The following is a 144,179-nucleotide window of genomic DNA, read 5'->3' on the forward strand; positions in this document are numbered from 1 at the left end:
GAGGGTTGTGCCTGGTTAATACTTGGATGGGAGACCTCCTGGAAATCCTAAGGCTGAAAGTTAGATTGGGAAGTTGAGGAAACAGAGGCAAACCACTTCTGTCAAGAAAACACCGTAGATGTAACCGTGAAGTCACCAGGTGGCTGGGATGCTTTATCTTTCTTTTGTTACACTGCGTCTCTCATTTATAAATATAAACTCCATCGTCTCCAACAGTAGAGGGAAACTTTACAAATGGCGTCCAAATATGGCTTTGATGAGTGATACAATGCTTTGTGGCCAACAATGCTAAAAGCATCTGTCCAGAACCATCCCTACCAAAAGGTTGTTAACTTGCTACTGCTGAATTGTTGAAAGTCAGAACACATTTGCAGCCTACTGCATCTGCACAGAAAGCTGCTAGTAAACCCAAGTATTTCCTCCGCCAACTGCAGCAGCTACAGACTAAGCTTCCCAAACTTCTTCCTTCATTACCCAAAACTGCTTATCAGAAAGTCCTTTTTGCCCAAAGTAGGTAAAACACTTTAAGTCAATTTAATGGGTTCATGTAGAGAGCCAGTTTGGTCTAGTGGTTAAGATTCTGGGCTAGAAACCAGGAGTCTGTGAGTTCTAGTCCAACCTTAGGCATGAAAGCCAGCTGGGTGACCTTGGGCTTTCTCTCAGCCCAACTCTGTGCAATGTAGACTTGCCTCTTTTTGGTGCACCCTGGGGCAACATGACTTGTCACAGCTAAATAGTCTACACATCTGGCTGCTGGACCTCACAAGGATTTCCCAGCAAGAAAAAAGCAGCATGAATACCAAACTGCTATGCCATACAATTAAAAAGAAAAAAAAATGGGTTCATGAAAAACCACTTTTGGGTGATTTACCCAGGTTTGGGAAACACTGATCTAAGATCTCTTCTGGTTGTGTAACTTCAGGGACCAGATTAGCTCACTTCAGGCATGGGTCTGGATCAGGGCTGATTCTGTCTCTTAACCCGAATAAGAAGTCTGCTTCTGGCTGCAGATGCAGAGCAACAAACACAGTTGCTATTGCTTTACTTTTATTACTAAAATGGGGAGAGGTGCTTTCTGGCCTCATTTTCGAACATACCACATCACAGCAACCCATTTGACCATGGGCTGACTCAGAGATGCAGTAGCTCTCAGCTTACCTCACCAGACTGTTGTAAAGATGAAAGTCAGGGTAGGAAAATTGATCTCCTTTCTCTTACATCGAAAACTTAACAATTTGGTGATCCCTTTTAGAAGGTCTGATGGGGAGATGAGCCCGTGGGGGAAGCGACGTGCGGCCTCAGACTATGCAGTTCTGTCGTTATTTATTTTATTTATCACATTTCTTCACCGCCCAACTCGGCAAGCGACTCTGGGCGGTTTACAATCAATTATTATCAATAATATACAGCTGTGTCCTGAACGCCGCTTGTGGCTCTCCCTTAGGCGGTCAAACGGCTCGGGTCGACCCTGGTCTGGCCACTGAAAGCGCGCCAAAATGAGCCCGCGACTTCTCCAGAGAGGCAACTGCAGCAGCCAGGATGAGGATGACCCGGAGGACCGGCTTCCCAGCCCAAGGACGTTCCTGTCTGGCTCTCCCCCTTCCTCGCCCCTCGGTGTAACCTGACCCGAACTGCAAGCGCGCCAGCAGGAACACCAGCTGTTGGCGGGCGGAGCCCCGGCCCTGCAAGCGGCCTCTGTTGCCGGGGGCCGCCGATGACCTGGCCCCCGATCCCCGGGGAGAAGACGGCATGGCCCCCGGCTGGCGTTCAAGAAGCTTCTTGCTGCTTCTGCTGGTGCTCGCCAGGGCTCGAGAGGCGCTCGCAGGTAGGGCACGACCTCCGTTTGCGGGCGCGCGGCGGCGGGCGACGCAGCGGATACCTCCAGGCGGGAAAGAAGAGGGTGCTGGCCGGCTGCCTCCACAAAGCCTGGGCCAGCCGGGCGGGGTGGGCGCCCGAGGCGCGGCTTTGGACGGCTGGACTGCGCAGCCCCACCTGTGCGCCGGCAGCAGGCGCTTGGAGGCGGGTGGGGGGGCGAAGGCAGGCCGGGCGCGCGCAGAGGCAGAAACAAAGCCATCCTGCGGAGAGCCGAGGGGCCGGCAGGAGGGTGGGGGGCTTCATTTATCAACTAAACAAAATCTGAAAGGGGAGGGGAACCCTACTGGTTCTTTTGGACTGATGCCAGCATAAGCCATTAACTTACTGACCAGATGAGTGCACGTCTGTGTAGACCAGTGTTTCCCAACCTCGGCAGGTTTAAGATGTGTGGACTTCAACTCCCAGAATTTCCCAGCCAGGTTGAGAAATACCGATCTAGTGGGATCTCTTAAGTGTGCCTTTTGCATGGCTGCCCCCACCTTATGGAACGCCCTCCTTGTGATACAGCAGGCCCCGACCCTTTTGGCCTTCCCGGAAGCCGTCAAGACCTGGCTTTTAACTCAAGTGCTGGGGTAGAGTGGTTGTAGCACGCCAAGTGGATGACTCAGACAGCGGGTTTTGGTTGTGTTTTATGTTTTTACGTTTTATGGGTTTTATAGCTTGGGAGGTTTCCTCTTGTGCCAGCCTCCCAGAGTTGTGTTTTAAGATGGGCGGCCATACAAATCTTATAAATAAAATAACTAAAAGACCCAGGATTCCCTAGCCAGCATTGCCATTGCTGAGATTTCTGGAAATTGCAAAACTAACTCCAAATACTTTTTTGACTTAAAGGGGCATTAAAAGGAGAGGTCAACAGGGCAGCATTATATAACACTTTCTGAATGCAAACATGTAATTTTCTGAGCCCACCCAGCTACCATATGAACGCAGAAAAACGCATGGCTCCTTTAAGGTCCAGAGAGGGTGCCAGTGATGGCTTCAAAACGGTTTTGCTCTCTTCAGATCCAAATAACTTCATGCTCTAGTGGAGAAGTGCAGTGAGTGGTGTTGATGTCAACATGATTTAGCTGTATTGCCTTTTCTGCTATGATTAATTTCTTTGGCTTCTATTTATTCTTTTCTGTGCTTCTCATAACATTGATTGATTGATCATGTGCCATCAAGTCAGTGTTGACTCTTAGCAACCACATAGATAGAATTTCTCCATGACAATCTGTCCCTGACCTGGTCTTTCAGGTCTTCCATTTTAACTGAGTCCATCCACCTTGCTGCTGGTCTCCTTTTCTTTCCTTCCATGTTTCCCAGCTTGAGAGCCTTCTCTACAAAGCTAGGACTTTGCATAATGTGTCCGAAGTAGGATATTTCGAGCCTGGTCATTTATGCCTCTAGTGAGAATTCTGGGTTGACTCGTTTGATGATTATAACAGTATTTATCCCAAAAAGGAATCGTGTGATTGATATATATGTAAGACTTGGGGGGTGGGGGTGCTGCAAGATCTGTGGAAAAATCTGCTCCTGTTTACAGCCGGTTGCTGTGTCTGAACTAGTTTGTAGGCCATTGCAGCTTTTCATTCAGGGAAAATTGCATTACAAGAACAGATTCCTGAATTAGAGTCTAAATTAAATCATGTTTAACTTCACAATATTAAAGGCGTGAGTCAAAACTATTGGCCTGCAGAGGATAGAAAATTTATTACCACTTTTGAAGATGAACTGCAGAATGTAGATTAGTGTTTATGTTATGCATGTCTGTTTTCAAAACATACTTCATCAGAAGATTCTGGAAACAAACCAGAACCATGAAAGTCAATGATCATTTTTTTTCACTTGACTGTAATAAGATTTGGATTATTCTCCTTGTGCCTTATTTGTGACTACACGCCTGTAATATGCTGAAATTATTTATTATATCTGTTGACAGGCTTTTCTCCTGCCCATCCCTAAACACATTCCAGATCTGCTTTTTAGAATTTCCTGGCTTTAAACAAAAGCAAAACACTGTGGAGTTGCATATAGGAGCGGGTTCTGGGAAAACTGATCAGCATGTAACTGCAAAGGTCTATATCAGTGTTTCTCAACCTTGGCAACTTCAAGCTGTGTGGACTTCAACTCCCAGAATTCCCAAGCCAGCAAGGTTCTAAATTTGTTCTAAATTTCTTACAATCCACTTTATTGGATGATCTCTAATTCTAGTATTTAGAAAGAGGAGAAAAACTTCTCCCAGTCCACTTCTCCCAGTTCATGCATGTTGATACACCTCAATCATGTTCTCCTTCCATCAGTTTTTTCCAAGCCAAGATGCTCTATTCTTTTTTCATAGAGAAGGTATTGAAGACCGCAGATCATTTTGGTTGCCCCCTTTTTCCCTTTTCCTGGCTCTGTTGTATCTTTTTTCAAATGTTATGAGCAGAACTGTGCATGGTAATCCAGATGTGGATGTGACCATATATTTGTGGGGACCTTGCAGTGTTGGTGTTTTCACTTCCATTTTCTAATGATCCCTCACATGGGGGACCATTAGAAACCATGAACAGTTGGGTCCATAAACACACCAAATTATAAAGCTGGCTCACACTAAGTTTTCTTCACTGAGCTATCTTCTATGAGCCCAAGGTTTTTTCCTGGTCTGTTATGAACAGCTCCATGTCACGCTGATTGAATTAACACATCCACCAAGCCAATATGTGGTTTGTAAAACAAGCTTTATAATCTGGTGTGTTTATGGACCCAACTGTTCATGGTTTATTCAGCTAGCCACAGTTACATACATTGTGACTTTGGTGATCAGGAGCTGCAATTAACAGTTTTGGAGGAGCTAAAAGCTGCAGTGGGAAATAGTAGAAGAAAGTAAGCAGGGCTATGTCACACACATGCCTAGTGCTGGAATCTTCACTCCTCTCCCCTAGGTTTTGGGAAACAATTGTATTTTTTGTGTGTCTCCAGCATCAAAATGGTGGCAAACTATCAGAGTTTAGGGGCCACAAAAAGGAATTTGGATGCCACAAGTGGTCACAGAGCTGCCCTTCCTTAGCTTGGTTAATATTTAAATCACTTCATCTGATTGTTTTTCAAGCACTAGCAAGGTTAGCAAGCATTTAAATTCTACAAAGCGTTGTCTATATTCTTTTTGCATTTTTAGCATTGTTGACAGCTTCTGTAACAGAGCACCAGACAATTTCTAAATCTAGCAGGGTTTAAGAAGCTGTTTCAGAAAAGTTCACTTGGGTAAAGGAAGGGTTATGGGTAGAGAAAAGGTTATGGCAATGGTCTCGAAGTCTTCTGGGCCAGCGTAGACATTTGGAATTTTGAGAAAATGGCATCATTTTGTCATTATGTCATTCAGAACAGATGAAACCATATGCATAAAACATTTACTTGTGCTGGAACTCAATTGGGCAATGGCAGTACAAAAACTGCAACTTTTCCTTTTTTTACAAGTATAGACAGATATACAGTATGTCATTATAAATCTCATAGGAAGATCAAGACTTTTTTTTTTCTTTCTTAGCGTATTTCAGTTCTCACTTCAAAGGTTTTGTCATTCCTAAAATCTTGTTTTGATAAGCACAGAAAATGTTTGTCTACCATTCTCTTTCATTTTCAGGGTGAAGCATTGTCATAAATAAGTCTTCAGATGCATAATGTCGTTTTCAACACTGCCACTTTCCCCCCAAATATTCCACAACTTCTCTTTCGGTCTTTTCTACAGTGTCACAGAATTTGAGAACTGATGTTCAGAAAAGAGTTGAGAATCATTTTATTTCAGAATGCAAGCAATGGGTTAGATTGGGGTGGGCAACCTTATTTTTGAGGGGCGGGGGCTTAGATCTTTTACTTTTTAAAAATCTTTGTGAACCATATGGATACAAATGGCTAAATGAGTCTAATGGGGAGAACCTATTTGGTCCTCTGGGGGAATTTAGGTGAATTTTGGGTGGTGAGACCATTTTTAGTGCTAAAATGACCCAGCTGTTTGGCAGCACCTAGCTACCTATAGCTGATCTCAAAAGCTAAGCAGGGTTGAATTTGGTTAGAACTTTGATGGAAGACTGCTTGGGCTACAGGGTAAACTGGAAAGTCAAAAAGGCATCCCAGGCAAGGCACTTCAGCATTGTTACCAAGAAAGCTACGTGGACATCTTGATAAATTCACCCGGATTTGAACCTCACTTGGAAACTTGCCTTTATCCATTTATTTAGTTAGTTAGTTATTTTTCATATTTCGTCACTGCTCATCTCACTAAGACCTTTTACCTTTAAAATGCCCCCCACCCCCACATTTAAAAATGCACTGCCCCTCATCAGCTATTTTGGTACTGCAATTTCATGGCATTTTGTGGATTTCATGAACAAAGTACAGCCCTGGATTACTTGAACAAAAATCCTTGATGATGTAAGTTCAGACCAAAACTCTACTATATGTATCACTTTTTTCTAGTGATGGCCAGGCTGATGTTTATGAAAAAGTTAGGAAATCACAGGAGTATAAGAGCAGTCTTTCCTTCTTGTTTCTCAGCAACTGGTGTTGGGAGGTATGATGTAGGATATTATATTTAGGTGTCATAGCTGGTATCATTGTAACCTGTGTTCAGATGTTTCTCTCCGCACACATAGGGCTAAAACATGGAAAGTGAGGGCACATGCAGGTGGTAAATTGGGCTGCTCGAAAACATTGTCATGAGTTAAGCATGAAATCTGTAAGGGAAATATTTATTTATTTGACTTGAATACCACCTGACTCCTATTGCCTCTTGGCAGCTCACAAAATAAAAACAACAATATACAATCCAGATTAAAACAAAAAAATGGACAAGGGGGTGAATCCAGCCAACAGCAACATACCAGCCTAGCCTAAAGCCTGAGAGAAGAGCCGGGGGTTCGGGGTCTCTGGAATGCTGTCAGCCAGATCTCAGGGGGAACCTCATTCCAGAGGGCAGGTACTGTGACAGAGAAGCCATGCTTACAGGGCCCTAATAGATGGTACTGCTTGATCGAAGGAGCCTGGAATGTGCCAAACCTGTTGAATCAAAGCAGCCGGGCTGATACCAGGAGAGATAGGCAATCCCTCAGGTAACCATGCCCTATAGATCATAGTTATAGATCATAACCAGCACTTTGAATCACATCCAGAAGCAAACTGGCAACCAGTGCAGCTCACAAAACGTGTTGCTTACACATACTGAGGCATGCCTATCACTGCCTGCACCACTGCATTCTGGATCAGTTTAAGCTTCCCAGTGGTCTTCAAGGGCAGCCCCATGTACAGTATGTTGCAGTAGTTCAGCCATGAGGTGATTAGGGTGTAACTGTCTGTCTGAAGGGCCTCCCGATCTAAGGGTACAACTGGCACACCAGATGAAGCTGTGCAAAGGCCTTCCTGGCCACAGCTGCTACCTGCTCAAGAGCAAGAGCTGTGAGTCCAAGAAGAGCACCAGACTGTGTACCACTCTTCAGTGGGGAAGTACTACCCCATCCAAGGTTAAAGATGAAATATCCCCAGATCTAGATGGCTCTAACATCCACACCCAGATGGACTTGGTCGGTTTGAGACGGAGATGATTCCTCCCCATCCAAACCCACAAACCCTGCAGCCACTAGGACAGAACCTCAACAGCCTCGCTTGGCCATGCAGGAGTCAAAAGATATAACTGGGTATCATCAGCATACTGATGATACTGAATTCCAAACTGATAGACCTCATCCAGAGGTTTCATGGGTTACCCGTAAATGTTGAATAAAAGGGAAGAGAGACTTGAGCCCTATGGCACCCCACAAAGGAGGGGACTAGGGCGTGACCTCTCCCCCCCCCAACCAATACTGACTGAAACTGGCCCTGGAGAAAGGAAGAGAACCACTGTAAAACCCTATCTCCAAGCTCCAGAGCTAGCCCAGAAGGATACTGTGGTTGACATTATCAAAAGCTACTGAGAGATAAGGAGCACAAGGATGGATCCATCACCTTCATCCCAGCTCTGCCACAGGTGATCTACAAACACAACCAAGACTGTCTCAATACTAAACTTTGGCCAGACACCTGACTGAAACAGGTCTATATAATCCATTTCCTTCAGGGTTCTCATCAACTGCAGACTAACCATCTTTTCTACAGCCTTCCATAAAAAAGAAAGGTTGGAGACAGGACAGTAGTTATCTAAAATCATTGGGTCCAAGGATGGCCTCTTGAGGGGACACAACATTGCCTCCTTCAAGCAGGAGGTACCACCCTCTCCCTCAAAGAGGCCACACTATAGGATGGACCCAACTGCAGGTCACCTCCCTGGCCAGTTTTAATGACCCAGAAGGGATCTGGGTCCAATAAACAGGGGTCCAAACTGTCCACTTCCTGAGGAATCACTGGTTCACACTCATCCCAGATCACATTGTGAGACTGGGCTTAAGGCACCTTGGCTAGACCTATCCAGTCAGAGTTCAAGTCAGCATATCTGAGTGACTTTATCCACCAGATAGCCTGAATATTCTTCACAAAGGCCCTGTAGATGATCCTGGGTGTCCTTCCTGTGACTGAGTTATCCTAAACAGGACTGCTGGATGGCTACTGACAGATGCAATAAAGGCAGTGAAGTATTAATGTTTTGCCACCCTTATCGCTACAAGGTAATCTCTGGTACTCACCTGTGTCTGATCAGACTCATTCTTAGTCTTCCTCCAAAGGCGCTTCAGGCATGTCTTCTGATGCTTCATCTCCTGGAGCTCCTTAGTAAACCAAAGGATCTCATTTACAAGACTTTGAATTGTAGAATAAGAGCCAATCTAGGTGGCCAAAGTAAGAACCTCATATAAGATAGAAGATGGTTGAAAATGTTTTTGGTGGTTGTCTCTGTGACCAAATATTTTATTTATGTAATGTTGGTAAACTATTTTGTATCATTAAGTATACAATAACTTCCTTTGCTTTTTAGCATCATTTTATGGTGAAAGCTACATACAGTTAATGGTTGCTGAAACACTGTCTGAATTCTCACTGAGATTACGTTTTCAGACAAGTAGACCTGATGGATTGCTTTTTCTTGCTTCTGGAAAGGAAGATTATTTTTTGGTGGAATTAAATTCTGGAAATATACAGGTAAGGTTATAAATATGCAGAGGTAATTTATGCTGGATCTGATCATTTTTCCTATCCCCAAAGAGACATAATTCTCTTCTCTTTTTAACAGCTAAAATACATTTATACTTCATGTAATCCACGTTTTGTTTAACCATGCTATGTTGAATAAACCACAATTAGTTGAGTTCATGCATAACACTAAGATAGATTTAACTATGCAAAACTGGCTAGTATAGGAAATGGCATTCTTTCAGGTATTTTGATCTAGAACCCTTTAGAACTTTATGGGTCAAAATCAGGACCTTGAATTGCATTCCAAGCAAATAAGTTACTAGGGATTCTGGGAGTAGGGTGGGCACCAGGTTGGGTAAGGCTGATGTAACATAATTCTATCTGGCTGTAGTTGTTAAACAATGTAGTAGCCCCACTCTGTAGAACAGTATTACTGTGTCTTATAAGCAGGATTGCTTTGCCAATGATTGGAGCAATAGTCTTCACACTGTGGATTTCACCTAGTAAATATCCAGATGCTAACATGCCCCTAGCATTTGTAAGGCATTTCTTTTTTGTATGGTAAAAAGGAAAATGTAATCCGATAATTTCAATCTCCTGGTACTGGCTAATATCACAACTCTAAAGAATCATGCTAATAGGTGGCATCATATTAATACATTTATAAGTAATAAACAGAGGTGTTCAGATTACAGTTACTGGAGTTTTGGGATGAGTGATCTGGGGTTAAAATCTGGATACATCATAGTTTAAAGTATTTACTGACTGATATTAAATATTTACATTTCACCTTGCTATTTTTTTTTTAAAGTACTTAAGATAATTCAGGTTTGGCCCAGTTCATACACAATGCTAAATTATGATGTTGCTGATTGACAAGAATTAGATCCTTTGAATCTCAGGATTACGTGCATCCTACTCTTTTGCATGCTTCATTTACACATGCTCTTTTTCCATGTTTTCCAAAGAGATTGCAAGCCTTCCACTTTGGTTTTGAACAAACTAGAATTTATAATTACACGTGAACTCAGAGGTTGTACAGATTGCCTAATTGGCTTATATATGATGCTGTATCTGATCATTTTACCTACTGCCAATTTCTTTGTTATTTTTGGTTGAGTTTGATTTATGAACCTTGCTATTATGGTTTACTACTATATATGAATAAGAAAATTTGAATTAACAAACCATGTTTTAAAATTCTGGTGCAACTTTATGTTTGAATAGAGCTCTTGGGTTAATTAGTAAATTATGTCCTCAAACTGTGGCTTGATCCCAGCTTGTTTGAATTAAGATTATACCACTTTTCTGAGTTCAGATGAAATGGAAAATAATTTTCCAAACTCTTTTGCAGGTGAGGATCAACCTTGGCACAAATGAATTGATCCTTCATTCTCAGTTGCACTCCCAGCTTGATGATTTAGAGTGGCATCTTCTTGAAATCCATCATGAAAGAGAAAATATTACTCTAATGATTGATAAAAATGATCAAACTAGTGCAGAAGTGCCTGGTTTTCTAGTATTTAAACTAAACATTGAATATGGTCTCTACATTGGTGGGAGAGGTACCCTTGATGTCTACTATCTTAATGATACACAAGCTAATTTCCGAGGATGTATTAATGAAGTGATATTTAACAACCATGATATCTTAATGTCCCTAAGATCTTCTCCAAGAAATAAAAGCATTCATGAAGTGTCACTGAGCTGCAGCAATGAATTTTTTGCGGGGGAAGAAGAGCCCATAAGTTTCTTTAGTTCCAAATCCTATGTTTCTTTTCCTCTTTGGAATGTCCAAGCAGAAGGCATCTTGGAATATGCAATTCAAACTATAGCTCAGAGGGGCTTGCTGGTCTATAGTTCTGGTTCCGCAGGAGACTTTGTCGCAATGGAAATTGAAGATGGTCTCATTAAAGCTCACATTAGAATGGGTAAAAATAGAATTGAACTTTCTTCTCTTAGCCCTGTCAATGATAACCAGTGGCATGTTGCCAGACTGAAATTTTCCATAAAACATGTCGAACTCACGCTAGAAAAGAAAACTTTGAAAACTTCACTGCCTTCACATAGTAGGCTTCCTGTTCTTAAGGGGGCCTTATATGTAGGTGGAATAAATGACGCACTCCGTGCAGAAGTGCTGAAACAAGGGTTAGCTTCAGTTTCTGGGAGATATGGACAAGGGGGATCTTTCAGAGGCTGCTTGAAAGATTTGATAATTGGTTCAAAAAAAAATTCCTTGAAAAATGTTCTAGTGACTAAGGATATTTCAGTAGGATGCACAACAGAGAATGCTTTTCGTACAAACCCTCTTCTTGCATCAGAAGAGCAAGCTGTGGGAATAGCCTCTCCCATTTCTGTTGTTGGTACTGTCACTCCCAAACTGCTTAGGAAAGAAAGTCGTGAGCACTTTTTGCTTGTTAACAACTTGATCGTGCCAGAAGGTGGACAAGCACTTCTTGGATCTAAGCACATTAAAGTCAATGTGGACTTCAAAGAACTGGGGATTCGTCAATCACAAATTCTCTTTAGAATTAAACATCCCCCTTCTTATGGCCACTTGAGGTTGAATGTTGTGTCAGAGCAAGAAGACTCCACATTTACTATGCTAGATTTGTGGCAAGGCAGAGTTTTGTATGTCCATGATGGTTCTGAAGAAAGCTATGATTATTTCACTTTCTCTGTTTTTACAAGCAGTAAAAAAAAGATGCCTCCATTTCTCCAAGGAAACAAGGAATATATGTTTACTGTTACAGTAACACCAATAAATGATGCTCCAGAACTCCAGCTTCCAAATGGAAACTTATTTCTTCTCTTAGAATACTCCAAGAAATGCCTGAGTATAGATTCCATAAATATTGTGGACAGTGACACAAGTGCTGCAGATCTTAGTATTACAGTCCTTGGAAATTCAAATGCAGACGCAGGATTTCTAGAAAATTCCAAGGCTCCTGGGAAGACAATTACTACCTTTTCCTATGAGGATTTACAACATGGTAATGTTTTCTTCGTCCACACTGGAGTTCGAAATTCCAGGATTGTTCTGCGAGCAAGTGATGGGGAGAAAGTTAGCAACACTGTTGTGTTGCGTGTCATGGCTGTACCCTTGGATTATAAATTGGTCAACAACACAGGAGTTGATGTGGTACAAGGCACCACAGTGTTGATAACACTCAGCCATTTGGCTACAGAAATAAATGCTTTTCAACCAGAGCTGGGCATACGATATGAAATCACAGAGGAACCCTTTTATGGAGAAATTCAGAGGAGGCATACTGGTGGAGAATGGAAAAAAACAAATTCTTTTTCTCAACGATCTATTGAACGTGGTCGTGTGAGATATGTTTCTACCTTCAAAGCAATTCAGCAAGATAATGTCCACGAACATTTTAAATTTAAAATTATCATTGGTAGCAATATAAGCAAAGAGTTTCTGTTTGCTGTTAGAGTGAAATGGTTGACTTACAGTTTACTGAAATATGCACCATTGGTTATTGATAAATCAGAGAGAGAGTATCTTAATTCTAACAATCTTCTTGTTGGGATACCACAGATAGACATGTCAGAAAATGAATTTCATTACAAGGTGCAGTCCTTACCTGAGAAAGGAAGAATTCTACTTGATAATGTTCCACTGCAAATAAATTCAAGCTTCAGCCAACAGAATATTTCTGATTATAAAGTAGAGTATCAGTTATTCAGGAAGCCCCATGAAGAAAGTCTGGATTCATTTCGATTTTTCATTAGTACCAAGTATGTGGTATCAAATAGCTATGATTTCAAAATCAACATCAAAACAGACCCACAAAACATTGTTTTGATAAACAATGGCCTTACTGTTACTGAAGGTGAAGGATCACTGATAACAAAATCAGAACTGTTTGTGCAGACCTTCAGTAATAAGACTGTCAAGTATAAAGTTACAAAAAGTCCTCAACATGGGAAGTTAATGCTTATTAATTTTTCTGATTCTCCAGAAAGTAACAACAATCTTAGTAGCTTCACAAATCAGGATATATGTGCAGAACGTCTTATGTATATACATGATGATTCAGAGACACAGTATGATGAAATTCATATCACTGCAGCTGCCATAAAATTTGGAGAAGAGGTTTTAGAAACAGAACTCCCTTTATCCATAGGGATCAAATTTAGTATTTCTATCCACCTGAAAAATGATGAAAAACCAGTGCGGGTAGTGGATAAGATATTTCACGTTATTATGAATGGAAGGAAACTCTTGACTTCGGATTATCTTTGCTACCATGATCCTGATACAGATTTTGATGATAATCAGCTGTTGTATACCAGGCGTGGCATTCCTAATGGAGACTTGGTTCTTGTCAATGAAACATCTCGTAGACTGTATCAGTTCAAGCAAGAGGATCTTATGCAAAAGCAAGTCCTCTTTGTTCATCGAGGAGCAACTTATGGTCGTTTTGTGCTATTTGTAACTGATGGAAAACATTATACATCATCACTGCTAGAAGTAAGTGCTTCTGAACCTTATGTCCTTCTAGCAAACAATACAGGATTATTGATCCAAAAAGGAAAAGAAGGAGTGATTACCACCACTAACTTGAGTGCTATCACAAACCAAGATATTAGAAGTGATCATGAAATTAGATTTGAGATATTTTTCTCCCCAAAGTGTGGACAAGTCTTTGTTAATAATTTAGCACTGGCCACTTTCACTCAGCATGACCTCAAAATGGAACATGTGATTTATAGACATGATGATAGCAACAATTTGATGGACACATTGAACTTCACTATTTATGCTAAAGGCCTCCGATTGGATGCTGAAATGAGCATTCAAATATATTTGGAAAGTCATCAGCGTCCACCAGTGATTATACACAACCACAGCCTTTTGGTTGAAGAAGGAAAACCTGTTCAAATCAGTAATGGAAAACTGCTGGTAAGATGAAGTTATCTAGTAATTTATAGCATATGTTTTAAATATTTTTGTACTATGTTTCCTTGATTGCAGTAAAAGTTATCAGTAAATCTCTTCATCCAAGCCTTCCAACTCTGAATATTGGAAGAGCATCTGTTGGAAGGTTGAATTTCCCTCAACCTTTTTAATGAATATGTTTTACTATAATGAATATTATTTTATATTGTTTTAATGTATTTTTTATTTATTTAACTGCTGATTTTATTGAAAGCTATTTTGAGATTCTTCGACATAAGAAACAGTATATAAATATATTTAGATAATTAGTATTCAAGACAATAAAATTAAAATGCTTCTGTTTGTGACCAATCAGGCAGAAAACAATACTTTAACTGAGGAACCTTCAAGGAGGAAACAGGCAGCAAACCCCACATTCACTTGCCCTGACGATCTTACCTAGCTGGGCAATGAAATGTCTGCAAGCAAATGACCAAGCCAAACAGCGCCAAGAACTCTTTTAAACTTATTTAAAAAATCTTATTTAACAGTAAAGTTTTTGTGTGCTTCCCATCTCAAAATGACAAGAAAGCATGCTGCCAATTTTTGGCAGTTGGGTCACAGAAAGTGAGGTGGGACATGCAAAAAAGACAGACAGACAGACAGACAGACAGACAGACAGGCAGACAGAGATAGATAGATAGATAGATAGATAGATAGATAGATAGATAGAAAGATAGATAGATAGATAGAAAGATAGATAGATAGATAGATAGATAGATAGATAGATAGATAGATAGATAGATAGATAGAAAGAGTTTGGCAGCCACCTGTGCCTGTAGGGGCACAGATAAACCATCTGTGCCATAGATGGATGAATGTTCAGTACTGTTGTTATTAAAGATTAAGTATAAAAAGCTGTATATAGAAACATACATGTTCATCTTTTTGTCATTAACGAACTGTGTATATACTTTTTAAGGCTGTGCATGAAAACAGCTTGCCATCAGAGATAGAATTCAGAGTAAGATCACCTCCAGCCTATGGTTATCTTTGGAAGTTTACATCAGAAGAAAGCTACCTTGGAACGGAAGAAAATCTGGTTTTGTCTTTTACTCAGCAAGACATCAATGATGGCATTATCCAGTACATACAGACCATCTCCAACCAACTCCAAGACCACTTTTCATTGGATGTGACCAATGGCATCCAGACAGTCAGTGGAATAGAAATGCCTGTGGACATCATCCCAAAGCTGATCCCATTAGAAGTACACAACTTCACAGTTGCTGAAGGAGGTTCAAAAGTCCTGGAAGAAGATATTCTAAAAATTCCTAACAGCCACTTTGCAGGAGTTAATTGTGACTTTGGTCTAATTGAGCCACCAAAATATGGGCAAATTGCAAACTCTCACTTTCTTGGAGTGGCATTGACTAAATTTACCAGAAAACAGGTAATGTTACTCTAAATACAAATGTGCTTTTAATTTTATAATTAGATTTTGAAATCATGTATCACAGAGTGATTGAGACTTCACAAACTTTCCTATTAGTAGACTTCAGACTTCAAGAACCTTCCTATTTTTAGAAAGCTGTACAGCCTCCATTGTTGTGCACAATATAGCAGATAATACAAAGACAAAAATAATGTGCTGAGATTAAATAACACTAATTCAACAACTGAAGTGATTGAATCCTTATGGTTTAATTTTTAAATTGGATGTATTTTTAATTTTGTGACTTTCCTATTTCAGGTAGAACACAGATCGATCATCTATGTTCATGATGACAGTGAACAGCTGCTTGACAGTTTTACCATAGTTGCAAACTGCACACAACTGTGGAAGCAAAGCTTGTCTCAGATCATATTTGTGACTATTACACCAGTAAATGATGAAGTGCCCATCATAAAGAGAAATACAATACTCCGGGTATGTCCTGAGGAATTCCAGATCTTAATGTTTAACTGGGTATGTGTGACTGTGTTCTGTTTATAACAGGTGAAGTGCAAATAGAAATACAAAGGTCATCAACACTTTCCTAGATGCATCTCTTGTATATGAAAAATAGTACTTGTCTCTGGGTTATCTGTCCTATATGAATAGGCATTGATCTTTTAGAGCAGCAGTTCTCAAGCATTTTGGTCTCAGGACTCCTTTACATTCTTAAAAATGACTGAGGACCCCACAGAGTTTTGGTTTACGTGTTTTATATCTATCGATATTTACTATATTAGAAATGGAAACTGGGAAAATTTGAAATATTTATTTGAGTTTGCAGACTCCCTGAAAGGTTTTTGGAAACCCCCAGGGGTCCACAAACCACACTTTGAGAATCGCTGTTCTAGAGTTTAAACCAGTGTTTAAAACACCTAGACAGTTTTTGTCTTTTACTGCTGCTGAATTTAAAAGAAATTCTGGGGGCAGTGAAAAAGACAAGCCAGACAACTATGCATCTTCACTGTGTACTTGATTTATTTTTAGTGCCGGCATCCCAACTCTATGTTGTTATTGCTAGTGTATAGTTGGTCTTGTTTTAACATAAATTAATAACAGGATTAAAGGAAGAGGAATTATTAATTTGAACAAGTACACCACAAAGGGGTGGAATTATCTCTTCACTTTCACACTGGAGCGATTGAGAGTTGGTTTTCAGTTAAAATGTACCTGGGAGTATTGTATCTCCTTACTATATTCAAGAATTGCCCTGTGGTCTGTAATTAATTCATCACTTCCCTGAAAAAAATCTCAGCTGCACACAATAAGCATGCAGTTTGGCTCATCAAGCCCATTTACAGCTCGTCAGTCTTGCAAATAACTTTTCAATCAAATGATCTCTTTGAATGGGTTTTGAATGGGAAGATACAAATGGAAATGGAGATTTCCACACAGATGATAGCTCACCTACACATCACCTACACACCTACATCTAGTAACTGAAATTGTACGTCAGTTAGTAAGGTAAAAATTCTTCCCCCTCCCCTTTTTTAAATTGCAAAGTCCTTAGCACTACTTCCTTCATTCTTTTTTCTACTGCTGTTTTTTCCTCCTGATTTTCATAGGACTTGTTTTCTAATCCATTTACAACATGTATAGCTTTTCTCTGGAATTCCTTCCAAATTGTACTGACTGCTTTTTGATATCTTGAAGTGGGGCAGGGAACCTATGGCTCATCCAGACTCCCATTATCCCTGTCCATCAGCCATACTAGTTGGGGCTAAAAGAGACCAATATAAGAAGGTCATTAAGTACCTTTTCACGGTTTACAGGACTAACTAGTTCAGTGGTGATTTTGGAGGGGGGGTGAGACAAACTCTCATTGACTTTTTCTTTTTATATCTACTTACCTGGTGGTAAGTATTTTGAAATGAGTGACTTTTAAAAAGATATGCTTAGGCATTGAACTGTTAAGGGAATAATTATCTAAGTTCTTTTAATCACAGATTTAATAACATTAGTTATCTCTTGGGAGATGATATATGTGTGATTTGTATTTTGGATTAGTATTTGATTTTAATTTCTTAGTAAAGCTATTCTCCTTTACCCCAAATTTTAAAATTAGCAAAAAGTATCTAATTTTCTTTTTGGATGGCATGATTTTAAGGACAAGTACTGCAGTATAACCAGAAGGGGGGGATCTGTTTTCAATTTTATGGAAGCTTTCCCATTTATCAAAAACAATTCTTATTAAGTATTGTACTCTTTTTAGTAATGAAAACTAGAGTGTGGTCTGTAGAAATGAAAGGGGGAAAAAAGTCTTCTCAGAGCTGTGGATTTCTAATATTAATATTTCAAAATGAAAGTATGAATGGAAAAGCTAAATGAAAAGTGTATATATCTTGATCAAATATTTGGTGTTTTCTCAAATCTCATCAAGGAAAATCCTGAAATAATACGGAATATGTGAGGCAAAATTAGGATAATAGTAAATGAAAATAAAATGTGTTCTTAAACTAGATCATGCATTATAAAGACAGTTAGGATAGCATACAGTGTGAGTATTTTCAGTATTTTGGTGATGCTAAATCATTTTTTTCTTTCCCAAGCTGCTTCCCGAGATCTTCTGTTGGCAAAGTAAGCTCTGTTTTTATTTTGTAAGGGTTCAGTATATCAGATTTTCTTGTATGTGCTAGTATTTTTTTTTTTTTGCTTTTACTTGATTATCAGCTTCTGAGTCCTGAAGGTGGTAACATTTTTTTAAAAGCCAATTTGTATCTCCTTAATTCATCGGTTGAAACAATGCAGTGAAGTAACATTTATATGATATTGCAATAATCCATAAAACAGCACTGCTGTGTACCTTGTCCTTATTCTGAAAGACTCAGGTAACACCCTCCAGTGTTTCTCAACCATGGCAACTTTAACATGTGTGGACTTTATCCCAGAATTCCCCACCCAGCATGGCTGGCTGAGGAATTCTGGGAGTTGAAGTACACACATCTTAAAAGTTGCCAAGGTTGAGAAACCCATATGTACTCAAGTGGATCAACATAACTGAAGCTCTGAGATGGGGGAGTATCCTTTACGTTTTCAGAAAGCTTATGGCCTGGGCTGGGATGAAGCTAGTCATTGCAGTTGGGATTTAGTCATCTCAGATCTTGATTTCAGTGGGACCAAAGCATGACTCATTTCTTCTAGAGGCAGCCTTCTATGAGGATGAAGAAAAAAAATGCAGTATTCTAGCATTATGACTATTTCTTTCCTTTAAAACATCGTTGAATGTTGTGGGATGGGTTGCACAGATATAATTCTTTTGATTTATAATTTACTTTTATTTAGAACATGTATACATCATTTTTTTTATGGCTTTGATCAATATTGAAAAACTTAAAATGGATTCTTAAACTTTCCATCTCCTTGTGTTGCAGCCTCCTTTTAGTTTCTGTGTATTGTCTTACACTAAATCAGATGCCCTTAAGTGATCAGATGTAAACATTAAAGAATCCATGTTCCTTTAGGAATGGCATCATCCTGTAACATGTGATTTAAACAAAAAAGTTCAATAAGAGAGTAACATTTGTCAAACATTGTTTTCCATATATACATTACATGGAACATTTTTGCAGTTTAAAATTTGACATACAATTTAATGACAAGGAAATTAAAAGGATACATTATTTTTTCACAAGGAATGTGGGGACAAACTGTTAAGTCAGGGTTATATATAGGGAACTTAGTGCATTCTCTTAACACATTCATGAGCAAAGTGATACATACATGGATAACCTCCCCCAGCCTAGTGTCCTAGTATGACTATATTGGCTAGGATTTAGGGGGGAACCCCAGCAGAACTTGGAAGGTACTACATTGTGCAGGTTTCTCAATTACCTAGCCAAAGGGCCATGAGAACTATTATATTCCCTCATATTCCAAGACAATTCTGCCAGCAGAATGAAATCTAGGTTACTGGAGGACTACTGATATGCCTATGGATAACTTTGCTGGTGTAGATGTCTCAGTACTATGCCTCTGTTGTTAGGATGGGGGTGTGATGGAGTAAGACAGATTGTTTGTTTTTGGTCTTTGACTATAAATTAACAACAACAGGTTGTTCTGCATCTTTGTGTTTTGGGATGACGATGGACACCGGGATTTTAAACCCAGTCATTTTCCTATCAACCTCACAAAACTGGCTCAGAATTGTAATAGCCTTGGTCTTGATATTTCTCTCTCAGCAATTGTAATGTGAGAGAAAGTGAAGCAGGATTTTCCTGTATACTAACCAAAACAAGAAGGCAGTGGATGGGTAGGAGGCATGTCTTCTATGATCCAGTGGATAGGACTGCCCTTCCCAACTGTCAAGAAAATAATTTCATTTATCTTTTAAGTAAGAATTCCTGCTGAAGTGTGTGATGGGAATTATGTTGAATCCAAGAAAGCACAGAAGTATTTTGGCTTGCAATAGGACTTGGGGGAGCTCCATGCATCGTTATTTTAAACCTTCCTAGAACACAGAAAAGCCTAGTAACCATTTTATACTACGTTCAGCAATTGTCTTGCTGTCATGAGTTAGTATTGCAAAACTTAAAACGAACTCTGTTTTGTGACAGTTTCTGTGTTCTTTAATATCTTACCCTAAGCACACACTTAAGTAGTCAAATGACATTATTAAGTATCCATTCTCCTTTAGCAAATACATCCTCAGATATCATTTGGTTTGGCTTTTTTGTTTAAACATTAATAGCAGAATGAAGCTTGAAAAAAGTTTTCTTTCCAAATGTTAGATGAAATATTTTTTACAGTCATAAAAACCTAACACATGAGTCATCTTTCTAAGAAGCAAGCATGTGTAGAATTGGCCGTGTTCCCTGGCTACCGCGAATTGCTCTTGCTAGGTTTACCCCTCCCTTCACATCTATCTGGGTCGCATGACTGTCCAGGAGCAGGCAAACTGCCATGCGCAGCCTACAGGACCTTGGTTCAATTCCATCAGTGGTTCTTATGAACATGGTAATTGGCAACAGGTTATTTTTCTGCAGTTGTACGCTTCATTCATTTTCTACTACAATGTATGTTCTCATTCAGAAGAAAAAAATCAGAATCCAAGAAAAGGCAAAAATGGGATTTGATTTGTGCTTCTCAGTTAGTAATCTCATTCTGTCACAAGGATCCATCATGGACAGCAGTTTTAAAAGCATTTTTGGTTATAATCTGATGTTAAATGATTTATAATATAGCTAACAAACCACTAGGGTGGGCTTAGAGTACCTCTTTCCTATCTTTTCTATTCATAATCAGAATAGTAGTGTTTAGTTGATTAATCATACATACAAGCATGGACACCCATCACATTATCACCTTTTGGGGCAAGCAATGTGGTGCAAAGGGATGAGAAATAGTCAAAGATATTAAAGTTAGGAGATAAGGAAAGAAAAGGAAATATAGTTAAACCTAGTTTACACCAAAACCTTTCACTATAACTGTCCATATCTTTCTGTCCTTGCAAATCATCCTTTTCCTACCACATTCATATGGTGCTTTTTGTTCTTTAAATATCTGACTGTTCCATTTTAAAGGAATATCATCAGCTTCCTCTAACTAGGACTTTTTCAGGCTTCCCCTTCCCCTTCCTTCATATATTTGTTTTGCATTACAATACTTGTTCTTGCAATATATTTGTTTCATACTGATCATTCACTTTTGTATTCAGCCCTCATTCATCAGCACCTATTCATTCATGACCCCATCTTTTCGGATTTTACCACACACGCTTCTTAAGTACCCTGTTTTTAGTGTAATTTACTTTTATGTTTTTTCCTGACCTATCAAACTCTCACTTCCATATAACAAAGTGGGCAGAAGTATACTCTTTACACAGCCATTTTTGCTTCATTCCTCACCCCTGGCCACATACAACCCATCACCTTTCTACCAGCGTTTACATATCTTAAAATGTCTACATACATTTCCTCATCTGTTCTGTGAAGGTACACAAATTTCACTGTTATCACAATTCAACTCCATATTTGCACAAACATGCCGTTATTCAATATTATTATTCATTTTAGCATACATTTCTGTAAATCAACAAATATATAATAAACTTTATATCTCACAAACATGCATTTCTCAACAACCTGCTGGAGAGCAAAAATCTGGTTGGCATACTCCTTGTCCAACATAAAGCCACACTGTACTTCTCAAATTTGGTTCTTCGTCCTCTTTTGACCACAATTCTGCCAAATACCTTCCCAGGTGTACTTAACAAACTAATCCTCCAGTAGTTTCTGCATTCACTCTTACTATCTTTCCATTCATGGAGCGGGACGGTAATAACATTCTTCCAATTGTCTAGCACAGCTGTCATATATACATTGAACAAGTCATACCCCTATTTTAACCTTGTCCAGTGACACCATCTTTGTCATTTTTCAACCTTCTCATAGCATTTTTGACTTCCTTTTCATCAATTTTTGTCTTGGACACTAACATTTCTTGTGTTTGTTTCCCATCCGCTCCTTGACATACCACCGTCATTCACAAACAGATCTCTAAAATACTTCTTACAGTATTCTCTTCAGTTTCATCCCAAATTCTTTGATCAGTTTTATTTTTAAATCCATTCCCTTTGTGGGAGGCTCCTCGTTTAGCCCCATTCACTCACTTCTAAAGCCATTTTTACTGTCATCAAAAAGGTCTGCCCTTTTATTTCTTACAATCTTAAATCTTGTTTCCTTTCACTACACTCTTTCAGTTATCTCTTTCTCTTTATATATATCCTTACTCTTTACATGAACAAGTTGCTTATAACTTTTTTCCTCATTTATAGCCTGTTTTACTTCATTATTTCACCAAGCAATCTTTTCCGTAGTTCCTATTGGCTTAACTCCATACGCATCCATGGCCTTCTGTAGTTTTTTTTTTTACTAAGTTCTATGTAGCCTCCACATCTTCTTTGTACTCATTCTGTTGGGAGATTAATCTTTTTTCTCATAATTTTCCTACTTGCAGTCATTCTTTTTTCACTCTTGTTTTTGCATTTCTTTCCTTTTCTTCCACATTCTTCTTTTGCCCCAAGATCCACTCTTGACATTATCAAAAAATAATCTGACCCACATTCAGAATTTTTCATCATCATATCTTTTATCAATTTTCTCAGTCTTTCATCATAAGCAATCAAATCAATCATGCTTTTAGTTATATACCCATACCTTGTATGTGTGAATAGATTTATGCTTAAACTAAGCTCTTCAGGAATCCAGACAAGTGATGTTGGGGCATGAGACATAGACTTACGCATGAAGCATTTATTGGAAAGAAACAGAACTTTTAGCTGTCACCTAAATTTGTTCACAGATTTGTTCCAGCTGACAAACCAGTATTTGGAGAATAGAAGAGTATCAGAAAATACAGAAAGTTAGACAGGCTTAATGCATATGCATTCAGATCTTACCCAGTTTGAAGTAACTATGAATTTGTAAATAAGTGGCCTAAACATGGGAATAGGGGAGGAGACCATGCAGAATTACACTGAAACTCAGAGACAGAGGAGGAATTTTGTTACAGCAAAAACAGCAGAGGGACTTGCAAACTTAACAGTTGTTTTAGCATAAGTGTGTGTGTGTGTGCGTGCGTGTGCATGCTTACTATGTATCCTGTGGCTATCTGAAAGTTGCAGTAGGATGTCCAAGATATTATGACTTTGGGCACCCTTCCAAATTCTTCTAGCCTGGCGTCTGTCTCTCTTTTGAGTCAGTCAGCAAGATGCAGCTAAGTGTTGACATCAGTTTAGTTCAGTTATTTCCCCATTTGTTTTAATTATAGATCCATCTGTAGTTCAAAGTACAATGAAGCACTGATACTATTGAGACAGGTACTGAGACAACAAAGCTATTTCAGTGATCTCTGATGACTTCATTAATATTTGTATGCTCATGGGCTATACAATTCCATGCTGTTTCTTTAGATATGAATTCGTGCAGGATGTGGTTTGATATTTATCTGAAGTCTTTCAAAATGATTTTTAAATGCTACAGTAGGATGAGTAGGCTTCAGTCTTGTCAGAACTATTCTTTTAAAATTACCCAGTGATGTACTAACCAGATGCAAACTTAACCTCAAAGAACAAGGTGCCTCTGAGACTAGAGTTTTATTGTACGTGCCAGAACTGAACTATGTTCATGAGCCTTTCACACAAAGGCGTAGTCATTGTTGCTCCAAGCTTGCTTTATTTCACCAACCCAATTTAGTTGGATACTATTGTTGTTATTAGAGTAATAAACTCCTGTTGATTAGCTGTAGGCAGATAACTTGTTGTCTCTCTGTGTTCTGGACATGAGTTCTCAAGACCTAGAGTCAGCAAGGAAATGATTATAGTCCAAAACATCCAGTGGACCCCATGTTGTATATCCTAGTCTACAGCAAATCCTCAAGAAATATATCAGCAAAACTTCTTTAGAATCCTTTCCTTTCCTTTCCTTTCCTTTCCTTTCCTTTCCTTTCCTTTCCTTTCCTTTCCTTTTTCACTTTCTTACTACTTTTCTTTATTCTTTAATTCAAAATTTCTGCTTTCATAATTCTGTTAAAATTTTTTCAATAAAATTTATTTTTTTAAAAAGAAATATCTCAGCAAAGCTCAGCTGCTTTTTCAACCAGCTTTGTTGACAAAAATATATATATTAACAACAAAGCCAGAATCACCGAGTAATATTTCTCTTCTTTTTCTTTAAGGTCTGGGTAGGATCAGTCACTGAAATAACAACGAATGAACTCTTGGCAGAAGATAAAGATTCCTCCTCTGCAGAATTACTGTATTCTGTTTCTCCTCCCAACAATGGCCAGTTGGCACTCAAGTCTTCTCCAAACAAGAGTATCCTTAATTTTACCCAAGCTCATATTGAAGAAGGACAAGTGGTATTTGTCCACAGAGGTATTTTGCTCTGTTGATGGAATTTCATGCCAGAGTTAATGATGTTTTTGGTTCTATTGAAAATACCCCTGTCAAACACAATATGAGAATTACATATTTTGTGCTTCTGGGATCTTTAAAAAATCAGCTGTATAGAGATTGATTTGAATGGCATTTGTAGTAATTCCATGACTTAACATATAAAACTGCTATTAGCTGCAAGGAGAATCCTTTTATGGTTTATGTTCTGAAAGCAGACTTCATAAAACTTAGGTTTTATGAAAGAAGAGATTGGGTTTGGGTGGGGGCAGAAAGCATGTAAATAACTTCCCTTCCATTGCACACCATGGCTATTATACGAAGTAGATTCTCCCATGATTGTTTTTTTGTGGGTGGGATGGGAGGAAAGATATTCCAACAGAAATACATATTCATTAATCCAAGTCAAATGACTTAATATAGTCTGAAATCTTTCCTGCATACACCTAGCCTTACCACTCTCAATAAAACATATAGATGAAAGCACGTACCAGAAACTAAGAAACAAGTCAGATAAACACCAAGATAAGAAATATGCACAAGCATTTTTTTCCTATCAAGTTGCAAATGAAATGAAAGGAGTACAAGTAAGAGCTATGGTTAATACTAGAATATATTTTCTCCCTGCACAGTATTTGCATATACGCACACGCAGGGATGCAAGAGTAGCAAGTCCAGAAGAATAATTGTGGTGAATAATAAATGCAAACACAGGACTACGCTTAAGGAAGACTGCAGCCATACAAATCAAGCCACAATTTCCTTTTTTTTAAATAGTAAATTTTATTAGGTTTCATGAGAAGAATAAAAACCACAAAAAACAAAAAACTACAAAGAAAAAAAACTAAAAAAATGTGGAAACACAAGAGAATTTTTTTTCAAATTTACAAAAAGACGTGGCTTCCGACTTTTAACAGCAAAGATATACAAAAATTTTCCATAATCAATCTATATTAAACCAAAACACATTATTTCTATAAGTTATTCCACTTTAACACATAATAAAAATAACTAAGTACAGTTACTCCTACCCCTTATATTAAAATAAAGGAAAAAAAAGTTCATATAAACCTCCTAAACATCTTTCTCCCCTCCAAAAGATAAAAATATTTAATTATTCCTTTTCTACCACTATTCTGTACATTTCTGTCTACTATAATAAGAATCAAATTAAAAAACACATAATCTGTCTGCAATTATACTTAATAGTACAACAATTTTAATAACCCCAATCTTAATAAACCCCCAAAACAAAGACAATTCAAAACAGTAATTCCATATCTTTGAAAGGGAATAATATCAATCAGATCCTTAAAGCAAACCAAATAAACATTTTGAACCCTAATACAACAGTTTTAATAATTTTCATCTTAATAAACCCAAAAAACAAAGGCAATTCAAACAGTAAATCTGAATCTTTAAAAGCAAATAGCATCAATCAAATCCTTAAAGCAAACCAGATAAACATTCTTCAACACTTATCCCACTTCAAATAAACCAAAGCAGTTACATATCCCCACAATGTGCACAGAACTTTCCTCTTTAAAGAATCAAACAGCCCAACTGCCCCCCTTAAAGATTCCAGGTTCCTTTCATGACATTCAACCAGGAGATCAATTTTGCTTATGGCTTTTAGATCACTCTCTCCCTTAGATTTCTCCAACTCCATTATCCAATCTTCATCTAGCATCTTGATAAAAATCCCAATCTCAGTCTCAAAAAAACCCTTTCTATCGCTCTTAAATTCCTCAATTTCATCCACCACATCCGCAACCTGATGGCACATTTTAGATCTCATACTTTCCACAGTGTCCTGAATATCTTGCATAAAAGCTTGATAGAAGTCAGAAGAAATCTGTTTAAAATCCTGGTGGAAGTCAGAAAGAATCTGTTTGAAATCCTCCATGTCTCATCCAGTAGATTATGGTGCCCCCTAGGAGCTTAACCAGTGAAAGTCGAAGCTATGGAAAACTTCCAGAGCGTGTTTACACAAAGTGAAAATGAGATAGGCAGACAATTCTCAAGGGAAAGTGAAAACAGAAAGCTGAAGGTTCAAATCAGCCGATTCTACATGTAGGAAAATGCTAATCTCTTCAAATTTAATACAAAAATATTAACAGGAAGACAATTGTTTACTCTCAATCTTTGGAATTTCCTTTGGAAGGAAAACAAAATCCAAAACTTAAAAGAATTTTTTAAAAAAGTAATACCAAGATTAATCCTCGCTGTAGAAAGCCTCTCTTGGGGTACATATACTTAAAAAAAAATACAAATTGGTGATTTAGAAGTGGGGTGGCAGGTCTTAATGTCCCTTTAAGGCTACAGTGCAGCTTGGAAAGTGATGAAATCCCACCTCTCAGCTAGCTCTTACCAGTCAAAAGCAAAATGCTGTTTGTGATCTTCTCGCTGCAAACAGCTGTCTGGAGGACAGATGGGATGATTCTAGGTATTCTCCTTGATCTGGAGAACATTTCTGTGTTTCAGAAAAACCTGCCTGCCTGAGCTACTGCATTGTCAGCTCTGCCTGCTGAACCAGTGGGCACAGCCGTTCAGTCTGCCATTCCCACCAGAAGCCAAGCCACAATTTTCAAACTGCCAGTGTTTGCTGACATATTCTGTTACTTTTCCATGGGATCCACCTGGCTCTCTGAAACATTGTCTGAATGCAAGAAACAAATGCAGTCATATTTCAGCGCTGAACCATAATCAACTGAATTGCTGATCCCAATGGGCAGCACAGTTGTACAGGTAGTCCTCACTTGACAACCATTCATTTAGTGATGGTTTGGATTTATGACGGTGTTGAAAAAAACCAACTTACAGCTAGTTCTCATACTTACAACTGTTGCAGCATCCCCGCGGGCACATGATCACAATTTGGGTGCTTGGCAACTAGTTTGCATTTATGACCATCGCAGCATCCCGTGGTCATGTCATTGCCATTTTCTACCTTCCCGGCTGGGTTCTGGCAAGCAAAATCAATGGGGAACTGCGTGATTTGCTTAATGACCATGTAGTTCGCTTAATGCCTGCTGCAAAAAAGGTCGTAAAATTGGGTCAGATTCACTTAATGTCTGCTTAGCTTAGCAACTGAAATTCTGGTCCCAATTGTGGTAGTTAAGCGAGGACTACCTGTAGATTTCCCAAATCCATAGATAGCAGAATGTACTGATTGAAAATATTGCTGTTCAACAGGAACAACATTTATTTGAATCCACTCTCAGAAAGAATTCCTTGACCCAAAGGTGGTTGTCAGTACAAGAAAGACTGCTTTGAAGTCCTAATCATTCCTGATTTAAATAATTTAAATAATCATTCCTGATTTAAATTTAACTAAATCTATTTATTTTGTTGCATGCTAATTGTTACATTTTATTCTTATTCTTATTTTATTGTTGTTATATGACTATATCCCTGTTTTCCTCTAGGAGCAATGTCTGGAGGCTTCAGTTTTCAGGTTACAGATGGTATAAACTTTGCACCTCGTCAGATTTTTAGTATCACAGCTCGAAATTTGGTTATTCGCCTTGAAAATAATAATGGATTAGAAATCTTTCCAGGTAAGGCTTTGTATTCTTAACTTTACTGGAATAAACTAAGCTGAAGAATAGAATGACTAGTCAATATTCAGCTCATTCTCTTTGAAAAAGATGCTGGGAATTCCAAAATGCAGTTATATCCAACTTGATCCTAAGTCAGGACTGGGCAACATTTCTGTACTGCTTATTTTTTAAAATTATGTGAAGCTATGTTATGCTGTTTTCTCACCAAAATCTGTGGGAAACCATACTATGAGTTTCAGCAGTGAAGGTGTGCTAAAAAAAAATATGTGTTTATGTGTTAGTCCTGGAGTAGCAAATTGTGATTTTAGACCTCATAGTGATATTTGGTCACAAAGATCGCTTGAGGCATATTCTTTTATAAGAATGTTCACAGGAAGTGAAAATAATTATAAGCAAACTATGCCTGGTACATTTTTAAAGGCTGATTCATGTTCCTTTATGCCAACATTTTCCCCAAGGTTGACGTTCATGATCAAGAACTAAGGAAAACTGGTATTTTTAAAGGGTGTTTTAAAACATTAGAACATTCTGTCATACATAATCTTCTGACATCTACCTTGCAATTTGTTTATTATTGCATGCTTATCTTACTCAGGCTGGCATCCGTGGTTTCCTTCCTTTCATTCTCATAACATGTTTATGAGGTTAAATTAAGAGAAAGTGATCGGCCCAAAGTCACTGAATAAGAATTTATGATTAAGCTGACTAGATGACCAGAACCCTTTAACATTGTTTAGTGGCAATAATGGGCTGAATGAGAGAGGGAACAAGCTGAAATTAAATCCAGACAAGACAGAAGTGATGTTGGTAAGAAACACCTGGACTTCGCTGATTCTCCTTCATGACCAGAAGGTTCCAGTCAATGAAGGTGGGGAAGAGAAGTGGAGCCTTAGGATACTCTAATAATTGCTGTTACAGAGTTTGACCTTCTTCCCTATTTTGTTTAACATCTACGTGAACTTGCTGTTGGAGGTCATTCAGTGTGACGAGATATGGGATGATACCTAGCTATACATTTCTACCTTAGACCAGTTGAGATATGCAGTGGAAGTCTTGACCTCGCGTTTGGAGGCTGTAAGGATCTGAATGGGAAGCAACAGGCTGAGACTTAACCCGAGCAAGACAGAATGGTTCCTGATCCTGAAGCCAGCTGAATTTGGAACAATGCCACCTTTAACTCTTGATGGGTTTATACTCCCTGAGAAAACTCTGTTATAGAGAGTAAGGGAGATGACTTTGACAAAAATATGCAAGAGCTGTTACCTAGACAAAGAGGACTGAAACATTCTTTAAGGCTCAGGAAACAAGATAATATTTGGAAGCAGCTCAGGCAACATCTCCATAATTCACTGGGAAGGGTGGGGAGGAATAGCACAATCCAACTTGCAAGGTTATAGACCATCTCAATTAAGAAGAATTGTTCTATTCTTCCTTCAGAGTTGATTATCTGCTCTACCTAGAGGGTCTGATAGGTATGCATCTCTTGTTGGAACAGTAAGTAAAGACTGTGGCTGGGAGACCCTTTGCCCACCTTTGGCTGGTGTGCCCCTTGTGGCCATTCCTGAAGTAGCAGCATTGGCACCAGTCACTCATGCTCTTATTAACTTACCGTTGGATTAGTGTAATATGTTGTAAACGAAACCACCATTGAAGACCATCTAAAAAATGAAGCTGCCCATGGAACAATCCAGGACTATTTGAGATAGCTGTTTAGCACCAATACTACAGGAGCTGCATTGACTTCCAGTTCATTTCTGGGTGCGATTCAAGAGGCTGCTTTAAAGTCTTTCATGCCTTGGGACTGGGTTGTGTGGCTTACTTCAAATAGAATCCCTCCTACCCTCTTCTCTGGAAATACAGCAGAAAAGGATGGAGGCACACATTTTCTGCAAAAACTCCCTCCTCCTATGGAATTCCTTACCCCCAGATATAAAATTGGTATCCTTACTGTTGACATTTGGAAACCATTATAAACTTAAAATAGTTTCAAACAGCACTTGAGGCCGGGGAATGAAGGATGCATGACCTGAAAGTGAATAGGAATGCAGTAAGAATGTAGCCTTTATGTTCTTGTAATGTTATTTATAATATTACTGCACTGTAATGATTGCCCTAGCCCAAATACTCAGACTCACAAGAGGCTGCTATATGAAATCTGATTTATTAAGGAACTAAAGGCAAATACAGAGAAAGCTGAGAATGAGCAAAAGCGCGCCAAATACAAACTTAAACCCTTGGTGCAAACGTATCCTGCCTCCCTCGTAACAGCCCCGCCCGGCACAGGTGCTAGCAATCGTCAGAGTTGCTAGCCTGGGAAAGTAACCTTGAGCGCAGTAGATAATGCAAATACATTCCAGAGCAAAGCCAAAAGATAAGTACTCCCATCCTCCCGAGAAAGATGAAACACGCATCCTGCTAATGACATGCGAAACGTTACGATGTATCAAAGACATTGAAACGGCGAACATGACATACCGCCCCCCCAAAAATATCCTTAGGGACCCGGCTTAGTGGGATAAGCAGAGTGGAAACGGGCAACCAGGACAGGAGAAGCCACATCTGATGCAGCGACCCACTCCGGATGAGGGAAATGTTTCCAACGAACTAAATATTGCAGAGTATTGCGAAGGCGTCTAGAATCCAAAATTTCTTTAACTTCAAAGTGTTGCTGACCGTCAATCATGATGGGGGTTGGAGGTGGAGGTTGGCGATGCCAGCGGTCAGAAGGAATAGTCGGTTTGAGCAAACTGCAATGAAAAACAGGGTGTAAGCGCTTGAGGTTATGAGGCAAGTCAAGCTTAAAAGTCACAGGGTTAATTTGAGCGGTAATTGGGAAAGGACCCACAAATTTAGGGGCCAGTTTCTTTGAAGGTTGTGAGGACTTTATGAACTTGGTGGACAGGTAAACCGAGTCCCCTACTTGAAACGCCGGCTGAGGAGCACGCTTCCGATCAGCATATTGTTTGTAATCCAATTGTGCCTCAGCTAGTGCCTTTTGAATCATTGGCCAGGAGTCTGCCAGTTGCGACGCCCAATCACCCGGAGTGGCCGATCCGCCTGAAGGCTGCGGCAGATCAGGGATAGGTACAAAGTCTTTGCCTTGGGCCACCCGAAATGGGGTTTGGCCGGTGCTTTGATGCACTGCATTGTTGTAAGCCACTTCGGCAAACGGGAGGAGGTCTACCCAATTGTCCTGCTGGTAATTCACAAAAGCTCGAAGGTACTGCTCCAGAGTAGAATTCAAAGCCTCAGTGGCCCCGTCCGTCTGGGGGTGCCAAGCCGTGGACAGGGCTTGCTTCGTTCCTAACAATTTGAGGAACGCCCGCCAAAATTGTGAGGTAAATTGTGTGCCCCTGTCCGAAATTAAGCGGGAGGGACATCCGTGTAGCCTGTACACGTGTACCAGAAACAGGCGGGCCAATTGACGTGCCGACGGAATGGACACACAAGGGATGAAGTGGGCTTGTTTTGAGAAATAGTCTTTGACCACCCAAATGACAGTTTTGCGTTGACTGGGTGGTAATTCAACAATAAAGTCCATGGAGATTTCATCCCAGGGGCAAGAAGGGGCAGCCACCGGCTGCAGCAGTCCTTGGGGCTTCCCCACCTTGCGCTTAGACATCGCACAAACAGTGCAGGAGGCAATATAGTCTTTGACATCCTTACGTAATGTGGGCCACCAGAACTGCCTCCTAACCAGGTGCAAGGTTTTTACAAACCCGAAGTGACCTGCCAGTTTGTCATCGTGTGAACGTAGTAACACCTCTTTTCTGAGGCTTTCAGGGACGTAGAGGCGGTTAGATTTCCAAGCGAAGCCTCGGTCAAAAGTAACATTGTTTTTATTTGCAAGCAACCAAGTATCAGTTTTCAGTTCTTTTAGAAACTTTTGTTGCAACTGGGAAGGAATTGACAAAGTGCTCGGCTGGGCGGCGTCCGCAGCGGGTGGCCGCTGCGCGCGCGTTTGGCTACGCATCACAGCCTGCATACCCAATTGGGGCGCTGTCCACAGGGTGCTAACCACTTCTGGCGCTGCCCCGGAGTCCTGAGGTTGCCTTGACAACGCATCAGCCAGGAAATTCCTTTTCCCCGGAATAAACTTCAATTGAAAATTGAACCGATTAAAAAATTGAGCCCAACGGACCTGTTTCGGGCTCAGTTTTCGAGGGGTGCTAAGAGCCTCCAAGTTTTTATGATCGGTCCACACTTCAAAGGGATGATTTGCCCCCTCTTAACAGATGCCGCCAGGCTTCTAACGCGGCTTTTACTGCGAATGCCTCCTTTTCCCATACATGCCAACGTCGCTCAGTCTCGGAGAACTTGCGGGACAAGTAGGCACATGGCTTGAGGCATCCTGTCCCGTCTTGTTGCATCAACAATGCCCCAATGGAATAATCGGAGGCATCCGCCTGCACCACAAAAGGTTTTGAGGGATCAGGATGTTGCAAAATGGGCTCTTTGATAAAAGCTGCTTTAAGCCGCTCAAACACCATTTGACAAGCAGGCGTCCAGCGCAACAGCGCCCCTGGATTCTTTACTCTCCGAGTATCTCCCACCCCCTTGGTTCGGAGCAGTTCTGTTAGTGGCAAGGCAATTTCAGCGAATCCCCTTATGAATAATCTGTAGTAGTTGCTGAACCCCAGGAAACTTTGAAGTTGCCTGCGGGTGCGGGGGCTTTCCCAGTCCATGATAGCCTGCACCTTGGCAGGGTCCATTTCTATGCCTTTATCTGAAATTCTATACCCCAAATAGTCAATTTGTGTCTGGTGAAATGCACATTTAGACAGTTTGGCATACAATTCTGCTGATCTGAGTTTACTCAGCACTCTTTTTACCAGAGACACATGCTCTTCCATGGTTTCAGTATAAATCAATACATCATCCAAATACACCAATACCCCTTTAAACAGATGCTCATGCAGTACTTCATTGATCAATTGCATAAATACCCCAGGGGCCCCAGCCAATCCAAAAGGTAACACCTTATACTGGAAGGCTCCCAACGGGCAATTGAAGGCAGTTTTCCACTCATCACCCTCCTTGATTCGTACACGATAGTAGGCTTCTCTTAAATCAAGTTTAGAGAAGATCTTTCCCTTAGCCAGATGCGACAACATGTCCTTGATCAATGGCAAGGGATATTTATTGGAAATTGAGACGGCATTTAATCCGCGGAAATCGGTACAAAGTCTCAATGTCCCATCCTTTTTTGGGCGAAAGAGAACCGGCGCCCCCACCGGTGAATTCGCCGGCTCGATGAATCCGCGCGCCAAATTTTTGTCCACAAAGTCTCTCAACAGAGTCAGTTCCTTTTGTGTCATGGAATAAATCTTTGGCTTGGGCAATTGGGTGTTGGGCACCAGTTCAATGGCACAGTCCGTCTTTCTATGGGGGGGCAATTGGTCGGCTTCCTTTTCGCCAAACACATCAGCAAACATCCTGTACTCTGCTGGCAAACCGTCCGGAGGAGGGGCCGGGAAATGCGGAGTCGCAGCTGCCGCAACCCCCACCATCTCCTCTGGGGCACCCTTCCCCTCAGTCGCTTGGTAGAACCCATCCCTAAACGTGATAGTCCGGTAAACCCAGTTTATTTGGGGATTTTGCTGAACCAACCAGGGCACCCCCAACACCACCAAGGGACCCCCTACTGGAGCCACGACAAAAGACAAACCTTCCCGATGGCTGCCCAGCTGCAAGGCTACCCGCCCTGTGAAATGGGTGACCAGTTTGCCCCCTGCCATGGACCCATCCAGCTGTGTAAAGGCGATGGGTCGCTGTAAAGGAAAAGTAGGTAGCTCCAGAGCCGCTACCACATCGGGGTGCATTAGACACCGGGAACACCCCGAATCAATCATGGCCCATACTTCTACAGTCTTGGATTGGGAGCCCAACTTCAACTTCACCGTGAGAATGCGGTAACTGCCACTCACCGATGAAGGCTCGCGCCCTTCTTCCACCACCTGCCCTGCGGCGCCCTTTAAAGCAGGTGGCTGGCGTTTCCCGCCGGCTGCAGGATTTCGGGCTCACCCTCATCCTCGTAGAACATCGCATCGTCTCCCTCGGTTTCAGCCACCGCGGCTTTCTGCTTCCTCGGCAGGGCAGGGGACTTCGTCGGCGGCTTACCGAGCCGTTCCTCTCCCTTTGCCTTCGGGCACGCCGCCACTCGATGCCCCTCTTTACCACATCTCAGACACAGGCCTTTTGCATACCGCTTCTCTCGCTCCTCATCCCAGGGTCGTTGTCCTGGTCTCCCCCCGGTGCTCGATGGGCGGCTGGGCTTCACCTCCCGCCCCGATTTGGCGGTCTTTCGATGGGCGAAGATCTCATGGGCATGCTCAGCCCTCCCTGCCAGCTGGATCCATTCGTACAGCGTATATGGGTCGTCCCTCCCCAAGGACCAGCGCAGCACCTCTGTATTCAGGCCATCCTTGAATAGCTCGATAATGGTGGCTTGGGACCAGTCATCCACCTTCCCAGCAAGCGCTTTAAACTCCAGTGCATAATCAGCCACGGATCTTGACCCCTGCTTAAGTTCCTTCAGAGCTCGCTTTGCCCTCTCTTTCGCCAAGGGATCCTCGAAGTGTTGTCTCAGTGCCCAGAGGAACTCATCGAATCTCTCCAGTTCAGGCGCTTCCGACTGGCACATCTGGACATACCAGTCTGCCGCCCTCCCTTTCAGTTTGGTGGCAATGGTGATGATCTTTGCCTTTTCCGATTGAAAAAGCGCCCCCCATTCCTCCATGTAGGCTTTAGCATTCGTCAGGAAAAATGAGAGTTTGGTTGGGTCCCCATCAAACTTGACAGGGAAGTCTCTCATCCCGCCCCCCGCCGGGCTGCGTCCCGCCACCGGGGCTGCAGGGGTTGGTACCTCCCGGGCTCGCGGCGGCGTGGGGCCCGGGGGCGGCCGCACCGGCGATGCTGCTATTTCCATCTGGACCGACTGGTCCCCCTCGCGCCTCCGCGCCGGCCGTCGCTGCTCCGGGGACCGCCCATGGGACGAAGGGGTAGAATGCCGCTGGCTTGATCCTTCCCGGGTTTCTCTCAACGAGGTCACATCTAGGCTCAGCTGCTTCAGTATAGTTTCTAACGAGTCCATTTTTGACTCCAGTACTCGGATACGGTCCGGGGTGGGGGAGCCCTCCGTTGGCTGCACCTGCACCACGGTGGGGGATAATGGGTATCTCTGCCTCCAGGATGGGCCCCCCGCCACCGTGACATCCCCTTGGGTCTCATCCCAGGTGACCAGCTCGCCCGGAGAATTTACGGTAGTCTCCGGGGCGGTTTTCAGACCCTCGGCTTCACCCTCCGACTCGGAGCTCGCCTCTTCTAGGATGGCTGAGAGCTCCCCCCCCTGGGACGGTCGGTCGGGCTGCCTCACGGTCGAGTCCGGTTCCCCTTCTTCCATCATCACGATGTCGGGTTCGGTCATCGCTGGCGCTCTCCCTCACAGGGTGAGACAACTTGTCTTTTCCTGGACAGGGGCCAGCGGAGTTGGGATCTTAGATTCTCAGCTTTATGTAATGATTGCCCTAGCCCAAATACTCAGACTCACAAGAGGCTGCTATATGAAATCTGATTTATTAAGGAACTAAAGGCAAATACAGAGAAAGCTGAGAATGAGCAAAAGCGCGCCAAATACAAACTTAAACCCTTGGTGCAAACGTATCCCGCCTCCCTCGTAACAGCCCCGCCCGGCACAGGTGCTAGCAATCGTCAGAGTTGCTAGCCTGGGAAAGTAACCTTGAGCGCAGTAGATAATGCAAATACATTCCAGAGCAAAGCCAAAAGATAAGTACTCCCATCCTCCCGAGAAAGATGAAACACGCATCCTGCTAATGACATGCGAAACGTTACGATGTATCAAAGACATTGAAACGGCGAACATGACATGCACAGTGTTTGAGTTCTGTTATTATTGTTTTATTGCTTTTTTGTTTGCCACTTAGAATCATATTGATTGAAGTGGCCTAAAAGTTGGTAAAATAAAGAAATCGAATTAAAAATAAATAAATATCTTGGGCCAGTCAGCCAACACTATTGCTAGCACTGCAACAATTCCTAGCCAGAGGTTCCAAAACCTCTGACTGGAAAAGTCCACTATGCCTGTTCTACCATTCTCCATATGAAAACCAAGCTAACTGACCAACATTTGTAGACAAGGCAACAATTTGCTATTTTGTTTTTTAAATTCTTGCCAAATGTTGTCCTTGTTAGGAAATTGTTTTCTTTGACTTTCTTTGTTTGTACTGTCTTTTCTCTAAGCTTGGATGAGTTCCTTGTTGACCTTCTTGATCCATTCCATTATGACTACCTGCTGAGCATATGATACACCAACAAAGAACAATTATTTTTTAACCAAATAAAGATGAATGTTATTGTTAGCGGCATACATCATTACACATCATGGCTCATATTTTGTTGGAATTGTGTTGTTAATTGATTTTAGATCATGTTTGATTTCAAGCCTTGCATTCAGTGAAAGAATGTAAGTACGTTGCTTAAAAACCCTCCTGTTGATCTAATTCCTTTATACTTGGCCTGGTTGATCTTTGTAAAAGAATGGAGAGCTTGTTTTGAACAGTCATAAAGAGCTGGGTCAAATATGCAGAAAGTGCATATTATACCCCTTCAAATTGTAGGGCACAACCTCTGTCAACTTGAGGCCTGCATTAGAATTTGCATAGCATATCAGTATCCATACTCAAAGTAGAGAGGACCAGGCCTGTTTTGGAAGAGAATTTAAGGTGTTTTAATCAGTAAATGGATGCCTTAAGCATCAGGAAAACTTAAGGCACCCATTAATCCATCCCCACCCAGTGTCCAAAATACCAAAAACAGATCCACCTACCCTGGAGAGGCTCTGGGGGTCACAAAAGGAATGCTGGCAGGCTGTTTGATGCTTCCCAGGCCATAAAGTATAAATGAGGGAATTGAATGGAGAGCTAGCATATGTCATGTTCACTGTTTCAATGTGCACTGTACATCGTAACGTTTCACATGCCATGGCGCTGACGCGCGTTTCTGTTTGGGAGGGAGCTGCTGTGAAACCTTGTACCAAGTTCTGTATCTATGTTCATTTCAATGGAATGTGTTTGGGTTATGTGCTCTGTTCAAGGACTTTTCCCGCAGACCATCAGAAGCCATTAGGAGCACCTGGGATTGTGAGCTTGGGAAGATTCTACGGGGGGAGGGATCTCATTTGTACCGAGGGTTTTTAGTTTGCATTTGGCGCGCTTTTATCATTCTCAGCTTTCTTTGTGATCCTGCATACTATTCTTTAATAAATCAGATATCTTTGCATTCCTGATCATGTATCTGAGAGTGTTTTAGAATAGGCATTCATTCATATAAATAAAAAAGCTATTATTTTTTCTTTCTGGGATGCTAAATGTTTGGGTGCAAAGAGCTTTCTGTACAGGATAATGTTTTGGTATGAGATCCCTCATTTGAAATTGTACATTTGGTTGAAAATATCTCTAGGTGAATGTTTAGAGGATTGCACTGCTTCTGAATAAATCAACTGCTCAAGGGCATATAGAGTTTAGGATTGGAGAAGATCATAAACTGCATTGACAGTATTATTACCCTTCTGTGCTATTATTATAATTATTCAGGTTCCAGGAAACCAATTACATCCCACAATCTGAAAGCTGTCACCAATGATGTGGTTGAGGTAGAAAATCGAACAATTGTTTTTACAATTGTAAATTCCCCCAAAGTTGGAAGACTCATCTGTATATTCTCTGAAAATAACATACAGGATATTTCTAGTTTTACACAATCTATGGTAAGTGTCCATTTATTCAAGGCGCTGGCAGTGTGCCTTTGTTACAAAGATTAAGGCAATCAAGAAAGATTTGTATATTTTCATATTCCACCTTGTCAACATTGATTAAACTTTAGGAAAAGGGAGAGAAAGGTTAAGGAGAAGTAAGCCAACAATGATTTAGGAATAAAACTTATATTTGTTGTGATCCACATTTATAAATAGGAAATGAAGTGTAATGTAATTGTGAGATGCATATCAATAAGTCTGTACATAATAGTTTATTTCTACTAATTATTCACTAGCAGCACTATCCCAGATGTTTTTATTTATGACATTTATATACTGCTTCAATCCACTGAACTCTAGGTGGCTTACAGTGTAGAACGTATGATAACATACAACAATAATACAGTATTGTAGAAAATATGAAATATAATTGTTAAAGTCGACTCTTTTCAACTTCAGGTACAGTACATGCCTAAGATTGCAGCCTAAATGGTCAAGCCACTTAACTACTTATCTCATACTGATAATTTGTGCTGTTGCATTATTCCCTTCCTCAGTACTTCCTGGACTGAATGTTGATCACACAATATTGCATGGTCACATGGTCAGTCCAAGAAGTGCCAGAGAAGAGAAAATTGCTTTTCAGCAAAGAGCCCAATATTATAAACATTCAAACATTTTCAAGATGAAATGAAGATGGAGGAGACCCTTTGGCCACCGTGTGTGTGTGTGTGTGTGTGTGTGTGTATTTTTAAAAAGTGCAATCCCAATCCTCCCTTAGTTTTTAAAGCAAAGATAACACAAGTCACACTTCCAACATAGTTTCCTATGGGGACAACACCCCCCATCTACTTCCAGAAGATGCAGTGAAATAATTGTTTTGCACCCCCAATTTTGCATCCTCTAAAACTTGAAAACATTCCTTCTCTGATTTTTGCCCTCTCTAACCATGATCATAATTGGCAATTCTAAAATAAAGGTGTTTTATTGTCCTTAGTTTAAGGAAGTTTTTGAATTAATCTCTGAGCTCTGTAAGCACACATCTCTGTAGATCAGTGAGTTTGTAAATCTGTTTCAAGGTAATTGTAATTGTAATCTTATAATTACCTACAAAATTAAGGTGTTTGTGGTTCTCGAGTTCCTACAACACTTGTACAGGATTACAGGTTTTAACACTGAGGTTTGGTTAAGGTATGAAACAATTCAGTCTTACCAAGCAAAAGTAAATAAAATTTTAAATAAAAATGTATTTGAAACTGCCAGCAAATTCAGCATTTTTTTCTCTGTACAGGTGGATGAAGAATTGGTCATCTATGAGCATTCAGACAAGCAATCAGTTGATTGGAACACACAAGATTATTTTACATTTACAATCTCTTCTCCACCAGCTGCTCTGGGACCTCATGTATTCTATATTAATATATCCTATGAAATTAGAGCACCTGATCAGAGCAGTCAGCTACTTAGAAACACAGGTAAGTTACATGGGATCACATATTACCTGATCTTTGCAGAAGCTCAAGGTAGGCTTCCTGGAATTCTCTCAAAGTTGTATACTTTGGAGAAACCTTATCAACAATATTGGCAACTTCCATATTTTGGTCTCATAAAAGATACATAATGTGTACTTTCTGTGTTCTTTCTACTGGATTTCATATAAAAGGAGTTGTGTAAATTGAATATGATGCATAATAAACATCAAAGTAGTATATTACCCACTGGTTCAACTTCTCCTAACACAGAGAGGCATGCACATTGATAATAGGGATACTACTCTTCCATTGGCCAAGTAGGGTAAAGCATTGAACTGTGCTAAAGCAAATTAATATTGTACATAGGAGACAAAATAACAGGATGGTAATAAACTTAGCCTGTCCACCCTTTCTTCTAAGGTGATAAGGAGTCATGCTTTTTTTTCCCCCAAAGCGTCCATACTTAACAGCAACTTTAGCCCTGTCTCGGTCTTAAAGACTGAGAAGAGGGCTCACATTTGTGCATATCCTCTTCAACTGCTTTTTTTTCCAGCATGAATTAAACCACCCTGAAGAGTTAGAAATGCTAGAGATACACTGGCAAGTATTAGTTTAGGCCAATAATTTAAATCCTGTAACTGGATTCTGGCCTTAATGGATGACATCCCTGTTTCATTATGCATGGAAGAGATTGAAACACAACATGGACATACCTATCCATACAGTCACCAACCCTGGACTCAACTCAATGGGACTCATATAATTCTAGTATTTATAATTATAAGTAAGGGAACCATAAAACATTTGTTGAGTTATGTTTTTAGTGTTTTTTCTATGGTAGATCTAAAAGGAAAGAAAGAATGAAATATAATTCCCCAAAGATGTAAGTGACTTGATCTGCTTGACTTGAATTCCATTTGTATGCCACTTAGGTTTCTTTCTTAATTATCTTTTAACAATATTGATAGGCTTCCCTAAACCATTCAGACTCTGGGCAGGGTACATCAATTCAAAATATAATACATTAAAAAAACACAAAATAATAATGTACTCAACTGTGATGGTCGCCTAAACAAAGCTACAGGCCAAAAGCTCGCTGGAACAGAACGGCTTTAATTTACTTCCTTGAGGCCTCTCATATCTTTGGGATTTATGTCTCCTGAACATCTTTGGTAAACAGAATAACTTTGGTGACATATTATTAAACTTTTCTCCCTCAATAAGCAGGAAGGGATTGAGTTACACAATTCAAACCTGTCAGGATTGTCCAAAGAATGATCTTAGCATTTGGTTCTTGGTGTTCTCTGACCTTGCTTCTCTTCCTGTAGAAGTTTCGTTACTGGACTAGAGAACATGCACTTACTGTCATAAAAGACTGTGGTTAGCAGCTTATCAGTTAACTGAGGCAGATGGAGTTCTCCTTAGAGAACTACCATGCCATTTATAAAAAAGTTAAACAGAAGGGGAAGCAATATACAGCCTGGTTTAATCCCTTTGGAAATTGGGACCTGATTGAATAACCTACCTAGATGTCCCATATAACTTGGCTTGAGGTATTTTCATGTAATATGCTAATTAATTAACAGTAACAACCCATGGAGGACTGCCTGATTTTTTTCATAGCTTTTCTATTGACAGAATTCAAAGCTGATTCGAACTCCACAAATATTATGTAGATGGCCTTTTGCAGGCTACTCAAGTATTTCTCAACTAAATCAGAAAGGCACTGATAGATTCTTGAGCTTCTGTGATCCTCTCCCAAAACAATGTCTTATTCCCACCAATTCTATGGTTTTTCTAAAGAGGTACCTTAGTTTAATTTGCAATATTTAGCAAACCTAATTCCCCATGCTGGCTGGGGAATTATGGGAGTTTAAGTCCACACATCTTAAAGCGGCCAAGGTTGAGAAACACTGTAATAGGGTGATGGAGGTCAGTTTTCTCATCTTTCAATTCTTTCCAGACCAATAGGATAGAGTATTGAAAAGAAGTTATGTAAAAGGGTTCAGAACACTGTCCATCTGTCCCAAGGATTACTTTCTCAAATCTGAATGGAACACAGCCAAATTTGGCACAGAGAAAAAATCAGGAAAAGAAAGATTGAGATTGAAAATGGACTGGACCCTGCAGGGGACTGTGCAGGAAAAACAAAAGTTAGGAAAAAATTCCCAATGCATTTTTATGAGAGGGGCTGCTAAGTTGCAGTTCAGAAGGATGCTATTCTAAAACTCCCTCTCTTCTCCTTCCCAGTCACGTGATCCAAGGTAGAGCTGCTATTAAGGGTTTGGAAAGAATTCCAGAAACCATGCTCTGCATGCACTTCCTACCTTGTTTGTAGAACAGGATTATGATCGTTTGTTCCCAGTCTTGTGGAATCTGCATTACCTAGTCTACAGGGGTGAAAACAGCTGCCAGTACTGGGGCCAACCCAGCTTTATATACCTGAAGTAGTTCAGTTGGCATTGAATCACCACCATTTGCATTCCCATTTTTCATCCACCCAATTTGCTTTTCTGTTGGCAATGGGAAGGGGAAGGGCTGCTTTAATGGCAATACCTGGCTGCCTGTTGTATTATATGACTGTCTTTGCATTGTTTCTTTCACATATAATTCCCCTCTGCCAACTGCAAAATGTATGGCTTTTTTTTATTCTATACAAATGGTAATTTTCCAACATTTATCAGAAGTAACCCTGCTCTTATTCAGAAAAACATTATATTGTACCATTTTCTGTCCACCGGAATTGCTCACAAATACCAGTGGATGGTCTTGCCCTTAGAATTCCAGGAGGAATGTTCAATATCTCAATATGATATTATGCTTAAGATTAACCCTCCAAATCTTATACTGAACAAAATGCTCTTTTTTTTTTTTTGCAGGTGCTGTTGTCCAGGAAGGTGGCAAAGTTTTAATTGACAAAACTAAGCTGGATGGCTCAAACCTACTCTCTAAATTACCCCAGACACAGCGTTCTACATTTGAAGTGTGGTATGAAGTCGTAGCATTGCCTCAGCATGGCAAAATTGTTGTGGGAGAACGAAATATTACTAGAGACAAGCCCCATTTCTCCCAGTACATCATTAACAAATTTGGAATCACATATGTGCATGATGACTCCGAATCACTCACTGATCACTTTATCTTTGCTGTGTGGCTAAATCAGAAAAGCAAGTCTGCTGTGAAACCCAATATTGATGTTTTAGAAGAGGCTTTTAATATTACTGTTGTACCAGTGAATGATCAAGTCCCAAAACTAAAGTCAAACCTGCTATGTTTGAATGTTTTACAAGGAGATAGAACAGTTCTAGGACAAGATAACCTAAATGTTGAAGATGTAGATAACTCACCAGAAGAGATCAAATATACCATCATAACTGATCCCCAAAATGGACATTTAGCACTGTGGTCTCGGTTGAATGAGTCTATCAAAGATTTCACGCAAGCTGATATTAATAATGGTAGTATTTGGTTTGTACAAGATGGGAGCCCTTTCTCAGGGGTTTTCTATTTCAGTGTGACTGATGGACAACACCGTCCACAGTATAAACTCTTTAGGCTTGATGTGATACCGCTGTCCATCACTTTGATTAACTTAACAGAGGTGGTTCTTCTCCAGGGACAGAACAGAGTTGCTATTACAAATGTCCACCTTTCAGCCACAACAAATGGGAAAAACCCTGAAATCAGGTTTGAAGTAACAAAGCCTTTTAGTTATGGGAATCTTTTGATTGAGAATGAACAGGTGACTACATTTCACCAAGGAGATTTATATGCAGCAAGACTATTGTACTGTATGACAGACCTCACTGCCTTTGGAGATGTTTTAGAATTTGCAGTGTTCACCTCAGACAGTAATCTAACAGGACAGGTTCTGAAGATCTTAGTACAACCTCTTTTGCAAATGGCCCTTAACTTGACTATTCCCAACAAGATATCCTACCAGCTCAAAGCAAGTGATTTGGATGCTACACAGTTAGCCAACTTAACAAAAAGCAACCCCAGATTTGAAGTCATAATGTCACCAGTTTATGGAAGTCTGTCAAGGAGGTCACTGAGTAACACTGAAGGCAAGAGTCTACTTCTGTTCACAAAAAGTGACATTGACAGAGGTGTCATCTTTCTTGAAACAGATGCTAATATGACAAATATTGATGTATTAAATGATTCCTTCACTTTTATACTTAGAGCAGACAATGTTCAGCCTGCCATTGGTGAGTTCCATTTTGTCATAGTGCAACATGATCCTTCACTGGTCCAGATGTTTACTCCAGAAGTGCCTTTCTTAAGTAGTGCTGACATTTTAGAGAGTTATATTACAGAAAATGAATATCTATTTATCCCAAAGCATGGCACACGCACTGATGTACCAGCACAGATTTCCACGTATGACGAAAATCATTGGGGGCACCAGAAAGATAGATGGTTTGATGAAGATAATGCTAGAGGCAGATCTGCTTGGGCTGTGACCACAATAGAAACACCTTCTGAAAGCACCTGGCTTCAGACATCACATAGCAGGAACTGGCTGATCATCATCGTACCCCTTTCTTCTGTGACTGCTTTATTTATTATAATTGCCATTGCTCTTTGTATCTTCCTAATGTGCCACAGATCAAAGAAGGCAAAACCTCTTATTTTAGAACAGCCACCAACAGCTCTCAACAGTTCAAGCTTTTCTCCAGAAAGGAGCTTGACAATACCTACTGTCACAGTGACACCTCTCTTAAAAATCACAGATAAAACAGCTGCTTTCCCATTCATGTCCCTCCAGCAGGAGCAGCTTCATCCAGTGCCAGCTACTCCAGATCCAGCTATAAGTCTTCGACGAAGCACCTGGTCCAACCTTGACCCAGAAATTATTCAGCACTGTCGAAAAACCCACCCAACATTGAAATGCAATCAATACTGGGTATAATTTACCATTGAAACCACTAAAGAATGTTCAACCTTGTACTGCTTTTGGTGACACTTATTTAATTCCTTAGTTGTTATATAATTAATTATCCAGGTGTAAGTCAATCCACTTCTGAAATCTTGTCAAGAAAACTGCAGGGACTTGTCCAGGCAGTTGCCAGGAGTCAACACTCTCAGAGACAGACAGAGACAGATGGAAAAGTCAATAGTAAGCGTCATAGGCTCCCAATTAAATAATTGGGTCCAGTTATGTTGGTCACAGTAGAAGCAAGAGAAGTAGGATAAGAATGGGGTATACAACATATTGCCTTCATTAGATGCTGCTTGCAGACCTCTGTAAAGTTGTTGGCAAATAGAAATTTTTAATGTGATGGAATGGGAAAATCAATAACTCTGTCATTGGAGATTAATACTGGGAGGTAGTTGTAGAAAGAAAGAGAGTTGTTGAGAGCAGAGTTTTGTTCCAAATGGGACTGTGGGGATTTATTTTATTTTATTTATGTTTGAAACTAGAATTCTCTTGACCAAATTTATTTAATTTGGATGGTAGGTAGGAAACAACACTAGTATCTTACATACACAAATGTATATTTGCCATTATTCGATATAACTGGAACATAGCCAACTCAAAACATGGAATGTTTTGATTCTGTCTGTTCAAAACAGAACACATTTCTATTTTGTGCATAATTCCCATGTGGAAATACCATTATTCTATATATTTAGGGATCTGAGTCATATTAAGGATTTGCCATAAACCAAAAAGTTACTTAACCTTATAGCCTGTGGTATAACATAGGAACATATGCAATGTCCTCCTGGATTGGACCTCTGGGCCCATCTAGTCCAGCAGTCTGTTCTCATAATAACCAACCAACTGCATGAGGAAGCCCATTAGTCTTCTAGTAGATGGTCTTTAGAGGCAGTCCCACTGCCATCAAAGCTATAAGCCATTGATCCCCATGACTTCCATGAATTGGTCCAACCCCTTTGGAAGCCAGCCAAGCTGGTAGGCAGCACCACATCTCATCATTTGGATGCATGTTTTAAAGCTCAGCTTTTACTGGGTAATTAAGCTGCTCAAAACTTTGTATTTTGACCATTTTTATTAGTGCTGCCACAATTGAATATTGTGGCAATGATGTCCTTTAAAAAGTAAAGCTTGATACCAGTAATTGTATGTCTTCTCATGTTCTAAGTCCGCTTGCTTTTTAAAAAAATATGTTTTTTTTCCTCAGGGCAAGCTGCTAATTTTACCAGGTCATTTGGACCCTTGCATAGTTTGGAGGTAAATGTTAAGACAAACCAAGCTTCTGCTACTTTGACTTGTGTTTAACTGTAAGCAAAAAACAAAACAAAACAAAACCCCTTAGTCTATTGAGTAATTGAAATCAATTGCATAAGTTTTGGTAATATGAATGTTAATGCTACGTTTGCTAAAATTAATGCTAATGTGAACATTAATTTATTTTTATATTTATGCTTCTTAACCATAAAAAATTGATTGTATATTTTTATGTATGTTATTTTTAAAATATGTGTTCACCTCTCATCCTCATGGCCAATCTGTGTGGCTGCCAGCCAGTCTGCTGAATTATCTTTCTGGTTTGGTCTAGAGAATCATATTCTCTTGTATATTATAAAGCCAGGGCCAGAAATTCTTCCTGAGTTGCTCAAATAGTTGTTTGGAAATCAGCAGATGCTATAGGAGAGCCTCAGTAGAAATTCTGTCTTCTAACTTTATCACTGTTTTTTCATGAAAAAATGTTAAGGAATATTGTGCTGTAACACATTTGCAGAATTGTCTCATCAAGTATCTGCTACTACCTTTGTATGGGGGGCTATTTACACATCACCACAATAATGGAAAGAATGTGTTTCATTTAAAAGAGATTTACATGGTATTTCCATATTTAGAATAGCTTTCTATAACATAAAATTCAACAGACCTCATTAGTGAGAAAAGCTGTGATCTGTAGTAACCTCTTCAGGGCCCCTAGTGGTTCTTACAGTTATTTTTAAAGAATATACAGTTCTTTATGAAGAATTTGAATTTGGAGAGCTTCTCAAATAGACATCCTATAAGAGAGCCAACAGAAACAAGAGGCTTGTTGACTCCTCAGGAGGCATCAATGGTCATGTTAGGCAGTGCCAAAATGCATCATAAATGCAGAAAGTGTCCAAATATGCAACTGGAACTAGCCCAATCCATAGCAAGGTACCTTTTCATAAACAAAGTATCAGAATATATAAAAAGGCAGTTAATTTCTGGATACCCTGCTGTATTGTCAATTGAAGTTCTGAATTTAGAGATTAACACTTTGGAGCTGAAAAGTTGGCTAAAGATGCATATGTCTCAATCCTTGCATTGGAGATTTTACGAAGAAGAAGAAGAGCCACAAAAAGTTGTGGTGGAGAACAACTCTGGGCTGTGAAATGATGTCAGTTCCCTCTGTGCTATTGAGACAATCTAAGCAAAGTTAAGCATGTTTGGATTCCATTGATTTCAAAAGGCCAAAGTGAAGTAGATGAAAAGAATGGAAAGACAAAATTGCTTTACTTTGAGTGGATAGTTTATGCCCCTCCCTGTTTTTTTACCTGGCATGAGAAGTATCTATGTGATAATTTTTTAAAACAAATTATATACCTGAAAAATATTGCTAAGTAATTATTTTTAAAAGACTATCTGTAATGTACAAACTGGATTTCATTCTGTTATAAATAAAATCTAATTCCAAGTTTTATATTTTTAAGATTACATATTCTGAATTCAGATTGTTCACGCATAAGCACACGTAGTTTTAGTTTCCTTTTGTACAAAAGGGAATAACATGTTATTTGTATTATTGGGCCAATTTTTCTCTTTTGCTACTTCCTTGTAACTCATTTCTGAGTAATCAGATTAGGATTCTCCTTATTTTAAATAATGTAATCTGTTAGATCAGTTACAGTGAGGAGCAACCAACCTGATTCCTTCCATTTTTGACTACTATGCTATCATTCCTAGCCAGTATGGTCACCAATTATGATTCAGTGTACTTGGAAAACACCAGATTGGGGAAGGATGACATAAAAATTAGTATAATACCAGTATCAGTATGTTTAGATGTGACATGCTTTCCTAAAGTGCTTTTAGTTCTGAATGCAAACCTACATATAATTATGCTGAGGATAATAACCTTTCAATTTGTGTTGGTGTGTAGAAAAATGGCAGAAATGCATCATCTTTAGAGTTTGGTATCTGAAGCATACTGTTTCACATTGCTTCTTGATATAGCTGAATGTTCAAGAAAGGTAAGTGGCTTGAAGCATTGTTGGTCCATGGCTCATAACAGTTTCCTTTTTCATGTTTGTGAAGTGCTAATCCATTTTCCCATTTTATTCCTGAATCAGTGAAGGACAATAAGGATTTTACATTGGATCTACCACTTGTTGTTTATTCGTTTAGTCGCTTCCGACTCTTCGTGACTTCATGGACCAGCCCACGCCAGAGCTTCCTGTCGGTCGTCAACACCCCCAGCTCCCCCAGGGACGAGTCCGTCACCTCTAGAATATCATCCATCCATCTTGCCCTTGGTCGGCCCCTCTTCCTTTTGCCTTCCACTCTCCCTAGCATCAGCATCTTCTCCAGGGTGTCCTGTCTTCTCATTATGTGGCCAAAGTATTTCAGTTTTGCCTTTAATATCATTCCCTCAAGTGAGCAGTCTGGCTTGATTTCCTGGAGGATGGACTGGTTTGATCTTCTTGCAGTCCAAGGCACTCTCAGAATTTTCCTCCAACACCACAGTTCAAAAGCATCAATCTTCCTTCGCTCAGCCTTCCTTATGGTCCAGCTCTCGCAGCCATATGTTACTACAGGGAACACCATTGCTTTAACTATGCGGGCCTTTGTTGTCAGTGTGATGTCTCTGCTCTTAACTATTTTATCGAGATTGGTCATTGCTCTTCTCCCAAGGGTTAAGCGTCTTCTGATTTCCTGACTGCAGTCAGCATCTGCAGTAATCTTTGCACCTAGGAATACAAAGTCTTTCACTGCTTCTACATTTTCTCCCTCTATTTGGCAGTTATCAATCAAGCTGGTTGCCATAATCTTGGTTTTTTTCAGGTTTAGCTGCAAGCCAGCTTTTGCACTTTCTTCTTTCACCTTCATCATAAGGCTCCTCAGTTCCTCTTCACTTTCAGCCATCAAAGTGGTATCATCTGCATATCTGAGATTGTTAATGTTTCTTCCAGAGATTTTAACTCCAGCCTTGGATTCCTCAAGGCCAGCTTGTCGCATGATGTGTTCTGCGTACAAGTTGAATAGGTAGGGTGAGAGTATACAGCCCTGCCGTACTCCTTTCCCAATCTTAAACCAGTCCGTTGTTCCGTGGTCTGTTCTTACTGTTGCTACTTGGTCGTTATACAGATTCTTCAGGAGGCATACAAGATGACTTGGTATCCCCATACCGCTAAGAACTTGCCACAATTTGTTATGGTCCACACAGTCAAAGGCTTTAGAATAGTCAATAAAACAGAAATAGATGTTTTTCTGAAACTCCCTGGCTTTTTCCATTATCCAGCGGATATTGGCAATTTGGTCCCTAGTTCCTCTGCCTTTTCTAAACCCAGCTTGTACATCTGGCAATTCTCGCTCCATGAATTGCTGAAGTCTACCTTGCAGGATCTTGAGCATTACCTTACTGGCATGTGAAATGAGTGCCACTGTTCGATAGTTTGAACATTCTTTAGTGTTTCCCTTTTTTGGTATGGGGATATAAGTTGATTTTTTCCAATCTGATGGCCATTCTTGTGTTTTCCAAATTTGCTGGCATATAGCATGCATTACCTTGACAGCATCATCTTGCAAGATTTTGAACAGTTCAGCTGGGATGCCGTCGTCTCCTGCTGCCTTGTTATTAGCAATGCTTCTTAAGGCCCACTCAACCTCACTCTTTAGGATGTCTGGCTCTAGCTCACTGACCACACCGTCAAAGCTATCCCCGATATTGCTATCCTTCCTATACAGGTCTTCTGTATATTCTTGCCACCTTTTCTTGATCTCTTCTTCTGTTAGGTCCTTGCCATCTTTGTTTTTGATCATACCCATTTTTGCCTGGAATTTACCCCGATGTTTCTAATTTTCTGGAAGAGGTCTCTTGTCCTTCCTATTCTATTGTCTTCTTCCACTTCCACGCATTGCTTGTTTAAAAATAATTCCTTATCTCTTCTGGCTAACCTCTGGAATTTTGCATTTAATTGGGCATATCTCCCCCTATCACTGTTGCCTTTTGCTTTCCTTCTTTCTTGGGCTACTTCTAGTGTCTCAGCAGACAGCCATTTTGCCTTCTTGGTTTTCTTTTTCTTTGGGATGTATTTTGTTGCCGCCTCTTGAACAATGTTGCGGACTTCTGACCAGAGTTCTTCTGGGACCCTATCTACTAAGTCCAGTCCCTTAAATCTGTTCTTCACCTCCACTTCATATTCCTTAGGAATATTAGTGAGCTCATATCTAGCTGATCTGTGGGTCTTCCGTAATCTCTTTAGTCTGATCCTAAATTGTGCAAGAAGAAGTTCGTGATCTGAACTACAGTCAGCTCCAGGCCTTGTTTTTACCGACTGTACAGATGTCCGCCACCTTTGGCTGCAAAGGATGTAATCAATCTGATTTCGGTGTTGTCCATCTGGTGAAGTCCATGTATAAAGCCGTCTCTTAGGTTGTTGGAAGAGAGTGTTTGTTATGCAGAGTGAATTGTCTTGGCAAAATTCTATCAGCCTATGTCCTGCTTCATTTTGTTCTCCCAGGCCATACTTACCTGTAATTCGAGGTGTCATTTGACTGCCCACCTTAGCATTCCAGTCTCCTGTGATGAAAATAACATCTCTTTTAGGCGTGTTGTCCAGTAGGTGCTGCAGATCCTCATAGAACTGCTCTACTTCAGCTTCTTCAGCATTTGTGGTTGGGGCGTATATTTGGATCACTGTGATGTTAGATGGCTTGCCCTGAATTCAAATTGAGATCATTCTGTCGTTTTTTGGGTTGTATCCAAGCACTGCTTTAGCCACTTTACTATTAATTATGAAGGCTACTCCATTTCTTCTGTGGTCCTCTTGTCCACAGTAGTAGATCTGGTGGTCATTTGATGTGAAGTGGCCCATTCCAGTCCATTTCAGTTCACTGACGCCCAGGATGTCTATCTTTAATCTTGACATCTCACCAATAACCACATCCAATTTGCCCTGGCTCATAGATCTGACATTCCAGGTTCCAATGGTGTGTTGATCCTTAGAACATCGGATTCGCCGTTCACCACCAGCACCGTCGGCCGCTAGCCGTCCTTTCGGCTTTGAGGTAGCTGCGTCATCATGTCTGGGGCTAGTTGAGCTCATCCTCTGTTCCTCCCCAGTAGCATTTTGACCATCTTCCGACCTGGGGGTCTCATCTTCCGATGGTATACCGACATATCTCTGGTTGTACTGATCCATTTAGTTTTCACGGCAAGAATACTGGGGTGGGTTGCCATTACCTTCCCCAGGGATCGCATTTGGTCTGACCTCTCTGTCATGACCTTCCCGTCTTGGGTGGCCCTTCACGGTTTAGCTCATGGCATCATTGAGGTGCTCAAGCTCCAACACCACAACAAGGTAACGATCCTTTGCTGAAGGATCTACCACTTAGGTACCACTAAATGCTAAAGTACAATTAAAGATCACTTCTGTAAGTGCCATGCACCAATAAACCAGTAAAAAGCTGGGTGACCTTGGGCCAGTCCCTCTCTCTCAGCCCAATTCACCTCACAGGGTGGTTGTTGTGGGGAAAATAGGAAGAGGAAGGAGTATTAGCTACGTTCGCTGCCTTGAGTTATTTATAAAAAAAATAAAGGCAGGATAAAAAATCTAAAAAAATTCAAAATGTTAATCGTCCTTTGAGGAAATACATTCTATTGAATTCAGTGGCTTGTATGTGTGAGTAAATTTGCATTGGATTGAACTGCAGATCAAAGTGTAATATAGCTTTGTATCTTAAAGTGCATAATTCTTCCTTGAACATTTCACCAGTATTCCAGACCTTCCTTAAATAGAAATGTAGTCAATGCATATTATCAATATACTTGTCCATACAAAAAAAATGGATACGTCAAAACTCGGTTCAGGATAAAAATGAAACGTGCAGTTCTTGCTGAACTGCCAAGAAAGTTCAGTTACATCAGAAAGCTTGCTTTCACTGTAGTCTGTGGGACCCCTGGCTATAAAACTGCTAATGGGGAATATTTTGTGGTGAAAGCTTTCTCCCTTCCACCCCTCTTCTTCTATATTATTCATTTCCTCATTTCGTGAGCTTCTTCCTTGTTCTTTTACTGCATATAGATACTTGGGGAAAAATTAGTAACTGCTTATTAAGCTGTTTGCTTGTAAGTTGAAAGGTTTAAACTAAGTGATATTTCCTTGACCTCACACTGTCTGAGAGTCTCATGCAAGTCGGGAAGAAAGGAGATGGGGAAGATTTTAGTGCTGGAGTAGAACTTACGGGGTGTTTTCAAAAGTCTTATAAAAGAAACATGGTACTAAAGGAAATGTGTAGAACTATGTACTTAATTATTCATCATTTATACCACATTACTCCAAAATGCTTTGCATATGTTCTAAGTCTGCATCCACTCAGATTTACACATTTGACAAATACGTAATTACTGCATAAAACAATCTAATGAGGTCCTGATTGCTGGACTTTCATATCCATAATCCCCACCCAATATGTTGTCAGGCTGGTGAGGAAAAAATAAAGACTCCTTTGAGTTGAACTCAACTACAGAGTGCGTCAGCACATCTGTGCAGATTTCATGGCAACAATACTGAAGCAGTCTCGCATTGCCTTCTTTCAGGATTTTTTTTTTTACTTAATCTAATCTACAGCCCTGGTAGTTCCTGGTGGTCTCCTCTCCAAGTAGTAAATCCAACCAGATTTAGCTTTTGAGATCAAGACCAGCTAGTGTTCCCACCTAGCTGGGCCAAGTTAGAAAAGGCAATGCATAGTTTATTTTAATGTGAGGGCAAGCAGACAAGGCAGCATTAGGGGCAGAATAATCACTGCAGCCCCAGAGGTAGACTAATTGGCAAACACAACTTACATCAAACCTTAAAATCAATTAGTCATTTCTTTTTTCATAGTCAAGGAAATACAGCAACTTACTTCCTCTTAACCATTAGACCTATGAGGAGATCAGAGGTTAACAGAAGCAAGTTGAGTATTCTCTTGAAAATCCAGGACAGGGGTGAGAAACTTTTTTTTCAGGCTTCACGGCTTTATCATTACTGGGTCAAAGTTTGGAGGCAGTGTACATAAATCCATTCACACAGTGCGTGCAATATACACACAATGATGTCTGTCCTGCTTTCAGTCACTTAAAGTTATATTGCAGTGCTAAAAAAAATGCAAAAAAGACAACTAAAAAGCTTTGGGACTACAGTTCTCCTCTGTGGAAAGACTCTTAGGAAAAGGGTGAATAAGGGAGGACATGATAGATATATGTTAACTCATACACCATAGAAAAATACAGCTAAACTTCTCACAGCATTGGAGAAGCCTAACTAAAGGCAAGGAGATTTGGGGTGAATAAAAGAAAGAACCTCTTTACACAAGGTATAATTAAAATGTCCATATTAGCCTTTTTCTATCACCCTGCAGAGATCCCTGGACCTGAAGCATGTGCATTTCCTGGGATCAGACTAGCTCTCTTTTGCTAGCTAACTTGTTCCCTCCTTTTGTCTCCTCTTCTCCCTCCTGTTCATCCAAATAGCTACACATTTTTCTTTATCTTTCCCTGTTAACCTGTTCCTTTTGTCTTATTGTATATGCCTTATCTCCCAAGTTTATTTTACTTAGTGGTCTCCTTGTGACTACTGAAATATCCTTGTGAATTTGCAGCCTCTGCAGGAAAGCCAGTGGTGTGTTTCTATGGGAGTGTATAATTATGCATTTTGAAATTTGGGAAAAATCTAGGGAGATAATTTTTTGGCTTGCATCATCGTAAGGAACAATTTAAAAAATGAAGACAAGATAGACCAAGAACTGTTTGAAGGTACAGGCAATTCAGAATCCCACCATCTTAAGGAACAATTTAAAAAATGAAGACAAGATAGACGATCCAAGAACTGAAGGTACAGGCAATTCAGAATTGACATACTGGAAATCAAGACCACCACTTAAAATGATTGTCCCATTGCATTCTAACCCTTTAAAACATGTTCTTTTTCTGTACGAGTCTACACAGACACTGAGTCAGCATTCAAACTTCTCTGTTAGCAGTTAGATGGCACAAGCATTTTCAAGCTGCAAGACTACTGGTATATGTGTGGTTGTACAATGTATAATGTGTCCTTCAACTCGTATTTGATAGCATGAATTACAGGCTGACATGAAATTACAGATGTAGTAATGCATAGCTGAAAGCAAATTTGAGAATTTCTGGCTTGCTCTTGTAATGACTCTTCTCTCTTGTATTTTAAACGAGGGACAAATGGACACTTAAAAGGGGAAGGGAAGACAAGGAAAGAAAAGGAAGGAAGAAGGGGGGAAACTTGCACATAATTAAAATAATTCCTCTTGAGAAACAGGCTGAACAGGATTGCTGTCTTTTAGCCATGATCATACTAATTCATGGGTGGTCTACTGACAGCAAGAACAGTATCAAGACATTTTGCTGCCTGAAACAAAGGACGAGAGCTCCCCCATCATTCTACCTGCAGAAACAACAGGATTAGTAACTGATAATATTTTCATTGAGATGGAATCCTCCAGGATTTCTGAGAAAAGTAGACTAGTTTAAAAGACAAGGGATGGAATGGTGGCATAGAAAGCTTGTCATCCAACAGAGGAGAACGGGTGCACTGCGATTACAAGAACCTTGCCCGTTCTGTGTTACTGCAGCTATTGCAAATGTTTCTATCATGAGCTTTCTATGAATTCTTTCTTGTAGATTGGTGAAATGAATAAGAAACAGGCAGTGGCTGTTAATGTATCTATGTCAGTAACTATTTACCTAATAGGATTGTGTGCCTGGGATCTCCAAAGTAAGTTGCTGGAGGTCCATGGACTTCTTCCATGTAAGTGGGCAGGACACTGCAACTGTGGTCATATTCCATCAGAAGCCCAAATCTCTAGCACTGCAGTCAGGGCCACATGACTGAAAACATTTTGAAGATTCAAGTATTCCAGTTTAAGCTCTTCCGTCAGAAACAAAGACTAAAAGTCACAACGTCAAGCTTACAAGGTTACATCAGTTTATTTGTATTCCTTCCCATAACTGAAGACTTCCCTGTTTAAATAAGTACATATTTTATCTAAGGATCAGTTACTCAGAATACATGAGGAATGTGACAGACTGAGCCATCAAAACAATTTGCATGCTGGAAATCCCTTTTCATCTCAAAAGCAGACACAGCTTTCACCCTCCCGAGTCAACGAGCAATGATGAAAAGGAAGAGTGGCGCCCTTCCAATTCACAGAAAAGCCATTCTCTTTTTGGGAATATGCCCATGGCTTCAATTTACAACAAAGTAAATTAGGCTTTGTTTGATAATGGGAACTCCTATCATGTTTAAATGATAGGAGGAGCCTGTGTCATTCAGATCGTGTGTATTCACAAGCAGCACTAGATACAAAATAGCCTTAATAGCCATGAAAACTGCTGTTCTAAAAAAGGAAAGATACTCCCTGGACAGACTTCTCATGCATATTCAAGTCAGCAAAATCAGCTTCCAGTGCTATGATAAAACCAGCTCAAACTTTAGAACAGCAAGATAGATACAACTATGCTATATAATTGAACAACAACAAAACAAGATGAAATATTACCAAGTTACAAAACAAACATTAACAAATAACCAGCGCTAGTATAGAGCATCCTCTTTCTAAAGGTCTGTGGAGAAAAGTGTTTCCTACCTATTGCATGAAGGCTAGCAAATCTCCCTGGGTTGGATTTCCATTATTTTGAAACCTCTTTCAAGAGAGATCTCTGTCAAAGGGCCAAGATTCTATTCCAGTGGAATAGGATGGGAGTGATTCACAGGACAAGGAAATGTTTGCCTTTTACAAACACACATTTTGTACATAGCACATTTAAGTCTGAAAACTTTCACACAGAATGTTTCAGCCCCAAAATAATAGCCTTTAAAACAGCTCTCAAAACATATTGTTTGAAATCAGCAGAGTTTAGGAAATAACCTTCTGTTCCAGATAGTTGAGCACAAATCATTCAAAAGGAGAGCTTCTCTGGTAAGTCAACTCTTCCTTTTTAATGCTTCACAGTTAGAATCATAGTGGAAGGCAGACTGTGAATCATGATTGTTCTGCATGCACAGGAAGGGTTCTATGGGATAATAAACATGAGCAAAAGAATGTCCCTACATTCCCATTTCCTTGTAGCAGCCATCAACTCTAAAGATCTTCCCCTCATTCCACATAGCCCTGCTCACTGTAACTGAACTTCTTCAGAGTCAGATAACCCACCCATTGTTCACAATGCTTGATAAAAGAATTGCTGCTACATTTGTAGTGCAGAGGTTGCCTCTGCAGAGAAGGCTGGAAAGTAAGTATGAGCTGTTCTGTAGTTCTGGGTTGTGGCCAGCATGATGTCATTTCTGCTATGGGAACTTAAGAAAAGGGTTGATGAACAAGAGCAGCACAACCACAAAAAGTAGGTGATTATGAAGAAATGCAAACAATATAGCCTTAAGGGTGCTGAAGTTTTAACCAGCAGAAATCTCATTTATGTTCACCACATAAGGGTATTGTCCATGATACCAAAGGTGGGAATTAACAATAAGAGTTGCATTCACATTCAGTTACAGGCTGACATGAAAAGTTCCTCCTGCTTTTTACAAGTGTTATGGCTTCCATCTTGATTTTTTTGACCATACTCTGCAGACATCTCTGCTAGGATGATATTATAAGTCAAAAGTAGGGTCAAAGCAAGACATTTTAATGCCTGAGGCATACCTTTCCTTCTATGTATAAAAGCCAGCTTACTAACAGTTTACTCTTTCTTCAATGGTGGAGATGGGATAGGGGAATCTTCTAAGGAACCTGAAGAAATTCTGGGCAAGTCATGTGGATCCTTCCAACCACTTGATGCTGCCTTTCAACCTCTGCTAGCTAAGATGACCACCTCAGAGAGTAATGGCAAAATATCTAAAGTTGCCATTCCACTGCTTCTTCAGACTGTGGTCCTCACCCAGGTCCTATCACAAAGGTGCTATTATTGCAGCAATAGGTAGGCCTGAAAACTTCACACGTGCCCCCTTGGACCCTAAAAATGCACTCCTACACTATCTACTCACATGTAAGTATCACAGAGTTTATATGAAGCATTTCAGATAATACGAAATGCGAATTATTTTCCTTTCATTTTTAGATTGCAAGTGGTCAAGGATTTTAATTGTCTGGATTTAGAAGTAGTGTACATTGTGCACACTGTGTACAATGGCTAAAATTTATTATTATTTATTCAATTTATATGGGTGCTCATCTTGCAGAGTGGGTGGCGAACACTATTAAAGCATCTATATAATAGCAAGTAACAGAAATAGTAAAAGCACATCGAACATAGAAAAGAGAAATGAAGAATGGCAACCAAGGGTAAACACATCATCAACAAATTAACACATTTCATGAGCTCAAGTACCTCCCAACCCCTATGCCTGGGAGAACAGCCAGGTCTTAAGAGCTTTCTGGAAGACCAGCAAGATTGGGGCCAATCTAATCTCAAGTGGAATGGTGTTCCAAAGCTGCAACAGAAAAGGCATGTTTCCAGGGTCCTGACAGATAACACTTTTTATTGACAGCATTGGTAGAAACAATTGTAAAAAGGAAATCCCTCAAATATTCCAGCCCCATGCTATGAAGGGCTTTCTAGGGAACAACCAACACCTTGAATTATAGCCAGAAGCTTAAAATCCCACTGTGACTAGCAAGATTTAAGTCTGACTCTACTTAGTATCACAGTCTTGGTTTCTTCTGTGATCATTACGTTATTCCTGTTCCCTCCACGTGCTTCCATTTTGGCCAGTTAGCACATAGACATTCTCTCAAATTAACATACTGTATTTTTTAAAAGCAACTATTTTTATTATCGCAAGCTTGGAAATTCTACTTGCTCCAATTAATTAAGTTAATAATGGAAATACTGATTTTTAAAAGCACTTAGCTCAGAGCAAAGTGTTCTTATTGTTTGTCAGATGGTTTCCTGAGTTTCAACACGTTTATGAATCAACTATGCTGGCTGTGAACAATTCCTGGAATTTGAGAAGTGACTGAAGTGAAGCGAGTCCATTTATACAGTGAATTGTCATCTGTGAGCAAGTAAGTTTATCTATTTCAGAAAGGAGATCACAAGACAAATGATTTTCATGACACTGCTACAACTCATTGATATATACAGTAAGCAGCAAGCAGGAATTTATTATGAAAAATGTTGGCAACCTTATAAGGAAGTTTAATCCTTCTCCTATCAAATAAAAAAAAGTCTTTATATTTATCCAGAACTAAGCAATACAGAAAGTCCATAATGTCTGTCAGTCCTTGGAACTGATACTGTAATGCCTGTTCTCTTTTGTGCCTACAGTAAACTTTGATCCTGAGCATATGTTGTTTTATTAGACAGCTCTCTAGCAAGTTCAGCATCAGCCAATGGCATTCTTGGACAATAGCCAGACAATATAGCAGGGCCCATGCTATTACTCCTGTCCTGGGCTGCCCTTTATATATATTTTAATTATATTCAAATCAGTGCTAGCAAATCAGTGAGAGCAACTGTTCTAATTCCCTATAATTTAGGAATGGAGAAGCATGAGAAGCAATGGTGTGGAGTGGGAATTTTGGGGGAATTTTAGAAAATTAAAATATCAGCTCCAAACCACAGTCTGGGTTATCCAGCACTGATGGGATCACTGCTGTGGTTATCACTGCCAAATAAGCCCACTGGGACTCAAGTGTCCTTGTGGATTGGCTACCTACGAGTCTCTTAGCCACAGAGCTGATTGCTCACTGCAGTCCTAGCCTTAGATATCAAGAGATTGGAATTTATATTGACAACATATGTGACAAGCCTGTTAGCTGTGTAAATCTATACAAGCAGAAAAACAAGTAGAGAATATTATTGCGAGGTGTAAGAGTTTATGTAAAGCATGAATGTGGGGGACTCTAGCACTGTTGTCCTCTGCAATCGGGACATCTATGTTACAACATTGGGCATATATTTTATTGAAATATATCTATCCTGCTTTCTCAGCCATAGTGATCTAAGAAAGATAAAACTATGCTATATAATTGAACAACAATAAAGCAAGATGAAACACTACCAAGTTACAAAACAAACATTAACAAATAACCAGTGCTAGTACAGAGCATCCTCTTTCTAAGGGTCTTTCTGGCGAAAATGTTTCCTACCTATTGCAAAAAGGCTAGCAAATCTCCCCGGGTTGGATTTCCATTATTTTGAAACCTCTTTCAAGAGAGATCTGTCTCAAAGGGCCAAGATTATATTCCCAGCACTTTTCTCCTTCACCATTTATGGCAGGTTGATTTGGGAATCAAGATGGAGAAATGCAAAATGTCATTCTGTCAAAACAAGGACAGCTTTAGATTTTACAGACAAAAATTAAAAACAGGATTGCTCTGTGCACCAGTGAATATACATGTAGTTTTTTTGTTTGAAGATGGTCTTATATAGGAGTTTTCTGCAGCAGCCATGTCAAATGTCTTTGCACATTGTACATCAGATATTGTACATACCTGATGTACAAACAGTGAAGACACTGACTCACCCAGTGTAGTTTTCTTTCTTTAACAATTCATTAGCGTGGGCTCCCATGCTGGCTTGGCAATGTGGTATGTTGTGGAAGAGGACTAGAAGTTCAGTGCAATGGCAGGGACACCAGATGAAAGCCATCTGTCGCCATGCTAGTTTTGCTTTTGCTCACTTTATTACAGCTGACAAAAGAAAAACTACATAGAAAAAAAATCTCTAGATGATATAAGTCATATCTAGTTGGGCCCTAGGTTCATATTATCATAAAGCATGCAATGTGATGTTGAGATGGTAAAGAGATGGACCATTAATCTGTTGGATCCAACCCAGCCCTTTCTGTTCTCTTCCACCCCTTCTGTAGGAACCTTCTGGATCCTCTCTGTAAAAGAGCCATGTCAAGCTAGCAAGCTGCAGATTTTTCCCATTCAACCTGGCAGAACCAGGCAGAAATAGCTGAGTCTTTGCCACCACATTTCATTGACATTTAAGTTAAACAGCTTGGGAAAACAACATAAAACATTGTTGCAGAATAAAAGATATCCTACACTTTCTAAAAAGAGTTCCACAAGGACAGAATATTGGACAACAAATTGCTCATTTGCCCATTCTTTCCTTTCTGATGACAAACTTTGGAACATTAATAAAACATATGTTATTCCAGGTATCTTGCAGAGGATTGCATGATTGACTGGAATTTACTGAATGTGTTTCTAGTAGAAAGCTGCCATTTTCTTTGGAAATTTTGTGCAAGATTCCACTTTATAGCCCAACACCAATAATCCGAACCATATGCCTCATTTAAAATGGTAAGGGCTGCAAATCTTAATCAGTTTGGTGCATACTTTAGTCAATCAATTAATGCAAAGTGCAAAACAAAATATTAATGCCTCATCAAAGGCTCCAGAGATTCAGCTGGATTTCAAAAGAGTTTCCTACATGGTTATCTGGAAGCAACAGTTACTTGCCAGAGGTGAGTGGCTATTTACGAAAAAAAAAAGTTACCTCCACTTTTTTCTTTTTGCCTCTATAAACGAAGATCTGATCAACTGTGAAGAAAATATAAAAGAGTTTCTGACATACAACTGTAGATGTTTTCAGCATGTTTTTATCTCACTAATCTATTTAAGGACATTGGTCTCACTTCCTTTTCCCTTGGCCAAAGTTTTTTGGGCAACTGAGAAAGAGGATCATAGATAACAGAAAGCACATCCTTTGCTTGGGTGTGTTCTCCTCACAAACTCCACATGATATTAATGCTAAGATCTCTTTCATTCTTTAATCTCTTTCCTTGTGGTAAATTCAGGGAAAAGCAAGCTATGTGTGTCTGGAATAATTTTTGTGGAAAGATCCTCCATGAATTTGGTCTTCCATGTGGCACCCAAGGTCATATGCATTCCTTGATGCTTGGCAAGCTTACCTTATTTCTATTCCTTTTATATTCTTCTAGGGAAGTTGGCATGCTGTAAAGCATCCCACCAGCCTCATAACCTGTACTTCCAACAGTGCCTCTGGGCTATGCACACATCTCAGAGCACATAAATAGTAGAAGGCTATAGCCAAATGCTTTCTTTGCCTTTTGATATATGGATATTTTATGATTAGCCATACCCAACATGGCAATATTTTGGGAGAGCATCCCTAATATGCTTTCAAAATTCCAGACATGCCCCCAGCATCAAAATCAGAGCTTCCATGCTCCTTAGCAATGAAGGACCATGTCTGTCAGGCTCTTTGGCAGCTGCCTAAACTTAAAGTGATTTTTTCCAAGCATGTTTTTCACAGAGTTCTCTTTAGCAAGATTTGTTAAAGGGACAGAACTACAAGAATTCCAGCAACTGGATGACTTCCCATTTAGAACCAATAAAGCCTTAGGAACATTAGGGCAGGGGGATCATTTGCCCCTTTCTAATAGCCTTTCTAGGATGCTGTGAGGAGGCAGGTCTTTTCACAGATAAGTTGGCTGTCACTTTGGAATCCCAGGCTTTGGGAATCCCAGTTGGAGCAGCAGGTTCTTCTTTTCTCCGTCTTACGAAGGGCTGTTTTGGTCCTGATATGCTGCCTACCACTGTCCTCACTCTATTAGAAGCTCTCTGAAGACATGACAAAGCTGGAGTTTTGCTTTGTAGCACAAACTGTGTTCCAGAAAGAGAGAGAAAAATAAAAGGTACTTGCAAAACAATCTGGTAAAGGTGAAAAGGGGAAGGGGAAGACAGAACAAGAGGAAGTCTCAGGGGAGAGGAACAAGGACAAAGAAAAACTTGGGGTGGGAAAGGTATTTTGTTTTGGGTCCTTCCATCTAAAACAGCAGACACTTTTGGCATGATCAGTCTGTCCAATTGTTAACATCCTGACCTGTGTGCTGCCAAGTTTTATTAGGACAAGTGGGAAGATCCCAGCACAATACAGATCTTGACTGGTCTAAGGCTGATTCCCTGCCTTGTCCTGTGGGTTGCTTCTCCTGCTGAGTTCTTTGAAAGAATATTTTCAAATAGGCTTGGAAAGCAAGTGAGGAGGTACTATGTGCCTGTAATATATGTCGCTTCTATGGAGGAAAAATTAAGCTAGTGATTTCCTTTCCCTCACACCTCTATGCCTAGAAAGGCAACATAAGGAGGGAGAGTAGCCATTCCTGGGGATGGTTAGTTTCTTAGAAGAACCCAGCTCTGCCTGCAAATCATAAAGAACTTTTAACCATGGAGGTTTTTATTATATTTATTGTATTTGTATTATAGGGTTTTATAGTTTTATATTTTTATCTATCTTTTATTGTAAACTGCCCAGAGTCCCTTTTGGGAGATGGGCGGTGATAAATTTGATTAATAAATAAGCCCTTTGTAATTGGAGCAACCTGGCTGAGCAGGCAAGAGGAGAAAAGGAGTTCTTGGAACTTAAATGATTTACTGTGAATTTTTGAAAGGGAGGAGGGGTCAGGAAAAATAATTTTCATGCTATAGCTCTTTTGGAAGAGCAAGTGCCCCTATAGCACAAGGCTGAATTAACTCAATTTAGGATGGAAATAAAGCGAAGGATTTGCACAGCTGTGGAGAATTGGAGAAGGCACTTTTCTCAGAGTTTGAGGTGGAAAAAAATAATTTCAGTGGACTTCAAGCCCCAGAAGGGCTGCCTTCCAGGAAGGAGAAAGCAATGGGGGATGCCCAGATCTTTGGATGCCCTGCAAACTGACTGCGTAACGGGGGAGGGGGGGGAATAAGATTTTGTGAGGTACGGGAAGAAATGTAACGAGGAAGCTATAATCATAGGTTAGGCAAGGCTGAGCAGCTGTGTCAGATGGAATGGCATGCAGATTTTGTCTTCAGAAATCCTGGAGCCACTCTAACTTATTTGTATGAAAAATGTTGAGTAATGTTTAAATAAATGTTCAAAGGATTTTAAAATGCTCTCATTTCAGCTCTCCAGAAAATATTCAGCACTCCTACCCCATTTTACCAACTGAAAAACAAGACGAATAATTCTCAACAAGATTCAGTTTTAAGATTGCACAGTATTTTTGCAACAGTGTTGAAGGAAACAATTGGCTTGTCCCTTACTCTAAGCTCTTAGGTCCTTCCATCCACCAGTGTGAATTCACAATATTGTTTCTCTTAGTATCTAGAGCAGTTTTTCTCAACCTTGGCAAGTTCAGATGGGTAGAGTTCAACTCCCAGAATTCCTCAGCCAGCCATGCTTTCTGGGAGTTGAAGTCCACCCATCTTAAACTTGCCAAGGTTGAGAAACACTGATCTAGGGGGTTTTCCAAGAACTTGTCTAAGGTTTTACTTTGTTTGGGCTTGCCAAAGCCACTCTCTACTTAAAGAATATTAGTTGAAATGCCCTTCCCACTTTGTCATTTTTTAATTTATGACTAAGGTGGAAAATCTTCAGCAAAGGATCGTTACCTTGTCATGGTGCTGGAGCTTGAGCACCTCAATGATGCCATGAGCTAAACCGTGAAGGGCCACCCAAGACGGGAAGGTCATGACAGAGAGGTCAGACTAAATGCGATCCCTGGGGAAGGTAATGGCAACCCACCTCAGTATTCTTGCCGTGAAAACTAAATGGATCAGTACAACCAGAGATATGTCGGTATACCATCGGAAGATGAGACCCCCAGGTCGGAAGATGGTCAAAATGCTACTGGGGAGGAACAGAGGATGAGCTCAACTAGCCCCAGACGTGATGACGCAGCTAGCTCAAAGCCGAAAGGACGGCTAGCGGCCGACGGTGCTGGTGGTGAACGGCGAATCCGATGTTCTAAGGATCAACACACCATTGGAACCTGGAATGTAAGATCTATGAGCCAGGGCAAATTGGATGTGGTTATTGGTGAGATGTCAAGATTAAAGATAGACATCCTGGGCGTCAGTGAACTGAAATGGACTGGAATGGGCCACTTCACATCAAATGACCACCAGATCTACTACTGCGGACAAGAGGACCACAGAAGAAATGGAGTAGCCTTCATAATTAATAGTAAAGTGGCTAAAGCAGTGCTTGGATACAACCCAAAAAACGACAGAATGATCTCAATTCGAATTCAGGGCAAGCCATCTAACATCACAGTGATCCAAATATACGCCCCAACCACAAATGCTGAAGAAGCTGAAGTAGAGCAGTTCTATGAGGATCTGCAGCACCTACTGGACAACACGCCTAAAAGGGATGTTATTTTCATCACAGGAGACTGGAATGCTAAGGTGGGCAGTCAAATGACACCTCGAATTACAGGTAAGTATGGCCTAGGAGAACAAAACGAAGCAGGACACAGGCTGATAGAATTTTGCCAAGACAATTCACTCTGCATAACAAACACTCTCTTCCAACAACCTAAGAGACGGCTTTATACATGGACTTCACCAGATGGACAACACCGAAATCAGATTGATTACATCCTTTGCAGCCAAAGGTGGTGGACATCTATACAGTCGGTAAAAACAAGGCCTGGAGCTGACTGTAGTTCAGATCACGAACTTCTTCTTGCACAATTTAGGATCAGACTAAAGAGATTAGGGAAGACCCACAGATCAGCTAGATACGAGCTCACTAATATTCCTAAGGAATATGCAGTGGAGGTGAAGAATAGATTTAAGGGACTGGACTTAGTAGATAGGGTCCCGGAAGAACTCTGGACAGAAGTTGGCAGCATTGTTCAGGAGGCGACAACAAAATACATCCCAAAGAAAGAGAAAACCAAGAAGGCAAAATGGCTGTCTGCTGAGACACTAGAAGTAGCCCAAGAAAGAAGGAAAGCAAAAGGCAACAGTGATAGGGGGAGATATGCCCAATTAAATGCAAAATTCCAGAGGTTAGCCAGAAGAGATAAGGAATTATTTTTAAACAAGCAATGCGCGGAAGTGGAAGAAGACAATAGAATAGGAAGGACAAGAGACCTCTTCCAGAAAATTAGAAACATTGGAGGTAAATTCCAGGCAAAAATGGGTATGATCAAAAACAAAGATGGCAAGGACCTAACAGAAGAAGAAGAGATCAAGAAAAGGTGGCAAGAATATACAGAAAACCTGTATAGGAAGGATAACAATATCGGGGCTAGCTTTGACGGTGTGGTCAGTGAGCTAGAGCCAGACATCCTGAAGAGTGAGGTTGAGTGGGCCTTAAGAAGCATTGCTAATAACAAGGCAACAGGAGACGACGGCATCCCAGCTGAACTGTTCAAAATCTTGCAAGATGATGCTGTCAAGGTAATGCATGCTATATGCCAGCAAATTTGGAAAACACAAGAATGGCCATCAGACTGGAAAAAATCAACTTATATCCCCATACCAAAAAAGGGGAACACTAAAGAATGTTCAAACTATTGAACAGTGGCACTCATTTCACATGCCAGTAAGGTAATGCTCAAGATCCTGCAAGGTAGACTTCAGCAGTTCATGGAGCGAGAATTGCCAGATGTACAAGCTGGGTTTAGAAAAGGCAGAGGAACTAGAGACCAAATTGCCAATATCCGCTGGATAATGGAAAAAGCCAGGGAGTTTCAGAAAAACATCTATTTCTGTTTTATTGACTATTCTAAAGCCTTTGACTGTGTGGACCATAACAAATTGTGGCAAGTTCTTAGTGGTATGGGGATACCAAGTCATCTTGTATGCCTCCTGAAGAATCTGTATAACGACCAAGTAGCAACAGTAAGAACAGACCACGGAACAACAGACTGGTTTAAGATTGGGAAAGGAGTACGGCAGGGCTGTATACTCTCACCCTACCTATTCAACTTGCATGCAGAACACATCATGCGACAAGCTGGCCTTGAGGAATCCAAGGCTGGAGTTAAAATCTCTGGAAGAAACATTAACAATCTCAGATATGCAGATGATACCACTTTGATGGCTGAAAGCGAAGAGGAACTGAGGAGCCTTATGATGAAGGTGAAAGAAGAAAGTGCAAAAGCTGGTTTGCAGCTAAACCTCAAAAAAACCAAGATTATGGCAACCAGCTTGATTGATAACTGGCAAATAGAGGGAGAAAATGTAGAAGCAGTGAAAGACTTTGTATTTCTAGGTGCAAAGATTACTGCAGATGCTGACTGCAGTCAGGAAATCAGAAGACGCTTAATCCTTGGAAGAAGAGCAATGACAAATCTCGATAAAATAGTTAAGAGCAGAGACATCACACTGACAACAAAGGCCCGCATAGTTAAAGCAATGGTGTTCCCTGTAGTAACATATGGCTGCGAGAGCTGGACCATAAGGAAGGCTGAGCGAAGGAAGATCGATGCTTTTGAACTGTGGTGTTGGAGGAAAATTCTGAGAGTGCCTTGGACTGCAAGAAGATCAAACCAGTCCATCCTCCAGGAAATCAAGCCAGACTGCTCACTTGAGGGAATGATATTAAAGGCAAAACTGAAATACTTTGGCCACATAATGAGAAGACAGGACACCCTGGAGAAGATGCTGATGCTAGGGAGAGTGGAAGGCAAAAGGAAGAGGGGCCGACCAAGGGCAAGGTGGATGGATGATATTCTAGAGGTGACGGACTCGTCCCTGGGGGAGCTGGGGGTGTTGACGACTGACAGGAAGCTTTGGCGTGGGCTGGTCCATGAAGTCACGAAGAGTCGGAAGCGACTAAACGAATAAACAACAAAAGGTGGAAAATAGCTTTCTAAAGAAGGATTGTTGAACAGGAATTTTTTTCTTCTGGACGGGGGCTAATATTTAAATACTATTTTAGGTGGATTTTGAGCAGGTGCATGTTTTTATCATCATGAATAATTAAATTGTATCCTCAGTAGGTCAATGCCCTTTTATTTGGTTTCAAAGCCAGTCATTGCTGGAAGCAATTTTACATGTCATAAATATTAAACCTAACAAAATCAGGAAGCAAATAGCATTAAATACTAAAATGGGGTGCCAAAATATGCATTTAGCTATTTTGGGGGGGAGAAGAGAGCTCTGTGGACACCTAGAACAATGAACTTCAATAGTAAAGTGATAAAATGTCACTCTTGAATTTTTTTTTAAAAAGTCAGCAAATTAATTGCTTCCATCTTATTTAGTTTTATATTATAGACTATAGATATGGCTGAATATACAGTCTTTGTATTTGGGATTGGACTGGTGATTACCAAAGTGTATTTTGTATTTCCTCCAAAAATAATTTGGAAGAACTGCTTTAGATCTTGTGAAAGCACATTATCTCTCTGCTTCTAATAAAAGCAGACCCATCTGTCTTCAGGCTCCCATGTAAGTCTTAAAAAAAGATGCAGATGCTTTAATGAATAGAAGTTCTTGTGCTTGCACTTGCATGTAGTCTGAAGCAGTTCTGAATCATTTTCTGAGCATGCATAACTTTAATTTCTATTCTCTTTTGTTCTGTGAAGTAGCAGACAGGAAGCTATGATTCAGGCAAGCTTGTTTGCCTTGTGACTTCTTGATGCTAAGGAGATGGCAATGCAGGTTCCGATCTTGGGTAGAAAGGTTATCTATGTAGCTCACTGAAAAGGGCAAAGTTCTCCAACATAGGAATACCAGGTCTGGGCTGCAAAGGTCCAGACAACCACTAGATGGCAGCAAAGAGTTGGGGTTTTCTCTAGTTCTACTCCAACCAAAGGATTCAAAGTTAAAGGAGTAACCTGTGGTTCTCAACCTAATTTCAAAATCTCTTTGTAAATGATTGGATCAGATCATTAGTAAAAGTAATCCGTTCCTTCTGACCAATTGCTGTGGGAATTCATCCCTTGCTTAACCCAGCAGCTTCCCCCAATGGCACTGTGGTCCTCAACGAGTTCACTCACCCCTACTCTATTGATTGATTATGTGCCATCAAGTCATTTTTAACTCCTAGCGTCCACATAGATTCCATGACAATCTGTCCCTAACCTGGTCTTCCAATGGTGTACTCCTCGCCATTCCCTGAGTCCATCTACCGTGCTGCTGGTCATCCTTTTCTTCTCTTTCCTTCCAACTTCCCCAGCATTAGAGCCTTTTCTAGAGAGCTGGGTCTTCACAAAATGTGCCCAAAGTAGGAGAATTTGAGCCTGGTCATTGGTGCCTCAACTAGGAACTCTATATTGATTTGTTGGATGATCCATTGGTTTGTTTTCTTGGCTGTCCACAGTATTCCCAGGACCCTATAGGCCATGATTTTAAGCTCTAAATCCTCTGGCTCAAAACAGCATATAGCCGCTGAACTCCCTTTCTGTGAACTTCAAAGCCGCCTCTGACATGATGTCATGCGCTGCCTACTACTGAGTAAAACACAGACACTAATTCAGGGAAGATCAGGTTCTGGTTTATTTCAGCATAGTGCATAGCTAGAAAAAGCTGAGAGTGAAGGGAGCGCGCCGGTTCGGGGTTTAAATAGCCCGCGCCGGTCAGCGCCCCCCCCACCTTGGGTTGTGTCATCCCCCCAAGTCCTGTATGCTTCGTTGCCGGTAGGTGAGGGGTCGCGGGGCCCCTGCTGGTGCCCCGGGCTTCTCTCATAATCGTTTTCTTCCTCCGGCCGGTGATTGCTGTCAGCTGGGCGATATCCTTTGCGTTCCTGCTGACAGCTTAAGGCGTGCCTCGTGATACGCCCTGTCTTTGTCGCTCTTTCTTCCCCCTTTGTGTTCTCTTGACTGGTTTTTCCGGCCGGGGTCGTTCCCTTCTCCTCGGGGTCTGTGTCTGTTGTTGTGCGTCGCTTTGCTTATCTTTTAATCCCTTGCTCTTGTTTCCGTGGTATTGTTATGAGTGCCGTTGTGCTGATGCATTCAGCTCAACGGTGCTCATGACACATGAATGCTGCAATAGATGGCATACTCTTCTGCCACTTTGAGCTGGGAAATCTAAAACGATAAGCTCTAAAATAGCCATATCAAAGGCATGCCCTCCAACCTCCTGCTCTGGTCACAAGTGCTATGACTCCACACGTTCTGTAGCACTCAGTTTCACCTAAAATGTTAAATGCAGCCATGAATCTTGCCCCCCACCACTCCAAGGCTAGGTGAAGCAACTTTTTATCCTTGAAAACATTTACTGAAGTATAATTGCCCTAGGGCAGTCTTCCCTCACACAGTGACTTCCAGATGGGTTGCAACAAAAATTTCCAGAATTACCCAGCATTCATTCTACATGGGAATTCTGGGAGCTGAAGTCCTAACACTTCTGAAGGATACCAGGTGAGGAGCGTTGCTCCAGGAGATGTCATAAGATATTGTTGTTTATTCGTTTAGTCGCTTCCGACTCTTCGTGACTTCATGGACCAGCCCACACCAGAGCTTCCTGTCGGTCGTCAACACCCCCAGCTCCCCCAGGGACGAGTCCGTCACCTCTAGAATATCATCCATCCACCTTGCCCTTGGTCAGCCCCTCTTCCTTTTGCCTTCCACTCTCCCTAGCATCAGCATCTTCTCCAGGGTGTCCTGTCTTCTCATTATGTGGCCAAAGTATTTCAGTTTTGCCTTTAATATCATTCCCGCAAGTGAGCAGGCTGGCTTTATTTCCTGGAGGATGGACTGGTTTGATCTTCTTGCAGTCCAAGGCACTCTCAGAATTTTCCTCCAACACCACAGTTCAAAAGCATCGACTTTCCTTCTCTCAGCCTTCCTTATGGTCCAGCTCTCGCAGCCATATGTTACTACGGGGAACACCATTGCTTTAACTATGAGGACCTTTGTTGTCAGTGTGATGTCTCTGCTCTTAACTATTTTATCGAGATTGGTCATTGCTCTTCTCCCAAGGATTAAGCGTCTTCTGATTTCCTGACTGCAGTCAGCATCTGCAGTAATCTTCGCACCTAGGAATACAAAGTCTTTCACTGCCTCTACATTTTCTCCCTCTATTTGCCAGTTATCAATCAAGCTGGTTGCCATAATCTTGGTTTTTTTCAGGTTTAGCTGCAAGCCAGCTTTTGCACTTTCTTCTTTCACCTTCATCATAAGGCTCCTCAGTTCCTCTTCGCTTTCAGCCATCAAAGTGGCATCATCTGCATATCTGAGATTGTTAATGTTTCTTCCAGCGATTTTAACTCCAGCCTTGGATTCCTCAAGCCCAGCATGTAGCATGATGTGTTCTGCATACAAGTTGAATAGGTAGGGTGAGAGTATACAGCCCTGCCGTACTCCTTAAACCAGTCCGTTGTTCTGTGGTCTGTTCTTACTGTTGCTACTTGGTCGTTATACAGATTTTTCAGGAGGCATACAAGATGACTTGGTATCCCCATACCACTAAGAACTTGCCACAATTTGTTATGGTCCACACAGTCAAAGGCTTTAGAATAGTCAATAAAACAGAAATAGATGTTTTTCTGAAACTCCCTGGCTTTTTCCATTATCCAGCGGATATTGGCAATTTGGTCCCTAGTTCCTCTGCCTTTTCTAAACCCAGCTTGTACATCTGGCAATTCTCGCTCCATGAATTGCTGAAGACTACCTTGCAGGATCTTGAGCATTACCTTACTGGCATGTGAAATGAGTGCCACTGTTCGATAGTTTGAACATTCTTTAGTGTTTCCCTTTTTTGGTATGGGGATATAAGTTGATTTTTTCCAGTCTGATGGCCATTCCTGTGTTTTCCAAATTTGCTGGCATATAGCATGCATTACCTTGACAGCATCATCTTGCAAGATTTTGAACAGTTCAGCTGGGATGCCGTCGTCTCCTGTTGCCTTGTTATTAGCAATGCTTCTTAAGGCCCATTCAACCTCACTCTTCAGGATGTCTGGCTCTAGCTCACTGACCACACCATCAGAGCTATCCCCGATATTGTTATCCTTCCTATACAGGTCTTCTGTATATTCTTGCCACCTTTTCTTGATCTCTTCTTCTTCTGTTAGGTCCTTGCCATCTTTGTTTTTGATCATACCCATTTTTGCCTGGAATTTACCTCCGACGTTTCTAATTTTCTGGAAGAGGTCTCTTGTCCTTCCTATTCTATTGTCTTCTTCCACTTCCGCGCATTGCTTGTTTAAAAATAATTCCTTATCTCTTCTGGCTAACCTCTGGAATTTTGCATTTAATTGGGCATATCTCCCCCTATCACTGTTGCCTTTTGCTTTCCTTCTTTCTTGGGCTACTTCTAGTGTCTCAGCAGACAGCCATTTTGCCTTCCTGGTTTTCTCTTTCTTTGGGATGTATTTTGTTGCCGCCTCCTGAACAATGTTGCAAACTTCTGTCCATAGTTCTTCTGGGACCCTATCTACTAAGTCCAGTCCCTTAAATCTATTCTTCACCTCCACTGCATATTCCTTAGGAATATTAGTGATCTCATATCTAGCTGATCTGTGGGTCTTCCCTAATCTCTTTAGTCTGATCCTAAATTGTGCAAGAAGAAGTTCGTGATCTGAACTACAGTCAGCTCCAGGCCTTGTTTTTACCGACTGTATAGATGTCCGCCACCTTTGGCTGCAAAGGATGTAGTCAATCTGGTTTCGGTGTTATCTGTCTGGGGAAGTCCATGTATAAAGCCGTCTCTTAGGTTGTTGGAAGAGAGTGTTTGTTATGCAGAGTGAGTTGTCTTGGCAAAATTCTATCAGCCTATGTCCTGCTTCATTTTGTTCTCCCAGGCCATGCTTACCTGTAATTCCAGGTGTCATTTGACTGCCCACCTTAGCATTCTAGTCTTCCGTGATGAAAATAACATCTCTTTTAGGCGTGTCGTCCAGTAGGTGCTGCAGATCCTCATAGAACTGCTCTACTTCAGCTTCTTCAGCATCTGTGGTTGGGGCATATATTTGGATCACTGTGATGTTAGATGGCTTGCCCTGAATTCAAATTGAGATCATTCTGTTGTTTTTTGGATTGTATCCAAGCACTGCTTTAGCCACTTTACTATTAATTATGAAGGCTACTCCATTTCTTCTGTGGTCCTCTTGTCCACAGTAGTAGATCTGGTGGTCATTTGATGTGAAGTGGCCCATTTCAGTCCATTTCAGTTCACTGATGCCCAAAATGTCTATCTTTAATCTTGACATCTCACCAATAACCACATCCAATTTGCCCTGGCTCATAGATCTTACATTCCAGGTTCCAATGGTGTGTTGATCATTAGAACATCGGATTTGCCATTCACCACCAGCACCGTTGGCTGCTAGCTGTCCTTTCTGCTTTGAGCTAGCTGCGCCATCATGTCTGGGGCTAGTTGAACTCCTCCTCTGTTCCTCCCCAGTAGCATTTTGACCATCTTCCGACCTGGGGGTCTCATCTTCCGATGGTATACCGACATATCTCTGTTTGTACTGATCCATTTACTTTTCATGGAAAGAATACTGGGGTGGGTTGCCATTACCTTCCTGAGGGATCGCATTTAGTCTGACCTCTCTGTCATGACCTTCCCGTCTTGAGTGGCCCTTCACGGTTTAGCTCATGGCATCACTGAGGTGCTCAAGCTCCAGCACCACGACAAGGTAACGATCCTTTGCTGAAGTCATAAGATGTAGTGGGGGACAAATCCTTCACAGCCTCTTGGATTGATTTCAAAGCTAAATGTATGCCTTTATTTTTTAATTCTTTAAACTTTTTAAAAGGGGAAAAAAACTGAGCTTAAAAAATAAGAAGTTGTCTTCACTAGAAATTACCAAAATTACTTACTTCAATTTATCACATTCACAGATGAGAATGAAGGGACTTTAATGAAGAGACTTTTGTATATTTCTGGAAATAGAAAGGAGGGAAGAACCTGAGGCCTCAAGGCTGCTTCTGGCCCCTCCAAGCCCCCAATCACTTCTTCATCCATCACTGATTTTTAATAAATAAATTTAATGGTTTTAAAATTGGATATGGACGGAGAATGTAATGGTGGCTATGTCAGTTTATGGATTTTCTCCATCCTCCTTCCCGTGAAGCTGTTGACATATTCAGCAATTCCCATCTGCACCGATCCATTCCAAAGGATTTGTTCAGCTGCATCCCAAAGGCCTGACGGAAAACAAAATATGTTAAGATAAAAGGGTCGTCTCTAAGAGAAATCCTGCGGTTTAATATGATATAAGCTAGTAAAATATTATTGCTTTTGTTCATTGTCTGATTTCTTTTATAGAGAGCAGGAAGGAAAAGGATTTTCTGTAAAACTAGATACATACAATTTTTGAAGGGAACTTGTTTCCTTGGCTGAGCCCTCATCGGTGCAAATTCAGCATATGCAATGTACATACACACCAGCATTCCCTTTGAAAAATATCCTGCGTGAGCCCACATCAGCAAATATTTGAAGAGCTGGCCCGTGTGCCAAGAAATAATGACTTACATATGTGGCTAGTGGCCTGTGAGACGACTGCATCTCTGCTGTTCTGGTGAACTGTTCCTGATATAAAATGTTGGAATAAGAACAAGAAACCTGGCTGGTGGGGGGGAGGGCAGGGGAGGGAGTTATTTCACACGAGTCAGTACCATCTCCTTTGTGATCTTTCCACAAAACTCCAAGCGCTGAGGTGTTCCTGCTGTGTGAAGCTGGAGTTTGACTCAACAGTAGACTCCCCTTTTGTGAGGTCAATGAGCAGTTCTGGTCTGGAAGCGGTGACTGGGAATGGAGGAGGGAGGGGTATCGAGATCACATCCCTATCCTGGTTTATTGTTATTCAAAGGCCTTTGTGCTGGTCCGGTTAACTGAAACTCCTCCCTTCCCCCCCACAGTACCGTGGTAACAGCATTGGCTGTATCTCCCTATGAGTGGTGAAATATCTGAGTTGCAAATTGGTTTGTGTTTCTCTCTCTCTCAGGGTTGCAATTCTGCTGTCCTTGTATCTTATTGTTCATGGCTGCCTTTATTAGGACTAACATACACAAAACTGCTGTCACATGCTGCCAGCTACATCTACATTCACACACGTTTTTCTTTCTAGTTATTCATCATGGCAGCTTTCAGAGGTAAACAGACACTCCAGGGAAGATCCGAGCACCCCTGAGCTCATCTATCAACGGCTAAGTGAGGTGAGAGGCTTCGCCTGCTGATGTAGAAGCAGTCGATGAAAGAGAATCAGTGCTTATACTTTAATCTGCAGAGCCAGGAGAAGCAACTGAACAGCCACTTTATAATTCTTTAGTCTTACTTTATAATTTCAACATCACTTTCTGTTCAACACAAGGTTATTTTGGTAAAAATAGCAATTCTCTTGTAGTAGTTATATTTTTTTGAAGTTGTGGAGTTACAAAAAAATATTGAAACTATATCCTATCCTATATTCCATCCTAAAATGGGATAAAACTGCCTGATCAATTCCCAGTATTAATTGCCAATATTGTAATGATACAACATGCTATCAGATTCAGTATTTCTGATATTTTTTGTCAAGTACAAGCCAAGGTGTGAAAGATTACATAATAGTGTGTGGCTAAATGCATGCAGGTGTTGTACATGTGCTGTACTCAGACCTGTTGCTTATGAATGTTTGCATGTTGTTAGAGCTCCATCAACTCAATTCCAAATAAAGGAGATTATTCTCAGTTGTTGGCAGTGCTCATACAGCAAACCTTACCAGATTAGATAAGGAAATGCATTCAGGCCACATACTAAACTGTGTATAGGTAGTCCTCACTTACCAACTGCTTGTTCAGTGACTGTTCAAAGTTTTGATGGTGCCGAAAAAAGAGATTTATGACCGGTCCTCAAAGTTGCGGCTGTCGCAGCATCCCCATGATCACATGATCGCAGTTCAGGTGCTTGACAACTGGCATGCATTTATGTCTCACAGTCATGTGATCACCATTTGTGACCTTCACATCTGGCTTCCAACAAACAAAGTCCATGGGGAAGACAGCAGGAAGTTGCAAGTTGTGGTCATGTGATGTCAAGCTTAACAACCCACAGGATTCATTTAACAACCTCAGAAGGAATTGACGTTGCAAGTTGGCACAGTCATGTGACATTTTACTTAATGACCACATTGCTTAGCGGTGGAGTCGCCGGTCCCAATTGCTAGAGTGGCCAGTCCAAAATCTCATATAGTCGTTTTTATTTATTATTTTATTTATCATATTTTTATCACCGCCTATCTCCCCCACATGGGGGACCCTGGGTGGTTCACAGTAAAAACAATTTAAAATTTAAATAAAATTATAAATAATACTAATATTTCAATAAATATAAAATACAATAAAATCCAAATAAGGGCAGATCAAATTCAGCCCATAAGGGATAAGGCTGGCCCCTGCAGGGCTAGGGAACTAACCAGCCCCAGGAATGGCTCTTCCTCTCCCCACTCCAAGCATGGTTTTCAGTTGTTTTCTGAAAATTCAGAAGAGAGGGGGCTAACCGCATTTCCGGGAGAACGATGTTCCAAAGGGTGGGAGCTGCTGCAGAGAAGGCTCACCTCCTGGACCCCCCAGATGGAGTTCTCTTGTAGACGGGGTCCGTAGCATGCCCTCTCTGCATGACTGGGTGGGGCGGGTTGATGTGACGGGGATGAGACGGTCCCTTATGTAACCTGGACCCATGCCATGTAGGGCTTTAAAGGTGATAACCAACACCTTGAATTGGACCTGGAAGCAAACTGGCACCCAATGCAGCTTGCGGAGCAGTGGAGTTATATGTGCTGATCTTGAAGCACCTAAAATCATCTGTGCAGCCGCATTTTGGACCAGCTGTAGCTTCCGGATACTCTTCAAGGGTAGCCCCATGTAGAGCGCATTACAGTAGTCTATATGGGAGATGACCAGGGCATGAGTGACCATTCGAAGGGCCTCTCGCTCCAGGAAGGGGCGTAACTGGCGCACAACAAGAAGTTGAGCAAAGGCCCTTTTGGCCACGACTGCCACCTGCTCTCTGAGCAGAAGTCATGAGTCCACGAGGACCCCCAAGTTACGCACCGGGTCTCTCTGGGGCAGTGCAACCCCATCCAGAACTAAAGATGGCAAATTCCTGGGAACTGAGGGGCTATTAACCCACAGCCACTCTGTCTTACCAGGGTTCAGCTGAAGCCTGTTGTTCCTCATCCAGACCCCAAAAGCCCCCAGGCACCTGGAAAGGGCAGCCACAGCATCACTTACTTCCCCCGGGATGGAAACGTATAACTGAGTATCATCAGCATATTGATGATACCTCATCCCGTGGAGACGGATGATCTCACCCAGTGGTTTCATGTAGATATTAAAAAGGAGAGGAGAGAGTACTGAACCCAGCAGCACCCCACAAAGGAGGGGACGTGAGCCCAATCTCTCCTCTCCTATTAACATTTTGTTTGCCAGAGAGCCGGTTTGTCCCAAAGAGACAAAAAAACAATTATGTCCCCCTGCTAAAAAAAATCAGTTTGTCCCGAAGATGGCCAGTTTGATCTAGTGGTTAAGGCGCCAGGCTAGAAACCAGGTGACTGTGAGTTCTAGTCCCGCCTTAGGCATGAAAGCTGGCTGGGTGACCTTGGGCCGGTCCCTCTCTCTCAGCCCAATTCACCTCACAGGGTTGTTGTGGGGAAAATAGGAGGAGGAAGGAGTATTAGGTAAGTCCGCCACCTTGAATTATTTATAAAAATAATAAAGGCAGGATAAAAGAAAAAGAAGCTTGTTCAAACCCATTTACATTTGGTAATGCAGCTGCATCTGCAAGAGGGTCAAACAAGTTGGCCTAATGAAGGCAATGTCACATTATTGCAATGCAAGCCCACCCCTTTTGTATTTACTTTGTAACATCACCTGCATGCACCACAGCACAATGGCACGATGCTGCTTTTGTCATTTTGATGAAAACAGGAGGTGGCTGTAGACGCCCATGGTTTAACGCATGGTACAAACCCAGAAAATGGGATGGTTAAGTGTATTGTTTAAATGTGACTGTTGTGTTCAGCTGAATTTCAACAGTGAACAGATCCATTCTGAGCTTAGAAGCTGAGTACTCCACGCCCCTTATTAGCTGGGGCCCATATTAGAAATACAGCAAAGCATGGCAAGGCCATTTGCAGACCGCAGGCCATAAGCAGTCTTCAAATGCCTTCAGCAAACCTCTGCAAAATGGAGTTCCCAGAAGATGTTGGCAACAAAGCAAAACAAAATACAGGCATGAGCCATTAACACAACAAAAAACCCCAAAGACCTCCCAGTCTCTCTGCCAGCCTCCCCAAACACTGCAGAAATCCTAGTCTTGTGGATTTTCAGGACATCCGGGCTGCAATTGCCGTGTCCTTCAGGCCATGCCTTTTCTCTTTTGCTTTGTCTTTGCCTTTTTAAATGAAGTACAGCCTTGGCTTGCAAAAACGTTGCCTGCCTCAATCAGCAAGAATGCTTGCTGCCACCACCCCTGTTCTTGCCTACACATCTTGCAAGATTTCCAGGTGTAGCCCCACAATTTGGTGACTGCAGGCAGGATGTGGCATGGCGTGTGCAGCATCCATGATGGTAGGCCAGGAGCCAGAAAAGGTTCCTGACTTGGTACAGAGAAATCCAACAATAACAAATAGGACTCATATGAACTAATACATTTTTTGTATAGTCCCTTCCTCTGCAGCAAAGATAATCACGTCTCAGCCCTTTCATCTGTTCAGCAAACTGCTGTGTTTTGACTAGCACTGCACCAAGGCTTTCGCTCTGAGCCCAGCCCCAAACATTACCGCCGAGAAGAGACGTTCCTGCCAACTGGTTTTAATCTTTGGCTTTCTTCGCCTCACCATCTGCATCTCGCCAAAATGCAGAATAACCCTTCGGGACAGAGGCTGACTTGTCTTCCTGCTTTGTAATTCACGTAATGTGGCGAGATGGCATCTTGCTAGCCACTTTTGGTATGGTTGTGAGAATGTTTACTTAGCCACGTTTCATCCATAATCCAAGCAGCTGACCAGGATGGAGAAAGAAAGAAAGAACAAAGAAATAAGTTATTCTGAAACCATTTTGTGCAAATAGGCTAGATTAGGGCTTTATAAATATGTGGCTCTTGTCTGGATGCACTGGAAGACACGTGACAGGCAAAATCAGATTTTGTTTAAACAAAAGAGTGGAGATATCAAGTTCAGGCTGCAAAACAATGAAATAACAGGTAAAAGGCTATAGAAATTAATTAATTAAATAAATAAATAAATAAATAAAAAAAAGCAGAGGCTGAAAAGTTTTCTTACTGAGACTAGCATGCACAGGAGCTGTTGCTCACTTCTTGATTCTGTTTACTTCAGTGCAAATAGTGTTGTAGCATTTGTCTCTGCAATCTTTATAAAACGAAGCATGAGGAGATTGCTAAAGGAAGTCTGTTCTATATTCTAGAGGACAAGTCTTTTTGTAACTGATTTCAAAATGGCTACTAATTTCTGGTAGCATTTCCAAACTGGTTTCTTCCCTGCACATTCTCACTGAAACTTTGGGTTCTTATTTACTGCTGTGTTCAGTGTTTTTTAAAAAAAGCATTTCCCTGCAAACATGACCATTCCAATCTTCTGGCAAAAATCATGTTGATTTAAAAAACAAACAGTTTTGATGTCTTGTGTAAAAAATCTTTAGATTGGGTGGGGCCAACATAATTCTGAGTTGTACAAAATCAGCCACAAGTCTTTATATAAATTACCAATGATTGGTTCCATAACAACAACAACACATTTATTACAGCCCTAAGGCCAGATACAATAAAAAAATATAATAGTAACAATCTTACATACATACATACATACATACATGCATAACAGAAAAACAATTAGTATGATACACTCTAAAATTAATTAAGAATGAAAATACTAAAATAAATTGAAATAAAATACTATGTTAAGAAATTCTAAACCTAAGTAATGGTGCGGCGTATGGTGCAGATGGTAGCACAAAACTGGGCAACCTGGGAGGATGTTTTCGGGTCCTTGTCCAAAAGAAGTAGCATTAAATAGAAACCACACTCCCTGCCTGGAAATTTCTCCACTATGGGATATATAAGGATCTGTCTAGAGTCCTTATGTAGGGAACAGTATAACAACATATGGCTTAGGTTTTCTATTGAGCCGTTGCCACATGGACATAACTGAAGGTGCATAGGAGTACCCTTAAAACGTTCAGAAAGAACTGCTGAGGGCAGTGCGCCCAGCCTGGCTAAGGTAAAAGCTTTACGAAATTTCAAAATTGCAATGGCTGATAAATAAGAGGCTGGAACGGACCCTGCTGGGAGAAAATGACACACATTGGGGTGTAGCACCTTACTTAAATTTGTTTGGAGAACTATATCCCAGATTCATTGTTTAAGGGCAATTCTAGCATTATCAAATCCTAATGAGCACAGACTTTCCGTCGAGAAGCCCAGCAATTGAATTTTATCTAAGGCTTTTTTAGCCAAGATGATTTAAAATGATTGGTTTATCACCTTTTTCAGTCTTTTCTTCAATTACCTGATTAAATATTTCGGTACTGAAGTGGTTCAGTTTGCAAAACTTTGTATGTTTTACGAGTATTTCATTAGCTTGTGACACCACATCTTGATGATTAATGAGAATCACATCCTCTAAAACCAAAGAGCATTGTATTCCTCCGAAGAAATCATATGTTTTCCTAGGTTTCTCCTACTGTAAAAATCTCTCTGACCAGAGATTTAGTTTCTGGTGTTACACATTTTCTCATGATTAAATATGCTACATTTTGGTACTTTTACATATACAAGAGAAGCATGTAAAGCTCAGCTAATGCCAGATTTATAGAAATCATACATACCTCTATCTCAGTTCTTTCTGTCTAGGACTTTCAGTTAGTGTAGACATTTCTATAGAAATCTCTATTATTGACATTAATTTTCAGTATAGGTCATTCAATTGTTTTTTTGGCTTGGCTTAGTACAAGTAGTCCTCATTTAGCAACTGCTTCATACAGTGACCGTTTGCAGTTACGATGGTGATGAAAAAGTAACTTTGTGACCAGTCGTCACATTTATGACCTTTGCAGGTCTGTAAAGCAAAGGAAACCTGAAGTTAGTTCATAAACACAACTACAGTTTCACTTAGTGACTGCTTTGGCTTAACAACCAAATTTCCAGTCTCAATTGTGATTGTTAAACAAGGACTAACTGTAAGTATTTTGTCTTGTTCCAGATATAACCACTGCATATGGTAAAGTTAAATCAGTTTCTCTCAGTAATCTCACTCTCATTTTGTTTCACTTTTTGGGTGCTTCTGGCTTTTATCATGCACTCTACTTCATTCATAGAACTTTGCTCTATGGATCCAGAAAATCATCTCCCTCCATTAGTAGCTCATGTCTCTTGTCTTACCATCTCCTCCCGATCCTTTAGAGTTCCAGGGACAATCCCAAAGACACAATAGCTATACAGGTAGACCTTGTACCACATTTGGGACTGGCAATTCGATTGTTAAGCAAAGCGGTCACTAAGTGAAATCATGACTGTGCTTATGATCTTACTTCAGCTTTCCTTTGCTTTACAGACCTGCAAAGGTCATAAATATGAGGATTGGTCACAAAGTCACTTTTTCATCACCATCGCAACTGCATACAGTCACTAAATGAGGTAGTCACTAAACACAGACTACCTGTAGTAGTGTGTCTTGGGCTGGTAGCACTAAGACCTTTTTTCTCTGGAAATTTCTTACTGCAAGTATTTTAATAAACAATTTACTGTCCTTTGATAGCGGACTCCACACAGTTACACTGACCCCTTTTTTCTCCTTCCTTCTTGCCTTTAAAATGTGCAGGTTTCATTCCCTTGATTATTATAGAGAATTCAGGCAACCCTTGGTGCCAAACAATTTCATTCCATATTGCTTTGCCATCTTTTAAAAGCAATTTTGTGAATTTTTTTCTTCTCACTCTAAATGTGATTGCAAGGCCAGGGAAGGCTGGCAAAATGTCTGCAATGCTTCTGGCAAGCGAAGGGGCTCATATGGTATTGATGTGTTTGTGTGTGATTGCCCTGCTTTTCTGCAGCCCTTGGCTCCCATTTCCTGGTTGCATCATCATTACCAGGTTCTGCCACAGTGGCCTTTCACAGAAACTTTGTACTTTTTCTTTTTCTTCATAAAAAAAAAAACTATATCCAGTACACACACACAAGTAATATTTTAAAAGGTTCATGAAAGTAGAATAGCACCACACTTGTGAATACTGTAGAAAATTCAAAGATGGAAGACGTAAAGAGGGGAATTTGCTCTGCTTGGGGAAAGTAAGCTGATATTTAAAGGATAGTGGCTAACTAGTGGAAAATTACACAATGAATAATAGGACTGATTTCAAATGGGAATGGGACCATATTTGCCAAATTCAGTGCACAAACATGCTTACATTCGTTTTCGCAGAATGGCTTTAAATAGGAGAAACACCCAGGATGGGACTGCTAGCACAATACTGTATTTAATACAATGCTGAACTACTAATTCCTTTTCCAGCTGGTGGTGTAAAAGCAAAGCAACACCCAGCTGGAACTAATCCTGACAAGGAAAAGATGCTTGGAAACAGCACCTAGACTGAAATGGAGGAACAAAAATCCTGAAGTACAAGTCAATATTTTTCCATTATCTGTTTAGTTAAAGAATGAGATCACAAAATGTGCTTGCATTTTATTAACCTGAAATCACTGCAATGCATTCTGTAAAAGAGAAATGTTAAACACGTGATTAATAATGCTGTGTTATTATGCCCATCTGTACATGTCTTTAGCTTGAAACCAAACCACTTTATTAAGCAGCTGCTTCCCATTTTTCTTTAATAAACACTGTCATGAGATGTTTTAATGAGAGAGTACATTTAAAATTGCTGGTAATAATACTGACTCAAATGTCTGTTTATAAATTAAAACCACTGGAAGACTGAATACAAAAAACAAGGAACAAAGGAGCTAGAAATTCACATTGAAATAAGTCTGGTCATGATAAAAAGACCCATTATTTCAAAACTATGGCTCTTACCTGAATTTACATTTAGGATCCCAACACTTTTCTTTCCACTAAGAGACTGGATCTTCCATTGCTCTGAAACTGGAGATCAGGTTACAGGTCAATAAAAACTTGGAAATTACTTTAGGATACTTTCTGGTAGTGAAGCTGAGATAGGTAGATTAGAGACAGAGAGAGACAGAGATGATTCTCAAAGACTGTAATAGTAATAAACCAAGCAACATTTTAAAGTGATTTCTAAATGAAAGAACTAAGAGGCTCAATTAATAGATCTGGCTGGAATGGGAACATGAGGCTTTGGAAGAAAAGGATGAAGAGGCAGTAAACAGTCGTTTTGAGTCTCCACCTCCAGTGCCAAATAAGACAAATTGATCATTCCTTGTATGGGAAATACACTATCCAATGAAGCCTGTTGTTTCAACTGCAAGGGGAAAATTGGAACCATGACCACATTTTGTGGCAGTAAATTCCTCAGATTAATGTCACAAGGTGGTTTGATGACATCTGAGTTCACTTATCCCAGTGATGTGGAAGCTTTAAGGTCAGCTCGGAATTCAAGCTTAGATTTTTTCTATTTGTAATCTGGAATGATTTGGCTCTTTCTTCCTTCCTTTCGCAGGATAGGCATTTTGATTTAGAGCAGATGCTAGTTTGGGGGGGTGGGGATGATGGAAATGCTGTAATGTGAAAGAGCAGAATTCCAGCAGGCAGACATGGGATTCTGAATCAAAATAGGTTGTCTCCATGCATTTCCTGTTCAATGGACAATATCTGCATTTGGAGAGGATCCATATCTTATGGGAGGGAAATTGAGGCAGAGACCATAACATTTTTTATAAGCCCTGGCACACAATACATTCTAATGCATGCAGAATGTTCTAGGCTGAGTCCCCAGCATCTCTAGGCACAGCTGGGAAAGATCCGGTCTGAAACTCTGGGGACCTGCTGCCAATCTGGGTAGACGTTACTGAACTCAGTGGGTCAAGGCTATGACTCATGAGAAGGCCGTTTTTTGTGTTTCATACAAGGTTGGGTCTCAGCCAGATTCCATTGTGTGAAAGTTCCTTCTAGAGTATCTTGGAAATCGCTGTTGTTTCCAATTCAAAAAATAAATGTTTCATTTTAGGAATGTTACGACTGATAGAGTTCCAGGATAGGATGTAGCCAGGACAATTCTACTGCAAATCTAGGCTGCCCAGAGTTGATTACACTTTCTTTCTGGAATGCAGCTAGACCTATAGTTCATATTCATGAATCATCTGTCTCAGTACTGTAGCTCTCTGTTTCCCTGCTCAAAACTGAACTTAATTAGGTAATAGAGGATTGTGTTAAAAGAAACGTGTTGGTCTGTTTCCTGACAGCCTCATTTGAAATGTCTACTCATAATCATTTCAGATCAACACTTCCTGGGACACTGCAGAGATTGCAATCCATATAGTTTTATTTGTTTCTGATCAGGCTTTGGACTTAACTCAGACACAAAGTTAATCTAATTGTCAAAAATAGGATGTTTCATGTCCATAAAGTAAACAAGGACTTATTTTTTGCCCTCTTCCCCTGCCTGAAATAATATCAAAGGTATACTGCCTCTGAAAAGAAGCGCTCTGTTAGCTACATAATAGAGAAACCCACAAGGAAATGTTGCAGAATATCTCCCCGAAAAGAGGAACCTCTCTAGTGTCTTTTAAAACTTGGTAGCCTCTTCAGTATGTTCTAGGTAGCACGTCCTTAAGTACAGTATATGTTGTCAGAAAAGGATATTTTTGTCTTTTCTGAACCTTACTTTCAAGCAGTGTTATCTGATGATCTAGAAGAACAAAAATCTTGATATTGATAAATTATTATATCCTCTGTCTCTCCTTCCTGGGTGGATTCAGACATCATACAAAGCCATACTTTTTTTTTTTTTGCTACTGGTTTAGTGAAATGCGTGAACCCACTTGTTGTGGCTTAATGTTATATATCGATCAGGCCATATGAGTTGCTCAACAAGAGTCCCTCTTTTGGGGGAGATGGGTGGTAATTAAATTATAATAATAAAAATAATAAAATGTTTTTGAAAAATAATTTATTGCATACAAAACAGATTGTAGATTATCTGTCATGTCCAAAATTCTCCTGATTTGCACCAGTCAGAGCAGGACTTTTTGTGAAAACATTCCTTGTGGAATTGATGTGTTCTGAATTTACCATTTCTGCAGTGAGGCATATTCATCAACTTCATGCTGCTGCAGGACTATCCATGAGATCTTGGGATGGGCTGTGTGGAGCAGGAGAACTTTGGTTTTAGTAGTGGACTCAAATCCTCTGGGTCCCAGCATGCTCACAGATGCCTTTCTTTATGCCTGCCATGCCTTCTCCCCCAGACAGATTTATTGCTATGTGTGTGTACCTTCTTCTAAATGATTGATTGAATGAATGGCAAGCTGGCATGCTGAAAAGCAAAACCTAGACCCTAATGTCATCTTTATTTCCAAAAAAGGCTTTAGACTATAAAGCCAAGTCCCATTCTTAGACAATAAAAATGGTGGATGCCTATAAGCCAGTGTTATGCTTACCAGTGAGACCCACTCCCTCAAGTCCAGGGGTTAAAAAAGGACAAATATATTTTGGTATAGCAATCCTTGAAGACCAATACAGACAGTAAATGGATGTTTTACCATCTGTTTGGCAACCATCTTGTGAATGAGCAAGCTGTCCATTTTGTGTCAGTGCACCCAATATGTCTTCAGAACTGCACACATGGCCACCACTTGCTTTCCGTGGATTTGGTGGCTCTAAGGCAAGGATGCACCCCAGGTTTTTCAAGGAGTGCTCTCCAAACGTAGGCAGGATTAGGAACCAAAGAGGACCAAATTTGGAGGGTTAAGGGTGACATGTCACCCTTAAATTTTCTCCTTCAAATCCCTTCAAACTCCAGAATGAATTGATTTGTTTTTCCTCTGATGGCTACAGAGGATGCTGGTGGGACATGGGTGTCTGCAGACCACACTTTTGCACTCCTATTGTAAGGCAACTGCTGACCCATCCTATCTTGCTCTCCTTCCATCACAGAAAAGATCATGGATCGCTCTCCTTAACCTAAAGGCTTTTCACAGGCATACAGGCATTGTCAGTTCTCCGTTGTCAGAAGAACTCTGCCGCCTCACAAACCTGCTCAACCAATCCCGGGGATTACAATTGCTCTCATTGTCATCTTCTTCCCTAAAAACCATTTCTCATAGGAAAGGTACTCCAGCACTGTTACTGTTTTGGCTGCCTTTTTAATTACTGGATCATACATGTAGTCCTTGCTTAACAACCATAATTGGGACTGGAATTTTGGTTGCTAAGCGAGGTGGTCATTAAGCAAATCTGACCCGATTTTACAACCTTTTCATGGTGGACGTTAAGTGAATCACTGTGGGCACTAAGCGAACCACATGGTTGTTAAGTGAATCATGCTGTTCCCCATTGATTTTGCTTGCCAGAAGCCAGCAGGGAAGGTTGAAAATGGCAATCACGTGACCACAGGATGCTGCGACTGTCATAAAAGGGAACTGGTTGCCAAACTCTGAAATCATCATGTCACCACAGGGACACTGCAACAGTCATAAGTTGAGAACTGGATATAAGTAGTTTTTTTCAACACTGTTGTAAGTCCGAACCATCACTAAACAAATGGTTGTTAAGTGAGGACTACCTGTAATCCCGAAGTTGCATAAACTATCTAGGAAAGCAGTTGCTTTGTGTGGGCAGTGCAACTTTTAGTGTGGTCAAATGCTTACTTTTGAATCCTCAGTGGTGTTTAATGAATCTAAGTTTTCTTTCTTCCCTGTTCTTGCTGCTGTTTCAGACTGCCTTTGAAAAACGTCATAAATACCTGCACAGCTATGCAGGAAGACAGGTTTAAAAATAAATGTTGTGCAACTATTCACAACTGCATAGCATATAGATTTCCTTTAAAAGGGAAAAGATACCTTAAAAAAAGCAACTTGATTTATTCTTTCCAAATTATTTCCCCAGAGGAAAGGTGAGAAAATATGGCAGAACAGTCTCTATAGCTTTGAACACCCTGCTACTAGTAAGAGCTATAACACTGCCAGGTTTTCATATAGATAAGGTAGAAAGACAGGGCAACTGCAGCCATGTGGAGTTTTGAAAATCTGGAGTATAGTAACATTAGGAGAACAAGATAGGGAGTATATCAGATATTATGGGAGCAAGCAAGATGTTATGTAATGAGGGGGAATGCTGTTATAGATTGACTCCTTACTGATGTTATGGTTGAACCTCAGGCTTTGCTGACCTGGAATCTAAGCCTCAACAGCTTGTACTGCTTACTGCCTGTACCAATTCTACTCTGCTTCAGAATAAGAAACCTGTCCTCCAGTCATTTACTTATCAGCTGCAAGGAGGAGAAAGGGAGACCACTTTTATTCTGGTGCCAACAACTTTCCATAGCAATGTTATCTACATTACCACTAGGTCAGTTAAAAACTTAGCAAATGTATTCACACACCATGCTAAGCTTGGGTAGGGTTAATGTTGGCTAATTTTGTGTGTGGCTTAGCGTGTAGTACAAACCCAACCCGCTTGGTTCATTTATGATTCAGTGTATTATGTGGACCCTCAAAATTAGGCAACCAGGTTAGGCATATTATGTGAAGGCAGCTAATCTATATGTAGGTGTATGGAGCCTATTGTTGCAAATACAAAAGAAGAGAGACCATTGCAGAACATCTGAAGCCAGGATATGATGAACTCTACCTAGACAAATCAGATTCATAAACCAACTAGGGTTTCTTGTTGGCTTACAAATCATGGTTAATATAATCATGGCCAAAGGTGTGCCTCCATGGTTTATTTATTTTGCATTTTTAAAGACAGGAACCAATGGATTGGGTGCTAATTACCACACCCTAGTCATCGACATCATGGCTCTTAAGGCAGAATTCTTGTTTTACTGTGAAGCATGAAGGTATCCGGGGACTCTCCCCTGCCTTGCAGATTAGATGCCAGCTAGTAAAAATAACATTGCAAGCCACTTTCCATAGTAAAAAATGATGCGAAGAATACACTTAGCCCACCTGGGAACTGATAATGTTTGAGAAAAATACAGTCTTAGTGAAATAGGTGTAATTATACATTCTTCTGTTTAATCAAATACAGATTACATGGAAGCTCAGCTTCCTTTTGGAATTGTTCCAGTTATTCACACTGAAGAGGGAAAATAAACTGTAGCAAATGAAAATATAATCAGGCCCAAACATGCTTAGAATTGCTGATGGGAAGGCACATGTCAGAATAGCTTAATAAAAAACAGGCATGATCCATCCTTGGATTAGGAAACAACAGAGTTTTTTTGCTATGAGTTATAAAATAAATATGTGTACCAGACATGCTGTACAATTACTAATAGAAAAATGGCACAAAATGTAAATAAAAAGGAGCTATTTTTGTCCATGCTTTTGAATATCGTACTAATTGACAGAATGAGTGGATAGGCATATTAGAGAGAATGTGGAAGGTTTATGTCCAATTTTAGAAATAAAATAAATAGCTAGAAATAGAAGGCCAGGCTATGTACACAGATATTTTCCTGGGACTGGAACAGAAATGTACCAGGTGGTCCAATCCAGGGCATAGATGAGGAAACCAAATGAAAGGTCCTTTTAAAAATAAAAACAAAATCCCCACCCTGTTTCTTTGCTTAAATTAAATCCTTCACCCCATGGACATTTTTGAAGAATTTACTGTACTGCTGACACTTTGAATAGCCTTATGAGGATTAACTTAGGGCTTTTCTCCAATGAAAATGTTCTCTTCCTATCTCTGAGCCAGCAGAAAACTAAACTGGCAGAGATGTTGCTGTTCCCATTCCCAATCGCACTTGCTTCTGTTCTGTTTGCCCCAGACCATGGTCTCTTCATCACTGAAACAGGCCCCACCTTCTCAATGTCACCAGCTGGTGGGAAGATCATCCACCAGTCTCGGCGTTGATGATTTTGACAGATCATCTGCCCAGGCAGGGAGCAAAAGCAGGGGAAAAGACAGGAGGCTTGGAGACTTGGATTAGATGAAACAGCTGACAACCTGAACAATAGCTAAAAACTGCAGTTGGGGATGGTGGTGTGTGAGTTGTCCCTTTCTGCCATTTTACTCCACCTGTCAGGAATTGTATGGGCTGCTTTTGAACATGGGTTTAGTGCTCTTGCAGAATAAATGTGCAAAGTATGCCAAGCAAGGGTGCATTTAATCTGATAGAGTTCCTTCCCAAATTATATAAGCGGCTCATATTTTCAAATTACACCTGCTAGTCTGCAACTCTTTGAACATTTACTTGATAGAAAGCCCCATTGAAAACAGTCAAGCTTACTTCTGGGTAACAGATCTGGGCAAACTGGATCTGATCCAACCCAAGCTGTCAATCTGAACAGAGTTCAAACCTATCTGAATCCAATTGTCCAAACTGCACCAATTTAATTCAAACTGCTTTGGGTATAGAAAATATGTGAGTATGTGTGAGTATGAGAAAGGCTCCCGATTAGTCCAAAGCAATCCAGTTTGATTTGATTATTTGAACTGAAATGTTGCTTTGATTCAGAAACCAAATTCAGTGTAGAAACCCGATAGTAGCACCTTTGAACGATATCTCCAAATTGTAAATTTGCACGACTCTGCCAAATAATGCTCTGACGTTTAAAAGGTCACAGGTTGTTTTGCTGTGTGTGCTGTAAGTTCTACTTTTCTGTGACTGTCTACAGTCAGGATTCTTGGAAAGTCAGCCAACTGGATGCACTTCATTCCCTTTCTGTTGAAAATGGTGTAGTAGACAGAACGATGTCAATTGCTTATGCTGTTCATGTTTTATTTCATAAATGTATACTTTTTCCTCTCCATGCAGGGAATTACTCAGCTTGGTTTACAAAATATAAAAGTGTAAAAATATACAGCAAGCAAAAAAAAAAAATTCAGAGTAGCCTAACAGCAAAACAAAACAGAAAAAGAAGAAAGCATCAATAAATAAAAGTCACAGATTAATACATACAATCCTGATAACATTCACCCACATCATAATTAGTTACTTTGGTTTGCACTGTTTAGCTTAGGGAAAACGTTCTCTTTCTCCTTGGTCTAGCCTAGCTTCTGAAGGTTTGTATGCTTGGAATGAAACTTGGGTGTGCTCTGGATAAGTAGACTAAGTCCCAGAAACTTTTGAAGATTGGGGAAAGATGGAAAGATTCTTACAGGAGAAACAAGATTTCTTCCAATGAGGTGGCTTCAGTCTAGTTAATACTTCAAAGCTTAAAAGTAAATATTTTCTGTTGCACCTGGAAAAAAGCAACTGGTCAGCAATTTCAATAGAGAGTTTCATGGCACCTCACAGTCTAGCAAAGTTATTATGTTTTCGGTTTAAAATTGTCCAATACTTTTTTCTTCTAAGCAGACGATCGCACAATTACCCCTCTGGAAAATGTATCAGGACAGCCTTAGTCTATGGTAGCAAAACAAAGGACGTCTGGTAGCATTTCCAACTAACAAATGTTATTAATAGGTATAAGTCTTTGTGAGCTACATGGATTTTTTTTCCTTTGGAAAATGGTAACCTTTAACATGGTTTAATATGTTCCTTGTAGCCAACCCAGAGAACCTCTAGAGCAGCGTTTCTCAACCTTGGCAACTTTAAGATAGGTGGACTTCAACTCCCAGAATTCCCCACCCAGCTATCTGCCAAAATTCCAGATGGCAGAAAATTGTCTCTTTAAACAGCTGTCCATGCATTTCTAAATGCAACCAGCATAGGCTAACTGAGATTACAGAGAGCTTAATATTGGATTATAGGAGCTGAATAGTATTCAGACATCACAGTAAGTTACTGTAGGCTTTGCTTAATCACTGTTTGTTGACAAACAAATTGAATGCAGGCAAAAGGCTAAGCCAAAACCAAACCAACCATATTATGGTCTAATGCCATGGGTGACCTCAACCATTGCTGACTATTTTATTGTACAGTTTGAAAATTGGCAAATGAGCCAGCTTCCAGCTGTATAGTGGATTTAGAAATAAGAGCAAAATGTGCCAAAGTTTTTATTTATTTATCATATTTATATAGCCATATATAATAAATTATATATTTAAATTATAATAAAATAAATACCATGTTACTTTAGATAATTTAATTTAGTAAGAACCAGTTCCAGGAATGTACACTGGAAGAGTGGAAAAGTATAAAAGTAAAATTTATTTTCCCCCTCTGCATTTACTCATTAACTTGAGGTTTCATGCACTGCTCATACACAATGATTCCATAGAGATTAAAAGCAGCACTCTGACTTTCCATCTTAACAATAAACCCATCTATTAACTCCCTGCTTTTACCAGCATATTAACACAAAACCTCAGAGCTTACCTTAATCAAAATTATATGTCTTAATTATATGCATTCTTTGATTCTAAGTGATGACACATTTCTGTTGTTTCCCCAGTAAATGCATAAAAGATCTCTTTCAAAAGTTAGATTGTGGGATAAAAATTCTTAGGTTGACATGCCAAGGTCACTTTCTCAACCCTGGCTAATTATGATCAATTTTCTTTTAATTTCTAGATCAAGAAGAATACAAACTTCTCAGGGTTTTCAGCACTCTCCCAGAAAATAGCTACAGCTTGGTCTGGTCTACGCATGCAGCAAAATGCAGAATAAAAGGTAAAGGTTTCCCTTGACGTAAAGTCCAGTCGTGTCCGACTCTAGGGGGCGGTGCTCATCTCCGTTTCTAAGCCTTGGAGCCGGCGTTGTCATAGACACTTCCGGGTCATGTGGCCAGCATGACGACTCGGAACGCCGTTACCTTCCCGCCGAAGCGGTACCTATTGATCTACTCACATTTGCATGTTTTCGAACTGCTAGGTGAGCAGGAGCTGGGACGAGCAACGGGAGCTCACCCCGCTGCGCGGTTTCGAACCGCCGACCTTCCGATCGGCAGCTTAGCGGTTTAACCCGCAGTGCCACCACGTCCCTTTTAAAATGCAGAATAGGAGTGATAAAATGAAGGGATTGAAACAGTCTACCACGTAGGGAGAGAGAATATCACTTGTGAATTCTCCTTCATGTAAAATGCTCCTGCAAATTAAACATACACACACATCAAGGAGAAGGATGCTAGCTAGTCTTCCTGCTGTGCTAGTATGGGAATGAGAATGGGAAAAGAGAGCCAGTTGTTGTGGTGGTTAAGGCACCAGGCTAAAACCAGGAGACTGAGAGTTCTAGTCCCGCCTTAGGCATGAAGCCAGCTGGGGAACCTTGGGCCAGTCCCTCTCTCTCAGCCCTAGGAGGGAGGCAATGGCAAACTATTTCTGAAATCTTCCCAAGAAAACTGCAGGGACTAGTCCAGGCAGTCGCCAGGAGTCAACACTGCCTTGAAGGCACACATACACACAGTATGGGAATAGAATGGGTTATGCGCATAAATTAAGTCATGTCCCCCATGCAGCATCCATTTTTCTTTTAAACTCCCTTAAAATACCCTGTTAATTGTGAAAGTGCTTACTGTCTGGAAAATCACCAGATCTTGAATGTCATTTTTTATTCTTGCTGGTTCTTGTTGCTTAGACATATAGGATGCAACTGTGGTTTTTCATGACTGATGGTGGCTCACATCATTTTGCTGCCTGGGGTAAAAGGCTTCCAAAATCAAATCGTGTAGTCCTGACACCCTGCAAAGAATTTAATTTGGCACCACAGAAAGTATCAAAAGTTCTTCTAAGTCACTATTCTAAAATGAAAATTTCTTATAAAGAAAGAATTACTGCTCTTTCATTGCATCAGTTGCGGGAGGCCAAATGTTAGGGCTGGGCCTGATGTGATGGCACTTTGTAGTGACTCCACATCAAGACAGATTTTTAAATTCATGCAAAACTCTGACCGTTTTTGTGGGACTTTTTGAAAGTTCCAATTTTGTTCCAGTGTAACAGCTTATACCTTCTTTATTGGGCATAAAGGTATTCTACTGTTCTCCCATTAGAGTATAGTTCCTAACAGACTGCAGTGTAACGTGTGAGAAATCTTCCACTGATGGTCATACAACAATTCACAAAATAGGGGTAGGCCAGGAACAGTAGTGGTAGGAGAGAAATATTTGCTGCTTTTTCTTTCCCTGCACAAGCCCAATAGTATGGCGTGAATAAACTTATATCATAAGAAATAGGTCTTTGAGCAGGCAAGGTTTTGTGTTTGTACTCTTTTCCTTCTGTTCCTTTGAAACATGAACTGGTTGCTAAAATACCTAGATGGAACTCTCAATGCTGTAGCCGTGCTCCCTTGCTGATTAAAAACCATCTGGAATTGAGGAACATTTGGGGAAATGAATATAAAATCAAATCAACCTCTGCACACTTTTTTTTCTTTAAGGGCAATTTTGCTTCCTTAGCAAACCTCCCAGTTTCCGCCTTCATGAAACCTTACTCAGACTGTCCCAATTCAGAAATAGAACATAAGCATAATTTAAACTTCCCAATGGCAGTATTTCTGCAAGGCAGAAATGCCACTTTTAAGTGGCAGATGTCAGATAATATTGTACATTCCTTTAGGGAAATCTTTGAGAGGCCAATAACATTATCTTTCCATTGCTGGAAAACAGAGATTACATTCCACAGAAACAACAACAACAACAACACCCCACAACCATGTGAATTCAAATACTGATATAGGAAGAATGTATGGGAACGTCGAGTCTTTTCCAGTCCTTCAGATAGAATAGCTGTAGAATACTTTTCTGAAGTATTGTACACCAAGAACAAAGCTGATGCTTCAGTTCTTTCGATTGTCTGCCAACTGATGCTTCAGAAATATTTCCCCAGCCAGTAAGCAAGATCTAGAGATGTGCGTGTGAAATTCACAAAAACATATTAAGAATCTTTGGCTATCAAAATATTTCTCCCAATTGGCACATGTCAGCCAATCCCCCAAATGTGTTTTTTAATTTCTTAATTGCTATTTTAAGGAAATTATAAATAGTTATCATGGGACTGGAAATAGCATGTTCATGACAGAAGAACTGTCTTCTTGGCAGCTGTCAAAGCCCAATTCCTTCTGAATTGTGAAGAGTTTTGGAAGGAATTGTGGGAAGGTCGCTTGGTCAAGGGAACGGCTTCGAAGGAAGTGCTTCAAATAGATCTTCTGGGCTCTAAATTATCTGAATCACGTCTTCTTTGCCTTTATGCTCTGAAGTTTGATTTTCCTCCCCTTGTTTTCTTTCCTTTCAGAAAAGGATGTGCTTTGTTGGCTCATACTGTTTCCTTCTGGATGCTTTTCTGCTTTGCTCCCCCCCCCCCCCCCCCACAGCTTAGTTTTACTAATTACTTCCTACACTGTTCCCCTACCACAAAGTTTTGCTTCTTTGGTCACCATTTACAGTAGCTACTCATTTTGGTTTGGATATTGCTGTAATGTCCTTTAAAACAAAAACCATCTTCCCATAGACCCACATATGTCAAGTTAATAAAATGCAAGTCTGCACTGGTTTAGTTTCAGCAATTTGTAACATTTACCAGCTGTTTGCTCATTTTTCCTGTCCTTTAAGTTGAGAAATCACTCTTGCAACATAGGTTTCTTTCAAATGAAAAGCATCATTTTTCATTTGCCACAAAGAGACACCGAGATGCTGTTGTGGCTTTTGCCCAAAATCCAGGATAACCTTGAATGAAGGGTCACTAAGTTTCAGTCTTAAGCAGGCTTCCTTTTAAATACTCCCCTGAATCCATGGATGGCAACATGAAATGCTGACAGCCATGGATAGAAAAATACAATAGAATGGAGAGAAATCGAAAATGCTAAGTGAGGCATGTCACAGCAGAAGAGTGAAATGTGTTCTTAGTGAAATGTGGATGGGTTCAATGCATGACTGGATTTCTGTCTCTTTGCTGCTGCTGCTGAAGCTATTCTGTAATAAAGATGTTGTTCCTGAATACTCCCTTCCAAGTTCCAGTCAGGTAATCCTGTCCTTTTATTGTTAAAGTATATTTAATTCCATCCCACTGTCCCCCAGTTTTCAGTTCCCTTCTTTGGGGTGTTTCTCTACAGGGGTTTCACCTCTTAAATTTCCCTGGGATCTGCCCAAGATGGGTGCGATGTCTCTCTTGAGTAAGAGTGGTGCCTTTTCCCCTAAGGAAGCAATGACTCTCACAACATCAGTAATAAAGTGTCTGTCAGAAGTGTGGATGGGTGTCCAAAAGGTCAAGATGGCACCGTAACCATGTGACTGATGCCCTGCCTTTTTTAGGTGGTGGCTTACAGTCCAAACTGAACACTTTTCAAGTTATTGGTCAAACCATTTCTGTCCAGAGGGATTGCTCTTAAAACCGCTTATATTTAAATTGCCATGAGCACAGGAAAGGAGTGGCTTAAAATGCAATGGGCATATGCCCTATGATGGGAAACTGTGCAAGGAAAGGACTTTTTTGTTGGGGTGGGGTGGGGTGGGGAAAGGAACATCTGGCTGTCCTTGACCCTGTGCCCCCTGCTGTATTTCAGAGCCTGCAAAACTTATACATGTCAGTTGTTTTGCAGCTAGACTTGAGGGAGACAATGCAGACAGCTTCAAGAAAAAGATACTGAATTTCAGCGCTAAGAATGGCCATAGCCCAAAGACATGGAGGTATGGTGAGTCAAGAATAGAAAATGGACCATCCACAAGTTTTGCTTAGCATTATTATTCAGTTGCCTCTCCTGATGACTGATTTAAGAAGATATATAAACTAATTAATTAGGTTAAAGGCAGTTTTTCCAAGATATGCCATTATTTGGCTATGACTTACATGTACAAGTTTCCACCCTGCCAATAACTCCACAAAGTAAAGCTTTGATCTGGAAAATCCAGAAGCCTTGTATGAAAAATGGCCCAACCCTAAAGCATGCCCAGCCATAATGTGTAACTCAGCAGATGGGAACATCTGGCTGATCGTGTCTGGATTTAGAAACTAAGCAGGGTTGGCCCTGGCTAGTATTTAGATAGGTGAACTAGGTGAACCTGTAACTGTAACTGAATTCTCAACTGTATTAAATGGTCCGAAGTAAGATACCGTATTTGTTCAAAAGGAAAATGCATTATTTATGGCATTTATCCAGATTTTCTTCTTTAAATTTTATCTCAACAAAACAAGAGAAAGAGAAGGAAAATGACTGACCCCAAATTACCCAGTGAACTCTGTAGCTGATTGAAGACCTGAACTTGGGTCTCTCTCCTAGACATGTCCAAAATTTTGACTGCATAACATAGGAAAATTTATTAAACAGGAAAAATGTATTTGTCTTCCTTACCATATTCTCCAGTCTAACTCTTTTGCTGTAATGGCAAATTATTGAACAAAGACAAACACACACACCCATCTTCAGTTAGGTTATTATTGTATCTCATTTAAAACTGAAACTTAACAATCCCCCTCCAAACTCCAGTATTTTAAATTCTCATTGTAACTCAAAAATTAAACCTGGAAAAAAACAAGTATAGATTAATCTTGCTCTGTTTCCCCTTCTTTTCTTCTCTAAATCTAACAGTTATGCTCCCATTTTAGCTCCCATTTTAACCCCCATTTTCACCGTATCTGAATTTCCTGCTCTCCAAATAGCAAGCTAATCCCAGTATTTATTTTGCACTGCTTTCATTGCCAATGGTTGTCTACATTCTCTCTGTCTGTGCTGTTTCTAAGCTGGTATATTTGTCTGCTAGCCCAATGGATTTTCTTTCCTATTAGATGGGTATCTTTCCCCAGGCGTTAGTGTGGTTTGGGATATAAAATAAACTTGCACATGTTTTGAGCTTTATTGCTTGTCTTTATTGCCTCAAGGAAATCATTTCCCACTGTTTGTGACTTAAACCAGTGTTTCTCAACCTTGGCAACTTTAAGATGTGTGGACTTCATGCTGGCTGAGGAATTCTGGGAGTCGAAATCCACACATCTTAAAAGTTGCCAAGGTTGAGAAACACTGACTTAAACTATGTGATTGAGCTAGTTTCTAAATTTGAGTCAACATCTGAACTAATGATTCCCCAGATTAGAAGTAATTATTCTTCAGATTAATGGAGCTTTATACAAAACTGCTGTATATGTACCTCTGTGAAAAGAACTGTCATTTGGTTGTACACATGTATGCTTATGCCAGCAATATTTTTACTTTCCTTACTCATCCAGGAGAAGCCACAATGGCATCAAATACATCATGATGTCATCATGTAAATGATACAAATTTTGTAGTAGTACAATTTACATGATGATGTCATGATGTATGTGACATCACTTTCTCCCAATCATTCTCTACAGATGCTTATACCTGCACTACTAAGTAATCATGGCAGCCCTGATACTTTTGGAAGTACGGAATGCAATACAGTTTCCAAATGAAATGTTTTTAAATCTACTGTTATATGCACTTCCAGGTTTAGTTTATGGTCACTCACAGCTTGTTGAGGCAGGAGGATCTTGTCAGCCCCCCTTGCTTTCTACCTGGGTTTTCCAGATACCTGTGGCTTGAGCAGACAAGACACACAGCCCTGGTCAACAGCTGGGAAATAATTAAGGACACACACAAATCACTTCCAGCTGAACATTGAGGCTCAACAGGTTCTTTGTAATACATGGAGACCCAGTGAATTTAAAATAACAGCAAAACTTTACTGGTTACAAGGTACATTGCTCTTTCTCACACACACACACGCTCATCCACACTTACCCACATCCATCTCAACTAGGCTGCCAGGCACCAGGTAGAGGGATGGAAGCCACCAAGTCTGGATCCAAAGATGACTCAAGGAGTGTGTGGGCCTCAGGACCCCTTTTATCCCCAAAAGTTCTTGCTTTGTTGAATCACAACACTGGCAGCTACTCTTGCATTGTTAATTTACAAGTCTGGTAACTGTTGATGGGATTGGGGTGGCGGTTTCCATGTGCTCAGGCCCAACTTCCTTTGTCTGGTTCAGGTGACATTTTTCCTTTGTTTCCTTACTGGGGAAGCCAGGGACCTTTTAGATAAGTTTCCTGGCTTTTTGTCCTCTCTGCTTACCTGTGGCTTCATCATTAGTTATGGCAGCTTCAGCCTAGTCTCACATCTACATATATTTAAATTCTGGCACTTTTCTTTCTAAATTAACCACCGAAAGTCAGTGTGAATTTGTACTTCATCGCACTTTTTATTCTTTTCCTATGATATTTGACAAGGCTCTATTGTTTGTGCTTGCAAGCTTCTTTGATGGGATCGATATCCTGGAAGACAGGATATAAATCAATGCAATAATATTACATATTTTAATAATTAATAATTAATATTAAGTAATTAGAGCATGATTTATATCATGATATCATAAAATGGTGATACCACTTTAGATTGCTTCAGAACAAACTAAATTAGGAAAAATATGTCTAGCAATAGGTATTATCCATAACAAGAAAGTAGAACTTCCTATGTCTTGAAGTAGTTTATCTGTGTAAGCAAGCTACAGAGAAAGCAAACTATGCTTGTTTTTTAAGCTTCCAGAAGGTTTGGCTGGCTAAGGTTAGAAACAAAGTCTGGATTAGCAGAACCTTCGAGTTAAACTAGCAGCAATCACATTTTCCTATGTACTAAAAAAGAAACAAGAACCAAATATTCAATGCTTTAAGATGTTTGGCTGCACAAATTCAGAAACTAACCTTCCTAACTCCAAAACAAGGAGAAACATTTCCCTGTTGATCCAGAACACAACATTCTCTGGTGATTGCAAAGCTTCAGGGCTAATTCCTTGTTATGTATGTAATTCTGCTTTGTATCTAGTATACAACAATTGGTCTTTATGCATAAAAAGAGAACCTTCTATTCCTCAGCATAAGGCTATGCTGCTGGGCCACTCACAGCATCAGTTAGGTTAATTCCAATGGCGGCTTTTTAACTGTTACAATATTACATGCACGCAAATAAAATTGACTAGGGCTCTGTGTTTCATTTTTAACTGCTTCATACCCATCATTTCATTAGTAGTAATCTTGGGCTCCAAGATCACCACAGATGGTGACTGCAGCCATGAAATTAAAAGATGCTTGCTCCTTGGGAGGAAAGCTATGGAAAACCTAGACAGCATATTAAAAAGCAGAGACATCACCTTGCCAACAAAGGTCTGTATAATCAAAGCTATGGTTTTCCCAGTAGTAATGTATGGCTGTGAGACTTGGACCATAACAAAGGCTGAGCACCGAAGAATTGATACTTTCGAACTATGGTGCTGGAGAAGAATCTTAAGAGTCCCTTGGACTGCAAGGAGGCCAGATCAGTCAATCCTACAGGAAATCAACTCTGACTGTTCATTGGAAGGACAGATACCGAAGCTGAAGCTCAAACACTTTGGCCACCTAATGCAAAGAGAGGACTCACTGGAAAAGACCCTGATGCTGGGAAAGACTGAAGGCAAAAGGAGAAGGGGATGGCAGAGGATGAGATGGTTAGATAGCATCACCGATGCAATGAACATGAGTTGAGTAAACTCCAGGAGACAGTGGAGGACAGGAAGGCGTGGCATGCTATGGTCCATGGGGTCACAAAGGGTCGGACACGACTTAATGACTGAACAACAACAAACAAAAACTTTTTATGACTACCTCCTAGTGGAGAAGCACATTGAAAATGAAGTATAGAAGAGGCCCAATTGGTCTGTTTATTTATTTATAAATCTACATGCCATTCTAAAAACATTTAACCATACACAGTACATTGCCCAGGGGGATTGGCAACATAAGCTTGGCAATCTTCAAAATGGCACTGGTTAATAACATAAAGAGAGCCAGTTTGGTGTAGTGGCTAAGGCATCTGGCTAAAAACCAGGAGACCGTGAGTTCTGGGCCCGCCTTAGGCACTGTTGGAAGGAAATCTTACCAGGTCCGTTCCAAGCTGTGAATGAAAGTTCTTAGGCAATTGCTTGAACAGAGGTGATTTTATTTTCCAAGAGCACGTACAGAGTATGCTGATTGGAGATGGCCACACTTGTATTTCCCCACCAGCCCTTCATATAGAGATGCGGGTCTTATTGTTAGTGAAAAGGGCGCAAAAGATGATGTTTTGTCTTAGCCAGATCGTGCTTAGTTGGTTTCCTGGAGGGGGCGCTCTCTAAGGATTCTGAGAGAGGGTAATTGACTAAAGATCAGAGGCATTCCTGTGGTCGCGCCCCCTATTGTTTCGCAGTTTCTTGCTCTTTAGTCAATTAAACTCTCTGCAGGGCTGTGGGTTTGCCTGCTGGGTTTAGACTTCAACTAGCTGGGGAATTCTGGGAGTTGAAGTCCGCACAGCTTAGAGTTGCCAAGGTTGAGGAACCCTGGTTTAGACTATTGTTATTCTGAGGGGAAGCCCCTTTTCCTTTACTTATGCTCAGGTATTGCCTCTCCGCCTTTGTCCCCTCAGTTTCCTGATCTGATCGATTGGCTTGAGGTGAATTTGATCAGGTTATCAGGAGGTTCCTTTGTGGCTCATGTTAGTATTCTCCTATTATTCTATTGTGATCCTTTATGTTAAAGTCGTTTCCCTTCTATTTTAATCTTAGTCTTTTGTTCTGGAGTTTCCATCTTCTTACCCGGTTTGGGGAGGTGTTTTTGGTGGGAAGCGGCTATCGGGGGAAGTCGTGGTTCGAAAATGGCAGTTTGGAAGAGAAGGGGGGTGTTGCTTGAACCCTTCCATCAGCACAAAGCCAGCTGGGTGACCTTGGGCCAGTCACTCTCTCTCAGCCCTAGGAAGGAGGCAATGGCAAATCACTTCTGAAAAAACCTTGCCAAGAAAACTGCAGGGACTTGTCCAGGCAGTCTCTGAGAATCAGACAAGATTGAACTGATTAAACACAAAACAAAACATAAGCTTCCCTTACTGGGTGAAGAGAAACTTCAGCGCAGGGGCAGTTGGAATCAGGGCTGTTTCCACCATGACATTTCTAATACACAATCCCTATGGCTGTTTTTATGTTGTAATGCAATCAATTCATTTCACACAGTGGCTCAGTTGCATGATCTACTGAGACGCAAACTAGCCAGTCCCATTTTACTCTATCTTGGGTGTGAGTCCAGCCCATCTGATTTCTGTTGTTTGGCCAATATCAGCTCTGACTTTCCACCAGGGAGAAAGTGTCCGTATTTGCAATCCCTGCCTTTGCTTCCTCTTTTTCTGTTCACCCCCATTCCTTGCTTTCTGTGTGCACATTTCCTCTTTGTAGGGGAGCAGTTGCAAGTTTGGAAGGGAGGGAAGCAGTTTTCATAAGAACAAAATCCCAACCTTTGCTTTAAGAACAACAGAAAGAAAAACGGCAACCACAAGGTCCTTTAAGACTCTGTGTGGCAATCTGAGAGGGTGTCTCTGTTACAAGCAAAAAACAGAATGCCATCCTTTTGGAAGACATGTTTAAAATGGGAAAGCTCAGTGAACACTAGACCCAAACACAGCTGAAAGCCGTTGATGTCTAAGTGGCCCAGAATAATTGCTTGGCTGATTTGTCTAAGGCTTGGGAAGCTGTGTCCCTCCCAGTCTTGATTAAAACTGCCTACAGATAATGGATTAATCAGCATAAGGGAGCTTAATGGAAACAGCCTCAGGAGATGACAGGGACTGTGTGCATCTTTTCATGTGCTGTGCCCTTACACTGCTCTCTCAGCTACTGCTTCACCATGGGGCAAGCATACATTACACATAGCAGCTCACCCTCCACCACACCCATTTATACAGGTGCAATAATCTGGTGCATTGGTAGGTTAAATGCCTTTTTCCCGTGCCACAGATCTGACTCACTTCATGCATATTGATTACAAATGCGGAGCTTAGATCCACTAATTATAGCTTAAATTACTTTGCCATATAGTCTACATGAAGAGCCTGCCTTCTGCATATTATTCTGTTTTCACTCTGTGCAGGCCGTCAGTATCAAAAGCTGTCATGCATTCCCTACTCTTCAGTTCTATTTATTTAGAATAATCCACGTGGGGCTCCCCAGATGTTTGGGGAACAATTCCCCAAGTTCCCAGCTGGCACGGTCAACACATATTGTATGACTCAGAACAATCACATGCCCAATGTGTGTCAATGTTGCTTGCTGATGATCAGCAGAGGAATGCATTCTCTTGCCCCATCATACAAGGTGTGTACACTAAACAGAACGGCTAGAGTGTTGAGAAACATGCCAGAGACTTTGATCCTTATGTATAAACCAACTTTAAAAGGTACCTATAGCTTGTGTGTGGTGAATCAGTTGCATAATTAGATGCCCTTGTGGAAGAGCCATCATTTCTGTAATCCACCCTCTTTTTGGATTATGACATTTATTTATTTGATTGATTGATTGATTTAGAAGGCCACCTGGCTCCAAAATGACTTCACTAAATTACATTTTTACGTGTGTTTAAAAGATACTTTGAATTTGTTTTGGGATTCTGCAGACTGTTCCTGGGAAAACAAAGGGAGATTTATGATGCCTGGGTTCTACATGCTTTTCCTTCCCTCCAGTGAGTTAAGGGTTAATATATAGCAGTTGAACTACGGGGGAAATTTACATTAATAGAGTAATGCAGAGGAAAAACAGGAAAGCTGCAGTTCACACTTTTGTTAAACAGTGTTCCAGCTAAACACATGCAATAGGAAATGGGTTTCTTCCCTTTATAATAATCTGTTTATATATGACCAGTGTGAACATTTGTGACCTAGTGTCCTGGGAGGGAACATTCATGATCTTGTTCTCTATTTCTTGCAGAGGATAATCCCTTTTGTTATTTTTGACGGAGCTAGTTCTGAAACAACAAACAAAGAAACAAATTCAGGCAAAGGAAAAGAACAATCCATAACATGTTCTTTTTAAGATGCTACAGATAAAGCTGTATGGCTCAGCCTTTAATCTCACAAAGGAAAAAGAGAGATAATAGTAAATGTAAGTATAAAGAATGCACCATCTATTATTAGATGGAAATTTGCTTGTATTGATTTAGATAAATAATTCACAAATAACTCATAAATGACCCTTTCTCTTTGTCAGAAGCAGGGCCATTTCAGATAATAAACATGTGTTTTCTTAGGACAATATAAATGAAACCACTTCATTGTCTGTAATGCTGGGCCTAACATTCTGGTGCAGCAGTAGATGCCAGCCCCAATGATAATGTCAAAGAATTTTAGGATCTTACCATTACAAAGTTTACCTTCATTCTTAGCCACCATCTGCTGCCTTGGAATTTCCAACCATTAGATCTAGAGCTCCTTTAGAACTCCATCTGTACTTAGGGATACCACCGCCTATGATGTCCTAGAGGAGGTGCAGAGATCCATCTAAGCCTTGGGAAGGAGGCCATGGCAAACCATTTCTGAAGATCTTGCCAAGAAAACTGCAGGGACTAGTCCAGGCAGTCTCCAGGAGTCAACACTGACTTGAAGGCACAACTCCCCGCCCACATCTCATGACAACAGGTACAGGGGTCAAATTACTGCACTTTGGACACATTATGCGTTCTGGTTCCATTGCTATTCAGTTATTACGTCAATTCCATAGTCTCCAGGACAATGTTTCTCAACCTTGGCAGCTTGAAGATGTGTGGACTTCAACTCCCAGAATTCCCCACCCAGCTGCCAAGGCTGAGAAACATCACTCCAGGATGAATAACCTTTCACATCATCGCTCAAAACTGGCAGAGAAGCATATAGCAATTCCCTTATATGCAGATGATGCAGTACTGCTCTTCCAGACCACACTGGCTTAAAAAGAGCATTGTGAGCCTTGGCTGAATACTGCAATACAGAAGCCCTAGAAATTAATTACAATAAAGCCAAGGTGCTGGTGTTCATGAAACACCCCAAAATGCATGTCTGGAAATTAAATAATCATCCAATGGAGCAGGTCAAGTCATTTAGGTATCTTGGCACTGTATTTCATGCCATAGTCACACACAGGCTACACACTGAATATGTAATTCAAAAAGCTCAAAGTTTTGCTACAGCCCTCCAGACTTTCTTCTATACCACAGGGGCAGTGTATATTCTTGCTGCACTTTGAGTATATTCAGCCCAAGTTTGGATGCAATTATTACTTGGTGCAAAAATAGGCCCATACAAGTCATTTGCCCCCCCGCCCTCCGAAAGGGTACAGACTAAGTCAATCAATCAATCAATCACTTCATCCCAAATTTATAATTCTGCAGCAGATGTTATGGTCATTTGGGACTCACATAAGAAAATAGGGAGACAGATTTTTGAAGATAATTTACGTTCTATGGCTGACCAAATATTGTAGATGCAAATCTAAGTTCTAAGCATGGAGCACAAGCTAATTCCACACTGCTGCTGCACACTTCTGTGAGCATAATTGGTGACAGTAGAAACTACTTTGCTGATGCTGTACATTCATCAACATGTTTCTATTTCTTTAAATATGAGGTACATAGTGAAACATGACAATAAGATGCAGTGACTAAAATATTTTATGAGCAATAAAATAATTACATATAAAATCTCAAGGGAAGAGTCAGACTGTTGATGAGGTGATACTGTTCACCTAATGGTTATGGAATAATCTGTTTAGAATTTCCAAATAATATTACATTTGTTTTACATGTGTAAATTAGATTTCCAATCTGATAATACTGCTAACTGCTTATTCTTCACAAATTCCTTCGGAATATTTTAAACAACCTATAATACAATAGGGAAAGTTACATAATTCAGCTTTTTTAAAGAAGTTGTAGAGATCATCCTGCACAGGGTGGAGATACGCAAAAAATGTAGAAAGAAGAATCCTGCATATGTTCTTGGGTGTCTCCTGAGAACAAGGCCAAAGGTGGTTAGAGCAGTCTGTGATACATTCAGCAGATGGTAAGAACTGTCAGCATACTGGGGAGAAGGAAGTGTGGAAAAAAAAAGAAATAAGAAGCATTTTAGATGGCTACATCCGATAAATTTTATCCAGACAGGGGGTTGCAATTTTTTGTACTTGAAAATTACTCAGCAATTTATATCAGAGGCTCATGCTCCATGAACAAAACTTCAGTTTCCTGTTAATGGAGTTAAAATAGATTCAGTTAGTCAGCATTTAGTCTAGGGCATAAAAACAATTACCCAGCATATGTGTGGGGGAGGCTGAGAAGTGGGGTGGAGTTGCATTTTTCATTAAAAGATAGGCATGGCCATCCTTCCTTTTTTTTAATGGAATCATGTGATCATGAATGGATTCAGGCTGCCTGTGTTAAGCTAGATTTGTGTTAACTTTGCTTTGTTGAATAAAACCCAGTTGGCTGAGTTTACACAACACACTAAACCCTGATGTACTGGGCTCACAGAAGTTAAATAAAAAACAAGCATCCAGTCTATGTTTGCTCCAGTACCTCAATCAACATGCAGTCTTTCACAGCTATAGAATAGCCTTCTTGAACCTGATTCCCTATCAGTATGGTAGGAAAATCTCTTTATCCCTAACTAGCATGAGGTTGGCTGATAGGAAAACTCTCTTTGCATAAAAGCCCCAACTCTTTTCTCTGTACCTGTGATATTCCCAAATTGCAGTTTTTTCTGAATTTGATTGGAGATCAGTTACCAATTAGCTTATTGTTAATTTTTTGTAATCTGGTTGAATGCTTAAATCCCTTAGTCAGACTAGAAATTATCTGGTTTAAGACAGATTTCAAAGCAAATCATTTATCCCGCTACACCGTCTTACATACTCCAACCACAATGTTTCATAAGTCAGCTGATCAAAAACAATGAGGTTCTTCTAGATTATCTGATCATCTGGTTGAATCACCTGATAATCCTGTTGCTCATCTCTTGATGTATCACACTGGGTTTACTGCTTGAGACAGAAGGAAGGGGAAGAGAGGATATTAGTACCATTTTCACTAGGAAAACAGTAAGACAGTATAGGACTATTCAGATATCATATTCACATATTTGCAGTAGACATGTGTAGGGTCCTGATTTATGAAACTTCACTAGGCTCTTGTCCAATCCTTGTTTGTGTGTAGACTCGTATCAATTAGGGCTATGGAAAGCATTTGAAAGAGGCGTTTCGAGAAAGTGTACTGACCCATGCAAAACACTCTTCTTCATATGATAAAGTCAGCTTTGTCTTTGGAAGGCTCATGTGGTCCCTTCAAAGACTTTCTCTTCTGTTTGCATGTGCACTCACATACACTAGTGCTGGAGCCACTAATTGTGCTTTATCAAGCAGCTCCTTCAAACGCTTTGCAGTCTTAATGTCAAAGGGCTTTGCTATCACACTTCTCCTGTGCTTGATCACTGTATTTGCTTTGCTTTCTTGCTTGCTTGTTTGCTTGCCTGGTGGATTCTCTTCTTATTCCTTTTTTTTTTTCTTCCTTAGGGAGGGAAGAGGGAAACAAGGAAATCTATGCACAAGTTAATAAAGCTAAATATTTCTTGGATGGAAACAATGCAAGGATAGGTTGGCCTTTCAGAAGAACTAATGAAATGTCCTCATGTCCCATCTCTCTCTCTAATGCAATCTGATTGACTGCTCTTAGGTGTGAGCTAAGAGAGGGTAGAGTCAAAGAGCCAAAGATAGTGAATCTTCTAGCAGCTGATAGAACACGTAAAGGGTGCTTATCAATGACTGAGCCAAGGAGGACTGGATACATTCTCCCACATATTATAGAACTATTTTTGTTTCTATCCATTCTAGATATGAAGTAAGGTGCTTAATTCACCTATTCCCAAGAACTGGTTCCATCTCCATCTCCAAGTTACTCACTTATATTTGACTTGTTCTTAGGAAAGGTTTAAAGTATTACTGATTTGCAACATGAGTACAAATTCATTTACAAACAAACAGCACATCCACCCCCACACCCCCACTGGCCTCTGTAGCTATTTGTTAATCCCAATTTAACCGCAATGTTATGGACAAAGGCCAAACAAGTACTTTTAGGACTCATTCTCTGAGCATTGTGTTCCTTGAATTTCTCAAATGTATTGGATAATTCAGTCTCATTTCTTCTGATCAAGCACTATTTGAAGATTAAAGTTTTCCCCTGTCATCTCTTTATATAGTATTTTATGTCTTAGGGATTTTCATGTTCTCATTTGTACTGTTAAAATTGTTAGTGTAATATTATGTCTATAACCATGGGTTTCTCTAAGAGAAGAGGATGCCTTCCTTTTATTCAATGTGCAGAAGATGACAGAACCAGCAGTTGAATTTATCTTCAATTCTGGGACAGAACATTGTCTGCTGTGGCACCAGAGGGCCATAAGCTAACTTAAGATGTACAGGACAGATTGTGTAAAACACACGTAGCTTTGTCTTCCAACCCATTGTTGCTCACCACTCACCACTGGCTGCTCAAACCAGCTGTCTCACTCTTCCTAATGGTAGGATTGGCCATGTCCCTAATTCACAGTGCAATTATATCTGTGCTTACCTATAAGGCCCAGTAAAAACAATGTAATTAACTTAGGAATAATCATGAACAGATCAGTCTTAATATCCTTATGATTTTCAGTCATGTAGTATGTTATATTATGTAATATTCTCAATGATTTTACTGTATTTCTATTAATTTATTATTTGTCTTAATTTTTCTGTGCACAACCTTAATTGCTTTTATCAAAGTCTATAAAGAAATACAATACAGGCAAGTATCTCTAAATCTCTTCAGATCCTGTAATGCAAGATATATAATATACCTGGAATAAAACAGAAAATTAAATTTGCATGTACACAATTTACCAATGCTTCTAGGTATCAAAATGAGTTTGCATTAATAGCTGAAATTCAGGTTTTATCTGATTTGTAACATACCCATCAAACTGATGTCTATTTCTCTTATTTAGTTTGTAAGCTTATCATACACCAAAACGTTAAACACTGATGAGGAAATCTAAAATATCACCAGAAGATCAGCATTCAATAAATTTAATTGATCTCATCCTAGATATATTAGAAAATACTAAAACTTTGTGAGAATTAGCTATCTAATGAAATTTCAGCCATTTAAATGCAGACAACATCCAGTATGCTAAGATACCTTTCCCCCAAGAGCAGAAGCCATTAAGTCTTTCTAATGGAATATTCACCCTTCCATTGATAAGCTAGAGAAAAAGAGTTCTCTCGTCATTGTCTTAAAGTGTTCTCTATGCATTCTTTGCTTGTTTAGGTTGGCAGAAAAGTAGACAAATGTAGATGTTCAGATTGCTTTGTGAGGAGCTGGAGAGTAGAAACACTCATGGTTCGGAAATAGTCTAATTACTCTTGTTTCAGATGATGTTTGATATTGGACCAGGCATATTGGTGAGCACTGTAGAAAATCTATGCAATTTCAGAGAACTCCTATTTGGGCATGGACGGGGGATATTCTAAATTTGTGAAATAAGTAACATTCCTTTCAGCCATAAAGCATGAATGCATCAACTGAAGCAAGGCCATGTATAGGGAGTCCCCCGCTTGGGGGAGATGAGCGGTGCTACAAATTCAAATCAATCAATCAATCAACCAATCTTTAATGGAGCATATTGTATCAAGCCAAATTTGTAAAGTCATCCTCTTAATTGGTTCTATTGTCTGTAAAATTGTACATGCTTTAAGCACTGAGTGATGACAGATCTACTGGCCGTAGAATGTAGTACTCAAATTGCATTCCATAATAGCAGTCAGCTCTTCCCAATCTAATGCCCTTCAGATGATTTTAAATATAACTCCATGGCCATGCTAATAATTCTGGGCACTGTAGTGTAACTACTCTGTAGGACCCTAGATTGGGGAAAGCTGATATAGAAGTAGGCAGTGAAAGACACACCCTGCCTTGCGTTAGAAAGCTAGAACTGTACCCAGAGGGAAAGCAAATAAGTAGCGATAAACGTAAAGGCAACCTCATTACCTATTATTATTTATCCAAGTCCTGGGGAGCTGTTTCAGTGCTTAAGGATGCAAATCATTGTGGCAGAATTATGCTGAAATCGAAGGTATCATATTAGTTCAGAGGAGCACCATGCAGCACTGAAAGATCGCAAGTTCAATATCTGGCATCTCAAGGATCAAGAGGTGGTGATGGAGACCTTGGCCAGAAGCTCTGCAGTGTCCCTATCTTTCTGAGCAGACAGTATGTAACCAAGCTATATAAAAAAGTAATCTGACATAAGGCCTTTGCTGTGCAAAGGAATGGAAATAGCAAGACACTAGAAATTTGCTTTAGTATGCTTGATGGAGAATGGGGATTTGGCTTATGGAAACCTAACATACTGCAGCAGATTAAAGGAATAATAAAAATAAAATAGAAATGTTTTGAACATATGGAATCCATTTGTGTGGTATATTTAAAACAGTCTCCCTCTTAACCCCTGGATTTCTTCTATCTGCTATACATTTCCCCTTTTTCATCATGTGTGATTGAAAATACCTTAAATATTGATTAAAATTGCAAAGAGCAACTTACCTATATTGTCATCCTAGGGATTAGACAACTGTTTAATAACAGGAACCAGCCTGACATGCACACTATAACTTTTTATTATGCTTGTGTCAGTTACTTAAGATACTATTACATGTTAAAATTCAATAGCAATATTTTGGAAAAAAAGAGAAGAAATTGCACATATATAAATATGGAACTCTGCTGTGCATGTTGGGTTTTATGTGCTGCTAGTCTGTCTTATCTCAGTCATAATGGTAATCGCCTGAACAAGAGTTATAATTCCCTGCAGTCTAGCTCCAAAATATTTTGGGCCATTTATTTGACAGCTTGTGATGTTACAGACATTGTATTTACTCCTGCACATTTATTTCAAGGGGTTTGATGGTAAAATTTTTAGTTTTGTGATAACATCCTACATTGCTGCAAATGTAAACCTCATCACTTTTATGACTGCAAATAATAATAGAATGAGTCAACTTTTTTGCCAAAGGAAAAGGGCTATGATCAAATTGCTAATAGACTGAGTTCACAAATTGCATTAAGCGATAATATGTTTGATTGATCTGTAGTTTAGTATCTTATACAAATCCAGCTATTGTGGCTAAGCCACGGTTTACAGCTTTGTTATGTGAACACAGCCAACTGTGGATATAACAAGTCATGCTTAAGCAGACCATGGCTTAGTATGATGTGTGAACCAAGTCAGTGTGATAATCATGTCTGGCCTTTATTTAGCTAACCCCTTCCCTTTCCAGTCCAGAAGACAGGAACAAAAGAAAACATCATACAGTATCGCAGAATGTTAAAACCAAAGTCCATTTAATTCAGTGAGATTTATTCCCAGCTAAGACTGGGACTATAAAGTCACTATATGTTACTTTACTGTAATCATTGGTGTACATTGCAACTCTGTACAAATCTGGTCAGAAATAAGTCTCTAATGGGATTTTTCCCCAGTAAGTAGGTCCCAAATTATATTCATAGCAATGCAATATACGGCTATGTAGAAGTACTACTGTAGGATAAATGATCTACAACCTTCCATGTAATATTTCTCCCCTTCATTTATGACATCAAAGGCTCTGTTGAAGAGAATCTTTAAGGCAAAGAACAAGAAACATTTGTTTTGCCTGATGGCTTAACTGAAGTCAGCTGAAGAAATATAAATGTAGGAAGTAGGGATGGGCATTGGATTCAGGTCCCAAATCCTGCTGCAAATCCAACTGTTTGAACTGATATGGTGGCTCTATATGATGAAGCAGGATCCATCTGAAGTGACCAGAACCAAAGTTTTCATGTGGTTTCATGTGGCATTTTGGAGAATTGAAAAAAGCAGACGCTACATCTCTCCAAAACAGTTACTTCTAGGTTTTATCTGCAACTATAATGTTATTATGGTAGGCTTTTTATCAAGGATTACTTCTACAATGTGTCATGTGTTCATAACATTTCCCACCAAATAATTCAAGGGGATGATTAACAAACATTTTTATTAATCTTAGCAATTAATAATAGGTAGCAATTACAGCTATGTGAGACTTGGCAGGTATTATCATCACAGAAGATACACAGAATCTTCTGTGGCACAGAAGATCAACTATGCCAAATGCCCCAATCAATAAACACACAAGCACACACTATTCTCCTGTTTAAAAATTAGAAGTTAGAGGGACCTAACTACAAAACATTATTTTTCTAAAACCAAGCATGCTTCACATGCTCATCAAGATCTAGCTGCCTGTAAATTCTGTTCAAAGTAATATATTACAGCTCTGAGTGACTCAATGACAAACACAAAGCATTTTGGTTTCTGCTTCTCTGAAGTGGAATTGATTACAGTATTTTCTAAACTGCCAAACTAGACCTGATTTGAAAGTGATCAGGGCCCACTTCTAGTGCATTCTGTAGTGGAAAAACAAGGATCAAACTTTTCTAGAACAAATAAGCTCTTTTAGATTATAGGAACTATCATCCTGTGTGGCATAGATATTCTTTTTAATACTATTTTTTTAATCTCTTGAACATTTCTCCTGCGTTGTTGAAAGCAAATGCTTTTAGTGTTATTTCAAATTAACATACATGAGCTGCAGGAAAGCTAGTATTGATTGGCGGTCCTCAAGCACTCAAGCAGCTGTTTGTGATAATCTGAATCACACGTGCATACAAAAACAGGGTACAAAATACCTGAAAATTATGTCTGGAAATTAATTTCTGGAAAAGAGATGGTACAGTATCAAATATATGCTAAGGTGTTTAGCTTAGTATGATTTGGTGGATGCTCAAACCATCTTGAGTGCTTCTATACAATGGACTCCTAATGCATCCAAGACACACTGCAGCTATTCCATCTTTGCCTCCTGAACAGATTGTCTATCAAAGAAAAGATAAGGAAGAACCAAAGGTAATATAGAGATCTTGTGGATTCTCATAACATTCTGTGAAATTGAATGATTGCAGCACTAGTTACATTCCATTTACTTCAGATAAAGATTAAGCCAGTTTTATCTGAACTTCTAATATAGGAAATACATTAAATTGGGAAACTTGATACGATTCACTGGAGTTATGAAAAGGTATTTCTAAAAAATCTGTTTATTTTATGGGCAATACAAATATTTTTTCTTCTGTTTTTATTTTGTGGAACTAGCAATATTACTCGTCTATTCTGAAAATTCTCACTGGGCAAAACATACGGTCTGGTTAAGATTCTTCCCATACTGTATGTATTTCAATTTGGGAAAAAATGAAGAACTGAGAGTGGATATATTGTGGGCTTGTGTGAGATTCCCAATACCATGCTTGCAAAAGAGTAATTGTATATTTATAAGGGGCTCTCAATTTTACAGAAAAAAAATAAAGGCCTTAAATGATTAAACTGTGGGCTAATTATTAATTATATGCTAAATCCAATGGTTTTTAATGCAATTTAACTTCATCCAACTTGTAATGGATTGATTCACTTTTGACCTTAAACGATCATGGTAACATCATTTTTCCTGCAACCATAACGTTTAAAAAAACTTTAGTGCAACATAGGTGCACATAAATTTAATTATGTACATTATCTTCAGATTAAACATAGATATCTACATATGACCTCCCTCCACAACAGTCATATATATGACAATATAGACAGGGACCCAAAATATGTCTTCTGTGGTTTAGAAGCCACTCAAAAGACTTGTAGGTAACACAAAGCGTATTACTTATTTTTATACAGAAGCAGGAGTCTTCTAATGAAATGAATGAAATACACCCCACTTGAGTGCAAACCATTTTCAGAGTCCATATACATCTGCCTAACATAGATCTACTAGCATTGGACAGTAAATTTAATTCTTGGTTAGTATTATTTAACACAGGACAAAAAATCAGAGTATTTTGCAGAACAAGCTGCTGTAATACCTTGTTGAATTTTTTACTATTATTTTTTACATAGGAACTTATGGTTGGAAGGTTGCCAGCAGAGGAATGCAGGAAACCAAACAGTGTGTTCTAACATCTGCTCCTTGTTGTATACATTTTATGTTCAAAAAGTTATGTGTACATGAACTACTGCAGGACAATTGCTTTTTAGTCATCTGAAACTTTAGGCAAAATCAAAAGGTATCATAATAAGGTTAGATTTTTAAGAAGTTTAAACTAAGTACCATAAATTAGTATGTCCTAACAGTTACATGAGTTAGAGAGTGTTCAAAACTAAACTGGAACTTCCAGAGCTACCCAGACCTATTTTTATCTTTCCACTGATTCCTACTTACCTCAACTTCCTGAAACTCTTGTATATAACCCTTGTATAAATGAGAATAATTCAACTGAGTGTCAGTTGAATTATTTTAGTTTAAACACATTCCAAGAGAAGAGGATGGGTAACCATTCATTTAAAATTAAGTAACATCCAACTTTTCTATGGATGGACAGTAAGATTCAGTCTCTTAGAGGGTGTTCTAAATATTTCAGAATGCAATTGCCTTAATTCCAGGCTGCAGTTTTATGCCAGTTCCTTGGAGGAAATCTCTTTGAATTTAGTGAAAATGACTTTTAAATAGACAGGCATAGCATTAGATTTTTTTCTACGGATGTGATTATTTCTCAGGGACAAAGCAGGTATGAATTGCGCAAATCTTTTGCTTGTGGCAACTGTAAACATGTCGAATTGAAATACAAAGATTGATGTCCTACAAAGCAAAGCAAAACAAAAAGCCAAAAACAAGTTTTTGTCACACTGAATTGTTCCCCAAATAATCCACAGTCTCAAATAAAGAGAACTACTACACTGCATGCACAATTATTAGGCAAGTTGTATTTTTGAGGATGAATTTCATTATTGAACAACTACTGTGCTCTCGGTCAATCCAAAATGTTAATAAACCTCAAACCTGAATATTTAAGAAAGTAAAAATGAGGTTTTGGCTATCTTAGGAGCATATCTATGTGTGCACAATTATTGGGCAACTATTAGTGCGCAATGCAACTAAATGAAAAACAAAAATTCCCCCATCTCATTTATTTTTATCTGTTAAAGTGAGAATAATAAACAAACAACTCAAAATTTACAAATAAACATTTCTGACATTTCAAACAAAAAATCAGTGGCTAATATAGTCACCCTTCTTTGCAGTAACAGTCATAAGCCTTCCATTCATGGAGTCTGTCAGTTTCTTGATCTGTTGACGATCAACTTTTTGTGCAGCAGCAACCACAGCCTCCCAGACACTGTTCAGAGAGGTGTACTGTTTTCCTTTACTGTAAATCTCCCGTTTGAGAAGGGCCCACAAGTTCTCAATAGGGTTTAGGTCAGGTGAGGAAGGGGGCCATGTCATTATTCTTTCATCTTTGAGGCCTTTACTGGCTAGCCACGCAGTGGAGTACTTCGATGCATGTGATGGAGCATTGTCCTGCATAAACATCATGGTCTTCTTGAAAGATGCAGACTTTTTCCTGTACCACTGCTTGAAGAAAGTGTCTTCTAAAAACTGGCAGTAGGGTTGGGAGTTGATTTTGAGTCCATCTTCAACCTGTAAAGGTCCAACTAGCTCATCTTTAATCATACCAGCCCATACCAGTATCCCACCTCCACCTTGCTGGCGTCTGAGTCAAAGTGGAGCTCTGTGCCCGTTACTGATCCAGCCACGGGCCCATCCATCTGGTCCATCAAGAGTCACTCTCATCTCATGAGTCCATAAAACCTTTGAAAAATCGGTCTTCATATATTTCTTGGCCCAGTCTTGCCATTTCAACTTATGTGTCTTGTTCAGTGGTGGTCGAGTTTCAGCCTTCCTTACCTTGGCCATGTCTCTGAGCACTGAACACCTTGTACTTCTGGGCACTCCAGGTAGGTTGCAGTTCTGGAATATGACAGCACTGGAGGATAATAGGTTCCTGGTAGCTTCACGTTTGATTCTTCTCAAATCTTTGGCAGTTAATTTGCGTCTTTTTTTCTCAACACGTTTCTTGCGACCCTGTTGACTATTTGCAACAAAACGTTTGATGGTTCTGTGGTCACACCCCAATATCTTAGCAATTTCAAGAGTGCTGCATCCCTCTGAAAGACTTTTTACAATTTTTGACTTTTCAGAGTCAGTTAAATCTCTTTTTGGGCCCATTTTGCCTGAGGAAAAGCTGGCGCCTAATAATTATGCACACCCTGATATAGGGTGTTGATCTCCTTAGGTCACACCCTCTCTCATTACACAAATACACATCACCTGATATGCTTATATTCAGTAAGCATTCGGGTTTATATAGCTTGGAGGTGGAAAATATGCATAAAAATGATATGGTCAAAATACTCACTTGCCTAATAATTGTGCACACAGTGTAGTTAGAGCTAACTAGTGCATCAGTCACTCATCATGTTAAATCATTATGTTTAATTTTGGTTTAGTGCAATGTGTTTGGCACACCTTATTTTTATGGCTCGGTGTTATGCATGAACTAAGTGATTATGGCTTATTCAGCAAACCATGATAAAAACCATGGCCTAGTTCAATGAGCCAATCTAGTCAAGTATTAGAATATTTGTATTAATTTATAGAAACATAGCACTTTCAAGCTTTATTATTATTATTTATTTATTTATTATTAAATTTGTCCACCACCCACCTTTATTTATTTATTTATTTTCCAAATTTCTATCACTGCCCATCTCTCCCAAAAAGGGGACTCTGGGCGGTTTACAATAAAATCAGAATTAAAAACATATCAATGACAATACAATAAAACAATAAATAAAGATAAAAAAAGTATAAAATCCAAGCAGTGAAGATCTTATTTGTCGGGGAGAGATCTATGGTACTAGCCACCCCCAAGAAGAATTGGTGCCCCTCCCACCCCAAGCGAGGCAGCAGAACCAGGTTTTCAAGTTCTTCTGGAAGGCCGGGAGCGAAGGGGCCTGTCTCACCTCCGGGGGCAGAATGTTCCAGAGGGTGGGTGCCACTGCAGAGAAGGCCTACTTCCTGGACCCTGCCAGGTGGAATTCCCTTACCAGCAGGTTTGTAGCATGCCCTCTCTGCATGAACGAGTGAGATGGGTTGACGTTAAGGGGATGAGACGGTCCCCTGGCCCCAGGCCATGCAGGGCTTTAAAGGTCATAACGAACACCTTGAATTGGACCCAAAAGCAAACTGGTACCCAGTGCAGCTTGCATAGCAGTGATGTCACATGTGCCGATCTTGGGGCACCAATAACTGTTCGCGCAGCCGCATTCTGGACCAGTTGAAGCTTCCGGATACTCTTCAAGGGTAGCCCCATGTACAGCACATTGCAATAGTCTAAGTGGGAGATGACCAGGGCATGAGTGACTGTTCAGAGGGCTTCTCTATCCAGGAAAGGGCGTAACTGGTGCACAACATGGAGTTGCTCAAAGGCCCTTCTGGCCACGACTGCCACCTGCTCTTCGAGCAGGAGTCATGAGTCCAGAAGGACCCCCAAGTTATGCACCAGGTCTGAATGGGGCAGTGCAACCCCATCCAGAACTAAAGATGACAACTTCCCGGATACAGAGGAGCCGTCAACCCACAGCCACTCTGTCTTACCAGGGTTCAGTTGAAGCCTGTTGTTCTGCATCCAGACCCCTACAGCCCCCCGACACTGAGAGAGGGCAGACACCGCATCACCTACCTCACCCGGGATGGAGATGTATAACTATCATCAGCATAGGTGAAGGTGGGAGACAGGATGAAAATTGCCCAATATAGTAGGGTCCAAGGATGGCTTCTTGAGGAGGGGGTGTACCAGTGCCTCCTTGAAGGTAGCCGGAAACACCCCCTCCCTCAAGGATGTATTAACCATCGCCTGGACCCAAGCACAAGTCATCTCCCGGGCTGATTTTACCAGCCAGGAAGGGCATGGGTCAAGATGGCATGTGGTTGCATTTGCAGTCCGGAGGATCCTGTCCACTTGGGTATAAAGTTGTCTCCTTGATGGAAAGTGTTATAGTTCCAAATGAGAGGCTGGACAAAAGATAAGAGAATGCTCACCTTTTGAAACTAGAACTTATTAGATTCTGCAGAGAAAACATAGCTAAAGGAAGCCAGAGGAACTTGCAAGAGTAACACATTTTTGGCAACAAGATTTATTAGAAGGACCATAGCAGGAGAGCAAGCCTAAGCAGAAAGCCTTAGCAGATGGAATGTTCAAACATGCAGGAAATTGAATTCTTAAATGTGCTGTTAAAAGCAACAGATTAGTTGGCCTATGTGGTCTGCCAACCCTCTCATTATCATGATTATGCTGCTTCCACACAAAAAGTTAAACCAAGATTTTTTAAAGCATGGTTCCCCAAACAAGGTTTATTGCCATGGTTTGCACATAATGCTATGCCATAATGAGTGGATTCACACATCATTATAAGCTAAAAATAAACAAACTAGGACACTGGGTGTTTAGGCAGAGAAGAAACTCAGTATGGAAAGTTATTCATTTCCCATGAAAAGAAACAAAAAGTTGGCTTGTGGTTGCTGGCATTTGAAAGAATTCCCCTGAAAATAGCAGCAACTTGAGAAATGCAGCAATATAAATTCCTATCCCCAAACTAAGCAAATAAGCTACATATGTATTCCCATTTGCCTCCTTATCAATCCTAACATGCATATAACATCTAAAATTTCCAGAAAAAAATCCAGCGACAACGCTTACTGATATATTCACAGCAACAAATCTGATCAATACCTCCAAACTATTGCAGAAGTATTTTAAATGATTTCTTAAGTTATATACGTGTGTAACTTAAGGAATCATTTAAAATACTTGAGCAATAGTTGCTCAACTGTTATCACAAAATTCAATGGATTTTTTTTTTTATGTGCTACAGTCCCTTCTAACCCTGTTCTTCAGAGCTGTTTCACTGTCGTTTCCGATCTCAAGTGAAGCCTTTCTTTTAGCCGAATGGACTGATATAGTTCTCAGATAATATCAGGTCAGGATTTTAAACCACCATTTGTAGAACAATTCATAATGGCCTAGTTCACATACATAACCCTATCCTATAATAAGTAGGTTCATGTATCATACTAAATCTGTATGGGTAGTTTGGTCTTTTTAAAATATAACACAGGCATCTTTTCGTATCGATGCAGAGAGATGTGCAACATCTTCCTACATCAAAACAACTCTGGTAATAGTGGTGACTGGGGATGTTGTTTTTGGTAGTAAAAAAAAAAAAAGTCAAGATGGTGGCTGCAACTGCATGATCAAAGCCCCAACCGCCTTTTTATGTGCCATGCATACGATGCTCATAAAAAGGGGGTGGAGCTTCAACTGGCATGTTTTAAATTTGCTTTACATACTTATGTATTAGTTGTTATAGATTTATAAATCTGAGTCTTTATCTATATATGGAACATATTCACATGACAAGCACTTTAATGAGATGGTAGGAATTACTAGTGAATTTCCTGTGTCTCTAACCAAAATGCTTCACTTGTCTGATTCACAGCGGCATTTAAATCAGGAAGACTAAGAACTACTGTAATTTCTTAGACAAAAGTTACATTAGCTTTTGTATTTAGACAAGCATAATATAGAATGTGTATATATGTCTAGCATACTGGCACCAGGCACCATTTTCTTGGACAAGTAAAATTGCAGCGCTTACTCATTTGTGCTAATGAGATTCCTACTTCATACAATCCATATTCATCTTATTTTATTGTGGGAAATTAAAAACAAGGCAGTCTTTCCCCATTATCTAACTGCCCCTCCTTGAAAACTATGATTCTTCAGCTGTCATTTAGACAGCACTTTTTTTTTTAATCCAATTTTTTAAAAATACATTTCAGCAGATAAAAGGCAGTACAAGTTTATGCACACATTGTAAAGCAGCAGAAATGATTGGGAAAGTACATCAATAATTTTTTCCCCATATACCGCAAAGGACTATTTAACAGATGGCAACCTTTATTGACCATGAGTGCTCTTGAAAGCTAAACAGGGTCTGCCCAGATTAGGATTGGATAGAAGATCGTCTGAAAATTTCATAGCTGAGAAGTAGTTAATAAGTAATTTCCGAAAGTGTTTAGAAAAGGAAGTATGCAAACTCAGTGCCCTTTTAAAGGTGCAAACTGGTTTGAGCAAATGGCTATTCCCTTGTCTCCCAGTGCTCAAAACCAGAGACTGAAGTCTTGTGGTCTCCTCATGAGGAGCAACTGTCTGGAGCACTTGTGGGCAATCTCCCATCCTGTCCTTGTCCAGAGACGAATTATGAAGAGCCGGTCTACTCACCGGCTCTTCCTTCTTTACCACAGTTGTCGGCTCCACTTTTTGCAGAGCCATCTTCAGTCTGCCATTTCTTCCTCTGGAAGTGAAGATCACCTGAAAATCTCAGAGCAGTTGGCCAGATTGGGAATTACAAAAAAAAACAAAAACAAAAACTTAAAATGAAGCAATGGCACACTGTTAAGGAACTTCATAGATTCAATCAACAAGAGTCAAGCTTGACTTAAGAAAAGTCTTAACATTTTTATGATCAACATGAAATTACATGTTTTGGTCAACATGCAGAAAGTCACCTTCATTGTGCATAATTAACAACGTACTTTTCTAGAATTTTACAAATTATATTTTTAAAAGTTGGAATAAAAATATAACCCTTCCTCAAAAAAGTGTTTTAAAATAAAAAAAATTATTTGAGCACAGGTGTTAGGATATAGACTGAGTCAGAGGAGGAAGAGTGCAGTCCAGAAAAACCGCCAAGCCGAGGGAAAAACTGAGGAAGGTTTACCATTGAAAAGAAGCCTTGGGTGGGAAGAAACAGAACAGCTGATGGGGCCAGGCTGTGAATTGGTTTCACCGCCAATCAGCGCTCAAGAGCAGCATGCGGCAAGGAGGGCCGAGCAACGAGAAGCCTGATTGGCTCTCAATCGGCAACAGTGTGATTTGGCAGCCTATAAAAGGTGTAAGAAGGGCGCCGGAGACAACTGCTCCTATTTGCAGCCATTTGAATCTGCCTCAGCACCTCCTGAGCTGTCTCTAGAATTGGAAAAGGCTTGTAATCTTGACAACTCCGATCTTCCTGTGGTGCCTACGATCTTTCCACCCATCTTAACCAACCTGATTCCTGTAACTGAATTTCCGTTAGAGGTTTTTGCCTCAGGAACCACTGCCGTCTCTTGCCTTCAGAATCCTTCTCCACTCCTGCTTTGGCACTGTCCGCCTCTGACATCCCCGTTTAACCGTCAACCAGGAAGTCAGCTCTGTGTTACTCACCTCATAACTTTCCGTCTCTGCTCTGTAATACTTCCGCTCAGTCTCGTCTTGTCCTCATCTACCCGATTTCTCTGCTTTAGCCTTCCATGCTGCATCTCTTCACTCGGAACCGCTTGATTTCACTGCCTCAGAGTTAACGGCTCCCTCCCAATCTTCAGCCAGTTGGTAACTCAGCACTGTGTAATCCATTAATTCAACCTTATATTGTATTCTACCTGTGTTGTCTACGATTTCATTTGTTTCTACTTGAGTTTGAGAATCAGTTTTACCTCAGCTTTTGTTGCCTTGTCATTGGTAGACTATTCCTTTGTTTTAGTCTGAATTGTTGAATAATATATATATAGCTCTCTAAATTAAACTAATACTTTGCAGGTTGTTTCTCACAGATCACTCAGTTATTGAGTAATTTGTTTAATAAAGAATTATTATATTAAATTTGGAGTCTGTCAGTTAAACAGGACAACAGGCCACCCACCTCCATGCCTGTATGCTGTTATATTGCTACTGACTCTTCAAGCAGGAAGCCTGGAGCAACTTTAATGTATGGTGTGAAATTTTCCCCCAACTATATGCAAATGTACATCTGTACAGTATCCAGCTAGAAGAATACAATTTTTCTCAATTTAGAACCAATTCAAATATACCATATCTATGGAGTAGGAAAGTAACTAGATTCTTATGTTTAGTTGAATTGGATCTACTATTTAGTAAGATTTTTAAAGTTTTTGTACAGCTGTAGATGTAAAAGGCCAGTAAAAACGAACTTGTAGGGCTGTAATTAGATTGATTTACTAGAACCTGGTGAACTCATCCAGTAAGCATTCTAACAACACAGAAACAGGTTAATTCTAAAGGCTTCTCCCAGCCACTACCATAATGACAAATTAATACCTGAAACACTACAAGAGGAAAGTGATAGAGGGTATGAAAGTTCTAGATTGAGGAAAATGAAGTTGAGTAAAATACCTTTTCCAGCATCTCACTGGGTCGGGCCCTTAACATTCTCACACAGTGGGCTCTTAGCCCTCTAACTAACAGGAATCACAAGCACAAAACGTGTTAATATACATGTATTTTCTTCCAACCAACCAACATCTTCACTGAATGGTAATGACGCCTGGCAATTAGCAAGTTTCAACTGACAATTTGGGCCCATGTTTAGAATCAAATAAATCAACTGCCAGAAAAATCTTCCAAACAACAGACACATGAATGCAAACATTACTCACTGATCCTTTAGTCATATCTCACTGATATAATTCAGTATCCTTTTATTAGATAAATGGTCCAAGTTTCTATCCAAAGATGTGTTACATGGAAAGATTTTATGCTGACATATTAAGAAAGGAAATACAGCAGTGCTGCATTGTTGCTTGTGTACTTAAGGTTCTCGTAAAAATAATAAATAGTATTTTTAATCAGCACAGAGTCTAAAATGATTTTAAATTTTGTTGTTGTTTTACCAACACTGATCATAACATCTAGTGTGCAAGTTACATGACTAGTTATTTTTCAGTCACTATGAGGTTTGAAATCAAGCCCTGTCAGAGGTACCAACCCTTCATTCAATCAGTCATAAAAATGTGATTTCCTAGGAAAAAAATAATAATGAAAAAACGCTAAAGGCACAAAATCGCATAGCTGCTCTAATAGGAATTTGTAAACAGAGAATTGGCTGAATTTAAGAAATTCAAACCAAAGAGAATTTTTAAAAGGCATATGAAGCAGGCTCTAGCCCACTTCCTTAAAGACCCCAAAGTTTTGAGGTCTACAGCATATGCACTAAAATACCATATTTCAAAAAAGCAATAAGGCAAATAGTATAATCATTATTTCAAAAAACATTATGATGGTAGTGTAGGCATTTTGGGTATAATTTAGTTACAATGTATAGTATAGTCTCTGCTATATATGCATAATTATTTCCTCCTTATGCAATTATTAGGTTCTGGAATTCAGAACAATTACAAAAAGAGCTTTGCAAAACACTCTGAGAGGTGCCAACGGTTGTTAAAGCAGCATTTCCCTCTGTTGTTGATTCCATCTGCAATCCAAGAAATATCCACCATATAAAGTCTACTAATTAAGCAACATTAAACGTTGTCATACTTGTGAAGAGCTTCTTCTAACTTTTGTGTCACTTTTTGAAAAAAAAGGATTTGCTGTTGTAAGAAATGCTGCATTTGTGATTTGAAGTCCCTGACTCGAATTCTATGGAAATGGTGAATTTCTGCCAGAGTGGCAAATGAAATAATGTTACAACGATCTTGAATCCCATCAGCCTTTTGGATTTCCATTTTTCCTTCTTCTACATGCCGCTTACTTTCCTTCACTTTGGTAAGGGCTCCTGTGCAATGGATAAAATAACAAAAATAAAACAAGACTGGTATTAAAAGATGAAACATGACACATACATTAAAAGATCTTACTAATTCCTAAAGAAATCTCAAATAGTTCTTATGCTCTATGAAATAGACATTGCATGTATAAATAAATAGTTATTATCTTGGGTATTATAATCTACGTCTGATTTGCTTTGTTAAACAAACCCAGAAAAATTCAGCAATTCAAACATCTGTTTTGCCTTGAATTTAAGATTTGTTTGAATTGTCATAGCTTTTCTGCTTCAAAACAGTAGGTAAATTTTGTGGGTATCAATCTAGGATACTATCCCTTCACAAACTGTAACATTTTATCTGCATATGCACATTTAAAAATAAGGAGCAAAAATTAAGTGAAAGTGAACAAAAGCTTTATTAGCATCATCCAAACATGTTTTTAACGAAGTAAGAATTCTTTCTTCACTGAGAACATTTGGTACAGCTAGAGATGTTTTGAACAAACGAGTGAGATAACCACTCCCTGGAATTCTCTTATTTGCTTAAACAGACTTTTGGCCAACAACCTCTGACTTCAGAGACTCTTTTGAAGTAAATAAGATCAAATTCTAAAAACCATCTAGAATCATGTTGTAATTTCATAATAATCTGAAAAATATAACCCTACTTTGGAATTCTCATAGTTCCATTCAATTTATTTTGTAAATCTTCCAGATTAGCCATTAAAAATTTTAAGTGCCACACACATTTTAGTACATCTAAGTCTACAGCTAAATTTGTACATTTCCGAACTTAGAAAGACATACAGATCAAACGTTTGCCCCAGCTTCTCTCAATCTATTTTTGTTTTTAATAGTGGGCCCCACAGAAATCAACAGTGCCCCAGAAGTCTCCACCCCTCTGGAGCCTGTTGTCAGAGATTAAGGCATGCTGGGACTGGAAGAATGGCAACTCTGAAAGGTACCTCCTGGAATCCATGTCTCCCCAAATCAGCCTTGTGTTAAAGCCATTTTAATATCAAGTAGCCATAGTAGGATTTTAATTATCAGCTCCATAGCAAGGCCATCTTACCTACTTGATTAAAAAAAAAAAAAAGATGCAACTACCACTAGTCTAAGCCAAACTGCCTCCTGAGTCTTACAAGTAGAATATGTGAGAATTGTATGGAACAAGTCAGGTTGCTGGAGCAGTCCTTTAAACCTTTTAAAACTTTCCAAGAAAATTTGCTGAAGAAGCTCTTTCAGATTGCTGTGGAGTCTCTTTCACATAGTCAGTTCATAAACACAGTGCTGAGATACACTGGTGGCCACATTTCAAGGAACCATCATTCTGAATTCATTACTGAGGAGCACATACAAGTTTCTAAACAGTGTCAGGATCTCCAAGGCCTCTAGAACTCAGTTTGAAAATCCTTGTCTCACACTACACTAGATGAAGGATGGGATGATAATATAAAAGTAACAATTGAGTGAGCTGATTGGTTCTGAAAGAAAAGCTAGTGTCCTAAGTTTGTAAAACATTTATCACAAGTGTTGATAAGAATGGACGAACTGGTTAGACATTATTTTTACAATCTCTATACACTGTTTTAAAAAATGGGTATCATTAAAAAGAGTCCTATCATTGATCTCAGGTTGGTTTTAGGCGTGAGTTACATTCAATATCTGAATGTTTAAAGACAGAAATTTTTAAGCCTGATATGTTTTCTATTTTTCTGTGCATTATACAAAGACATAGGCTTACCTACTATGTGCTCTAATGGCACTTAAAATGTTTTTTTAAAATCTGAAATTAGGAAATCTGTGAAATCTTACCTCTTTTTGTCATTAACCACTGATAATTTAAGACTGTAATCCCATTTGCCATAGAAAATCTGCTTGCAAAATATGAAGCTACATGACCATGCACAGACCAACTATTCTAACTGAATATCACAGAGAAGCACAGGCTACAGGAAGGTATAATGCAATTGACTAAAAAAGCTTCACCTGCCCTTTCTTAATGACATTCCCTTTCCCTTCCTTGTTCTGTCTTGACTAATTCAGTAAATATTATTCTTAACAGCAGTTCTTTTTGTAGAAAAGTAAAAGCTAATGTCTTATTTTTTGGCTTACCAGTGTGTAGCTGGTAATAGTTTTCAGACCCAGATAAGATTAGCAATGCATTGCTATGGGAACTTAATATATTTTATTTATTTTATTTATTTATTCAATTTATATTGCCACCCATATCAAACCAGTGACTCTGGACGGCTAACAACAATAAAAACAATCATACTATAGAACAATAAAAACAATAACAAAAATTAAATATAAATATAAATACAGCTGAGAGATCTTAAAAGCCATTGGTGTTAACATAACCATGAAACTGGGCACAAAGTCAAGTCTTAAAGGCCTTCCAAAAAGCCAAAAGGGTCAGGGCCATCCTAATCTCAGGAGGGAGGATGTTCCAGAGGGCAGGAGCCATAGCAGAAAAGGCACATTTCCTGGTCCCTGCCAGCTGACATTCTTTGGCTGACGGGACCCAGAACATGCCCATCCTGCCAGACCGGATTGGACAGGTAGAAACAACTGGGAAAAGATGGTCCCAAGCCATGAAGGGCTTTAAAGGTGACAACCAGCACACTGAGTTGCACCTGGAAACACACCAGCAATCAATGCAGCTCCCGAAGCAGTGGTGTTACATGTGTCGAGTAGCCGACACCATTTACAACCTAGGCAGCTGCATTCTGTACCAGCTGAAGCTTCTGAATGCTCTTCAAGGGCAGCCCCATGTAGAGCGCATTGCAATAGTCCAAACAGGAGGGCGTGAGGGCATGAGTGACAGTGAGTAGCGCCTCCCGGTCCAGGAATGGGGGTGCAACTGGTGCACAACCCGAAGGTGTGCAAAGGCCCTCTTAGCCATGACTGCCACCTGCTCTTCCAGCAGGAGCCGTGAGTCCAAGAGGACCCCCAGATTGTGCACTGGGTCCATCTGGGGCAGTGCCACCCCATCCAGGAGCAAAGATGGAAAAACCCTGGTACCGGGAGGCCCAAACACCCAAAGCCAGTCAGTCTTGCTTGGGTTGAGTTGGAGCCCATTGCGCCCCATCCAGGCCCCTACAGCCTCCAAGCACTGAGATAGGGCATCCATGGCATCACTTAGCCTGGGGAGGAGATATACCAAACTGTTGGATCACCTCAACCCGCGGCCTCATGTAGATGCTAAATAAGAGGGGTGAGAGAACTGAGCCCTGCGGCACCCCACACAGTAGGGGCTGTGGACTGGACCTCTCCACTTCCACCAACACTGACTGGAACTGGCCCTGGAGGAAGGAGGAGAACCAGCGCAACACAGTGCTGCCCACCCCCAACTCCCAAAGCCGGTCCAGAAGGATACCACGATTGATGGTATCGAAGGCTGCCAAGAGGTCAAGAGCAAGGATGGTCGAGCTGCCCCCATCCCGCTCCTACCAGAGGTCATCCAAGAGTGCGATCAATGTTGTCTCAGTCCCATATCCCAGCCTGAATCCTGACTGAAAGGGGTCCAAATAATCCGCTTCATCCAAAACTGCCATGCGAGCACTTTCTCAACAACATTCCCTAGAAAGGGGAGGTTGGAGACTGGACAGAAACTATCCAGATTGGTTGGGTCGAGCGATTGGTGGTACACCACCACCTCCTTAAGAGCAGGCAGGACCACCCTCTTCCTCAAAGAGGAATTAACCCCTACCCAGACCCAGTCATGTGTCCTCTCCCGGGCAGACTTGACTAGCCAGGAGGGGCATGGATCTAACACAGAGGTGGCCAAACTAACAGCTACAAGAACCCTGTCCAGTTCCTCAGGTTCAACAGGCTCGAACTCCTCCCAGATAACCATGCAAGCCTCTGTGGCCCCCACTGGAGTTCAACGCAGAGCGGATGCGAGTGACTTTACCTGCCAGATGCTCAGCATATTCCTCACAATGGCCCTGAAGGTAAACCCCTGAATTACTCCCACCAAGAAGAGTCAATGCAATAAGAGCAGAGAAATAACCACGTTTTGCTGCCCTTACCGCCACGAGGTAGGGTCTAATAGCGGCTCTAGCTCATGTTCGATTATCTTCACTCCCTGTCTTCCGCCAGTGGTGCTCCAGGCATCTCTTAGCCGTCTTAAGCCTCCTCAGCTCCTCCGTAAACCACGGGGAGCCAAGGGAGCCATGGGCACGGAGAAGCTGCTCAGGCACGATCCGATCCAAAGCTGTGGCTTCCCTCTCATTCCACGCGGCCACCTAGGCCTTGGCTGGGCTGTGAAGCAGACTTCTTGGAACAACCCCAAGCTCCCTCTGAAAACCACTGGGTCCATCAGTTACCTGGGGCTGGCTGATCTAATATAGTTTTTACCGTTATGGCAAATTTAAAACTGTAACAGAATTGTTTTTGAACTTTCTTTTCTTAAAAAGAACATTTACATTAAAGTTTTGGTACGGTTTGGGGTGATATGCAATCTCAGTTTCAATGCTTACAGCTTGGAAAGCCCAGCTTTTCTGCAGAACACTCTCTACAATCCCATCAAAAACTTCTTGCACCATTCAAGAGTAGAAGCAGATACAGATCTGTATCTAGTTCATACATCTGGTTTTGACAGTTACAGTAATATTGAGACAAATCACCAGGTCCAAATCACAAAGCTGTTAGATACTATGAGTTGCTGAGAGGAGCAGATCTGTCAATTAGTTAAACTGAATTGGATTCCATGCAGTTTTTCTCCACTCAGATTCCAAAGTTATTGAATATAATCTCCTAAACAACCACTTTCCCTAAATTTCAGATCACTGAAAAGCAAGAGGTAGTACATATGCACATAGTGTAATAGCTTACTTATGCTGTGATCACAATCAGGTGCATTGTGAATCAACTATTGGCAGCACGTGAAGCTGTCAGGTAGTTAGTGCAGTTTCCTTTAATGCTTCTGGAATGCAGTCATACCTTCCTCTAGTCATGTCCCAGCCACCTCTCCAAATAAACAAGGCTGTCTGACAGTAAAATTACTACTTTCTCACTCATTCTCATCTACCTAGGTAAACTTTGAGAATAACTGTCCCACTAATGGCTCTTCTTCTGCCTCCATACTCTATTCCCCACTGGCCACAGGATGCTCAGCTATCACCCAAACTGAGTACAAAGCCTTGCAAAATACTCTTTGTTCTTGTTTCTCTTTATTCCTATGGAAAGCCTGAATTTTTAATTGATCCCCTGGATCAAATAAGGCAGATGCATAAGATTCCATTTAAAGAGGAAATCACATCTCCCAGTTCCCTCCACCGATTTCTTGGCACAGGTTACATCAATAGCATAATAGGAATTGAATACAGATACTGGACAAGAGATAGGTAATAGGTAATAATACAGATATCTTTTACTGGATGTTATACAGGATTAGTCCAAAAGATGAGGGAAATCTGGTGTAAATTCTCCTAAAATTACTTGGATCATGCAACCCAATCACCAAGAATGGCTGACTTTTGAAGGAGCATCTGTGCTACTGTATCCTCCCAACTGTACTCACGTGCATTCAGAAAGAGCTGTTAAACAAACCAGGGCATGTTTGCTAATGGTTCATTTAGTGTTAAAGTTTGAATTAGGATCTCTAGCTTGCTCTTTCCTAACAAGCCAACATTAATCTAGACTTTGTCTTTCTCTTAAGATTCTGGCCTTTGGAAGAGTGAGAAATTAGAAATCTTGGCTGTAAATAATCAAGGATGGGTAATCTACGTTTGTTTAGCTGCTCCTGTTGGCAAAAGTAATCACAGGAAAGTAATTGGGTATTGTGCAAAAGTACACTTGTTTGCCAGAACGTTCAACAAAAACAGTCAAGTTTGGGGCTGGTAAGTATTCCCATCCTACCATTTGTTTTTGTTTTTACAGTCCTAAAATTAAAGTTATCAAGTTTTTTCAAGACCCAATTATTTTATAAATTATATGAAGGAATAGCCTAATCAACTGTGTGATCTTGCATAGCCTATTTGATAGCCAGCGGCTTTTCCACTAGGCACCAAGGTTTTTTTTTTTGTAGACAGTGGTGCTAAATAGCCGTGAGCAGTAGATAGCTTTGGTACCTTTTAACACCCTAGAATCAAAGTGCTGATCTGTCTTTCTGTCCTTCTTAGCACAGCAGATTCCAGCTTTGTAACTCAGCAAGCTTTGAATTAAAGCAGACAGACAAAGGGGAAGGAAAAAGTATAGCCAATACTATAGATAGAGATGAGGCAACATGCACTACTTAGAACAAGAATATCACCTTATCATGAAAAGTTCAGGAGTCCAAAGTTTCACTTTTTGGACAGGAATGGAAAACTTATTAACTACCATCTTATGTATAAGATTCTTCCATTGTTATTGCTTCAGAACAATTACTTTATTCAATCACAATTTTCCCTTTACTTCTTTCCAGCATTCAAAGATTTTCCAGAAAGACTGCAAGTGAGGGAAGGAAGGAAGGAGAGGGAGAGAAGGAAGAAATATAAAATCCAGCTGTTGCTAGAAATAGCTAAGCAATAATAGTGATATTTACCTATATATGTCTTTTGAATCACAGTCCCATGTTAAAATTAAAATACAACAACAATAAAAAATTATAATAGTTATAAGCAACAAAATAACAACAATAGCTTTAAATTCCTTCATGGCATGGGGCCCAGGTTACCTGAGGAACTGTCTCATCCCAATTACATTGACCTGTCCCACCTGGTCTGGCACGAGATGCATGTTACAAACCCTAAAATTCGGCTAAAGAATTCTGACTGGCAGGGTCCAGGAGGAGAGCCTTTTCTGCCATGGACCCTGCCCTGTGGAGCATCTTGCCCCCTGAGGTGAGGTTGGCCCCCACTCTTCTAGCCTTCCAGAAGAGCATTAAGACCTGTCTCTGCCAACTAGAATGGGGATCTGATAGTTGTATGCAGCCCTGGGGGTGGTTGGCGGGCTGAGTATGCTCTCTCCATCTTTTTAACTTTATTTTTGTAAGATTTTTTTATTCTCTTTTTTACTTGTAAGCCACCTAGAGTCACTTATACAGTGAGGTGGGAGGTATAAATTTAATAAACACACACACAAATAACAATAGCTTAAAATAGAGAATTTACATTACATCTATAAAAGTCCTTGAGGGGTGTGGAATTGATAGAAAGGTAGGCGTTAGCTGAACTCTTTAGGAAGTGTTCAATGTCAATGTATTACTAAACAAGGATGTGTTCTCCCTGACAGCCTACCGCCCTCACATCAGATGGCAAAGTCACCTGCAGGACATCCTCCACTGAACGTTCTAATTCTGATGAATTGTATATGGAAACAGGCAGTCCTTCAAGAACCACTGATTAAAAATAGTAAAAGTATAGTAAAAGTTTAACACTAATTTGCCAGGCTCCTTTTTCTCTTCTTGTTGTTAGTAGTAGTAGTAATAGTTAGTAGTAGTAGTAGTAAGGATAGTAACACACATATGCACACACAACTAACTCAAAACCAGCACTTTTAACTGAACTGGAAAGAGCAAATGTATTGACATATCAGATGTGTAATATGGTCATAAAAGACCTAGTTAGTAATCCATCACCTGGATTAACTGCAAATCCCAAACAATCATCAAAGGCAATCTTACATGTAGCACATTTTAAGAGTCCAACCTAGAGGTGAAAGCATGAGTAACTGAGGCCAGGGAATCTCTGAATACAGTAGGTAAAAGTTGCCTTAACTGGTAAAAGGTACTCCATCTGAAAGTTTCAGAGGATAAACAGCAGTGGTGATGGCTGACTGGATTTGTTACATGCAAGGTACTGTAGAGATGAATAATTTTATAATAGATAAAATTATAAAGATAAAATTATTTATTTTATCCAAGGTACAGTAGAAATGAATAATTTTATCTTTATAATACTTTGTAAACATGTGTGGCCTTTGAGGGTTTTGTTCATAAAATAAGCTCTAAACTGGCTGGATAGCCCAATGGGATGCAAATATGTTGGAAAAGAACTGAAAATTTCCTGACCTTACTGGCTATGAATAGGCTCAATTACGAATTGTGACTTTGATTAGATTTTCCTGTCATTTGTGCTCTTCAGTATTATTACTTGCTTCATTCACCTCAACTCATAAAAACTAGGGAGTTGACTGGGCTCTGCTTAGACAGCAGTACTAAGTAATAGTAAGCACTCTGCCCTAACTTTACATCCATCCATTATAAATTACATTTATTAAAGTTACATAGTGCTCCTATCATGCTTGGACACATCATTATGGATTCCCTTAGGAATCCACAACATTAGGAAAAGTTGAAGGAAAAAGTAGAAGGGGATGACCAGTGACAAGGTGGATGGATTCAATAATGACAGCAGTGAGTATACCACTGAGAGAGTTAAAAGGCCAAGCTGAAGGCAAATAATTCTGGAAACTATCTATGTAGTCGATACCGACTGGACAGTACTCACTCATTCATTTAATGATGCATCTTTTCCTGGGCAGCACAATTGTCCTCTGCACTTGCCACACAATCCCAGTAAAGGGTGTTCTTGATTTATAGTTACAGGTACAGAAGCACATTTGAAGTTTGAATAAAAAAAATTACAACTGCATTTTTACGAGATTTCCAAACTGTACTATCTTTCCTCCAAGAAGGCATAGCCTAGCATATAATACATGCAGTTATTTTACCCCTTAAGTTTACTGAAGGCAAGTCAACAATCTTCAAGTCTAAGTAGTAATATGAATTCTGACCTCCCATCTTCAAGTCTAGCACTTTATTGACTATAACATTACTGCTGAAAGCATAAAGAATATTGCACATTTAAAAATATAATTAACAAAATGCAAATTTTGGAATATCTCAGATCCTCAGTACAGGTAGTCCTCATTTAGTGACTGCCTTGGACAGCGACTATTCACAATGATGACTGTGATGAAAATGTAACTTTGTGACCAATGCCTGCATTTATGACCTTTGCAGGTCTCTAAAGCAAAGGAAAGCTGAAGTAAAATTGTAAAATTGTGATGTTTCACATCGTGACTGCTTTGCTTAACAACCAGGTTGCCCGGCCCAACTGTGGTTGCCAAATGAGGACTACCTGTACTTAGAAACCCTTATACAATCAGATGCTATGTGTGCATTTGAGCAAAACACTAAATGTTCTTCAGCATCTAGATCATATCTCCTTAGTTTGCCATCAAGAGACAAAACTCAGTACCCAATCATGATTGTCCATGGATAACGCATGATGATGTAATCATGCAAATGCCGCAACTTATGTACTTGTGGCAGACATCCTGATGCAACTGTATAATGGCAGCATTATATAGTTACGTCATTGTAGACTTATCATTTTGGTATCAACATACAGTACTTCACTCCAAACCTGCTGTACCCGGTGCTTACTAGTCTACCACCAACTCACTAAATACCTATGTGTTTCTGATGGTTTGTTCTTGTTTTTGCTAATCCACCTGAGGCTGCAAAGCAGGATGCAAAACGTGGATTGCAGGCTGTGTGTTTAGCTTTACAAGATTCAATCTGTGAAGGTCTAATCTAGTAGCCTGTCTTGAGATGTTAGAAGGAAATTCTGCAAAGGGTTTACATATAGACACAGGATTTATGTGCGTAAGTAGAATGGCCAAGGATCCCCTTGATAACATCTCAACAACAATTTCTAAATTTTAACAGAATTAGTCCCAGGTAATAATACTCCCCTACATTGATTAATTCTTCTAAAAAGGGCTGATTTACAAGCCAGTCTTTCTAGCAGCTGGAAACATCCATTATTGCTTTTTCTTTCAAGATATAACTCTTACCTCATCTGAATAGTCCCAACTAGTAATTTAATCAATTATCAAGCAGCTGGTATTGTCAGGAGATTAAATAAACATATAATACTAAAATCTGTAGTTTGTACTTTTTAAAAAAAACCTTTCTTTAAAGATTGTTTTGTGTATATGCATGTACACAGAGACACACACACCACTGAAAATGCAAATACATATCCATACTTTGATGTTCTTGAAATTATAATAAGTGGCTGAATGAACAGTATCAAGTTATTTTGTGCTAGACTACTGTAATAGTATTTAAATAGTAATCGCACTGGCACTGGCTATACAAGCCTTACCTTAAATGAGTTCGAAGAATTGCACTGAAATATAATACAGATCTTATTACTTGATGAAAGCAAGTATCCTTCAATTGGCTTATTTTGAAAATAATTCAAGAAAGAAAGAAAGACTGAAAAAAGCAATCCAGTTGGCTTTCTTACTCTCTTCTTAGGATGCCATAAGCAACCACTATAATTTAATATCCAAACTAATGTTTAGGATAGTGGCATTTTAGAATGTCAGTTTTATATTATAGAAATCTGTCCTTGAAACATCTTCTAATCTTTTATATTAAGAAGTACCTATCTTAAATAGCACCTATCTCTATCTACAGGTAGTCCTTGCTTAACAACTGTTCATTTAATGATGGGCCGAAATTATAATGGCCTCAAAAAAAGTGCTGTACTCACACGTATGACAGTAGCAAAACGTCACACCATCCCTGCAGTCACATGACTGCAATTCAGGCACTTGGCAGCCAGCATTCATTTACAACCAGTTGCAGTGTCCTGTGGTCACATGATCGCGATTTGTGACCTTTTTTGCCAGTTTCTGGCAAAAAACATCCAATCAGGAAGCTGGATTCACTTAAGAACCATAGTAAAAATGGTCGTAAAATCGGGTCCAGTCACGTGGTGACTCACTTAACGACCGCACTGCCTAACAACCAGTTTTCTGGTCCCCCTATTGTGGTCGTTAAGTGAGAACTACCTGTACCTACACAACTACAGTAGTCTTGCTATATTCATACATGAGTAATAGTTCTCTGATGCTGAAATATTGTATTAGTAGTTACAATATATATTTAAGCCAGCATCATTCAAGTTTTTATTTATTTTATTTATTTATTTAATAAATTTATTCACCGCCCATCTCTCCCCTATGGGGGGACTCTGGGCGGCTTACAATAAAATTAATCTTTTATGGTTTTAAACCATTATAGATAAATGACTCTTCACATTCTTCTTGGAGATCTTATTTCAACAGTCAGTCTGAATATCACCATTCTTCTCTTTCTTCTCAGTGTGTTTTGCTATACCAAGTGTTTCCATCTGCATGACAAAAAAAAATCCCTCAAATCAAACCCAGCGCCAGCCACAGATGAAGGTTTTCCCCCTTATCCTTCCTACTATTTGGAAGAATACATTAACTGGTTGAAACTACAAAGGGAAACCAGGTACAAGAATGACAAACATACCGTTATGAATAAGAACTTTACAAATTTGTCTGTATAAAATTCTCACAGAATAGTCCTTAACTACAAAAATTTATGTAATTTTTCACTAACATAACTGGCCGAGAAACTAAACATAGAAATTGATCTATAGGAAAAAAGAATACGAAGAAACGGATACAATGAGCTAAGAATTCTGGCTCAAATGCAAATTAAGTCTTGTTCCACACTTGACAAATTTAGATCAATGGAACTTGCTACTTACAATTATAATGGGTTTATAATATACAGTACTCTGGATCCTACCCCAAAGATATAAAATAGTTGATTACACAGCTAATCAAAAATGTGTAATTAATGAAGCAATCAATTCATATGTGGTCTGAAATTAATTAAGATACCTGTGGCTTATTTTTCCTTCCTAAAAACATAAGAAGATGCTCATAAGTTGCTGTGAAAAGTATCAGGCCTTCATGATAAATCAGACAAAATTGTTTAAAATAACAATAAGGTGCTTGAGCTTCAAGTTGCAGATAAACTACATGAAAAGACATTACGGCAGTATTTTGCTTAAAGGAGTAGAACATTTGTAAAGGTATCCTTTCAAACTTTATTCTAAACATTAGTCTAGTCTTGGAAAAGAAACCAAATAAACGAACTGATTCTGGATATACTATTGTACAAAAACATTTTTATCACTAATGGTGGAGCCTTCTTCTCTTAGAAGCCCAAACCCAGAGATCTCCCCGCCTATTCTGCCTCTTCTGAATCCAAGCAAGCAAGCAAGCAAACAGTAATATCAACTCTTAATCTCTCGCCACCATTGACATGTGGCTTAAACATTCCCTCACAGTGTTACTGTAGCTACAGACTCTAATTACAGGCGCACAGGAAGAGCACATAAATGGACAGAACTGTCTATTTGCCAAATATGATTTTTGGTGCACTTCTGTATTTCCCCAAAGCCGATCTGATTACTCGAGTCGCTTACTCTGTTCCTGTAAACTGAGCATCCATGGTTGATGCTCAGGCCCATGACTGGCTCAGATTTAACACACACAAAAATTGGCGTTTGCCCAGAATGGCTCAACAGCCTTGTTCTCAGTCTTGTATTTGAACAGAATAAAAACAGGAAGAGTCTGTGATTTGTGACAGGGTAGCAGCAGCCATACTATGCTAATGAAGCTAGAGAAAGTCTGATTGAGTTTTCACGCATGAGTTGCAACTGTTACTTAAATTTAAGAGAAAGAAACAATTTCTAAATTGGCAGTGAAAGCAGTTGTAAAGCTAAGTAACTTCAGACAGAGAACTGTCTTATATACAGGCCTGGGGTTAGTGTGTATGTATGGGGGGTGGGGTTGCTGGCATATCTTTGTTACTGTGGTTGTTTTTAGTTTGGGCATCTGGTTTTGTTTATGTTTTTATTATGTATTTGGTTTTGTAAACTACCCACAGCTTACTAGAGAGGGCAGCTATAACAAACTTAACAAATTAATGAAAATAAATGAAATACATGTAGGTGGAGGGCGGACCTTAGATGTCCATGTACATACACAACTACTATTTCTCTATTCTGTTCTCCAACTCCATTCTTTGTAAGAGCTTTCACATTCTAAATATATTTGAAGCCAAAAGTATTTGCCAGCACTGACAAATATGCAGCTTCACATTTAAATGAATATAATAAGGGAAAAGAGACAATGAGTATCTCTAGTCATGTACATGCCCAGGTAGTTGTGTTGTGACTGTTTGTTGTTGGCTATTGCTTTCATTATCTGTTAATTTCTAAGTGTTCAATTAGGAGTTTCCTGAATTACAGGATCCAGAATTTTGGTCAGGAGCTGCACATGTAGCTGTGGGTATAGAGGTCCCCTCTTACCCCTTGCTAGAAGCTGTTTTGCAAGACAAAAGAAAAATGTTCTGCATGCTTTAGTCATTTGGAGCAGAGAAATATGGTTTCAAGTCCTATTCTGGGGGAAGGGTGTCAGAGAATACCCCTCCCTAATATGCACACATATAAACTACTGTACAAGACCATTCAAAGTAACTAAGATGGTAAATACTTCTAAATCTTTGCAAGGGAAAAGTGAGTAGAAGGCTTGATGTAGTTGGCTCCAGTTATGGTGACCCTGTCCCCCACCCCATCACCGGAAATCTCATGGTTCTGTAAAAATCATCTGATTATTAATACAGTAGTATATATTTTAATGGATTTGATGCAAGTCACTATGTTTAGAGGAGCTCCAGTCCAACTAAGTATATGTAGGATTGCAATCTAAAATGTACTTCATCTGATGCAAAGTTGTTCTCAGTTCACAGAATATTTTTTTCTTCTGTGCCCCTGTACATATAAGCAGTGAAATCAAAAGATCAGAAAATCTAGAAAGCATAGCCTGTGTCACAGTTATGCAAAAGTCAAATGGATAGAAATCTATGTCACAATAACTATTACAGTTCAAAACACTTCCTTTGTTTTGCTTAATAGATTGATGGGAATTGTTCATCTGGGATGTTTTTATCAATAAGTTTGAAAGAAAAACTCAGAAAAGATTTGTTTCCATAACAGTTACATCAGTTTTTTTTTTTTTTTAAAAAGGAGTATTTATACAGTTAAAGCTTTACATTACCTTTCTGGACATGGATTATGTCTGGGAAATTGGCCAGATGTCCCTGATACAGAGCTAATAAATCCATCACTGGGTCCAGGTCCTGTCTGGGCTGCTCTGCAAAGAGTTCACCAATAGCATCGTAAGCTTCCCCAGTGAAGGCGATGGCCTGGTTGAGGCCAACTGAAAAAGCTTGCTGGTCCACTTCAAAGGCTTGGCTGAGGCCCCTGAAGGAGTGTCCCACCTTCTGGTACTCCTTCTTGAACCCAGCTACCTGCTTGCGGGCAAACTCACTGACGGTCTGGTTCAACTGAATAGTGCTTTCATCCATCTTTTTGGTGAAGCTTTTGAAGCCATCTACTTTACTTTCTACCTCCTGCAGGTCCAGAGCAGCAGGGCCACCAGCAGGGACACTAATAGTCAGGAAGAAGTTAGCACCCACCATCTCGTCCTTCTCAGCTTTGCGCTTGCCTTGCTTCCAGGCCTTCTCATCAGTGCTTGGACAGGTGAGGAAATGTTGGAAGGCATCACACTGGGCCAACACTGGATGGCTACACATATGGTCCATCCACCACGCTAAGCCTTTGCGGCGCTTGGAGATAAAGTCCTCCTCAAAACGACCAGTGGCTTGTTTCTCTGGCAAGTGGGGCACCGAGATGACTGGGAACTTCTCCACAAGACGGCCGTAGAGCCAATCAAAGTGCTTGTAGCGCCGATGCACCTGCTGTCCTGTGTGGCTGGGCACCAGCTTGTAGGCGATGTAGCTCTTCATGCCCTTGAATTTGGTCTGCTTGGTGGGGTCTTCGATGGAGCACTGGAAAGGGTACGGGTTCTCCTGCCACTCGGGCCCATAGGAGCCCAGCACTACGCAGAGTTTGTCCCCATCCTTCACAAAACCCGATGCCTCACCCAGCACAAAAGCCTCGCCTCCGGATTTCACGAAGGTGGAGAAGCGGTTCAAGTTGCGGCTCACGGTGGCTGAGCTCTTTGCGCCGCCGGCCGGGTGATGCAAGGGCCCCCCAGGCTGGCTGCCGCGGGAGCTCAGCGACAGATCGGAGCGGGTGGAAAGCGAGTACCTGCTGGCAGGGCCGCCCGCCCCGCCGCCTCCCATCCCCGCGTTCTCGTAGTCCGGGTAGGCGCAGCCCAGCACGCCCGGCTCGTCGGCCACGGTCGAGCTGTCGTCCCAGTCATCGTCCCAGTCGTCGTCGCTGCCTTGGCTGGCCTGGTAAGAAGACCCGCCGTAGGAACGCACCGTCTGGAAGGAGGAGAAGCCAGACGAGACGGGCGGCGGGGGCAGCTGGAAGGGCTCGGCTGCCGGCGGCGGGAGCTGGTGCTGCTGGGCGGGCGGGGGGTTAAAGGCGGTCCCCGGCGCCGCCAGGGGCTCGAAGCCGCCGGACGGCACGTTCGCGTAGCGGGCCGGGGCGGGCGCGGGCGGCGGGAGCGCCGGCTCGGCCGCCGGGGCTCGGAGGACCTGCACGTAGGAGGCCGGGAAGAGGCCGCGGTCGCCGCGGCTGTTCACCCCTTCGAACCAGCCCTCGATCTCCTGGTCGCTGCACAAGCTCAGCACCTCGTGTTCGCGCAGCGAGATCTCGCCCGGGTTCTCCGACTTGAAGTCGTAGAGCGCGCGGGCCCGCAGCAAAGCCATGGCCCCGCCGCCGCCGCCGCCACTCTGGTCGCCGCCCAGGCAGGGATGGAAGCCGACGGGCCGCCTCACAGCGCCGCCAAGCAGGCGCAGCTCGCGCTCCCCGCCGGCCGGCCGGCCGTGCTGCCCGCCCCCTCCGGCGGGCCAACGGCCGGACGGCCTCCCTCTCCCGGGACGCCTCCTCCGCCTCACCCCGAGCCCTCCTTCCTCTCCGCTGCTCCTCAGGGACGCCGCGGGGGCGGGGAAGGGCAGCCCTCTCCTTCGGCGGCGGCGGCGGCAGCAGGCGTGCTCCCCAACCGAGCGCCGGAGTCCCGCTTCGCGGCGCCCAGGGAAGGGGCCGAGCCGTGGGACTGTCCCACGTCGCCAGTTTCGCTAATCCAGAGCCGAGAGAAAGGGCCGGGAAGCCGAGCCCAGAGCTGCCGCCCCCATCGATGGGGCCAGCGCGGCGGGCCGGTGCTTTGGGTTGGCCTCGCGCTGCGCCGCCTGCCCTCTGGCGTTCGGCGCGGGAGGGACGCTGCCGGAGCAAGGCAGAAGCCCCCCGCCACCCAGACGGACGCAGGCGCTGGACTGGGGGCTCTTATTCCGGGGAACCCTAGCTGCGGTCGAGTCAGGACCCTTCGACGGGGAAGCGAAGTCGCCCGGAACGGCCGGGGTGCGGCTCAATAGCCATTCAGCTCCATTCAGGAGCCCTAGAGTTTTTTTGCCAATCTCGTTGGCCTTTGCCTTCATCCGGGATGTTTTTGAAGGTGTACAGCCCTGGTATTACCTGGTGGTCTCCCATCCAAATATTAAACAGGTTCCTCTGATCCTGCTTAGCTTTTTCAAATATGGAAGATATCAAGATTGGAGCACTGTTGCTGGTGGCTTCATGGACATATCTCTGACGTTTTCTTGGCAACAAATGGTAGTTCGCCTTTACGTTCTGGGATGCTTTACAGTCTTGATTGAGGGTCCCTTTCCAAATGCTAATCGAGGCCAACCCTGCTTAGCTTTTTGAGACCATCCAAGTCTGGACAGTCACTGCTCATATAGAGACAGATTATACATAAAGAGTAAACAACAATGAATAGTCCTGGGAGTGATCCTAGGTGGTGAAATCAGAGAAGAAACCAAATTGGGGATAAAGAAGGAGATTAAATCTATAATACTCTTAAATGTATAATGATTTAAATCAAGATGTATGATTTAAGTTATAAAAAACAAAAGGTTGGTTTAAACTGTACACTGATTTAAATTAACATGCCTTTTAATCACTTATGGGCATACCCTCCCTCCCATTAATTTGATTTGGGTAAAATTCTCTTAATGGAATGCTTTTTAAAGATAAACTCCACTAATATGCATTCTTTGCCCCTTGCCCAACATCTACGTATTCATGGAAATACTGGCGATCAACTTCATATATTGTTTTGGAAGGTGTAGAATAGATAAATTAAATTGTGAATTGAATTAGTTTCACCACTGTCCTTAGACAGAAATGAATATGAGGCACTCACAGTTATTTCTGTAGCCAAAAGTTGCTCTCTGGAGAGGGTGTGGGTGCATATGGCTCCTTTTTAAAGAAACTGCATCTTTTCTTGGGCTTGCATAGCAGCTCTGCAATTTGAAGAAAATATATAAGTGTGGGACAGGTACTTTGGAGCAGCCATTAGTGTACTGGGTAAGATCAGGTTTCTTTCTATTTCAGTTGAAGGATACTTGGAGAAACTTTTCGGTAAACATTTTTTAAAATTATTGTTAATGCTTTATGTGATTGTGACTAATGCATTTTAAATAATTGTGTGTTCAGAACTGAAACAGTTACAAAGACTTTATACTTCCTTTTAAAGCTCAAGGTGTTTTTTGATGCGGAAGAGTTATCTATGTACATCCATTTCAGACTAGCTTCAGGCCTGGTTATGGGATAAAGAATACTTTTGTTACCTTAGTTCAGGGTTTCTCAACCTTGGCAACTTTAAGATGTGTGGACTTCAACTCCCAAAATTCCCCAGCCAGCCATATGCTGGCTAGGGAATTCTGGGAGTTGAAGTCCACACATCTTAAAGTTGCCAAAGTTGAGAAACCCTTCCTTAGTTCATTGTCTACTTCAGAAGGCCAGCCCCATGATGGAAAAACAACACTTCCAGGCTTCAGTCAACCTAATCTTCCCAAAATGTGGGGCAACTCAGCATGATTTAAGTGGCTGGGCCAACTCTAGTGGGGAGATGTGGTCCCATATGTAACCTGGTGCCAAGACATAAAGGGTTTTTTAGGGTAAAACTGGCACTTAAAATTACATTTGGAAGCTAATAGGAAGCCGTTTCTTCAGCAAAGGATCGTTACCTTGTCGTGGTGCTGGAGCTTGAGCACCTCAATGATGCCATGAGCTAAACCGTGAAGGGCCACCCAAGACGGGAAGGTCATGACAGAGAGGTCAGACTAAATGCGATCCCTGGGGAAGGTAATGGCAACCCACCTCAGTATTCTTGCCGTGAAAACTAAATGGATCAGTACAACCAGAGATATGTCGGTATACCATCGGAAGATGAGACTCCCAGGTCGGAAGATGGTCAAAATGCTACTGGGGAGGAACAGAGGATGAGCTCAACTAGCCCCAGATGTGATGACGCAGCTAGCTCAAAGCAGAAAGGACAGCTAGCGGCCGACGGTGCTGGTGGTGAACGGCGAATCCGATGTTCTAATGATCAACACACCATTGGAACCTGGAATGTAAGATCTATGAGCCAGGGCAAATTGGATGTGGTTATTGGTGAGATGTCAAGATTAAAGATAGACATTCTGGGCGTCAGTGAACTGAAATGGACTGGAATGGGCCACTTCACATCAAATGACCACCAGATCTACTACTGCGGACAAGAGGACCACAGAAGAAATGGAGTAGCCTTCATAATTAATAGTAAAGTAGCTAAAGCAGTGCTTGGATACAACCCAAAAAATGATAGAATGATCTCAATTCGAATTCAGGGCAAGCCATCTAACATCACAGTGATCCAAATATACGCCCCAACCACAAATGCTGAAGAAGCTGAAGTAGAGCAGTTCTATGAGGATCTGCAGCACCTACTGGACAACACGCCTAAAAGAGATGTTATTTTCATCACAGGAGACTGGAATGCTAAGGTGGGCAGTCAAATGACACCTCGAATTACAGGTAAGTATGGCCTGGGAGAACAAAACGAAGCAGGACACAGGCTGATAGAATTTTGCCAAGACAATTCACTCTGCATAACAAACACTCTCTTCCAACAACCTAAGAGACGGCTTTATACATGGACTTCACCAGATGGACAACACCGAAATCAGATTGATTACATCCTTTGCAGCCAAAGGTGGCGGACATCTGTACAGTCGGTAAAAACAAGGCCTGGAGCTGACTGTAGTTCAGATCACGAACTTCTTCTTGCACAATTTAGGATCAGACTAAAGAGATTAGGGAAGACCCACAGATCAGCTAGATATGAGCTCACTAATATTCCTAAGGAATATGCAGTGGAGGTGAAGAATAGATTTAAGGGACTGGACTTAGTAGATAGGGTCCCGGAAGAACTCTGGACAGAAGTTGGCAGCATTGTTCAGGAGGCGGCAACAAAATACATCCCAAAGAAAGAGAAAACCAAGAAGGCAAAATGGCTGTCTGCTGAGACACTAGAAGTAGCCCAAGAAAGAAGGAAAGCAAAAGGCAACAGTGATAGGGGGAGATATGCCCAATTAAATGCAAAATTCCAGAGGTTAGCCAGAAGAGATAAGGAATTATTTTTAAACAAGCAATGCGCGGAAGTGGAAGAAGACAATAGAATAGGAAGGACAAGAGACCTCTTCCAGAAAATTAGAAACATTGGAGGTAAATTCCAGGCAAAAATGGGTATGATCAAAAACAAAGACGGCAAGGACCTAACAGAAGAAGAAGAGATCAAGAAAAGGTGGCAAGAATATACAGAAAACCTGTATAGGAAGGATAACAATATCGGGGATAGCTTTGACAGTGTGGTCGGTGAGCTAGAGCCAGACATCCTGAAGAGTGAGGTTGAGTGGGCCTTAAGAAGCATTGCTAATAACAAGGCAACAGGAGACGACGGCATCCCAGCTGAACTGTTCAAAATCTTGCAAGATGATGCTGTCAAGGTAATGCATGCTATATGCCAGCAAATTTGGAAAACACAAGAATGGCCATCAGACTGGAAAAAATCAACTTATATCCCCATACCAAAAAAGGGAAACACTAAAGAATGTTCAAACTATCGAACAGTGGCACTCATTTCACATGCCAGTAAGGTAATGCTCAAGATCCTGCAAGGTAGACTTCAGCAGTTCATGGAGCGAGAATTGCCAGACGTACAAGCTGGGTTTAGAAAAGGCAGAGGAACTAGAGACCAAATTGCCAATATCCGCTGGATAATGGAAAAAGCCAGGGAGTTTCAGAAAAACATCTATTTCTGTTTTATTGACTATTCTAAAGCCTTTGACTGTGTGGACCATAACAAATTGTGGCAAGTTCTTAGTGGTATGGGGATACCAAGTCATCTTGTATGCCTCCTGAAGAATCTGTATAACGACCAAGTAGCAACAGTAAGAACAGACCACGGAACAACAGACTGGTTTAAGATTGGGAAAGGAGTACGGCAGGGCTGTATACTCTCACCCTACCTATTCAACTTGTATGCAGAACACATCATGCGACAAGCTGGCCTTGAGGAATCCAAGGCTGGAGTTAAAATCTCTGGAAGAAACATTAACAATCTCAGATATGCAGATGATACCACTTTGATGGCTGAAAGTGAAGAGGAACTGAGGAGCCTTATGATGAAGGTGAAAGAAGAAAGTGCAAAAGCTGGTTTGCAGCTAAACCTCAAAAAAACCAAGATTATGGCAACCAGCTTGATTGATAACTGGCAAATAGAGGGAGAAAACGTAGAAGCAGTGAAAGACTTTGTATTCCTAGGTGCAAAGATTACTGCAGATGCTGACTGCAGTCAGGAAATCAGAAGACGCTTAATCCTTGGGAGAAGAGCAATGACAAATCTCGATAAAATAGTTAAGAGCAGAGACATCACACTGACAACAAAGGCCCGCATAGTTAAAGCAATGGTGTTCCCTGTAGTAACATATGGCTGCGAGAGCTGGACCATAAGGAAGGCTGAGAGAAGGAAGATCGATGCTTTTGAACTGTGTGTTGGAAGAAAATTCTGAGAGTGCCTTGGACTGCAAGAAGATCCAACCAGTCCATCCTCCAGGAAATAAAGCCAGACTGCTCATTTGAGGGAATGATATTAAAGGCAAAACTGAAATACTTTGGCCACATAATGAGAAGACAGGACACCCTGGAGAAGATGCTGATGCTAGGGAGAGTGGAAGGCAAAAGGAAGAGGGGCCGACCAAGGGCAAGATGGATGGATGATATTCTAGAGGTGACGGACTCGTCCCTGGGGGAGCTGGGGGTGTTGACGACCGACAGGAAGCTCTGGCGTGGGCTGGTCCATGAAGTCACGAAGAGTCGGAAGCGACTAAACGAATAAACAACAACAATAGGAAGCCAATGCAGGGCCCCCAAAACAGGAATAATATCACCAATAAGCACCCATCAGTACCCCAGCTATTGCATTCAGCACAACTGAAGTTTCCAGGTGGGCTTTAACAGCAGCCCTATCTAGAGTGCATTGCAATGGTCTAATCAGGTGGTGCGGAGGATATAAGCCACTGTAGTCAGGTCCTTCCATCCTAATTAAGGCTGCAACTGGAGCACCAACCAAAGCTGGACAAAGCAGGAGCCATGAGTCGTAGACCTGCTCCTTCAGGGGCAGTGCAACTCCATCCAGAGACAAGATGGGGTATAGAGGAACTCCGAAGTAGAAACAATAGCTCTGCTTTGCCAGGGTTCAATTTAAGCCTGTTCTCTCCCATCCAGATTCTCACATCCTCCAGACACTGGAACAAGACTTTAACAGCATCTCCAACGTGGCCCAGGGTTGTGATGTACAATTGGGTAGCGTTAGCATATTGAAGATACTGGATCTTGAATAACCTCTCCCAGCAGCTTATTACTGATGTTAAATTGGTGGGGGTGGGGTGGGGGTGGGGTGGGGGTGGAGAGAGAACCAAACCCTGCATATCCCACATGGGAGCCGATCTCTCCTCCCCAGCCACCACTGACTCAAACTGGCCACTAAGGAAGGGGCAGAAACATTGTAAAATGGTGCCTCCAACACCAGTCCCTGCCACCAGTCCAGAAGGATAGGATGGTACAACAGGTACAGAATTATGTGTTATGGGAAAATACAGGCAGACTTGCAAGATTTTATTACTGTAGCCTATCTCAATGAAATATAGTTCTGGTCTTTCCTGGAATTAGTTTCCTGGTTTGGTCTACCTCATAGAGCTGATGTCAAGCTGATGCAAGTCTGCATTTTCCCTTCCCCTTCCTCCCTCCCTCTTCTAACCCAGGGAGTCAGTGGGGAGCCGGTCTGAGTTTCTTTCTAATTCTTTCCGGCCCCCCCTAGGCTTAATGCATGCTTCTGCACCTGTTGTTGTCTTAATGGCTTCTGGGTGGTTTCTCCAGGGTCATCTCCATGGCTACCTACAGTTGGATGCTAGGGGGTAGTTATCTAATGCCATCAGATCCAAGGAGAGCCTCTTCAGGAGGGGGTGAACCAATGCTGGAGTCTGTTGGCATTGCTGTCTTTCACAGTAAGGCATTCACAATCCCCCAGATCCAAAGAACTATCACCCTCCAACTGTCTGAAGAAGGCACAAGAGGCTGCAGGTGGACAAAGACATCCTAAATGAACCCTATTCATTTTCTTTGAGGTAATAGGCAAAAAGGAAGCCAAGGTAACCTGGCAAGACAGTGATCCAGTCACCACACAAGACCTCACCCAGTTGGAATCCAGATCGGAATGAATTTGAGCAACTTTACCAGTGAAGTATTAAGCAAACTAGTCACAGAGTCCAGGTAGTAAGTCAGCAGGGTGGCCCCTATGGAGAAGGGACTGCCAGATGATAAACTGCTGGTACAATAAGAGAGAAGTAAGTATGTTTCACATTCCTTACTGCCACAGAGATGGCCTGAAACACCCATGCTCAGTCTAATTCAGTCTTTGTTATTTACCTGCACTACAGACATTGCTTCTGCCATTTCATCTCCTGGAGGTCCTTGGAAAACCAAGGAACCACCTGGCATTAGTTGACAGAGAAAGGCCACTTGGGAGCAATTTCATCAAGGGCCTGCCATCCAGTGGCAGACCAGGCCCTCAACTGATTCACCTGTAAGATCATCAGAGAAATCCGTAAGCAAGTGGATCTATAAGGTGCCTGGGGTAGACCATCCAAATGGGTCCAGCCTTGTGCAGGAAATGAGCAGTAGTCAATTGCATTGGAGCTATGAAGTGATGGACTACAACAGGTGCTAATACTCCCACATCCAGATGACATAACAATTGCTTGGAGGTAAAAACCAGTCTAACGTGTGATTATCTGTGTGTGTTGGAGCTAGGATGACCTAGGACAAACCTATGGTTGTTATGGAGGCCATGAACTCCTGAGCTCTACCCACCAGGAGATTGGTCCACAGCACCAACAAATGAGGGTCTCCGTCACAGCTTGGCCATCAAATCCAGTAGTTCAGGAAGGAATGTTAAGGGTCAACAGGATGGCCAATATGCAAGAAAGATTCCTAGCTTGTCCCTATGGCCTAACTTAGGCACTCCTAATCAGTCACCTCTAGAACAGTGACCCTAGTCTCAGGTAAGATATGGTGACAGATCCATACCACCCTACTTCCCTGGCCCTGGTGTTGAGGTTGGTGCAGAACCTGAAACCTGTTTGGGCATATTTCTGAGAGGGCAAATGCCCCCTCTCCACCCCTTGCCAGGTCTCAGTGATACACACCAGATATGCCTCAAACACAGATGTGCATGATTTCAGTATAGACAGATCTGTCATTAACCAGGACTAAGCTGAGGCCAGATGCCCCAATGCTTTGGCCATTGGGTCGGAAAAATGGGCCATCACCAAATTTGAGGCTTCTCTTCCCCTAGAATGGCCTAGCCCCTTCGCCCAACAAAACCAGGATATTGTAGCCATGTTCCCCTCCAATCCATTTCTGAACCCAACCCTACCTAACATGGGCACTGGGGACTCATCTCTCGTCTTGCCCTAAGCAATTCACTCAGCCATGTAGGGTCCACTCATGTCACTTCACCAGGCAAAGATGGAGCAAAACAATGTCCCCCACATTCCTCAAATCAGATCCACAAAAACCAACCAAAGCAATACAAAACTATGTTAAATCACCACAAAATATACCATGC

The 144,179-nt window shown here is 40.6% G+C and overlaps 2 protein-coding genes across 2 annotated transcripts; one reads left to right on the top strand and one right to left on the bottom strand.

The window, feature by feature from the left end:
- The first annotated feature begins 1,748 nt into the window (after window positions 1–1,748).
- Window positions 1,749–44,069, top strand: LOC134491721 (chondroitin sulfate proteoglycan 4-like). The gene is made up of 10 exons (XM_063295663.1): window positions 1,749–1,825; window positions 8,795–8,958; window positions 10,307–13,870; window positions 14,829–15,299; window positions 15,600–15,776; window positions 24,015–24,213; window positions 27,660–27,791; window positions 37,406–37,578; window positions 38,858–39,041; window positions 41,918–44,069. The coding sequence occupies exons 1-10, from the start codon at window positions 1,750–1,752 to the stop codon at window positions 43,951–43,953; spliced, it is 7,176 nt and encodes a 2,391-aa protein (XP_063151733.1). The 5' UTR covers window position 1,749; the 3' UTR covers window positions 43,954–44,069.
- A 75,208-nt stretch (window positions 44,070–119,277) lies between these two features.
- Window positions 119,278–136,165, bottom strand: SNX18 (sorting nexin 18). The gene is made up of 2 exons (XM_063295664.1): window positions 134,256–136,165; window positions 119,278–120,371 (listed from the first exon to the last, which is right to left on the bottom strand). The coding sequence occupies exons 1-2, from the start codon at window positions 135,877–135,879 to the stop codon at window positions 120,118–120,120; spliced, it is 1,878 nt and encodes a 625-aa protein (XP_063151734.1). The 5' UTR covers window positions 135,880–136,165; the 3' UTR covers window positions 119,278–120,117.
- Window positions 136,166–144,179: the final 8,014 nt, after the last annotated feature.

The sequence above is a fragment of the Candoia aspera genome, chromosome 2, assembly GCF_035149785.1.
Source record: "Candoia aspera isolate rCanAsp1 chromosome 2, rCanAsp1.hap2, whole genome shotgun sequence".
NCBI classification, from domain to species: Eukaryota; Metazoa; Chordata; class Lepidosauria; order Squamata; family Boidae; genus Candoia; species Candoia aspera.

What these genes read in the sequence shown, in the direction of transcription:
- SNX18 (XM_063295664.1), bottom strand. Translation starts at nt 135,879, where the DNA reads ATGGCTTTGCTGCGGGCCCGCGCGCTCTACGACTTCAAGTCGGAGAAC. An exon ending in CATAATCCATGTCCAGAAAG is followed by an intron (nt 120,372 to 134,255) that starts GTAATGTAAAGC and finishes TCCATTGCACAG; the next exon opens with GAGCCCTTACCAAAGTGAAG.
- LOC134491721 (XM_063295663.1), top strand. Translation starts at nt 1,750, where the DNA reads ATGGCCCCCGGCTGGCGTTCAAGAAGCTTCTTGCTGCTTCTGCTGGTG. An exon ending in CTAAATTTACCAGAAAACAG is followed by an intron (nt 15,300 to 15,599) that starts GTAATGTTACTC and finishes TTCCTATTTCAG; the next exon opens with GTAGAACACAGATCGATCAT. An exon ending in TGGATTAGAAATCTTTCCAG is followed by an intron (nt 27,792 to 37,405) that starts GTAAGGCTTTGT and finishes ATAATTATTCAG; the next exon opens with GTTCCAGGAAACCAATTACA.